Source organism: Scomber japonicus, chromosome 7 (assembly GCF_027409825.1).
Source record: "Scomber japonicus isolate fScoJap1 chromosome 7, fScoJap1.pri, whole genome shotgun sequence".
In the NCBI taxonomy this organism is placed as follows: domain Eukaryota; kingdom Metazoa; phylum Chordata; class Actinopteri; order Scombriformes; family Scombridae; genus Scomber; species Scomber japonicus.
The window spans coordinates 2098289-2242467 of NC_070584.1; the positions used below are offsets into that span (position 1 = coordinate 2098289).

Sequence of the window (144179 nt, forward strand, 5' to 3'; positions counted from 1 at the left end):
TGCTTGAAGTGTGCAAGTGCGCCATTTGAGACACAGCCGTGGTCTCGGTTCGCTTCCAAACGGACCAAAGCTTTTTGTCCAATGATTGAACGATCTTTGCACACATGTGGGTTTGTTGACAAATTCTGGCCCACTTGCGAAAAGCACAATGTGAACAGGAACCGCACCAAACCAAAAAGAAACATTGTATTTTGGTCCGGACTAAATAAGCGGACCAAAGGACTTTCCTGGTGTGAATACGCCCTTAGATCACTGTTGTAGCTGCTCCACCTCCAGTAGCTACAACAGTAACATGCTGTTCTAGCTTACATACAGGAGAATCTTTTGTACTCTTAGATCTCAGTGCTGCTTTTGATACTATGGAATAATACATACTGATTCAGAGGCTCAGACAGTGAGTGTGTATCTCTGGATTAGCTCTGGATTGATTCTCCTGCTAATAGTCAGACACCTTCGGACCTTCTGGTTTACAGTTCATTATTATACCTCATCAACTGAATCTTTATTTGGTGTGGTGTGGTGGTGATGATGATGTAATAGCTTCTGCTTTTTATTTATTTATTTATTTTTTTGCTGCTGTTTTTTGTTGTTTTTTATGGTATTTTTATTGTTCAGTCTGCATCTTTCAGTCCTTCTGTTTTGCCCACTGTCTGCTCATCTGTCTGAACTTTGCGTTTGTGCTTCTTGTCCGTGTATTTTTGTCAAATGCGTTGTATTAATTGGAAACATCTTTTTTGTTTTTATTTCATTCTTTTTATTACTTCCTTGGTTTGTGCTTTTTCTTATTTCTACAACAACAACAACAACAACAACCACCACCACAACAACAGCAACAACAACCACAACAACAACAACAACCACAACAACAACCATAACAACAACCACAACAACAACAACAACCACCACCACCACAACAACCATAACAACAACAACCACAACAACAACAACAACCATAACAACCACCACCAACACAACAACAACCAACACAACAACAACAACAACCATAACAACCACAACAACAACAACCACCACCACAACAACAACCACCACCACCAAAACAACAACAACAACAACCACCACCACAACAACAACAACCATAACAACCACAACAACCACCACAACAACCACAACAACAACAACCACCACCACCACCAGAGGCCTGTACTACGAAGCTGGATTTTCTCTTATCGAGGTAACTTCAGGGTTAACCCTGGGTTTTCCGTACTACGAAGCTGGTTCACTTCTTACCGGGGTAAATCACCATGGTAACTTATGCTGAACGGCTAACCTGCTCCGGAGCAGGTTAATGTTCTGGATAAGAGATCAGCGAGTACAAAAGCACCACCTCCTGACCAATCAGCTCTCTTAGAAAATGACCTGCCCATTCTTAAAAGATCCTGGCTGTCAACATTGGTGCGCGGATCGCGAGAGGAGCGCTTAGGAGAGAATGAGCTTTTAGGGATAGATGCAATTTTTTAATTGGCCAAAATATATATTTAAAAAATAATCATTGAGGCACGTGGGGGATATTATTCTGTATGTTATACAGTTGGTTTGAAATCATTCACTCAAATGGTTGAAGCGCATAATAGGTTTGTATTTTGAATGTTGAATATTAAACTAACTTAATGTCTCTTATGAAAGGAAGGGCACTGAGGAAGCGCTCTGCCCCAAACGTCTGTGCCGTGATAAAGTGGCATTGTGTGATCAGAGTGCTGTCCGTTTATATTGTCTGATAAATTAATATTGTATGATCTCGTGAATTTACACATTAACAGAGTCGGCAATTTTCTGCCAGCATTCCTTCCTGGCTTTTGCTGCTGCAGCAACAGTGTTGCTTTTGGCCTGGATGATGTGATTGAATTCTTCATATTTATGAAGAATAATTGTCTGCTCCTCCATGGTAAAGTAGTCTGCTTTGCAGGGTTTCTCCATGTTTGTGATTGGTCAGACGCTGCAAACACCTCCCCTTTATGTGAACGCGCAGAGATCCAGATGGGAAAACCCTGGGTTGACTTACCGAGTTGATATCCAGCTTCGTAGTACCGCTTATCCTGGACTGCGAAGATCTGGTTAAGTCAATCCAGGTAACGGAGAGAGATCCTGGATAGGTTAATCCAGCTTCGTAGTACAGGCCTCAGAGGGGTATTGCACGAAACCAGGATAAGGGATTAAGCCGGGATATGTCAGGTATCCTGGCTGAATTTAGCCTCAAGTCGGTTGCATGAAAGCAGGTTAAATTTATCCCGGCCCAGTTACTATGGTGATTTATTCTCTGCAGCTAGCCTGCTCCAGACCAGGCTAACAACCAGGCTAAGATTATTCTCAGGGATTCATCTGGCAGTTCTACTGTCAATCATGTGACAAACTAATGGGTTTTACAGCATTTCCATGGTCTTTCTAAATATGTTGATATAATAGACTATATTGTCGTTTCATTAGAGTCTGTTGACTGTTTAATTGCAACAGTCATTTTATAGTCATTCATGTGGTATCAGTAGATTTACTTTGTACTATTTACTAGCCGATACTCACAATGTTACTTGGCTGCTTCTGAGGCTGAGCAGCATCTGGGTCCTGTTACACAGGTTATTTTTTATTAGCACCAAATCACTGACTTCATATCCAGTATGGGCGAAATGAGCAAGACAGTTCCACAAAATTGACATGATACCTCAAGCCTGGAGTCCAGCAACACTGTCTTCTCATCTGCAGAAGTGCATCCTGCAGCTGCAGATGTACAGTACCTTCCCCCTGCCCTACACCTAATTATAATAATTGTTTGCACTTAATTATATTTCCTGAGTAGCATGCACTTTTACTTGCCACATTTAAATCAAAGTGTTTAATTTAATTTAAATCAAAACTGTTGATTAGTGGGCTTGGACAGTAACTTCTTTAGTCCTTTAATTGTAATTTTGACAGTTCTAGTGGAGCACTGTTGTATTAATTGTACTTTTTTTTAATGTATATTTTTTGGGCTTTTTGCCTTTGATGTACAGGTTAATAGAGAGAGACAGGAAAACTGGAAACAGAGAGGGGGGAATGACATGCAGGATAGGAGCACTTGGTGCGGGATTTGAACCGGGGTCACCTGCAGTGAGAACTGTAGTCTCAACACATGGGGCGAGTTCTCTTCCCACTGAGCTATGCTTCACCCATTTATTATTTAATTATTATTAAATATTACTTATTTATGCACTACTTATGCATTGAGCCGGTCCCTTTCCTTGATTACAGTGCTTTGTGCTTGTGTTGCCTTTTTTTCTTATAATTTCTTTAACCTCATCATGAAATTCCATCAGGAGCTGTTGTTCAGCGGCCGTGAAGAATGACGCGCGACACCTTTCCATTTTCCAATCTGTGATTCTGTGATCGATGCCATGGGCAGTGTTGGGAAAGTTCACGTTCTACATGAACTAGTTCAGTTCATAGTTCACACATTTTAAAATGAACTAGTTCAGTTCATAGTTCATAATTCCAAATTATGAACTAAGTTCACAGCTCCAAAAAAATGAACTAGTTCAGTTCTTTTTTTCAATACGTTGCGAACTATACTCTTTTAAAATTGTCGCCACAGCCAGCAATTATTTCATTAGTTTAACACTGAAACTATGTGTCAGATTTCATCCAGTTTTGAATCCTTATCCAACCAGGATTTACATTAGCATCGAAGGGCCTTCCCCCATTGTTGTTTAAACTCCATTCAGTCCACACTTGTAGCAGTTGCAGCTTTCACCCCAACATTATATTCTCAAAAACATGAGGAAAAACTAGCTTGAATGTCCTTTTTAATAAGAAATTATAAAACAAACAGGACAGTAGTTTGTAAGGTGCAATGATAATTTCAAATTCCATAGCAGAACATTACAAAATAGTAATACTGGAATTCTGGAAAGAAAATTACAAACCCTCAAGACCATTCTACTGACTAGAAACTGAGGTAGGAACCAGGCTGAGGTAGTTGAAGTTCAATGTTGAATTTCGAAGTGCAACATTCAAAGTGCAAAACATGTCAACGTTATTAAGTCACTTTTCAATTGTTTGGATTGTTTGCCCAATAGTAAAAAAAAATATATATTAATAATTTAAAAGAGTCAGTCAGAGTCCAAGACCATGGAAAGTGCTTCTACTTTCTGTCCAGTGAGTGAAAATACCTTAACTCAATGAATATCTGTCACTGGTTACAGTTCACAAAATACAACTAAAATAATAACAAGAACACAAAAGTGTGCAGGGCTAAGGACAGAATTATTTTCTCTTATCTGAATGAAGATCCTCTCATTGGTCACAGTGGTCGCTCCCTGGTGGATCTGCTGTTTTTGGCTTCCTATAATAACAATTATGCTCTTTTACTTTGATACAGGTCACCTCTACACATCATACTCATATCCATTAGCAATACACAGCACTACCAGGCCTACAGCCCAATAAACTGATCATAACAATATTTAACCCTTCCTTGTCGATTTTCTCATAAAAATCGCTAAGATAATTATATGATACCTCCTTATGTCCACATGCTGCTTTCGCCTCCATGCTGTTTTTTGTTTTGTTTTGATGACGGCAGTGCGACACTGGCTGCCGTTGCCTTTGGTTGCCAGATCCACTCAAGTTGAGCTCTACTCAACTGTGGCGCTCTCGCACTTGTTAGAATCTGGCACAGACAAAGAAGCACACGCAACGGTTGGGCAACACTTTAGTGCGGTGTGTTTTTTGCCTGAACCTTATTGAACGAAATTAAAAAAGAGTGAACGTGACGTTCACAGACACCAGAATGAACGCGTTCATAGTATCGTTCATCAGGCAGAAATACCGTTCGTTCGTTCAAGTTCACCAAAATTATGATCGAGTTCATGAACTTTCGTTCAATGAACGCGTTCATGCACAACACTGGCCATGGGTCTATTTGAGAATGCCATGAACACGCACTTATCCCAACTATCTACACCAGAGGCCGGAGGGGTATTGCACGAAACCAAGATAAGGGATTAAGCCGGGATATGTTAGGTATCCTGGCTGAATTTAGCCTCAAGTCGGTTGCATGAAAGCAGGTTAAATTTATCCTGGCCTAGTTACTATGGTAATTTATTCTCTGCAGCTAGCCTGCTCCAGACCAGGCTAACAACCAGGCTAAGATTATTCTCAGGGATTCATCTGGCAGTTCTGTCAATCATGTGAAAAATTAATGGGTTTTACAGCATTTCCACGGTCTTTCTAAATATGTTGCATCATTATCAATTATCCTGCATTAAAATATTACAGATAAATTATATTGTAGTTTCATTAAAGTCTGTTGACTGTTTAATTGCAACAGTCGTTTTATAGTCATTCATGTGGTATCATTATTACTTTGATATATAAAGGCCTAGTGATATATTGCTATGTTAATGAAAACTGCTTGTCAAATTGCCATTAGAGCTTTGATGAATATGTGTATTATTGCTGTTATTGAGATTCTAAAAAGTGAGCAATAAAGTTGCAAAGGTGGTATCAATTAAGTCTGTGACGAGGGTAATACAGTATATATAGGTCCAACTCCCATTCACCTGTTCCCTCTTCATAATGGCGTGCCTTTTTTGGAGGATGTGCTGGATGAGGAAGCCCTAATTATCAGAAGAGCATTTAGGCGTGAGAGAGTCTTCCGGGACAGGTCGGACCCATTGGCGTTTGAGGATGACCATCTCATTGAGAGGTATCGATTCTCGGCTGATGGGCTAAGATATTTATGTAGGCTGCTGGGGCCAAAAATACAGCACCAGACAGCACGAAGCCATGCCCTCACTGTTCCACAGATGGTTTGTGTTGCACTGAGGTTCTTTGCAAGTGGGAGCTTCCTTTATTCTGTTGGGGATGCAGAGAACCTCAATAAAGGAACAGTATGCCGCACAATAAGACGTGTTTGTCTGGCACTGAAGTCTCTTGTGCATGTATTCATAACCTTCCCTGGCCACAGAAGACCCCTATACATTAAGGAGGAGTTCTACAAGATTGCAGGTAACATAAATTTCAACTTGCAAAATGTAGTTTCCAATTGTACTGTAATCAGAGTTGGATAATCACTAATTTTGTGTCACAGCTTTCCCTAATGTCATTGGTGCAGTGGATTGCACTCACATAAAAATCAAACGTCCATCAGGGGAACACGAGGGGGACTTTATCAATAGAAAATCCTTCCACAGCATCAATGTTCAGGTAAGACTGGTTTGTGGTTACTGTGACTTGCATGAATTAATAGACCTTAATGGTTACATCTTATCATTTCAGATGATCTGTGATGCTGACTGCCTTATCAGCAACATAGAGGCAAAATGGCCTGGCTCAGTCCATGACTACAGAGTCTTTCGTGCGAGTCCAATTTATGAGAGACTCTCACAAGGTAAGCCACACATCTTATTTGTAAGCACCTTGGACATTATCAGCGTTTAACTCTGTAGTTTCATAAATTGTATCTTGCTTTATCATCAGGTGAATTCTCTGGTGTGCTGCTGGGAGACAAAGGCTATGCCTGTGAGTCCTTCTTATTGACTCCCCTTGCAGACCCCCAAACCTCACCACAGCAGGCCTACAACCATGGTCATGCAAAAACGAGGGCTCGAATTGAGATGACCTTTGGACTTGTTAAGTCCAGATTTCAGTGCCTTCATTACCTGAGGGTTTCCCCGGAGAGGGCCTGTGATCTGATTGCAGCATGTGCAGTGCTGCATAACATTGCAGGCCTGAGAAAGGAGAGGGCCCCCCGAATGGCAATTGATGATGAATGGGAAAATGCTGCCATTTTCCCAGACAACAGAAATGGCAGGCTTGTCAGAGAGCATTACATTGAGCATTTTTCCAGTTAGCTTTGGATTGGATTTAAGTTACCTATTAAAAAGATCATAAGTTACATTTTGCTGTGTATGTGCATTTTGTCTGGCATTGGTAGCACAGTGTGTGGTTATGTCTTAAAATTTCACTTCACTAAGCACACATGAAAGAAGGAGGACATCAATGTTTTCCAGTTGAAGTTTTTTATTTTATAGTCCTCATTTGTCTGGAACCTGGAATACAGAGGGCAAAAGTAACAATACACTTCATACAGTTATGGTTACAGTGTGCACTGACATACTCACTTCTCTCTAGTTTTTTGATCTCCAGGTCCAGTTTCCTGAGGGTCTTGCGCTTTATTTCTGTGTCAAGCTCCATGTTTTTCAGCTCCCTCTTTTTGACTTGGATTTTCACCTCTGCCAGCTCGATTTGCTTCTCGAGATGTTCTATATAGAGCCTCCTGACAGTTTGTGAATTCTATAAAAGAAATGTCAATTAGCACAGCAGGATTTGTGCAGAATGTAGATTTACGTTAGCCAATACTCACAATGTTACTTTGCTGTTTCTGTTACACATGTTTTCTATTAGCGCCAAATCACTGACTCCATATCCATTATGGGCTAAATGAGCAAGGCATTTCCACAAAATTGACATGATACCTCAAGCCTGGAGTCTAGCGACACTGTCTCCTCATTTGTGTATCCTGCAGCTGCAGATGTGCCTTCCCCCTGCCGTATACATACAAGAACTTTTATTAGGATTTTTGACAGGATATTCCAGGCCTGTGATTTCAATAAAATGAACTAACCGGATCGTCTTCTGGTGGCTCCAATAGGGTGACTGTGTTCCCAGACACTGCAAGAAAATCCAAAGTCAGACAGTAATATATTTTGATTGTTTTCATGTGCAGTAGTGCTGCATTATATACCTTGTATGAAGCAGTCAGTGTCCATTGCTGGGACACAGTCAGTGACGGTCCCTCCTGGGATCCCCTCCATCACTGGCCTCCCTTTATTAAGGTTGAGTGCCAGCTCCTCTGCTGGGGTCATAGCCTGGCTTGGTGGGCCGCCCCCCGTGCCAGTTGTATGGGCTTTTTTTTTTACTGCTACAAATCATACATTCAATATGTCAGACACCTAATCTATTCACCTCATTTGTTCACTGTAATCTAAATGAAGTCACTTACCAGCTTGCAAAATGTTCTTATATTTGATTTTAACTTGCTGCCAGGTCCTCTTATGGCCAGACAAATGTGTTCTTTATGAAGGATAGATCAATGAAATAGACAAAACACATAACATAGGAAAAACAGATTAAATAGATAACATTGACACACACACTGTGGATAATTGTTTGCACTTAATTATATTTCCTGAGTAGCATGCACTTTTACTTGCCACATTTAAATCAAAGTGTACAACTGTTGATTAGTGGGCTTGGAAAGTAACTTATTTAGTCCTTTAATTGTAATTATGACAGTTCTAGTGGAGCACTGTTGTATTAATTGTACATTTTTGCACTACTTACGCATTGAGTCGGTCCGCAATTGTCTGCGAGGCTTTCTCCCTTTCCTTAATTATAGTGCCTGTGTTGCCTTTTTTTCTTATAACTTCTTTCACCTCTTCATAAAATTCCATCAGGAGCTGTTGCTCAGCGGCCGTGAAAAATGACGCGCAACACCTTTCCATTTTCCAATCTGTGATTCTGTGATCGATCCCGTGGGTCTATTTGAGAATGCCGTCAACACGCATTTATCCCAACTGTCTACACCTGGCTTGACATAACCGCACCTTTTCATCCTGGCTCAGCAAACGTGCAAACAATTAAGCCAAGATGCGCCGGGCAGGCTAGATCAAGCTGCGCTTGCTCAGTTATCCTGGATTTATTTATTCTACTTTTGTGCAATACCCCTCTGCTCCGGAGCAGGTTAGCCGTTCAGCATAAGTTACCATGGTGATTTACCCCGGTAAGAAGTGAACCAGCTTCGTAGTACGGAAAACCCAGGGTTAACCCTGAAGTTACCTCGATAAGAGAAAATCCAGCTTCGTAGTACAGGCCTCAGGAAGTGCTAACTGAGGGAAATACTTCCTTGAGCAGCCTAGTTGGAATCGGGTCTAAGAGACAAGTTGATGATTTGGATGAAGTAATCATTGAAGTTAATTCTGTAAGATCGACTGGAGAGAAACAGTCTAAAGTATCAGGTTTAACAACAACAACAACAACCACAGCAACAACAACCACCACCACCACAACAACAACCACCACAACAACAACCACAACCACCACCACCACACCAACAACCACAACAACAACAACAACCACAACCACCAAAACAACAACAACCACAACAACAACAACCACCACCACAACAACCACAACAACAACCACCACCACCACCACAACAACAACCACCACAACAACAACAACAACCACAGCAACAACAACCACCATCACCACCACAATAACCACCACCACAACAACAACAACAACAACCACAACAACAATAACCACAACAACAACAACAACAACCACAACCACCAAAACAACAACAACAACCACCACCACAACAACAACCACCACCACCACAACAACAACCACCACCACAACAACAACAACAACAACCACCACCACCACCACAACAACAACAACCACCACCACCACAACAACAACCACCACCACCACCACCACAACAACAACAACAACCACCACCACAACAACAGCCACAACAACAACAACAACAACCACAACAACAACCACCACCACAACAACAACAACCACAACAACCACAACAACCACAACCACCACCACCACAACAACAACAACAACAACCACAACCACAACAACAAAACACAAACAAACTGAATCTTTGTTTTGTGGTGTTTGCTGTTTGCATTGTACTTGCTTTCACTTGGGCAAATAATAACCCATTTTAACCCTCACATGCTGTTCAGATTCTGACCTGTCACAGTACTTCTGCATAATTAGTATCTACAGAAAACATATTTCTGAATCACCATAAAGACCTAATCAGTCACAGATAAACATGATTAATGCTAACTATATACTGTTACATAAAACAAAAATTAAATGTGGAGAGAATGAACATTTTTGAATGATAATTCTTGAAATGTTGAATAAATATGGATTGAACATGCTACAAAAATGTTGTTAAAAAGTTCTTTGTATATTGTGAGCCACGTTAGGGGAAAGTGGTCACATTTCAGGCTAATGGGAAAAAATAGTTTTACAGCTCTCAGATGTAAAAATGGAACAAATTTGACCCTGAACAGTATAATTGATAATAATGTTCTACTGCTAAATACTGATAAAACAGAAGTTGACCACTGCTAAGCTTAACTGCTGCTAAGCTCCTGACTAAGTCCCCCAAAAGGTTTCATGTTACACCAAATCCACATGTAAAAACATAATAATAATAATAATTATTATTAATCTAATGATGTCATATATAATATATCAGCAAGATCGATGAAACCAGTATTTTCACTTAAATATTTGAACACACATATTCACATATACATATATTTTTACATTTTGCTTCCAATACCTATATACCTTTACTTAAGGAGGATTTGAAAAAATATATGAAAGTTGTTGTGGTTGTGGAGAGCTCTGTGTGTGCACACTTCTGTTAATTAAAGCTTTTGTGGTCTCTGTTATCATGATGGAGCAGTCTGTGTGGTGAAACTGCTCTGCTCACTCTAACAGATGCAAGAATACAAATTTCCAAACTCTGTGATGTGTTTGCACCAGTACATCGTGGAAAATTGCTATTGTTATTCTAACATTTGCACATCGTCACATGATACGTACAACACGTTATGACATTTTAGCATGACCACATACTAGTGACAATTAAAAGTAGCAACCTATTTGTCCAAAACTAACATAACTTACCATCCATTGACAAATCATGAACATGCACATGTATGGGCTGGAGAACATGCTGAAATGTGCACTGCTTCAGATGTGGCAGAAAATATTCACTTTAAAAAACAAACAAAACAAAACTCCATTTTTTATATGAAGTTGAAACTGACAGAAGTATATGTTATCCATCATTCTTTATTTCACATTGAATATAACTGAACCTTTGCTTTTGATTTACAATTTAACATATTATTCAATAAAACAAATGAAATGGCTTGGCCAAAAATATTGGCACCCTTAACTGAATATTTTGTAGGACAAGCTCTTTCTGTAACTGTGAATAAGGTTTCTATAGGTCTCCACTGGTAGTTTGGTCTACTCTTCTTGAACAAACTGCTCCAGTTCTCTCAGGTTTGATGGCTGCCATCTACCAACTGCAAATGTCAGCTATTTCCACATTTGTTCAATGAGATTCAGGACTCATAGCATGCCACTTCAGAATGCTCCAGTGTTTTCTTCTCATCCACTCTTGACTGCTTTTTGATGTATTTTTGGGGTCATTATCCTGCTGGAAGACCCATGATCTCCAACTAAGACTTTCTGACACCAGACTGTATGTATGGGCCAAAATGCCTTGATAGTCTTGTGATTTCATTATGCCCTGAACAGAGTCAAGGCTCCCAATGCCTGAGGAAGCAAAGCAGCCCCAAAGCATCACTGGGCCTCCTCCATGTTTCATAATAATAATCATAATCTTTTCTTTGAAGGCTTCATTTCTTCTTCTGTAAATATAGGGTTGGTGTGATTGACCAAAAAACTCTAATTGTGTTTCATCTGCCCAAAGCGCATCCTCCCAGAAGGAATGTAGCTTGTCAACATGCATTTTGGCAAAGTCCAATCTGTTTTTTCTGTGTCTTCCTCTTAGAAGGGGGTCGTCCTGGATCTTCTACCATGGAGCCCATGTTCATTCAGACAGTAATGGATGGAGCAACTTGAAACTATAGTAGCCTACCTTTAACTTGAAGATCAGAATGGATCTGTAATGAAGCTTTTCTTGGTTCTTTCTCACACCATTCATCAGGCCAATTTTCCTCTTGTGACCACATCCAGACATGTTGGCTACACTTCCACCACCCTTAAACTTCTTAATAATATTGGCAGCAGTGGTCACAGGGACATCAAGCTCTCTGGAGATGCTCTTGTAACCATTATGCTGACTATGCTTAGCCTCAGACCACTCTCTAGTTGTCCTTCTGTTTTCCATGTCCAATGGAACACAGTGACACAAGGCAACAGAATGACTTATGTTCTCCTTTTAAACTGGCTGCATGAGTGATTCAGATTGAAGGTGAAAACACCTGTGATACTACTGATAACAGTCTGCTCAAAGTATCACTACAAATCAATTCTTTCTTACAACTTCTGAAGGGTACCAATCATGTCATCCAGGCTATTTTACAATGTCTCTGTAGAATTAGCACAAGTTTAGTTATTTTCACAACTTTTTTGTTTTGTTCTGGAAACCGAAGATAGACATGCATTGATCATAAAATAAACTGTTCAACGTGAATGGTGCATTACTTTTGGCCACATCTGTACATCCTGCAAAACCACACCCCTCCAGGTGAAGCTTTTAGGGAGTCCCAGTAATAACTTACACAGTAAGTGCTGTTAAATATGGAACATGGATGGACATGTAACAAATCTGATGTAGACGTTTTGATCCAATCCATGTTCACTTAAAACACAGATGAAAACAGTTCAGTGTTTTGTGTTTTTTCCAAAACTTACAGTATGTTTATGTAATTATCATTTTTATGGGAAATTGATGTTAATCTAATGTCATAACTTTTCCTGACTTATCCAGACATGTCCCGGCTCAAAGCTCAGTGATAACACATTATCATTCAACCTATGTATGTTAGGCCACAATACACAACTACTTGTGTTTGCCACTTCATTCAGAGTTGTATGCTATGTACTGGAGTTTTTCCTTCAATAATATCATGTAAATGTAATTGATTAATATGTTGTACAAAACTGCCATGACCTGGATTCAAATCTGAATAGCAGAGTAGTACTAGCTACTATATGGGACAGTCAACTACCAAGCAGGTCACAACCGGTCACAACATAATTCAGTGGATAAATGTTGCAAAGAGGCTACTTTGCATAGCATTAATCATTATATTAACATAGGTTATACAATAGTTAATACAAAACCATGACTGTATAAACACACATTCATATCAATAGTATTGGTTTTATTCTCTATCTTAAGCCAAATTGATAGTTTCTGTCTTCACGAGTAAGTGAGGAGCCGCACAGTCACAACATAGCGTCCATACGTCTTCCTGTCCTGTCTAATGTGCATGTGAGGAATGCATCAACTAGTAACAGAACTACTACATGTCTGTGTGCAGCAGTCCATGTACACATATGTGTATATTCAGGCCTTTAAGACACTCACTTTCCAACTTTCAAAATGATCACGTTATTAAGTGCATATCTTAAGAATAAGGATTCAAAGGATTGATTTTGATTTGATTTTGATTTTTTTATTATTAACAGAAGTGCCCAACCCAGGTGGGCTTACAAGACACCAAAACAAAAAAGTTCTCAGTTCATCATACAAGGGACAGTATAAAAGAAAATGTGATTCATTTTTCGTTGAGTTCACGTAATTCACATAACCTTTCATCTTGAAGAATGTTTAAATCTGCCGACTTCAAGATTCAAGAGAAGGATTCCTGTTCTCAGCTGAGCCACTAAGGACCTTTGATTTCTTGTTAGGTTTGCTTTAACATAAGGTTCAGGGCAATAATTGTGCTTAATTTGGATATATGTTCGTAATTTGGGCTTTAACAAAATATCATTTAACCATTTTATCTCAATTAAAGCAAATACTTTCTCACTAATTGAAGCTATTGAACAAGTTAAATTATTACTATACATACACTGTAATCCAACCTCTTCAAATAAAGCAAATATTTCTTTAGCCCATGGAGAGCTGTTTAATTTACTCCAAATCAAAACGTTCTTGTTGTCCCTGTCTTCTGACATATTGAGTAAACGATTCCATAATCTAATCATCTCACATTTACATCTTATAGAACCAGGAAACCAACCTATGTCACCTTGAACAGCCAAAATGAACAGCTAAAAAGCAGCACGCGTCAAGGAATATACTAATAAATCAATCATGTACACATACACATTAATATACATATAAACATATGCTACATATCTGTATACATGCATATACACAAATATGAGATAAAATAAAGAACATTTATAATAAAATTAAATAAAATAAGAACAGCCTAAAATAGAGGTAGTGGAAGTGAGCAGTGCAGTGTGTGCTCAGAAAATCTTCATACTGGGAGGCTCAGTCTGGATTTGGTGTTACAACAAGGCTAAGGTGTGCTCAAGAAAAAGCAGCAGAAAAGTTGGAAAGAAAGCCATGATACATTGCACGTCAAGACAGTGAATACAATGTTGAGGATACGGGTTTTGGTTTTATTCTTTAAAGGATTTAGCTGGTGAGTTTCTATATTTTTCTTATTGACAACAAATCTCATGTGCAGCACATGTGATGAGATCTCACTTATTCTATCTAGTTAGGCTAACCTATTCTAGTTAGGCTACAGTGTTTGTGTGTATGCCAAATCTGATATATCTTATTCCTCTGTGCTATAAACCTCTGTTGTTCTAACTATTAAAACATGATTAATCAAGTCAATGAATCACACCAGTGCACTGCGTGACATGTGACTTCACTCTGCAGGCTGTGGCTATGGTAGTTTGTTTAGAATTAAGAATCAGGCTTAGAATACACACACAATACTTGTAATTACATTAGTTAGTTGTTGGTTTAGCTTTGGTTTGTTGACAGTAAGGTTGGTGCTTTGTGCCTCCTGTGGAGTTGTTTGAGGAGAAGAGGCTGCTGAACACACTGTTAAACATCATGGACAACATCTTACATCTCCATCCATGACCTGCTGGTGAAAAACAACCCTACAGGAGTCATTCCTCTGTACAATGACCCCTCTGTGTTTGCAGAGGCTACACCTCTGACAGCGAGGATTGACTTCACCTGGACTTATATGACTCATATGTTGTTTTTTTGTTTGTTCCACATGTTTCTTTGAAATTAATATCTAATTCTAATGATAAATTCCTAGAGAAGTTTATTGTTTTAGTGCACTGATGTCATTTTATACAATAAAGTTTATTGTTAAACTATAAAATATCATACCTTCATTACATTTGAGGGATCATTACAAAAAAATGTGTGTTTATTTATATATTCTGTACATATAATATTATCAGCCAATATATCAATCAATCAATCAAACAAACTTTATTTATGTAGCAGCTTTCATACAAACTAGTATAGTTCAAAGTGCTTTACAGTTAGCTGATTGACAAGCTGATAATAAGAAAGAACAAGTGAAAAAATTAAAAATAAATACATAAATACATAAATACAAATAATAATAACCCTCATAAAAAAGGCATAAAAACAAAGAACAGTTTAAAGACTAAAATTGAGACCAATGCACGCAAGAGAAAATAAAAATGCTTTAAAATGTAAATAAAATAAGTTTTAAAAAAATTAAATAGATAAAAAAATAATAAAATAAATAAGTAAAATAAGAGGGAATAAGAGATGCTTATTAAAGATTAGAGTAAAAATAGTTTAAAATATATTTAAAAGACAAAAGCAAAGTAATATAGAAGATGAAGTTTAATAAAAGCTGGACTAAAGCTAAGTTAAGAGAGAGATTAAAAGACAAAAGTAATCAATCTGATTTTTGTTTACATCCTAACATCGGTATTGGCATTGGCCCCAAAAATCTATTATTGGTCAGGCCCTGATAGATAGATAGATAGATAGATAGATAGATAGATATTTTATTTGTCCTTATGGAAACAAACAAACAAACACACCCGGCACCAACACTACCCTACAATAGACATCACAGTCCACAGTAAACATCTCCACCCATATGACAAACATCAGTAATACAGACAGTAAACAGCAACAACACACCTGTTAAAGTGCTCCTCAAATAAAGTGCAACATCTTCACACACAAAGGTTCAATTATTCATTTCAGTGTTTGTTCATCATTAAAATACTGCTTGGTGAGTCCTGTTGGTTTACAGTGACATATAGCATATATATTGTTTTAATTATGTATTAATGTACACTTTATTCTGTCTACAATCTAACAATCTGCACCTCACTACCTTGCAGTAATATGCACGTGTATTATAGTAGACTATATTACTATTACTGAACAGTGTGTTTTCAGAAAATACAATACTGTAGTTATGATTATATCTCTAGTCTCTCTATTCTATTTATGTATTCTATGTATTTTTATATTTAAAGAATTTCACTGTTATTGACACACTGTCCAATCCACAGACAAGCAGTAAAGCGCTGTTTACCATACTGTGGGAAAACGTGTTGACGCGCATGCGTGTTACCATGGTTACACATACATGCCATACAGACTATTTTCTCGTCGGCAGGTAAATCCAGAAAGTGGATATAAAAGTAGCTCAGATTATAATTGACTAAGTCAAACATCGGTTATTAAATCCTGAAGCTCAGCTTCGTCACAGTAAATGCACCAAGTGTTACCATGTATTATAAGAACCTAATGTTAACCAATGTGGCAATGAGGAAATAGCCTACATTTCCTCATTATATGGGGTAAACGTTTCTCGTTTAAACAAGGAGAAAATAATGTTGTTGTTATGGTGGAACAACTGATCTGAGTCAAAGTAAATACACAAAGGAACCAACAAACGTAATCATGCTGCCTATGATACCGGTGCCAAATACCCCCCCCCCCCCCCCCCCCCCGTTTTGGAATATTTGGACCACAAGGACAAAGTGGAGGCTAAAGGTTTTTTTACCTCTGAACTCTATTTAATGAGTGAAACGCGTCGTTATTGTCAGGAAGCCTCTGCCCCTCTCCGATCTTCGCCCGACACATCCCGAGCTTTTCCGAAAGGTAACTCGTGGTCTCATTTCATTGGCGAGTCGCTCGCCCAATGAGCCGCGGCCATCTGTGCAGGGCTCGTCGCTGTTGAAATTCTCAGGTTACATTTCCTGCAGGCTTTATTAGCTGCTTTCACCTCACAGCCGCTCTCTTTACCTACCCGCCACCAACATGAAGCTTCCAGTGGCCATTCTGGCAGTTTTTGCATCGATAGCTGTCACTATTGATGCTACTGTCTACTTCAAGGAACAGTTTCTGGATGGAGGTACAGTATTCATGTCTTCTTCCTTCATGTATGAATGATTGTGTTGTGAAAGTAGCTGCCAACTGCATAGACCAGTCCTTTATATCATTAGCTCGTTTATCTTCAATATCTGACAAACAAAATAACTCTTTTGAAATGACTTGACTGCATGAATTGAAGTCGTTAGGCCACGTTATATCTGTTAGTCAGGAGATAGTGTTAGCTAAAAAAATGCACACCAGCTAAGCTAAAGTAATGTACGAACGAACTAAATGTTCAGTTATCATTTTTAAAGTGGAGGTTGTCACAATTTAGTCAAGCAAGTATTTATCAGTTTATGGGAATTCCAAATAATTAATTTGCTGACATCCTCGTATGTGAGTCAGACACTCTTTCACTTTTGATATCACACTACTGAACCATGTCAGGAATCTTTGGTGTAGCTCAGTTTGTAGACTTGTCCATCAAAACTACTGTGACTGTCCTCAGTGTGCTGAACTAGATGGAAGTAAAGCAAAACTTCGATGGAATAAAAAAAAAAAAAATGCTGTTGACCTATTAACTCTGAAGAATTTGGGAAATACAGATTCTTAAAATGGGCGTTTAAAACAATATTAGTGGTAAAAGAGAAACCCCTCCCCACTAAAACCCCTGTCATAGCCAGCACCCACAGGCTGGTTCTATTAGAAAATGTCTGCTTTTATTTTGAAATCAAGTCTTATTCCGGTGTTGTTCTGCAAATGCAGTGCAGCAACTTTAAGTGTGTGTGTGTGTGTGTGTGTGTGTGTGTGTGTGTGTAACAAGCAGTGCAATAGATGTATGATACAGTTGTACCTAACCCTAACAGGAAATAAGCATAACCAGTTGAGTTGGATTTGTGTGTTTCAGATGCATGGAAGAGCCGGTGGGTCGAGTCAAAGCACAAGTCGGACTATGGCCAGTGGAAACTGACAGCTGGAAAGTTCTATGGGGATGCTGAGGCTGATAAAGGTCATTCTCATATATTCTGTATAGTGTTGTGTGTTTGGCTTACTCTGTGACAGAGACAATTGATACAAATGGGTGCATGTACATATCTCATATATTAGCAGACTACAAGTATCATGCAAATGTAGGTAAAGGAGGTTTCATATATCAGCTGCTTTCAGTGCAGCCACTGATAAGAGAAGGAGTTGGCTTGTATAGTATCTGCAACACCAAAATCCACTACATTTTTGACAGGGGCCCATCCTCCAAAAAATTCATGATTCATTTTGATTGAGAATAAAAAAATATTTTCCAAGGGAACTGAACTTCACAAACAATATTGTTTTTAATATTTACAGTAATGTAAAGCCGTGAATGGTTTTGAGCCCTTATTGATAACAACTGTTCAATCCTAGTTATTTTTTCTCACCTACACCAGGTCTCCAGACCAGCCAGGATGCCCGCTTTTACGCCCTCTCAGCCCGCTTTGACCCCTTTAGTAACGAGGGAAAGCCCCTGGTCATCCAGTTCACCATCAAGCATGAGCAGAAGATCGACTGTGGAGGCGGCTACGTCAAGGTTTTCCCCTCTGACCTCGACCAGAGCGACATGCATGGAGACTCTCAGTATTACATCATGTTTGGTGAGTCATGTTTGTCTTGTAAGGGTAATGAGGCCTGACCACGAAACACAACTGTTTGAGGAAGTATTACTTGTTGAATTTTGCTGTTGAGACATTTTTACATTCAGCCATCTGAAATTCAGTCATTACTTCTGTAATGTTAAATAAATGACATAAGATGATGTGTGTCTCCAGGACCAGACATCTGTGGATACAGCACAAAGAAGGTTCATGTGATCTTCAACTACAAGGGCCAGAACCACCTCATCAAGAAAGACATCAAATGCAAGGTAGGGACTGCATGAATGACCGTTGAATATTTTAGATATTAGTCTTTTTCATGTTCACTCTGAATTCCCTCCATCCATCCCCTCTCTGCAGGATGATGAGCTCACCCACCTGTACACACTGATCCTGAATCCTGACCAGACGTACGAGGTAAAGATCGACAATGAAAAGGTGGAGTCAGGCTCCCTGGAGGAGGACTGGGACATGCTGCCCCCGAAGAAGATCAAGGACCCTGAGGCTAAGAAACCCAGCGACTGGGACGACAGGGCCAAGATCGACGACCCCAGTGACACAAAGCCTGAGGTAAGATCAGAGCACTGTTCTTCAAATCTACTTCAGACAAACACACTGATAGGAGGCTAATTGTTATCTGGATAATTGTTTTTTTTTTAAACAGTCCTTGATGATGTTATTTTTTAGTGTGATTTATTTTGAAATAAAGACATGAGTAGAGAGCCATAACCATTGGCTGAGTGCTGATCATATGATTGCAGTCATATAAGTAAAAACTGTGTTAGTATGAAGTCCTTCAGCATACACTAAAGCATAAAGTCTCATTTCATATGCTCCTCCACTGTAACTGCTGCAAGTGTGTTTTTTATTGTGTGACACTGTCATTCCTCTTTAGTTATTAGGAGTGAATTTAATAGCATGACTACATTTAAATACACTAGCTGTAATACTTTAAGCTTTATATATTGATTTATATATTTTTGGATGCTCTTATTTTGAAAAGAAAAATGCAACTGAATCAAAAGAGAAAGTCAAAACCATGATCAGTATGATTGGCTGAGTGCTGATCATGTGATTGTACTCATGACTGGCTGGGATGGCACTCTAGTTATGAAATGAACTGTGTAATAATCGCTCATAAAACTGAGGCACTCTAATTCAGATGTTCTTGTTTAGATTAAACTACATTTTATTCATTGTTTCAATCCAGTTATCATATTTACATGATTCACATTATGACCAGTCTTTCCATTATTCTGTCAGATACTTTTAGTTGAATGTATAAACTATGGCTGGTATCCCAAACTAAATTTGAATTGATCTGATTTCAAGTGTGCTGATTTATTTTTTTCATGTGTCTTATTTTATGATGTTTACTCTTTATTGTGTAAATGAACTGCACCTACTCCAACAGATTGTAATGATTTTTCTAGATCTTACATGTTATCTAAAATCACTCTGTTGGTGTTTATAATAAAGTAGTAGTAGTTTGTATATTTTGTTGGCATTGCCCCTTATCCATGTACAGTATTGTATTTTTACTAACTAACGTACTAACCATTAAACGTTGTTGTCTTTCAGGACTGGGAAAAGCCAGAGACCATCCCCGACCCTGATGCCAAGAAGCCTGATGACTGGGACGAGGACATGGACGGAGAGTGGGAACCTCCCATGATCACCAACCCAGAATATAAGGTACACAGAATTATTGACTAGTATTTCTGAAAAGAAATGAATGTATTTTTAAGGGTTTTTGGGTTCAGGAAAGTGTAGGGAGGTAATACTCAGAACCCAGTATCACCTCTAGTCCTAACCCATGCTGTGCTGTCTTTGCAGGGCGAGTGGAAACCCAAACAGATCGACAACCCTGATTACAAGGGAGCCTGGGTGCACCCTGAGATTGATAACCCAGAGTACACTCAAGATGCCACCATGTACAAGTTTGATAGCATAGGAGTCCTGGGCCTGGACCTGTGGCAGGTAACCATGACTACTCACCTGTTGAGAGTTGTAATAACTACAATACAGAGCCTAGGTGTGTAATACTAATCATCATACTGTACATCATACTGTATCAATGTGCACTCTCTGCAGGTTAAATCTGGCACCATCTTTGACAACTTCCTGATTGCTGACGATGTCAAAGAAGCAGAGGAGTTTGGGAAGGACACCTGGGGCGTTACAAAGGTAGGACCGTGCTCACAATTAGGGCCTGACCGATACTGAGTTTTTGGAGGCTGATATTAAGAAGTAAAAAAAATTCGATACGGATATGCCAGCTGGTCATCTTATATACACAAACATACTTTTTTTTTTGCATCGATCCCTAAAATGTAGTTATCAAACACTTATGACAAAGATATGTAATGAAGGCACACTTTGACAATAAATGTAATCATTATAAATAACTAAACTAGCTAAATAACAAAAAAAAATGTACATATTTCACTTGAATTAAGGAAAAGGATCAAACGTACATTAAATAATTAAATACTGCCTATATAACTTAAAAAAATATTGGTACATATTGAACAACATATACGCCAATACAGACTGATATATTGGTCAGGCTCTACTCAGAATATATCACTAACATGATGAGCTCCCCATATGCCACACTGTGTTTTCAGTGCTTATCTGTACTGGCCAAAAGTCCAAAAACACAAAGGTATTCAATTGACAGTGAACAAAGGCAGCCCAAGGGTCTTCCCCACCATTGGGGGTTTGATTCCCAGTAGCAGTAGCATTACCTCCCACTTGGTTGTGTGTAGCTGTGTTTGTTGGGGATGAGAAGCCAGCTAGGGATCACATTCTTGTTGCTGCACTTGGGAACAGTAAAGCACAGCAGTAATAATGAGCAGGGGGCAAAAAAAGAAGTTAAAAGTATATCTTATTCAGTGTGCATTGTTGTTTGTACTTTGTGTTCGTGTAGACTTCATGAGTCACAGCCCAAGTGCTATCCCAGTTCAGAGTCTATATTTACCAACCAGATTAACAGTCACAACACTGCCTATTTGAAATGTTTGGGATGTGATAGACAAACTAGCCCTGAAGTTTGCAGGCCTGCACCCAGCAAGACTGACTAATCAGTGTTTATATTCAGCTCTGCAGGAGAAAAGTCTTATCTCAGGGCCTTCTCTAGGGATGATGGGTACACACTATGTTTCTTTGGACAAAAATTGTTATATTGTCTGTGTGTGTGTATATATAGTTATAGTAATAGTATTTCTGTGTGGAAACATGGTGTGTTGTACATAAAGGAACAGTTGAGATATGAAGAGAATCCAAAGTAAGTTAGAACTGGCAGTGTGAACTTAACGTGGCAACACTGTACACTGTGTGTCACTGTCAACTAATCCTCACATAAACTACTGTTCATAATTAATAAACTCCCCATCAGTCATTAATACATGTTTGATTAAGACAATAATTCACAATCACTATTTTAGTTTCCAGGAGAACATTGTATAGAATATGAGGAATACAACATGTTTTAATGCTGATATTTGACTTTGTTTAATAAAAACAGGGCAACATTGTACATTTGCATATATAAAAATGTGTATCAGCTGTACAAAATGTAAACATTTAAAAAAAAAATGCATTTTATGTCCAGTTTTGAATACTGTGGGTCACACTAAGAAAGGTCTAGTTTAAAAAAACAAAAAAAAAAACCAAAAAAAAAGTGTTTTTACAACTTTCAAATGTACACAAAATAGATCAAATCTGACCCTGAACAGTATGTAAGGGTTAAACAGCATATTACTTTAATAATTTATATAAGTTTTAACACAATTTGTCTTGTTTGTCCACCAGGGACCAGAGAAGAAGATGAAGGAGGAGCAGGAGGACATGGAGAGGAAACTAAGGGAGGAGGAGGAGAAGAGCAAGAAGAAGGACACAGAGGGCGACGAAGAAGACGAGGAAGACGGCGAGGAAGAGGACGAGGAGGAAGAGGACGAGCAGGACGAGGAGACAGACGAGGACGGCGGTACAGAAGAGGAGGACGACAGCGGCAAACCAAAGGACGAGTTGTAGAGCAGAGAAGCTGGGTGGTGGACTGCTGTGTGCTTCTCTGCAGGTTCTAACTATCAACAGAAAATCAGCTAAAAGCCCTATGGACTCTGGCCTTTGATACGGCATTTATTCAGGTGCAGGGGAGGGGTTGAAGGTGGGGTCAGGTCAGATTTATTTTTTATTGATTTTTCTTTGTTGCTTTTTTTTTTTTTTTTTTAGCCATCAAATTTAGAGAAGGGTTTACATGTTCTGTTCGTGCGTCTGCTTCAGTTGAGAATTTTCTAATTTAATGTGATTTTTCTGAATGTGGTCAGCCCCATGGTGTGCGTGCATCTTACAGTTCCCCCACAGTGCTATTGCTCTGTCCCACTGTGATCCAATTATTTTTTATTATCGCCTCTGTTGGGATGTCCAGTAAATTAAGGGTCTGTGATGTGTGGTTCATGCACTTTTATTTCTCCTGTTTGATGTCGTACTGTTCCTTTTTTGAATTGACCCCATTCATAATTTATTCAATCATTACAAAAAAAACATCAGTTAAAGCTTTGATTTTTAAGAAAAGAAAATTGTTGCATTTGTCCTCCAACTCTGTGTGTGTGTGTGTGTGTGTGTGTGTGTGTGTGTGTGTGTTTGAGAGTGAGACTGCATTAAACAAACTGTGATATTACAATCCTCATTTTTCTCATTGTTCTAAATAAGTGACTGTCTTGCGGGTGCACACTGTTTAGTTTAGTTTTGGTGAATAAATTGAAGCTTCTCTCAACAACGTGACACTTGTGTTTCATTGTGGTGTGAAGGACATTGTAGGGGCAAAACAAACAAGCTTACACCATCAGGAACAGCAGGGGTAGGTCACATTATGAAGTATGCTGCAAGATCCCATTCAACATTGGTGTGTATTTGGTTTGATTTTGCATCAGTGCAATGAGGGTTGTTGATTTGTCAGCTACTTAATGGACAAAAACAGACATTACCATTTAGTTTTCATTTAAAGACTGTGTAAAGTGAATTCGGACGTTTTCTAAACACATTAAATAGGTCATAAATGTATTTCTAAAAAAGGTGTAAAAAGCATTTCAACCATTTAGATTTGAATTGTGGAGCTAGGCTTCACAAACTGTGTTTCAAGATTTCTGTGTTCAGGATTTAGTGGGCGGGTCTGAAAATCATAAACCCACCCCTGCTGCTGTAGAGGTAAAAATATATTCAGTGCACACTACTACTACTACAGTCTACAGTTAGCCAGTTAGCTGAATTAGCTGCCGAGCTAGCAGCTGAGTTCGCAGCAGAAAGCTCTCAGACGTAGCGTCCATGTTTCTGGTAGAGGTGGTGACTTTGATTGACAGGTGACATTTGGTAAGGGGCGGGGTTTCAGTGAACTCGGCGGGCACTCCCACAGCGTTTGGGAGCAGAGAAAGAGGCTCACTTTTACACAACTTTGAAGCCTAATTTCTTATATTTGGTGATTTTTTTTAATCATTCAAATTTGGCAGGGTGGTTAACAGCACACTTTTCTGTGGTATGTCAAACTCTTTTTTTATTCTTACTTTCCACAGACTAGGCATCCTAGCTGCCACAGAGGACTCTTACATCCAAAATACAACAACTGGTCTTTCTCTGGTCCATTCTTGCAAGGCTTTGAAGCAGCATTTAGGGTGATTAGATTTGTTAAGGAGCCACAGGATTGAGATGAGGGCATGAATCTGAGACAGAATCTGGACAACTATAACTCCGAATGGAGATATACTACTGGAGGTAAGAGAGACAAAAGGGGTGAACTGGCCCTTTAAATCAGTGGTCTCCAACCCTGCTCCTGGAGAGCTACTGCCCTGCATGTTTTAGGTATCTCATCACTCTAACACACCTGATTCTAATAAATAATTCGTTATAAAGCAGCTGAAGCTTGTCAGATGACTTGATAAGGAGTTTTATAGTGGGAAGATACCTAAAACACACAGGGCAGTAGCTCTCCAGGAGCACAGTTTGGAGACTCCTGCCTGCTGGGATATACAGTACCCAATTGTACCTGAAAAGTTTAGGTCCATGACCATCAAGTCTCAGAACACAATAACACTGAAGTTACTGTCAGTGAGTAGTGATAGACCTATCTGCCTTGTTACAACCTGGCCTAGGGGAACCCTGGAGCAACACCAAGGAAAGAGACCCCCCTCTTCTCAGCTCCCAAGGGCCACTGCAACAATTAATGCATTTTAAGGGGGTTTATTTGTAATCCATAGCTACAGGGTGGGCTAACAGCACAATAACAAACAAAGAAGAACTACAGTTAAGCAACCTCAACACAAAGACACAAACCAAAACACAAAAGACAAAAAGACTCTCTAGGTTGTAGCCCAATCAGGCTACAACTAACTTACGCTACAACAAAATGTTAACAAAATATATCCACAAGCATTAAAGTCTGGGGTCCAAGCAGATTGCCAACATTTGGATGCTTGTTCAACTTACTATGACCTCAATAAGCAGTTGAAAACATAACAAAGGTATGAATTACTACACTGGCTACCTGTGGCTCTGAACCTTTGGCTCCCCCTGCTGGGGAGACACGGTGCAACACACCTTCTCACAAGTTGAAGCCAGTTTAATAGAAACTGTGTCAGGTGTTCTTGTGTCACTGAGAAGCAGTCTGACAGTCAGTTTGGATTTCCAACAAACAGATCAACATATTGAATTACTAGAAGAAATTTCAATTGAATAGTGTTTATGGATCTTTAGTTCATTGATCACAATATATTACTAGATCCATTGGTAAGGTTTGGTATTTGGTATTAAAGGGATTGTGCTGAATTGATTAAAGCTATTTAAGAATCAGGCACAAACTGGTGAGCACAAATGAACATGCATAGATATGACTTGTGGAATCTCTAAGGGATCAATATTAAACCCAAAATGTGTCATTGTACATAAATAATAAATGTAGAGTATCAAAAATACTAAAACATGTTTCATTTGTGGATGACACCAATCTTTTTCGTCCTGGGGAGAATTTACAACAGATTTTGGAGGTGATCACAACTTTAAATTCAATTTGAACAAAACAAACTTTATTCTGTTCAGAAATTATAAAACAAAACAAAAAATTCTGGGTGTGATATTAGATCTTGGCTGGAAACCTCGAATAAGATATGTGTGAGTGCTCTGGCAGTATTTTATGTTGTACAATCAAGACAATGATTAATCAGTAGATTTTAACATACACTCAATGTTCAATGATGTTCACTCAATCAGCAGACTATGACACACACACGCCTAATCATATGACATAGTTACTCATTTGTATCAGAGAAGATGAATAATAAGAATTCCCATTACATTCCCCCATTTGAGTGTATTACATTAATTAACATTAATCAAACTAACATTAATCATTGATCAATCAAAAAAAAGGGGTTTGTTGTCATGACAGATTGGTGAAGTCCTTGTTGTGTCACCTGTGTCATGTTCCAGAATCTAGCACATGTTGATGCTCTTAGCCATGTCTTTCACAGTTCTGTTTTTCAGGGAAACTCCCAGCGTGAAGGCTACCATGACACCTAGCGCCTTGGAAATGGTCAATGGTAGTGGCGTCACAGGTATTGTGGACAATTGTTAATCAGTAGATTTTAACATACATGATGTTCACACAATGTTCATGTTGATGAGATATATAATTTAAGATAAAAGTTTCAATCTAAAAAATACTTTATTGGAACCACTCTGAAGAGGATGTGTATTTCACTTTCTGGATCAAAGTTGTGGAATGGTTTTGGAAACAGAACTCAAGCAAATTCCAAATGTAAATCAATTCAAGAATATGTACAAAAATATTTTTTAAAAGGTTTGTGATGAGACACACACAGACACACTCCCCTCCCTCTCACACAGCTGTGCACTGCTTAAACACTGTGGTTAATAAAGATCCCATGGCACTTATTGCAAACACTAGGGGGTTCCCCAGGGTCCTGGCAAAATTCCCAACCAGGCTGGCTCCATCTGTCGACCAAACAATGTGTAATTGGCTCATTGAATCCTCTATCTCTTCCTCTAGCTGATGTGTGGTGAGCGGTCTGGTGTAAAATGGCCCACCTGTGACCAGGTGGGTGCTACACATTGGGGGTGATTGAGGTGAGTTACCCTCATTCACTGTGAACTGCTTTGGGTATCAAGATAAAGTGCTATATAAATGTAACATTATTACTATTACTTAAAATGTCTTAAAAATCAAATCTTCATCTTCTATGTTTCAACATTACAGTGTTTTAGTACCAAAGTCTTTTTGTTACTATACTTCCACCACAGCTCAACAGGAAACACTAAGAGGGAATCTGATGCTAAAAAGACTGTAAATGTGTCAGATATCACTTGATATGAATAACTCACACTGTTGAAGCTCAATAGAAGCTGATCGTCTACTTTTAAATGACTGTGTGGACACACTGTGGATTTAGTCCTCCATCACTTCCATTGAAAGCACATTTGAAAGAAATATTTTAACAGCCAGTTTGTTGTAACCCTATTGTTTAAGTAGACTGTCCTCTGTTTGCAGCATTGAAGAGAATAAGGCATTATGTTGGGCGGTTTTATTAGAAATGCGTGTATATATTGAAGGGTTGATTAAGCATTAACTTTCCCAACACTTTTCCTTTACGTCTTATCATGCATTGTCTGGGAAATCACAATATTTTGGTTGAATGGTAAGTCATATGAGGTTGAAACAAGAGATAAAGACAGATACACTTTTATTGGGTAATTTATTTGCACTCTCCGTGTTTGCCTTATGTCCGACTGCGTGTGAAGGCAGCACCGTGTTGCTGTGCCTCACCTCCACCAGCAGATGGCGTCCGTTTGCAGCCTGTACGGCACTGAGGCAGCTGAGTCACACATACATGTAGACCCTGATAAATACATACTGTGCGAAAAAGAACGGCTACAACGGAGAAACTGCCGTCAGTGCATTCATTTCTGAATACAGCTGCATCTGACACCGCGTGGAAAGATGCTGACGATAACGTTGAAGACCCTCCAACAGCAGACGTTCAAAATAGACATAGACCCAGAATTGACGGTGAGTAGAAGTTAACGGGGCTGAAGTAAACACGGTCAGGCCGGGAGGGCTGGCATGAATATAGGTTAGCTTCACAATACGGGAATGTTAGCTAACGATAAGACCAATGTATAGGGTGTTCAACTCTGTTACGCTGTTTTTTTTTAATGTGTATTTGAATAAGTGGCCTTAGAATAATATACAAATGTACTTCCAGACAAGTCAGCAATCTTGCAGGACCTCACAGAACTGAGTTCATGTAAGGTAATGCAGCTAGGTTAAGGTCGGGTAAAACCGGAATTTGGCATGTCTTCCTTCAAAATAAAAGTGCTAAAACGTGTAATGACCGACAGCATGTGAATGTACGTCCTCGACTGAAAGAAAAAGAAACCCAAAGTTATGTTTCTGTTGACTCAAGAATAACGTGAAATATGTTGTATTCCGTCTGTTGGTTGTGTGCACTACGCTTATCGTAGTCCTCATGGGGTTTCGCAAAGTATGAGCAGCGTAGAGGTTTTATATTGAAAACTGTGAACGGAAATGTTTGTATTTTGGTGTAATTTTTACACAGTTGGACTTGTTTCAATGTCTCAACATGAATGACGGTGCAATATTTTAAACCTAATTTTTATTCACATAGTAACGGAAAGATTCACTAGTAAATAGTTAGTTTTGTTAGTGAACAGAGATGCCTGCAGTAGTCACAGTATATTATGTGTGTTGAACTAATGTTTCATGTGCAGTCTTATCAAATGTCAATCACAATGTCCATAACAGTCATTGGCTTTACATCCCATAATAAACAGCATCAAAGAAAATGATCACATGTTAAATTAGTATTTATCATCACAATTATTTACACAAAAGCTGGTGTGATGCTGAAAATTTGACATGAAGTAATTATTATGATTATATCAAACTTTGCACCTAAAGTAACAGTGTAATGAACTTCTCTTTAGCATCTAACCTGAAAGTGCAAACAGAAGCTAAAGTGTATCTGAAGATATACAGTATGAACAATAGATCTGTGTGATAGTGATATAAAAACCCCACACAATTTCCTCACTTCAAATGTTCTACATTTCCGTTTATCATCATACATGACAGCTTTGGTGTTACACACTTATTTGTCATAATTCTCCTTGAGATTTTTATTTGTATTGTTAGATTTTTACTGCAGACACATATAGGAAACTAAAAGTTAAGTGAAAGTACTAAAAGAACAGTGATCCATATTCACTGAAAACAAATGAAATAATTAAATAAAGCACAAAAAGAAGGGAAAACACACAAACTGATAAAAAAGGTGTTCAGGTGAGTCACACAACTTATGACGAATGGATACACAAAAAACACAACATGTTTCAAGACATTGTGTATTGTACAAGACAATACACAGTCAAAATTCCGTCAGTATTCAACACATGGATGTCAAGACAGGTGACTGTACAGCATTATTATTACTCACAGAGCTGATATTAATGTACATGATCATTTTCTACAGAATGGATGGAGCAACAGTATTTATTCATTTACATAGCTGGCAGTCTTTCATCATATTGTTGATTACACAGTATAGACAGAAACCTCAGAAGACAAACTTCCACATCTGGATAAAAGTCTGTCACAAACAACAGTCAGGTGATCAAATGAAGAGTGAAACGTGCTGTTATCATACCCCATACTGTCCATTAGAAGATCTCTTCATAATACACGTACAATGTCCTCCTTCTGTGTAATAATGTGTTTAAAAGTTGATGTGAAGGTAATATGAAGCTTCAGTCGTCCAAATGAGTCACCACAGCTCAACAGGAAACACAAAGAGGGAATGTGATGGTAAAAAGACAGTAAATGTGTCAGATATCACTTGATATGAATAACTCACACTGCTGAAGCTCAATAGAAGCTGATCATCTACTTTAAATGAGTGTGTGGACACACTGTGGATTGAAAGCACATGTGAAGGGGACATGTTTGTAACATTTGGAGTCATGTTTGTTTCAGTAACTCTCCCAATGACATTAATGTTTTTATGTGTGGGTGTTTGTCAGGTGAAAGCCCTAAAGGAGAAAATAGAGGAGGACAGAGGAAAAGATGCATTTCCTGCTGCAGGGCAAAAACTCATCTATGCAGGTGAGCCAGAGGAGTTCCACAGAGAGAAAAACACTTAAATATTGAATTCATTTATAACTGAGCTGACAACAGATACTGACAACAGTGTAAAGTGCTTTTTTTTCAACTGTTCAAAATCATTGCTGAAGGTGCAGTACCAGTCAAATGTATATTATAATATGATAATTCTAATAATATATCATCATTCCTTGGCGTTAACTCAGTAGTGGAACTAACCAAATGTGGCCAAAATGCAGTTCTGACTATCTGCTGGACAGGAAACCACCACCGCACTCCACACCTCTTCTTCTTTTATTTTCTTATAATAGAACATCTTCTGCTTTATTGAGAAATTTAGAAAACTCAGGGAAACAGCAGTGAGAATAGTCATCCTGCTAATTAACCAAGTACTTGTAATGTGATTAGCTGCCCCAGAGCTTTTTGGGATAGAGGTATTTGTCATGTTTGTTGTCAAGGTGCTGTGACTGTGTATTGCACTGTATTCTAGCAAAAAAAAAAGTGCGTACATCTGCGTTAAATATAGCATATATGAAATGTTCAGAGGTCAAACACACTATTTATTTTAAAGATGCTTAAAAAGTCCCAACATGTCTTTAGACTCATATTTTGACCTGTTTGCAGGTCAGGAATCTTTTTCTCATTTGCTGTTTCTGTTTGACTCTTACAGGCAAAATCCTGAATGATGACACCTTGCTGAACGAGTACAAAATTGATGAGAAAAACTTTGTGGTGGTCATGGTTACAAAGGTTAGTGTGTCTGCAGAATGATGTGCTTGATTTGAATCCAACATCTAATGGAGATACAGTTTTTAGTCAGCACCAATGAAATTAAACTGTTCCTGCAGTGACCTCAACTCCAGCAAACACACACAGTTTAAACTTAATTGACTTTGCAGCAATTGCAAAAAACAGAAAAAGTGGTTAGAAATAATTGATGAATGAAAACAATATTTATGTTAAAATGATAGACTGGAGTGGTGAGTATAATATATAATACCAAACACTGTTTCCAGGATTTTGATGAGCCCATGACACCAGGACCCCAATTTGTTCACACTTCAGTGAAATGAGTTAAAATGAACTTGAGATAGTTCCAGATAGGTTTATTCATGTGCATGTGATACACGCAAAGCCTTTGACACCAGAAGTGTTCTAGAAGCCCAGATAGCTCTAATTGTAGTAAATGTCAAACATGAAATACGTCACCACAGAAAATGTTCACTATCTTTTATCGTTTGATTGCTTTCGTCTGGTATTGGTGGCATTTTTGCACAAAAGGAGGACTGTGCACTGTCCTGTTCTTCAAAGGAGCTACGCTACCAACACTTTTGGCAGTGACAGAGAGAACAGTGCTGCACAGAGGCCTTCACATGCTATTGATTTCAAAATGAATAGATATTTGTTATATTTGGCCTGGTAGTGGTTCTTGCTGGCCTCCTGCCAGGCCTGTGTAATTATAGGGGAAACACTGATGTAAATAAATCACCTATAGCATAAGAATATATTGAACTATTACACTCAGTGACAAACACTACAAGTGAACATATTACTGTGGTTTTATACTTCTCTAGCTCCCAGTGTCTGTTAGAATAGACTTTAAGCTTCTTTTACTGTTTTTTAAAGCTCTGAATGTTTTGGGACTCTGTAGTTTTATAATCCCTCACCAGATCTCAGGTCATCCACAGCTGGGTTTTTATATATACACAATTACATCCATAGGAAAATAGGAAGCGCAGGATTCTGTAATTCTGCTCCAAAATGATGGAATAGTTTACCCAAAGCTAGAAGAGATGTGAGCTCTGTGAATATTTTTAAACAACAGCTGAAAACATATCTATTTAATTTTATTTTGACATACTGTCTTTTACCTAAGAGGTTATGGTATGTGACTTTAGCTGTGAAAGTGTTATGATATTTGAGAGTAGTACGCAGCAGCATCATAGTAAACACTGCAAGTTAAAGGAAGTATGTTGTGTAGGAGATAAGCAGCCAAAGCACAACATGAACGACCAGCATTTGTGTTGTTATGTGTGTTTTTAGCCTAAACCAGCCCCTCCTCCACAAGCAGCCCCTAAAGTGACTCCCTTACCAGCTGCAGATCCAGCTCCAGCTCCAGCTCCAGCTCCAGCTCCAGCTCTAACCCCAGCACCACCCTCATCCTCAGCTCCAGCACCAGCCTCTGCCCCAACACAAGTGCCCTCCACACCGTCATATACAGAGCTTGCACCCACACCCACTCCTCAGTCAGTGCCTCCCTCTGAAGCTCTGCCCCCAGCCCCAGAAAAGCCCATCCTGTCAACCTCATCTGAAGAAACCACAGCTCTGGAGCCAAACGCGGCCCCGAGTGCAGCTCCAGCATCGGCCTCAGCTGCTTCCACGGCCCCTGCCTCCACTGCAGCCCCTGCCCCTACCCCAGCTCCAGCTCCAGCACTGGCACCGGCCCCTGAAGCTGGTCAGACAGCCCTGGCAGACTGCTCTGCTCCTGCTTCCCAGCCAGCGGAGAAGCCAAGGGAAGAGCCTGAGAATGAACCATCTGCCACTGCACCAGTCCACTCCTCTGATGCCAGGTTGGAGGAAACATGCCATATGTTTACATACATTAAATACCGTGTAAAGTGAATTCAGACATTTTCTTCTAAACCCATTAAATAGGTCATAAATGTATTTTAAAAAAGGTGTAAAAAGCATTTCAACCATTTAAAAATTGAATTGTGGAGCTAGGCTTCACAAACTGTGTTTCAAGATTTCTGTGTTCAGGATTTAGTGGGTGGGTGATTAGCATAAACCCGCCCCTGCTGCTGTAGAGGTATAAATACATTTAGCACACACTACTACTACTACAGTCTACAGTTAGCCAGTTAGCTGAGTTAGCTGCCGAGCAAGCAGCTGAGTTAGCCGCCGGGCTAGCAGCTGAGTTAGCTGCGAGCTAGCAGCTGAGTTAGCTGCCGGGCTCGCAGCAGGCTACCATGTTTCTGGTAGAGGTGGTGACTTTGATTGACAGGTGACACTTGGTAGGGGGCGGGGTTTCAGCGGACTCGGTGGGCACACCCACAGCATTTGGTAGCAGAGAAAGAGGTTTTACACATAGACTGTATAAAAGAAAAGGTATTACACAACTTTGAAGCCTAATTTCATATATTTGATGATTTTTTTTAATCATTCAAATTTTACACGGACTTTAAAGGTTGAACCTATCCTTACTGATAATTACCTGCTTTACATGATTATTTTCTCCAAGAATAAGGAGCTCTGCAGTAAAAAAAAGACTTTTTACAAGGTCCTAGTCCCTGGTTGCCATATTTAGAAGTTACTCTTCTGTGTGTGTAACTAATAACTGTTGCTACCAAAATTGTGCGTGCTTTAGAATATTCATTAGTTTTTTCTCTGTGTTCATTTCTCTCAAAGCCTCGTTGATGAACTGGGCCTCCTTGAGGAAGCAGCATCAATACTAGGTAACCAAATTATTCTTTTTTTTAACTTCTATCATAAATGAAGAACATTGACTGAACACTGACTGACTTCTGCTCTGGGTGGAATTTGCTTTATTTTTTAAAATTACACCCCTGTCTCAAGTTACTCCTTCCAGTGACAGCAGTTTGTTTTGAGGGTAAAATGAACTCGATGATTTAACATGGCGGCTGTTGGATCACAGTCAAAGTGTATCTAACTGTTCAGTGGGTCCACATAGGAATCTCCAAGTGACATTTTTGTTGTAGCACTTTATTATACTAATGAGAAGTGACTGCAGTGTTCCCCAGTTTGAGTATGTACTGCTGTGTGTCTGCTGCCATCTATCAAATAACAGCAAATGACCAAGAAAATGGAAAAATAGAGTTCATAGAGAGGTTCACACACTGGACTGGACAACTGAGGTGTGAAGTGGGTTCATATTCTTTTTCAGAGAGTTACAAAATACTGTTGAACACAAACCCTCCAATTCAGCTGTTGAAAAGGGAGTGTTAGACAATCCAATGACCTCTTCAAGTCTTCTAAAATCTGTTTTGAAATGATACAAGAGGACATACATGTACATCCATGGTGCAGCTCAAACAGGTATACAGCTAATGCAGAGTTACCAATGTGTAGTCAACAGTTCACTTACTAATTAAACACAAGGAAATCAGAAGAACATCCATAGGAGAGATATTTGCTGTATGCAGAAAAACAGGCAAACCCCAACTATTTAACTAAATACATTTACACAGACTTATTAACCCTTACAGACTGTTGGGGTCAGATTTGACCCATTTTTTCATTTTAGAGTTGCAAAAACACCATATACACATTTCTTTTAGCCGGACTTTGACCCGCAGTATACAAAAATGGAAATAAAACATGTGATTTCTTTTAAAAAAATACTTTATTTAACAGGTTTTCAATTATATAAACAATCAAACATAAACAGACATACAGTAAAGAATGTCAGAGAACATAAAACATTTTTGTGCAGCTCATACATGTTTTTTGTATATTCAAATGTTTTCCTGGATATTAAAATAGTGAGTGTGAATGTCTTGTTTCCATAAATAAACAGAATACACTCTTGATTGAAGATGAATCAAACATTTATGAACAACTGATGGGGAATTTATGAATGTGAAATTGTTGTAGAGATGAATTATGAGTCAGAATATGAACAGTATGTGAGGGTTAAATACATTTACAATACAGCAGACATGCCAAATGCCAGCATGAGAAACCTGATGTAGCAATACTGTATATTAGTGCTGCTACTGAAAATTATTCATTAATCTTTTAATCTTTTGACTTTTTTTCTCAATGAATTGATCAGTTGTTTTGTCCATGTAATGTGAGAAAATGGTGAGAAATATCAATCAGTGTTTCCTTAAGCCCAAGATGACTTCACTGCTATACTCCACAGCCTAAAGATATTCAGCTCCATCCTGCTTCCATAATCCTCTGTCCTCCCTCTCTCTGGTTTCCACAGTAACAGGTCAGGCCTATGAGAACCTGGTGTCAGAGATCATGTCTATGGGTTATGAGCGGGAGCAGGTGGTGTCTGCACTCAGAGCCAGTTACAACAACCCAGACCGAGCAGTGGAGTATCTACTCATGGTGAGGATTAAAACCAGCCCCGTATGCCACTATGTTCACTGTGAGCATGTAGTAAATGTTTGTGTACTGCAGGGTATTCCAGCAGAGGCCACTGACCTGCTACCTCAGGAGCCAGTCAGACACAGTGCTCCATCCAACCCCCCCACCCCTGCTACACAACAACCACAGCAGCCCCCAGCAGCCTCCACCAGTAAGAGCACACTTTTATTCATATCATAATGATAGTTACACAGGTACACAGAAGATCAAAACTATATGTATATATATTATGTTCAAAAACTAGTTACTCAAAAAATGGTCCAGATAGCTCATCAAAGTTTTCCTGTCTGATGACGGCCGTCTGTTCACTATTATCATTACTTTGCTGAGTTTGTTTCTGACAGACAGAGATTAATGAACAATGCTCAAGCTTTGGCTGCTTGGTTTGGGTCTGCATACACTCAGCTTGAGCATCACTAGCGGTCTGTGAGTGTTTTGTTACTAGCTTTGTGTTAGCATGAGAGATCAGGCAGTTGTTCTGCCAGCATGCATAAAAAGCACCTTTTGATTATTTTTTTATCTGCCCAATTTATACATAATAATGGCTGTAGATTACCTATACCGCTATTGAGTGTTTCCTCACACTCCACAAGCAACATTGGGCCCCATGCAACAATTTTGCATTTTGAGCCTAAAACTGAAACAATGGAATTTGTTCAGTAACTCGGCCGTTTCAGTCTGATGAAAGTGAGATGTGATCATGAACATAATCCATGCCCCTTAAAGAAATGATTAAATTAGATAGATAGATAGATAGATAGATAGATAGATAGATAGATAGATAGATAGATAGATAGATAGATAGATAGATAGATAGATTGATTGATTCCAGGAAGTATACATAGTGGGAATGGTGTAATTGGATGCTATGGTAGGATACAATGTGTACCATGGTGCAAAAAGTGAAGGATATTCCCAGTGCAATCACTGTAGCTGATACAGAATACATAATATAACAATACAAGAATGTAAACAGCAATAGAAACCAAATCCTTAATAATAAACCAATACTGGAATTAAGAGATTAAAACCTAGGTTATGAATTAGGACAATTCAGTCAAACAGGGTCCAAAAATAAGAAAAAAAAGGAAGTGTGTGCGTAGGGGCTAATATAGCCAGTAAAAGAGTTTCCTTCAGCTTTAAATGTTGTTAAAGCTGCACTAACCACTGTTTTTTTGTGTAAAAATGCCTCATATGACTATGTGTTATGTGAAAGGTGTCGCTTATTGTGACAAATGCATAGAAAATAATCAACTAGTTATCCACTTCCACTCAGATTTACTGAGCTTTGTAGCATCTTTCAGCTCATTGTTTTGGTTTTGCAGCCTACAGCAAGCTGTCATCAGCCTGGTTTCCTGCAGTGGCAGTCAACAGTTTTCATTGAAAAATCTCTGATAGAGCCACTGTACACTACCAGCACAGCACCAAACAGCACACACACACAGTTAGACACTACATGGTAAAGAAACAGTAGGTGAAGACAGATAATGCTAAAAGGAGAAGCACAAATCAAAAGGAATGCTAATGTTGCTAGGTGCTGGCTGGATGTGTAATTAGTCAACTGTTCATATTTTGGACACTTTGAAACATGTGTTACGTTCCCCAGCAGGCCCAGTGTCTGCAAACCCGCCTCCGTCTGCAGGTGGAGGCTCTGTCTCCACAGGGAACCCTCTGGAGTTCCTGAGGAACCAGCCTCAGTTCCAGCAGATGAGACAGATCATCCAGCAGAACCCGGCTCTCCTACCGGCCCTGCTGCAGCAGCTGGGCCGAGACAATCCACAGCTGCTGCAGGTAGCACACCAGCACACCAGCACACCTACAACACCACACCGCCTCTCTGGGAGCTTTTATATTATGTCTGTTAGCAGGATATTTCTTCAAATTTTGTGCTGAGACACATGAGGAAAGCTCAGGAAAAAAAGTGTTCTCAACATTGAAGAGGGCATTATGTGGTTGTGTTTATCAGCAGTTCTTTGGGCAAGAGTTACACATGACTGCAGCACACTTCTGAACACTGGGATTTGATGCAATTTAGCAGTCGTCTAACTTTTTGTTGTGTTGAATGGCTGTAGCTGGCAGGGCTCCTGTGAAACGCTCACCATGGTAACAACAATAACAATAGAAGTCGTGTTGCAGCAAAGGTGAAAGAAAGAACTCACCATTCTATTTCACTGCACTTACTGAGAATTATGAGTATGTGACAAATAAACCCAGTTTTATTCCTCAATAAGTTGTATTGCTACATAGAATTTTACTTTTTAAATTTAAATGACAGAAATTAGAATCCAGTATGAAATGATGTCCTATATGCTGTATCCATTTAATACAAATACATCTGAACATCATATATCAGTTTAAATCTTTTTTTTTTGTACATTATTTTTCCAAAATGTTGTACAGACAGAATATAGACAGCATTGACACAACGGATATTACACTATGGAAAAAAGTGTGGTTGCATACAGTACGTCAAAATAACTGAAATACAGGATATATAGTGTCTGTGTTAGAACTAGTGAAAACAAAACAAACAAAAAAAGAAAGGAACCAAACAATGTGTGCAGGAATATGACCAATGATGAACAGATTAACACTAGTAAAAAACATATTATGCTTGGCAGTGGTGATCCTAGGATCTGGGGTCCAGACAGAGACCCCCACTGTTTTTTTTGTCTGTGCAGGTTGTTAACAAAAGAGGAAAACTATTCTATTTTGTGTGCCGAGAACTTGTTTTTTTTTTTTTTTTAAGTTATCAGGAGAGGTATTGTGTATCATTGACAGTAAAAATTCATTTTTACTTTTTACTTATGTACTTCAGTACATTTCAGAGCCTTTACTTTTTTACTTTTACTTGAGTAAAGGAGTTGAATCACTTTTACCAGAGTCATTTTCTACACAAGTATTTGTACTTTTACTTAAGTACAGAATGTGTGTACAAAACATAGAGAACCATGGAGATATGAATAAGCCACCAGAGACTATAGCAATATCATCATTTTTCTTCTTAACCATAATTTATTAAGTGCAAGTCAAGTAGTTTAAATCATATTTTGATATTTTTCTACAAACCTACCTGGAGGTCTTTTATAAATCACTTCTTCTGGGCTGTGAATCTGTATATCTGTATGCTATTGGTGTATGCTATATATCAATGATTGTATTGTTAATTAACCTGCAGCAAATCACGCAGCACCAGGAGCGCTTTGTCCAGATGCTGAATGAGCCACGTGGTGGAGACGCTGGAGGGGAAGGAGCCGAGGCCCCTGGCTCACGACAAACCAACTACATCCAGGTCACTCCACAGGAGAAGGAGGCCATCGAGAGGGTCAGTTCACCACTCCCACTCACATGATCAGTGAATTATCTTATCTGGATAATTACCCAACTTGTCAGTAGTTACTTAAAGTACACAAACCTATGATTGGATATTTTTTGACATTGGATAATCCAAACCAGAATAATGAAGGAAAAAGTCTGGAAAAATGTTGCTGGCTTGTGTTTTCTTATTTATCCATAATGAAATTAATTTATGATTATGCAAGATATAAACAGTGCAGCTTTAAAGGGTTAATGGTGACAGTCTTGGTAAGTGTAGCAGCTTGTGTTGACGGTTGAGTCAGTTGTGTATACAGAAGGTGAGTATTGATACATGTGTATTTCTGCTCATATGATCACAGAGTGTTTGTTGCCTTGAGATGACTTTTGTTGTGATTTGGCGCTTTATGTCTTGTGTTCCAGTTAAAAGCACTGGGCTTCCCTGAAGGTTTAGTCATCCAGGCTTACTTTGCCTGTGAGAAGAACGAAAATCTGGCTGCAAACTTCCTGCTACAGCAAACATGGGATGATGAGTGAGCAAACATCACCTGACACATCACCGTTCAGCAGGGGGGGTCGCAGAGAGGATGACAATGCCATGCAAGGTCCACCGGGAAGGATGAAGGACAGGAGAGGAAGAGGACATTTCACACCGTGTGACTGTGTGATGACATGCTGTTCAAAGTTAGCTGTGCTGCCTTCTCTCCATTCAGCTGTGATGAGCATCATAGGAGCTAACACTGAGCTGTGCCTCACTGCCGCTACATCATTACTGCTGCCGCTTGTGCCGAGTAATCACACTGCGAGAAGTAACGCCAGTAAATTATGCCAACAGTCTGCATCACATGCACAGGTTTCTCCTCTGAGTTCAGCTCAGAGGCTGCATAACACTACACACAAGAAGATTTCCAGTGTACACATACACCACACAGAGTTCAGTGGTGTATATGTACAAGACTAAACAAATCAAATTAAATTACCACATGTCCATTTGCCAACCTTCCATGATGGATTTACCTGCAAATGTGATGCAAACTGTTGACTTCACTGTTTGAGAGCTAGCATTGCTTTATATTAAAGTTCAGTTCTGATCATTTCAATTCTTCTACTTTTTTTATCCTTTGAAAAAAAAACCTTAACACTGAGTCTAAGTAGCACAAATGTCTTCTACAGGTGATGTTTTAACCTTTCATTAACCATGCATAGGTGCTTCTGTGCTTCTTTTCATGGATAATGAAATCTACAAGATTGCAATTTGCTGCAGGAGTATGTGAAACGTATTTTTCTTCACCAAGGATAGGTTTTGTTTTTCAAGGGTAATGTGAATATATATGAAACCCATCACAGCCAGAAAAAGAAGAAAAAGGTCAAATATTACAAAGGTCAAAATGACGAAACTTGGGTCAAAATATTAAGACAATAAGTAAAAAGTGACTTTCATGCCAAAATTACAAGATTTTTTCTTTTCTTTTTCTTTTGGAGGAAATCGGCTTCTATAAACTATATATTCAAAGTATGGTAAAATATGGGAAGAGCTGCAAAACTTTGGAACATGAAAATAGCGTGCCATCACAGTATATGATCAAGATTATGGGTGCTGTGGTATTGTGTTTGTGGGAGAGGTGGGCACTCCCAGTTGCAGCTGTCAGCTTGAAGGTTATTATTATCTTTCACTGTTGGGAGGTTTGTTGTGTTATTTTTCAGATGAAGCAGTTTGAAGGTTGATTATGAAGTAAACTGGCTTTGTGAGCTAGAGATTTGACTTTTTGTTTAAAAGAAATGTGTTCCTTCCTGACATTTGCTGAACTGGAATAATCAAACATAGTCCACTTCCTACTTTCAGACAATCTATTTATGTTCAGAGCATCTCACATCACATTTCCTATGCATCTGAAAGCTGAAAGTGATTGAGCCACTGCTCCTTCATGCCTTATGGGTTGTTAAAGACTTGAACACATTTCATGTTACCATGTGTTGTAATTTACAGTATAGTGTTTTGATATGTCACACTTGAGTGTCCAATAATTGGTGATCATCATTAGAGTTTTAATTATTTGTTATTAATCAGCTATTCTTTTCAAAGTGGACTAAAGGGAATTTGAATAAGCGCTACAAGCCAAAAAAAAAAAAAAAAAATCATCTTTCAGCATGTGCTTTGCTGTTTCTCTTTTTATTTCTCTTTATTGTGTATCCACTGGAAATGGCCGGAAGTTTTGTATTATACTGTAAATGTGGGCATACAAACTTTGAGAAAAATGGCACTTTACTGTGACAAATGCTGCTGTTTAGTTGTGAGGAGTTGCTGATTGCATGAGATTGTTACACAGTTATTTAAAGCATGGTGGTGGGATAGGAATGATGAAACCACTACTGTGGTGTTTCTCTGTTGTTTTACCCATTTTGATGATGTTTCATTTTCTTTTTAGGTTTACGAAAATACGTACATCCTTCAATACAGCAGTTGAGGTTTAAGTTGTAAGAAAAGTTTCAGCATTGTGTAAAATAAATGGCTTTTACAAAGTAGCCTCGCCAATTTATTTTATTTTTTATTTATTTTATTTTATTAGTTTATTTATTTATTTAGGGACAGTGCATATTAATAAACATATCTGTAAACGTGCCAGAATCAGCCCAAAGGCTAGTTTTTATCTGTTGTCCCTGGCCAGGTGTGAGTTGGCAGCCTAAAATCAAGAAACAGTTTTAAACATTATAAGACAAGTTAGTTACAATAAGTATAAAACACAGAGTGAATAAGCAGCACACAGTAAAAGCAAAGCAAACTACGACTGAACAAAGCGACTAACAAACCGTTACAGAGCAGCTTAACAGAAGCACACGTAAGCAAGAACTAATGTGATGTTTTATTGTGAATGATGATGATGCATTCTCAAATACACATAACACTGGACTTATCAGGTTATGTTTATCTGCTAGGGTAGATAACAAATGAAACAGCTTCATATTTACTGGAGTGTGGTTCAAGTCTCATGACAACACAGTCACAAGGCATCTTTGACTTTTGGCATTGAAAAGTAGGCTACTCCATAAATAAAATGTATTATTCATTTATTGCTATTTCCTTTATTGTCACGGTTGATGCATTTCTTTTTAAAAAAGATTTTCAAGTGTATCATATTGCATTAGTTGTATTCCCAGCAGTGAATGAAAGGGAGCCAATTAGAGCTATAACACTAAGCTTGTAAAATAATTAGGCCGAATTAAAATGCGTGTCGAAATATATATTCAAAGATTTGCATTGGGTTAGAAAACTCATTCATTTCCAAGTAAGGAAGGCAATAAAAAATGGGAAAATCTTTAATGCAGTTTCGGATGCGCTCTTTTCCTTGAGTGTGAGGCCCAGGTTTGTCCGCTAGGGGGAGTGTTGCCTCGGAGAGGGAGGGTGGGTAGCTGGGTGCGTTCCCGCAGCAACAGGGACGATGGCAGCTCTCACATCCCTCACCCAGGTAAAGATACAGCTATTTACGCCTCTATACTTCTACTTTAAGCTAACATCATTCATAACATGACCCACCACTTCTCATTCATGACATTGCTTTTTGATTGTACTTTGAACAAGATATGAGTTCGCCCTGAAATGCAGCCAGAAATGAAGCAGTGAGCTGGAATAAGGCCTGTTGCAGTACCGTTAGGTAGCGGGCTTGTTAGCCTCAGCTGGCGCTGGCTAGCTGTGTAGCTATTTCTTTACGACATAACATTCAGTTAATGTATTAATTACACATGTAAAGATAAGACGCACCTTGGACACTGTACAGTAAGTTAGTGGCAGGCTGACCTGTGCGCATACATGGGACGTTGACAAAGCTCTGAACATGATGATAACGTTCAGTGAAGTCCTTAAGCTAGCAAACCTTAGCTAGCATAGCTTGTTTCCAGGCTGTGTAGTGTTGAATGTTGATGGAATAACGCCTGTCAGAGTTGAAGGTAGGCTATTCAGCAGGCTAGCACAAGCTAACCTTAGCTAAGGTTTGATGAGTGATGCTGATGGCTCAGTTCATGGTGAGGATGATGAGCACACAATCACCGAGAGGTCACTTCATATCATATCATATCATATCATATCACATCATATCATATCTTTGTTAGTGATAGTAAACAGCAGGACTAGGGCGTTCAGAGTCAAATTGAAATGATATGAGCATCTAAAAGATCTCCTCTCTAGGCCTAGTTATTGATATTTAAGTCAGTCCAGTTATTGACATAGTTTATATCATTGTTGACATGTTATCAGTGCGTGTAGCTGAAGGAAGCTGACAAGTACTTGTTTCCTAATGTAATAACATTGTGTCTCTACCACAGTTGACAAGTGGGAACCCTGTATTTGAGAACTTTTATAGACAGGTAAGATGATTCATTTGAGTGAAGCATGTATGATGGACAGTTTACATTTTTGACAGAGAGTTCAGTATAGTATTGAAAATCAAAAACTGTAAATATGACACAAAGCAGTGAGACTGTGATATGTGTGTCTGTTCTCAGGTGGATCCAGGGAATACAGGGAGAGTAGGACCCACAGAAGCTGCCTTGTTCTTAAAGAAGTCTGGACTTCCTGACATTACATTGGGAAAGGTAGGTATTAATAAAAGTTCCACTGTATGTTTTTTCTCTGTATTGGCTGATGGTTTGAATGTTTGGTCTATCTGCTGGATTCAGCACGTGTAGCTTATTGTAGAACTGCAATGATTAGCTGATTAGCTCATTATTCATTTTTTTAAACAAATATGCCAAAAAATGATATTAGTTGGTTTTAGCTTCTTGAATGCGATTTCATGCTTTGTTATACATGATAGTAAACTCAGTGTGTTTGGTTTGTGGACTGCTGTTTGGAATAAAACAAGACATTTTAAAAAGTAACTAGTGACTCTAGGAAATCATAGTAAACATTGTTACCATTTTGACATTTTATAGACCAAACGATTCATCTATTAATCAAGGAAATAATCAGCAGATAGATGTAAATTGCAGCCCTGCTTTGTTATTGTTGTTGTTGTTGTTGTTGTCATAACAATTATTTAAAGTACTACTGTCAGTCAGTATGTTTATATGTGCACAAGATAGCAGCTTCTTGTGAGGAAGTCCAATATCAAGTAATCAGATTACATCTTCTACCCTCAATTTATTTTGGAATTGTGTTGTACTTAGTTTATGTGTAGTAATGAGACAGGACACTGCTTCCTGTGTGTGTGTGTGTGTGTGTGTGTGTGTGTGTGTGTGTGTGTGTGTGTGTGTGTGTGTGTGTTGGAGGGTTTATGGTGCAGTATGAGGTCAGTGTCTGTAGTGACAGAGAAGCTTTTCCTCACAGGGTGAATGTGTGTAACAGACTTATTTCATCCTAGAGTTTACTTTGTGTCTGTTTTGGTTTTAGTTGGACTCTGAATGGAATTATGTTTGTATTGCTGTATGTGATTAATAACCTGTTCTTTTCTGTGCATTACAGCACATGCTCATATTTAAAGGGTAATGAAATGTAAAAATGTATACATGGGTGAGAAATGGATTTTGTGAAGGAGAAAATGGAGCTGGGGAATCATACGTCTCTCTGACATTCACTTATCAAGAGTTAGTTTTTCTTTAAACTCTGAAATCTGACATTGTAGCAGACCTTGAATGTTATCAGAGGAAATGCTCATGTATCACAACTCCCCATCTGTGTTGACTCTTTCAGTGCTGTGTGCTCATAAACAAACTGAATCTGCTGTTTTAAACACTAAGAACAGAGCTAATGATGAAATATTAGTATAATCACATGACTTAGTTTGTGACAGGTGTAACTAGAGGCTGCTGGGATTGCTCTGGGGAGAAGACACACACATTATTATTGGTGATGGATTCACAGTGGCATTGTTGTGACTGGATTTAGGTGTGATCACATTTATACAGCCTACCACTGTGTGTGTGTGTGTGTGTGTGTGTGCGTGTGTGTGCGTGTGTGTGTGTGTGTGCGTGCGTGCGTGCGTGCGTGTGAGGAGTCTCAGTGATGTTTTGGGGTTGCTTTGCTGCCTCAGGGAACTGGCTGCCTTCAATCTGTGCAGGACACAATGACAGCACAAAACTATCAGGACATTTTGGAGCCAAACATGGTGTTAGAAAACTGTGTCTCTGTCGCAGGTCATGGCTCTAACAGCAGGATCATATTTTCAGTCATGTCTGGATATAATATTTTCTATATTTATATTTCAGTGTTTTGTAACCAGCGTTGTTTACATAGGGTATCATGTTACCCCCCTGTGCTTCACCACATACACACATTTCTGTACATACCAGTAACCAATTCATTTGTTTAAAGAGCAATATGGTTTATTGATTCGTAGTTGTATGGTGACTGATGGTAGATAATGTGTACATGAAGTAGTAGTAAAGAGTAAATAACAGCCAGACAGTGATTGGTCAGGAGCAAGCATGATTTGAACTTCTCTGTCACACTCTCTCTATTCATACTCCACACCAGGACTAGGACAAGGACTGTGTTTAAAGGGCCGTTCACACCAAAAGTGTATTGAGCAGCAAGTCTACATAGAAAATCAATGTAAATGGAAGCGTCTGAAGCTGCGCAAATAAAGTTGAAAAAATTGACCTTTTTTGGCGACATCGCACCGCAGCATCCAATCAGTGGCGAGTTTCTCCTGACGTTGCATCCATGATGCAAGTGCGAATGAGGCAATGATCCAGAAATTGATATTTATGATCAAGCGATGTGATAGAAGCGATTCAAGTGATTTTTTCCGCGTCAGGAGCTTTTGGTGTGAACGCCCCATAAGTGTGTGTTGTTAGTTCTGTTTATACATTTCATCACATTACAAATTGGCCTTTCTGCCACAGACCTCCTCAGTGAGGTCAAAGGTCAGGCTCATTTAAAGAAGATGTGTATCCTCACGTTGAGTTTGTGTCTTGTATTTTAGATCTGGGATTTGGCTGATCCTGATGGTAAAGGTTATCTGGACAAACAGGTAGGAAACAGTCTGCTCATGTGTTTCACATACGTGCTTCACATGGGGATGTGGGGATCACAGTGCATGCAACCATTTTTTAAAATCTCATGAGCAGAAAAATACTTGTTGACAAAAATACTTGACAAATAATGACATGTATATAGTGTAATAGTGAATGTCTCCCCAATACAACACAGTTTATATGGGCCATATACTGTATATATCTATAGTTATATACCCATAAATGAGACATTTCCAGCATGTTGCAGCTGTTGTAAAAAGTAAGTGGAAAACAGCAAACATTCATTTGAACTTTATACATTTAAATTACATTTTTTTTGTATATAAATATTTATTTTTATCACATCTGAATAATAATAAAAATAACCATATCATAACATTTGCCAAAATGTGTATGCAATTGATAAAAATCAGGCTTTTCAGTTTTGCACAGAGCCACAGCCGAATGAACAGAAAAATAGTGCTGAGTCACTACATTTTGGTGTCATTTACAGTCACCATGCTGCAGCTTCTTTCCTCTGCTGTGTGTCTGTGTCTCACATAGACTTACATTTATCTTCTGTATACTAACCACTACTTATATAACCCTCAACCTTACCCTAACCTGAACCACTGACCCAAAAATCTGCTTTTTACCAATTGGGGACACAGCTTTTGTCCCATATTGATCAAGCTGTTCCCGATGAACTGGTCCTGAGTCAGAGATTTGTACCCAGAAGTAGCCTGTGACAGATCAGCCACACTCATTAGTCTCTCTCTCTCTCTCTCTCTCTCTCTCTCTCTCTCTCTCTCTCTTTCTCTCTCGCTCTTTCTCTCTCAGGGCTTTTATGTAGCTCTGCGGCTCGTGGCCTGTGCTCAGAGCGGTCAGGAAGTCAGTCTGTCCAGCCTCAACCTCACAGTCCCTCCTCCCAAGTTTGTGAGTATGACTTCATCATTCAAGCTCACAAAGCAGATACTTGATATACACTGCTCAATAGCTCAATCAGGATATACACATTACAGAAATACTGAATGTATTCATTATTATGTTTTGGTCATTGATATTTAAAATCATTATACGTGCAATACATATGTCAGCATAGTCACTCTTACTGTAAAAAAAGAAAGAGTCAACAGGCTGAACCAGAAGAAATAATTAGATGAACAGCTAGCATTAGTGGAAGTGAGTAGCATCATTTACAAGATGATCTCATAAGTAAAAAAGAGAAAAAAGCAAGTGGATAATAGAGTCTGTATGTATTTCATGTTAGTCCAGTTATCACTTGTCTTCATTTCAGCACTTCAGTATTATATCAGCACTTATACCCAACAATTCTTTATGTCTAGCCTCAGTAATATTATCTCACCCGGCTTGGATGTGGGCCGGAGGCTGCCTGGCTTTTTGGTGGCCTGGCCATGCTACCTGGAATAGATATAAATGAAATGATACCAACGACTTGCTTGCAAATAGTAACTATAGACAGAGTGAGAAATAGAAAGAATGTGTGTGATCCAGACAGAGGAGGCTTGTCTGGGACTAGTGGATTTTTTGTGTTTTCTCTATCATTTCCTGACCCAAAATGGAACAAATGGAACCATAATCTAGCAGGATAGTGGAAGCACACCAGGCTTGTGTGATGCATAAACTGTATATAGTGTGTTGTAGTGGAGGTTACATGCATGTTTTCTGTTTGAACATTATATCCTGGTATGAGACATGGAGATGATTGTTACTCTTAACACAGACCAACAAACCACCATCAGCTACACAGGTGTGTAAAACAAACAAACCCTCTGTGCTGAAGCTGCTTTCATGGGACAGATGAATTAATCCAAGTTCAGAGGATCATATATTACATTAACTGACATGAGCAGCACCAAATAATAAAGTCAGACAAAAGACAACAAGTAACAAAAGTGTGTTGCTGCTGCTGTCAGTGCTTAGTGCTGCTGATGTGTTTTACTGTAATGAACACCACACAAGATAAAGTTCTGTCTCATTAATCATTCATTATTCATCTGACTATTTGAACAAATGAATGTTATTTTGTTATTACAAACATTGATGTACATTAAGAATCACATTGACACTGGGAGAATGTAGATTGATTGGTCCATCTATCCCTCAATAACACCTACATTTATTTATGTGTTGCAGATAAATATTATTCATATTTATTTACCTTTATGTGCACTTGTTTCATTTGAGCTCACTGCCCCTCCCCAATAAAACAATCTTAGGAGAAACACTGTCAATCATCACTATTAATCTATACAACTCATGTTGAAACTGACTTTACAAAGTGTTTTGTACCTCAGGATCAAGATTAACAGCAATGAATAAAGTAATGGTTTGAATAAAATTCATAAATTGAGTCATATACAGTGGGGCAAAAAAGTATTTAGTCAGTCACCAATTGTGCAAGTTCTCCCACTTAAAAAGATGAGAGGCCTGTAATTTTCATCATAGGTACACTTCAACTATGAGAGACAGAATGGGGGGAAAGAATCCAGGAAATCACATTGTAGGATTTTTAATGAATGAATTGGTAAATTCCTCTGTAAAATAAGTATTTGGTCACCTACAAACAAGCAAGATTTCTGGCTCTAACAGACCTGTAACTTCTTCTTTAAGAGGCTCCTCTGTCCTCCACTCGTTACCTGTATTAATGGCACCTGTTTGAACTCATTATCAGTATGAAAGACGCCTGTCCACAACCTCAAACAGTCACACTCCAAACTCCACTATGGCTAAGACCAAAGAGCTGTCAAAGGACACCAGAAACAAAATTGTAGACCTGCACCAGGCTGGGAAGCCTGAATCTGCAATAGGTAAGCAGCTTGGTGTGAAGAAATCAACTGTGGGAGCAATTATTAGAAAATGGAAGACATACAAGACCACTGATAATCTCCCTCGATCTGGGGCTCCACGCAAGATCTCACCCGTGGGGTCAAAATGATCACAAGAACGGTCAGCAAAAATCCCAGAACCACACAGGGGGACATAGTGAATGACCTGCAGAGAGCTGGGACCAAAGTAACAAAGGCTACCATCAGTAACACACTACGCCGCCAGGTACTCAAATCCTGCAGTGGCAGACGTGTCCCCCTGCTTAAGCCAGTACATGTCCAGGCCCATCTGAAGTTTGCTAGAGAGCATTTGGATGATCCAGAAGAGGATTGGGAGAATGTCATATGGTCAGATGAAACCAAAATAGAACTTTTTGGTAAAAACTCAACTTGTCGTGTTTGGAGGAGAAAGAATGCTGAGTTGCATCCAAAGAACACCATACCTACTGTGAAGCATGGGGGTGGAAACATCATGCTATGGGGCTGTTTTTCTGCAAAGGGACCAGGATGACTGATCCGTGTAAAGAAAAGAATGAATGGGGCCATGTATCGTGAGATTTTGAGTGAAAACCTCCTTCCATCAGCAAGGGCATTGAAGATGAAACGTGGCTGGGTCTTTCAGCATGACCATGATCCCAAACACACCGCCCGGGCAATGAAGGAGTGGCTTCATAAGAAGCATTTCAAGGTCCTGGAGTGGCCTAGCCAGTCTCCAGATCTCAACCCCATAGAAAATCTTTGGAGGGAGTTGAAAGTCCGTGTTGCCAAGCAACAGGCCCAAAACATCACTGCTCTAGAGGAGATCTGCATGGAGGAATGGGCCAAAATACCAGCAACAGTGTGTGAAAACCTTGTGAAGACTTACAGAAAACGTTTGACCTCTGTCATTGTCAACAAAGGGTATATGACAAAGTATTGAGATGAACTTTTGTTATTGACCAAATATTTATTTTCCACCATAATTTGCAAATAAATTCTTAAGAAATCAGAAAATGTGATTTTCTGGATTTTTTTTCTTCTCATCTTGTCTCTCATAGTTGAGGTATACCTCTGATGAAAATTACAGGCCTCATCTTTTTAAGTGGGAGAACTGACTAAATACTTTTTTGCCCCACTGTAAACTATTCATCTGCATATGCAAACAAAATGGAAAAAAGTCAGTCATTGTTATTTTTACCAAGATAAGTGATTTATGTACCTGGACAAGTCATTTAAAAAAAACGAGCCCTGACACTGTGCTTTTGAGCAGACTGTAGTCTTTGCTCATGTTTTTATGTTTTTTTCATTTCCAATTCTTACTGTTAAATGTTTGTTTTACGTGAAGCACATTGAGTTGCCATTATGTATGAAATGCGCTATATAAATAAAGCTGCCTTCCCTTGCCTAATAGTGAACAGCAGAGTGTCAGCTGTCTCATTAAAACGTAGGCCCAGCATGTGCCTGCTGTGTGAAAGTGGTCTAATATAACATTTAGTTATTTGAAGTTGTGTCAAGTCAAAGTTTATTTAAAATGCATTATCACACCATGGAGTCTCAGTGCACTTTACAACAGTAAAACTATATTACAAGAATGCAGGAGGGACAAAAGAAGACAAAAAAACATTTAAAAAAAGATGATAAATTGCAGAAAATTCAAAGAGGGTCCAATACACAGAAGACTACTTGAAAGTTGTGATTCATGTGACACATTATCACAAAACTACCAAGGATTAATGGCTTATGTTATTCATGATTGTAGCAAAAGCTCAGTATGAGAATAAAATCTGTGTTTGTTTTTTCAGAAGGACACAAGCAGTCCGTCTCTAAGCAGCACAGCTCCTACTTCCAGTGAGCTACACTGGGCTGTCAGGGTGTGTATGAACACACACACACACAGACACACACACACACACACACACACACATAGTGTAATAAAGCAGTCATTATTTCAGTCTGTCACAGTTTGGTGAATTTGTACCTTGGTTTTGGGTCAGTACAGTTTTGGGTTGCAGGGAAAAAAAATGGAAAATTGTATAATATTATATGTTATTTATTATTATATAATTAGTACAGTATTTTTACTTTTAAAGTATCAATATTGGTATCTGCCTGCAGGTTGTAATATTGCAGTAAGTCAGAGCCATAACTCTTGTGTGTTTCATTCGCAGCCCGAGGAGAAGAGTAAATTTGATGGAATATTTGAAAGTTTGGCACCAGTCAATGGCCTGCTGTCAGGAGAGAAGGTCAAACCAGTCCTAATCAACTCCAAGCTACCTCTGGATGTTCTTGGGAAGGTATGGACTTTCACTGTGTTTTATTCTACTGAGTCTGGCTTTCTTCATTTGAAGATTACAATATTTAAAAGAAATTGTAACATAATGATATTGTGTTTCTCACTAAATATGTAATGTAGTAAATTCAGCGTTAATATCATTGTGGCTGGTTGAATTCTTGTTTACAGATGATATGCTGATGTGTAGTTTGTTATAGAACATGCTTTTTTCAAACATGATCTTACAACTGAAATGAAACATTTTTAAAGAGGACTAATTACACTTCTGTCCAGTTGTGAATGTTTAATTTTTGGTTATTTAGAGTTCAAGGCCAGTTATTTTAATTCACAGGGATTACAACATTTACCTCATTATTTGACACATTGGCCAATTTTAAAAAGAACATCTGACACTGTAACATTAAACATATGAAGCATAATAGGTCTCCTTAAACAATGTAGTTATTCCTTCAGTTATTATACACAGTATGATGAATCCCCTCACTGTTGTTAGTGCACTGTGTAGTCTTTATTCTGATTGTATCCATATTACACCATCATATTGATTCGTGCTGATAGGTTTGGGACCTGAGTGACATAGATAAAGATGGCCATCTGGACAGAGATGAGTTTGCAGTGGTAAGTGCATCTTACTTGTTTTTCTTATGGCTTTTGCTCATTAGATCCACTTCATCCTGACCTGCTGTGTTCACTCCTATATTAAGTTGTAGAATTGATACACAACATGTGTAATACTCAGAGTGCAGAGATGTGGGTCATTGACAGATTTTTAATCATTTGTAGATAACAATGTTGGTCTACAGCAGAGAGGACGTTGGCTTTGCACAGGACATTTATTGCCAATAAGAAAAAATATATATAGCCAACTAGGGGTGGGACGATATGCTTTGGTCACGATTCGATTGTATCACAATTTTAAGGTGCCAATTCGATTTGTATCACGATTCTCGATAATTGCAATTCTACAAGTATTGCGATTGATATAATCAATAATTGCAGTTTTCTTTTCCTTCTTAAAAAACAAACAAGTTGAATCATACACTTCTAGAGATGATAAACCATGAATGACATTCCCATAAACAATGCACATCAGTCTGTGTCAATGTAATGAATTGTTCAATAGATTAACCAATATGTTTTTAAATAATAAGTAAAGTGTTCTGACTACTCAGTGCTCTCAGAAATAGTGTAATGTCTGATAGCTTTAACAAAATAACATACACATGTATACTACACAAAAATATGTATTTTCTGTTGTTCAGTCGACCTGAGCTGTTGGAACAATAAATAAAAGATAAATAATAATAATGGTTTATTTTTGTAGTTACCAGTTTTACTTTTTCCATCAGTAGGCTACCATACAAACTATGTGTGCTAGATTCCCCTGCTGCTCTCCTCCTCTCCTACTGCTGACTGTGAGATCTGAGCAGGTAGAAGCTGATAGTTCACTAATTATAAGGGAGCACACTGCAACAAGGTTAATGATCCACTCAGTGACATGATATCATTGATATGACGCACAAAAGCGATAGAAAACCCATCGTTTTCTGTGCGCGTGCATGCGTGCACAGGATGCAGCACAGACTTTCTAGTTTTATGTAGTGTGAACTACACGTTTAGAAGATTTAGGTACGACGCTGTGTGATAGTCACACACACACACACACACACACACACACACACACACACACACACACACACACACACACACACACACTCAGTCACTCTAGTGCCCTCTCTTGCTTGTGCGCTCCAGATTCCGGGAGTGTCTGATTTGTAACTGTGCAAAACATTGCATTCTCTTGAACTATTTGGAAATAAAAAGATAGAATAAAGATTTGTGCACTTAAAAATAATTATCAACATCTTTTAGGATTATAATATAGATATGTTTTTAAACTGAATTCATGATTCATTTTAAAGGATTTTTGAATTGATGCTATTTTTGAAATATATATATCTTTAAAAATCTCATGTACCGTCTGGAGTGCCTTCAAGTACCCCCATTTGAGAACCACTGCTTTAAGGTATAGCTGCTCTGAGGGCAAGTTCCTGAACCTAAATGTCAGCACCATTTGAGGAGTGATACCAAATCTCATTTTCAGATATTGTCAAGGCGAATGAATGCTACCTCTGGTTTGGAACAGATAAATGTGATATATATTGCATGTGTTTACATATGTTTATTGATATTCTGATTAACGGTATCTGATGTGTATTTTACTGCCTGATTATTTATCTGTCAAAACTGGATATTGAGTGCAGTGTTAGGGAGTATATCGTTCTTAATTACAATTCTCAGTAATGTTCTAGAAGTGTATTTTCAAAGTCATGTAACATTTCTAGTATCAGCATTTTTTCCATTAAGTAGTAAAACAGCACAATCAAATGCTGAATCAATAAATGTTTACTCTTGTGGTGTGTTCTCCCAGGCCATGCACCTTGTGTACCGAGCCCTGGAGAAGGAGCCAGTTCCTGCACTTCTGCCCTCTTCTCTCATCCCTCCATCCAAGAGGAAGAAGAGTCTGGGCTCAGTGGTGGGCTCTGTGCCTGGACTGCCTGCAAGCCCTCCACCACCCAAAGACTCACTGCGCTCCACACCTTCACACGGCAGCATGAACTCACTCAACAGCACCGGCAGCCTGTCTCCCAAACACACACTCAAGTCTGGACAGGTGATATACATTTTATTAACCACACTGATGTACACACACTCCAGTAATATTATATGTGTGTATACATGCAACTTGACTGGTTGGCAGAAGCATACAATCACAATGTGTTACTAGTTCTCTGTCTGTATGTCTCTATCTCAGCATTCACTCAACTGGGTAGTGCCTGTGTCAGACCGCGGTCGCTATGACGACATCTTCCTGAAGACGGATGCCGATCTGGACGGCTTTGTCAGTGGACAGGAAGTAAAGGACATCTTCATACAGTCTGGACTTTCTCAGAACATCCTTGCCCATATATGGTAGAAACTCCGCTAAGCTCCCACTCATCTTTCATATGTGCTGTGTTTTTATTTCTTGGCTTTATTAATGGGTAATAAATCATTACTGGTGTTTCATAGATCAGTTATCAATCAATAATGAGAACACATTTTTGGTTGATGTTATAAATGTTGATAATCCATTTATAAAGTTGATCCTCTGCAGTCCTTTTCTGAAGGGTTAATATTCATATAGTCCTGAGTTTTTTTTTCATATTCGGGCTATTCAAAAGTATACCTGAACTATAAAACATTAGTAAATAACTAAATAACTTAATTACTAACACTTAATAAAACCATTGCTTACAACTCACAAATGCTTTATAAAGGTTGCCTTATTAGAAAGTGGAAAATGAGATCTTCCACTGTCAGAAAAGTGCTTAGAAAATGAAGCTGCTAGTTTTTGTGATAGAATTGATCCTGCTAAATCAGACTTTTTTTACATATCAAAGGTCAGATTGAACATATTTATAGCAAATTTAACTTCTTCTATGTACAACTATAAAAAACATAGAGCAACATGTGCAAACAGTTCAGTTCTTGTCCCTTCAAACGTCAGCCAGACTCTGCTTCCATCTCGATCCTAGAGCACCTAAAGCACAGTGTGCTCAGTTTAAGTGAGTTACTACAGTGTGTGTGTGTGTGTGTGTGTGTGTGTGTGTTGAATGTCTGCAGGGCTCTGGCAGACACCAGACAGATAGGTAAGCTGACCCGGGAGCAGTTCGCCCTTGCCATGCATCTCATCCAGCAAAAAGTCAGCAAGGGCATCGACCCCCCACAGGCCCTGACCACTGATATGATCCCCCCTTCTGAGAGAGGCACTCCTGTACCAGTAAGTCACTCACTCACACACACACACACACACACACACACACACACACACACACACACACACACACACACACACACACACACACACACAGAGTGCATGTTTACTAGACCTGAGTGTATCATATATCTGTACAGTATATGAATGTCACATATATAAACATATTTATCTTCTCTACAAATCACTGCTGGTAACTCTGGGTTTGTGTAGTCTTCAGTTACTCTCTTATCTTCCATAGAAATGTGAAGCCAACTGTTTCTATGTGGTCACTATCATTTTATGCCCATTAGCTGGTAAATGTGAGTAAGTATTGCCAGGGTTGGTGCCCAAGAGGAGATCAGGATTAGGTGTAGATGGAGGATCAGATGTCTCTTCTCCAGCAGCTGTAGGCTTCTGCAAATATTTCCTGAGTGCATCTGGACAGTTATAGAGTAGATATCAAGCTTATTATAGCACAAACATGGAGTTTCTCATAAGGCTGCTCGATTATGGAAAAAATCATAATCACAATTATTTGGGTCAAAATTTAAATCACGATTATTAGAAATGATTTTTTTTTTTCAACTTTAGAAACATGCTGTATTTATTGGACATTTCTTGTCCATTCAGCTTAATTACTGTTCTCTCCCAACAGCAGCCTTTTATCTGCTGCTTAACACAACACACAGCAGAAAATGAGCAGAGATATTAGAGCTGAGCGAGTTACCATGACGATAGTTCACACATCACATCCTGCTTTTAATAATAAGTCAGTAAACTCAGCATCATCTGACGCAGGCTGAAAACTCTGCACTTTTATTTACAGTTACAACATTTCACTGTGTGTTTCAGCACAGTGTTTTCTGTCAAACTAATGGAGCTGCGGAGGCTTCCAGTGGCTTCCGGTCTAAGCTTTTCAAAATAAAACCTTTGTTATTGAGCGCTATCTCATTATTATTAAAGATTGTTTCCCCCCGATCGTTTGGCCCCTAAATCGTAATTTACCATGAATCGGATGACATTTTTCAACCCAGTAATCCAGTAGAGACCTAATTTATGGATATTATATTTCATTACTATCACTACAGACATCATGCAATGCCAAGTAGCTAATGCCAGCTTACACATAGTTGGTGCAACCTAGTGCAGAAATGTATGTTTTTATGGATATAGTGTGTTAGCCATTATCACTGATATTGGTAAGTGAGACCTCAGCACAGATGGTCAGCTGCTGGCTTGTCATTCAGTCTCATATCCTTCAGCATTGTTATCTAGCATTAGCTTTATTGCTGCTAAACAAAACAGCACTTTAATGTTAACTAAAGAGAAAATATCTCTATATTGGGCGTCTTTTCCTCCTCCTCCTCTTTTCTCCATTGTCTTCCTTGTGCATCTGAAGGTTTTAACTTTTCCATTTATGAATTAAAGTGTGAATATCTGCCTCTTGACAACTGATCATATATTTGGGCTGTAATGTACATTAAACAGTATCCCACCCCTCACTTTCAATGCACACAGATGAAAAGATGTGAGGAACAGGGATTTCTTTTTTTATTTTCTTATTTGTTCATTTGTTATCTCAGAGAGGAAAAAGAAGAAGGGCACCCATGGGCTAATTTGGTTTCATTTATTTAATAGTTTTTCTTTGAAGTTGAGCAGCACCCATCAGACTAGGTGGGGCCCTTACGTGACTACTTATATGGTTTATTCTTTTACTTTATATCTTCACTGTCAAGCATGACATAAAACTAAGGGACAGCAAGGATAAAGAACAAGAACCTTGCTCAGTACTGCTGACTTTTAAGTTGACAATCATTCTGTTTTAAAAAGGGATGGAGTTTGAACTTATGATCATTGTCAGTAACTAAATGATCTGTTCATGGCTGCAGAGTATGTCAGGATACATGACTCCAGTGGGTTCAGAGATGGCTGCGCTGTCTGAGATGAGACGGGTGAGTCAATACTTTTCCTCCTTGTCTCTCCACCTCTCATCTCTTTCCTGCTCTTTGCTTAATCAAGGTGTAGACGTCTAAACATGCTGTGCTTTAGCTTCATCAGTTTCTCTATCTGCCAGATGTGCTTATCTGGAGGAAGACAACTTGAAAACCAACATAGACATGAAAAAAGCAACATTTGAGGAGAGGCAGATGAATGAAATGAAAGACATTTACTGCCCACTGTTGTTCTCTCTGATTCTAACTCTTTTTGCTGCTGATGTTTCTTCCTTTCATCTTCTCCTCCTCTCCCAGGCTATAATGTTCAAGTTGTGGGTAGGTAACATGGACCTACATTGGATTAAAAAAATGCTTTCAGTAGCTGGCTGTTCAGCCTGATTACTGGAAAGCATTGGCAAGATGTTTCTCTCCATTCCAATACAGTACAGTGACTTTGTTTCACCCTGCCAACTGTCTGCTGACCAAGAGAAGATTCAATATTCAAACAAGTACTTTTGATGGAGCAGCTGCAGTTTTAGGGTAGCAGTTGTATGTGACCCTGGCTTACAGGGCGCATCCTGTGTTCTTTCATTTAGTGTAACAGTCTTCCTGTTTAACAAAGGGCTGTTTTGTTAAACCTCCTGCATGACAACTTTTTTAAAGACTGTGTAAAGTGAATTCAGACATTTTCTTCTAAATATATTAAATATGTCATAAATGTATTTCTAAAAAAGGTGTAAAAAGCATTTCAACCATTTAGATTTGAGTTGTGGAGCTAGCATAAACCCGCCCCTGCTGCTGTAGAGGTATATACATTTAGCTCACACTACTACTACTACTACTACAGTCTACAGTTAGCCGCCGAGTTAGCTGCCAATCTAGCAGCTGAGGTAGCAGCAGAAAGCAGAAAGACGTAGCGTCCATGTTTCTGGTAGAGGTGGCGACTTTGATTGACAGGTGACACTTGGTAGGGGGCGGGGTTTCAGTGAACTTGGCGGTCACCCCCACAGTGTTTGGCAGCAGAGAAAGAGACTGAGTTTTATACAAGTTTGAAGCCTAATTTCATATATTTGGTGATTTTTTTAATCATTCAAATTTGGCAGGGTGGTTAACAACACACTTTTCTGTGGTATGTTAAACTCAGAACACATTTGTTCTTATTTTACACAGACTTTAAATTTTCTTGAAGGCGTGCTGAAAAATATTAATAATAATTAAAAAAAGCTTTTAGGAATCTTGAATCTTTACCTTCCTTGGCAGTTAGTCAGTGGTGGTGACACTCCCCACATGTTGGTGCCACCTGCTGATTCAAACCTCTGTGCTGCTCCTCTTATGACCGGTGGTTTCTCTCCTATCCTCTCTTTACCTCTTTCTCCTTCACATGGCTCATCATCCCACATTCTTCAACAACAAATGAAGTTTACTTTACCAATCAGTCCTTGTGTTGTGTTTTTTTTGTCTTTCTCCCCTTCCTTTCTCTGGGTCTGTCTGCCTGTCCCTCTCTACAGGACAGCTCTAGTTCGGTGGGTTCAGGGGAGTTCACTGGCATCAAGGAGTTGGATGACATCAGCCAGGAGATAGCCCAGTTGCAGAGGTAACAAACAATATTACTGATTGAACCCAGATAACATGAAAGCACCACAAGTGTGCACTGCTTTTAGTTTCACATCCGCTTCAAAGCTGCGTAGAATATGAATTGAAGATGAAATCAGTGTTATTTAAGCATCAATGCAAAAATGTTTACAGCTGTGTACAGGTGTAGTTCAATAACTTCTTTAGCTAATAACAATATATTATAACAGTAGCAACAGTTACAAATGTTTTTCATTAATAGGTATTAGGGCTGGGCCAAAAAAAAACGATTTTTATATTAATCGCAATTTTTTTCTGGCGATTTTTAAAAATCGATTCTCATACCAGAATCAATTTTTATTTATTTTTTATTTTTTTATTTTTTTCTTCTAAAGACCAGCTAAATGTAGCAGTTTAGTTTATTGTAAGATGTTGGCGGATGAGAATGTTTTTTGTGAGGGCAGGTGCACAGTTTTAAAAATAAATCTCACAAACTGATGTGATGTGTGTGTTGTTTTTTGTAAATATGACTTATGATGTATTATCAAGTGTTTGGTTCAACCTGTTCTTGTTTAAGGAAAGAAAATCACAATGATTGAAATATAAAATCGCAATACTTGGTAAAATCGAATCACAATACTTGTTTAATCAGAATCGCAATTTAAATCAAATCGGGACCCAAAAATCGTTAAAGAATCGAATCGGCACAAAAGCTTATCGGCCCAGCCCTAATAGGTATTCTTTGTACTTGTGAAGTTATCTGTCAAAAGCTCTTTACTGTTAATCAAATCTATCACTTCAACAGCTCACACACCTCCTGACCTCTGACATTAGTTCTTCCAGTAATCCAATTTCATCACCTGCATCCAGGCTTTCATCACTTCCTACAGTATACTGATAGTATATGAGTAATATGATCCTGGTTTGGTCTTTCTTCTGTATTTTAGAAGTACAGAATTCTGAACCAACCCCCCTGAAAAAAATCTAATCTGATTTCAAGCTGATCAAAATGTCATACTTATTCAACGAAACTGATTTCCCCACATTATTGATTGATAATGCAACATCCAAAATGATACGGCAATGTTTTTTTCTGGTGTTGCACGGTATAATACCTGTGAGCCCTTTTTTCAGTGCTTTCATATCATGCCAACTTGAGAATCTTATTAAAGATCAATACAAGCCCCCATGGATGTACTTCTATTGGGTTTCCTTCATGAATGAAATATGATGTGCAAGTCTTTACTACAGAAGATTACAATCTTCTGCCAGAGTGACACAAAGTACCATTGTGCCATTTTATTTATTTTTATTTAAACTCCTTTTTTAAATGTACCATTATTGTCTTTACACAAATACAAGGAGGAATTCCCTTGTATGTTACATCTCCAAAACCTTACCAAATACATAAATATTTCACACAACTCTACATGATAGTAGTCATTCAACCCCTCTGTAATCTAACATGAAAAAACCACCTATTGGTGTCAGCCTTTTTAATCATGAAGTCACACTTTTGCAAAACTACAAAATGATAAGACAACATTTAGAAATTTGATTTGAAATTGATTTCTGATAAGAATTTTTACATTTTGGCATACTCATCTAGACTGATTCATAATGGTGTTTTATGAAAAAGACAGATACATCTGATTGACAAGAGCCGTGACACTGTTAACACAGTAGTTGGTAAAGGTAATGTGTAATTATCAGTATTTACAGCTTGAACACGTGGTGTGAAAGTTAGAATGCACACACACTATTTCAGTAGACCAGCACTATACAACATGTACTAGGTCAACAAAATAAAGAGGCTCTTGTTATTAATAGTAGCATCATAGCTTTCATCTGTTTTCCCTTGTTAGTCTGTCATTTCTTAGTGTTTTGTGCTCTCATTGCAAAACACTGCTGCAGACTTTAAAACCTAAACATCTATTGTACTGAGCCATTGTGTCTGTCACATTCATACTATCAGAAGTTAGGTTGGAGAGCTTCTGACCAGTCAATTACAACATTAGTCAGAACTCTGGTTTTTGGTAAACAACATAAAGGGTGTAACAGTAGAGACTTATATTAAGCATAACCTTAGCTCTAAGCATCTCCTTACAGCAGTGAGTGAAGATTACAAGATAATGTAACTGCATTTATACATTTTTAACAGTTCCGTTTTAACAATAGATAATAAAATGCTCACTAAAGGAAACCAGAAACAGGCAGCTGTGAATGAGCTTCACTAGACATCTTGGCTTTGCCTCATTCAGCTACTTTCCTTCTTCACGCATCTGTCCATCACTCCACCCAGCCAACCATTCAACCATCCAAGCATCGTTTGATGTGTGTATTTTTATCAATTTTTTGTTTGTTCACCACTTATTCTCCATGCTGCGTCAGCACTCTTGCCTTTACCCAGTGGAATACTCTCAGGTAAACACACCAGATACTGAACGTCCATGGACTGGCACCACAGAAATCAAAGTGTTTACATTTTGAAATAAAATGCTAAAGATGTGTCTTCATGTTGACATTATTGAGTATTGTGTAGATCCATGGCAAAAAGTCAAGGTAGCATATCATATATCAGCTTAGTTAAAGTCTAAAGTCTATTAATGATACACTTACTATATATTACTGTGTGTTCAGTACTTAGAGAAAGACTATTTAAAGGATGAAATGATTTTTTTAATGATTTTATTTGACCTTCTTCATCATTTCTCCTGATAGCATTCCAGTCCACTGTCTTTATACTCTTACATGTTGATGTGTGCACACAGCAGGAGTTGAAGGTTATATGATTATTCTTTCTTTTAACATAATGATGCTTGTGTGTACCTTTGTGTGCATATGTTTGTGTGTGTGTCAGGGAGAAGTATACTTTGGAGCAGGACATCAGAGAGACAGAGGAGGCCATCAGACATAAAAGTGCAGAGGTGCAGGTGAGCACAGCTTTCACTCCATTTTCCTCACATATACTTTATCATACATTTAGTGTAGATGGATCCAGATTAGAGGTGTAATGGTACACACAATAGGTTGAAAATAACACAAACTTCCAACAATGGCTCAGAGGGCATAACTATTACTAAAACAGTTTAGTCAGAACCTGCTGACAGCTGTTTTATGCTGATTCATGGTCTAACTGTATATAAAGTAGTGTAAACTAGCTAACTGTATATAAAGTAGTGTAAACTAGCTAACTGTATATAAAGTAGTGCAAACTACCGTACCGTACCGTCCTCTTCCACTTATCCGGGGTCGGGTCGCGGGGGCAGCAGCCTAAGCAGGGAAGCCCAGACTTCCATCTCCCCAGACACTTCGTCCAGCTCTTCCCAGGGGATCCCGAGGCGTTCCCAGGCCAGCCGAGAGACATAGTCTCTCCAGCGTGTCCTGGGTCTTCCTCGGGGTCTCCTACCGGTGGGACGTGCCCTGAACACCTCACCAGGGAGGCGTCCGGGAGGCATCCTGATTAGATGCCCGAGCCACCTCATCTGGCTCCTCTCAACGCGGTGGAGCAGCGGGTCTACTCCGAGCTCCCTCCGGATAACTGAGCTTCTCATCCTATCTCTAAGGGAGAGCCCAGCCACCCGACAGAGGAAGCTCATTTAGGCCGCTTGTACCCGCCATCTTGTCCTTTCCCAAAGCTCATGACCATAGGTGAGGGTAGGAACGAAGATCGACTGGTAAATTGAGAGCTTCGCCTTTCGGCTCAGCTCTCTTTTCACCACGACGGATCTGTGCAGAGTCCGCATTACTGCAGACGCCGCACCGATCCACCTGTCGATCTCCATCCTTCCCTCACTCGTGAACAAGACCCCGAGGTACTTAAACTACTCCACTTGGGGCAGGATCTCAGCCCCGACCCGGAGAGTGCACTCCACCCTTTTCCGGTTGAGGACCATGGACTCGGATTTGGAGGTGCTGATTCTCATCCCGGCCGCTTCACACTTGGTTGCGAACCGATCCAGTGAGAGTTGGAGGTCACAGTCTGATGAAGCCAACAGGCAACAGCCGAGGGTCGGACCGCCAAGGTCCCCGCCTTCAGCTGCCGCCCAGCTCACATTGCACCCGACCCCTTTGGCCCCTCCCACTGGTGGTGGGTCTGTGGGAGCGGGGTCCCATGTCTCCTATTCGGGCTGTGCCAGGCGCTCGCCCCCGAGCCCCACCCCCAGGCCTGGCTCCGGGGGGGGGGGGGGGGGGCCTGGTGACCCGTGTCCGGACAAGGGACACGAAAATCCATTTGTCGTAATCATTATTAGGGTCTTCTGAGCTATCTTTTGTCTGGCCCCTCCCCCCGGACCTGTTTGCCATGGGAGATCCTACCTGGGGCATAAAATCCCCGACAACTGAGCTCCTGGGGTCATTGGGACACCCAAACCCCTCCACCACAATAAGGTAGTAGCTCAGGGAGGAACAACTAGTATAAACTAGCTAACTGTATATAAAGTAGTGTAAACTAGCTAACTGTATATAAGTAGTGTAAACTAGCTAACTGTATATTAAGTAGTGTAAACTAGCTAACTGTGTATAAAGTAGTGTAAACTAGCTAACTGTATATAAAGTAGTATAAACTAGCTAACTGTATATAAAGTAGTGTAAACTAGTTAACTGTATATAAAGTACTGTAAACTAGCTAACTGTATATAAAGTAGTGTAAACTAGCTAACTGTATATAAGTAGTGTAAACTAGCTAACTGTATATAAGTAGTGTAAACTAGCTAACTGTATATAAAGTAGTGTAAACTAGCTAACTGTATATAAGTAGTGTAAACTAGCTAACTGTATATAAAGTAGTGTAAACTAGCTAACTGTATATAAGTAGTGTAAACTAGCTAACTGTATATAAGTAGTGTAAACTAGCTAACTGTATATAAGTAGTGTAAACTAGCTAACTGTATATAAAGTAGTATAAACTAGCTAACTGTATATAAAGTAGTGTAAACTAGCTAACTGTATATAAAGTAGTGTAATCTAGCTAACTGTATATAAGTAGTGTAAACTAGCTTACTGTATATAAAGTAGTGTAAACTAGCTAACTGTATATAAAGTAGTGTAAACTAGCTCCACCTCCAGCAGCTACAACAGTAACATGCTGCTCTAACACTGATGCTTCACTATTAATAATCTAATGATGTCATATATAATATTACTGCAGTACTTTTACTGTAATACTGCATACTACATCACTCATAATACTGCAGTACTTTTACTGTAATACTGCATACTACATCACTCATAATACTGCTGTACTTTTACTGTAATACTGCATACTACATCACTCATAATACTGCAGTACTTTTACTGTAATACTGCATACTACATCACTCATAATAAAGGTTTCCGTTAGGGGCATTTAGATGTCTTCAGACCTGGGCTTTTATCGGACACAGCAATAAGTAGATCACTCACATCTATACACACACACTCACACATACACACACACACACACACACACACACACACACACACACACACTCACACACACACACTCTCTCTCTCTCGCTCTCTCGCTCTCTGTCTGTCTGTGTAGACATTTAGACTGAGCAACTGAAATTAAGTTTTGAGTCAAACAGGAGAGGAAGTTATTTCCAGTGAAACCTGTAGATATGTTTGTAGGTCATGCTCTTGTACTTTGTGTTTGATCTAGACCAGGGGTGGGCAAACTTTTTGAGTCGTGGGCCACAATGGGTTCTAAAATTTGACAGAGGGGCCGTGCCAGGAGCAGATGGATGTAGTGTTTGTGTGAAGTAATATAAATGACATGTAAAGGCCATTGCATAAAAGGTTTTGGCCTTTAATAGGTAGTAAAACATGGATATGCAAGGCTTTTTGAGAAAAAAAAATGCATTTATTAACGGCAGTAAAAAAATATTTCACAAAAAAAAACTACTATCATGCTATTCTCAAAATGCATTTTTTTCACAACACAGTAGAGAAACTCACATTCATTTTCAGTGGGAACAGTGTTGTTGGTCTCCCTTTTTTGCCAGTGCATCAAAGTCTGGAGTAAGTTTTGTTGTGGCAATTCTCACGATAGATCTGAGGTGTTGGTCCGTTAACTTAGATCTGTGACGGGCTTTGTTGATGTTCATGAGGCTGAATGTCTGCTCACACACGTAGGTCGAGCCAAACAATGCTAGCATCTTCTGTGCCGTCCTCCGCAGGTTTGGAAACTTGGCCTCATCAAGTGAAGCATAAAAGTCATTCAGTTTAAGAGAGTTGAACTTCTCCTTCAACACGGAGTCAGACTGAAGATCGATCAGTTCTAACTGCAGCTCCTGTGGTGCTGCTTCAGGATCTTGTGATAGGGGACAGGACACCAACTGAAGTGACTTTTCAATTTTTTCAAAATCAGAGAACCGACGGCAGAATTCTCTGTGTAGGTCATCCAGTGATTTGCTGTATTTCTTCGCGTTTCGGGGGGCCTCTTTCTGCATGGCTAATGTGGGGAAATGAGCGAAAGATTTGTTTGAAAGTTATCTGGAGAATAAGGTCAGCTTGGATTTGAAGGTTCTCACATTTGTGTACATGTCATGTACAAACTGATCTTTCCCCTGTCGCTTCACATTCAGTTCATTCATGTGTGAAAATATGTCCACAGCATACGCAAAGTCACAGAGCCAGTTATTGTCCCTCAGCTCAGGAAAGTCATCGGATTTCCCCATTAACTCCAAAAATGCGCTGATCTCCTCTTTCAGCTCCCACACTCGTTGAAACACTTTGCCCAAACTTAACCAGCGGACACGAGAGTAGTAAAGCAAGTCCTGGTGATCCGCATCGGTTTCCTCAAGGAACGTAATAAACTGACGATGCTGAAGTCCCCTCGCTCGTATGAAGTTAACAAGTTTTACAACTGGATTAACGACATGATTAAGCTGCAATACGGACTTACACAGAGACTCATGATGGATGATGCAGTGAAGGAAAATAACATCCTGTTCAGGGTTTTCCTCTTTCACTTTATCCTGGATTCTTTTCAGCAGCCCGACGTGTTTTCCAGTTAAATTTGGCGATCCATCCGTGGTGACGTTGGCAAGTTTACTCCAAGGTAGCTTCATTCTTTCGATGACAGCAGACACCCGGTCATACAAGTCCTCTCCCCGGGTTTGTCCTTTCAGGGACTCCATGGCCAAAAACTCCTCCGTTATCTCAAAACTGTCATTAATCCCTTGGATAAAAATAAGGAGCTGAGCAGTGTCTTTTATATCGTTACTTTCATCCAATGCCAGTGAATATGAATTAAAGGACTCAACCTTTTTGTTTAACTCGCTGGCTATGTCTTCATCAATCAGTTCCACGCGGCGAGTCACTGTCCTGTGTGATAAACTGACCTTTTCAAACTTGGCTTTGCTCTCCGGACACAAGAGCCCTGCTGTCTCTATCATGCATTCTTTCAAAAACTCGCCTTCGGAGAAAGGCTTGCTAGCCTTTGCTAGTTTGAATGCCAGCAAAAAACTTGCCTCGGTACTTGACTTTTGAATCGCAGTTTGTCGTTGAAAAAAGCTTTGCTGAGTCTGTAAATTAGCTGTCAACCTCTCAGCAGTAGCCGCCCGTTCTTGCGTTGACTGCTTGCTAGCATAGTTAGCATGCTTAGTAGCAAAGTGACGGCTGATATTGTACTCTTTGAATACTGCGACCGTTTCTTGGCATATCAGACAAACAGCTATTGATCGGACTTCAGTGAAAAAAATATTTTGTTGTCCACTCTTTATTAAACACTCGGCACTCACTGTCCACTTTTCTTTTCTTTGGACCACTCATTTTTATGGAAGGGTTCAAAGAGCAAAGCTGAGACCAAGAGAGTAAATACACCCAAAAAAAGGCCAATGTACATGGGGTGTGCCATCTACTGGGGAAATGCAGGCATTGCAGGGAAAATGCCAAATAAATAAGGTTTAATAATATAATTTAAATATGATTTAGACAGGTTCGGTGGGCCGGATTAAGAAAGCCCAACGGGCCGTATATGGCCCGCGGGCCGTAGTTTGCCCATGCCTGATCTAGACTGTGACAGCAATGTCAGTGAAATAGCTGACAAACTGCACAGATATCTAAAAACATAATAATACAGTCAATAAACTTGAACTAGAAACAGAAAACTGAGACACCTTTTGAATGAATCAGGATGACTGCACAGCACAAATGAGCCAGCTGCACCAGAGACATTATAATAAGAGGAGACATATCACTCCCATTGAAATGCATAGGGAAACTACGTAACGTCAAGATGGCCGGTGTTTGCACATGTCCCGCCTCTTCTGGTGCCGTTGCTCCAATCATTTTGCTGGTCCAACGCGGTCACGTTTTTGCGACACTTGGAAGTCATTTTCAACAGCGACATTTTAAAACACATGATCAGCAGTTTATACTACTTTGTGTACATATATTTTGTAATGCTTTATCCAAAATTGTGGCATGATCTGGGAAAGTTGACTGTGAGCGTAAGATGACGTCTTGCTGTCAGTGCCTGCCGTAAATGAAGACTGTCATGAAGTATTGCACATGCGCAGTCCAAGATGCCTGTAAGGAAAAAGGCTTTTAAAACGTTAATTTGATACCAAACCATCAAACCCTTTCAGCGATTATAGTTTGATTTTCATCGTGATTTCAAAACATATGTTTTTTATGTCCCTTAGACCTCGGAAAATGGAGATACAGCTCTCTCCCTATTCATTTAGATAGCCGGTTGGTCTTCCTATGGCCAAATAGCTGCCCGGAGGCGTGGCCAATTTTGCCGCCGAGTGAGATGACTTGCCTTAGAAGGACTTTGGCTGCACACACACACACACACAGTCGTTGCCATGGTAGTTAACGACTGTGCAGCATGAGGACAGAGCATGCACAGACAGTATAGAGATTTGAATGGGAGAGGAACAAGGTGCACATGTGGGTCCGCAGCTCAAGAAGTATAAAACATAGCCAGACCAAATTACACACATCTATAGATGAGACTTGTGGCTACATTTTGACGTTTGAATGGAGTATGTAGCTGAAAGTATGCAGGAATAATGTATATATTTTGAAATGCCTGAAAAATTGTCAAAAATCATACATTTAAAAGGCAAAATGTGCACTTCCTGTTGGATTTAGGTCAGGGGTGTCAGCACGTGATTTGTGGGTCTTGATGAGACAAACAATTGAGTTTTCGTTTGATCTTTCTATGACATTCCTATCAGGCGTAGTGGCTGTTTTAGTGTTTCTAGGTGGCACTAGAGAGCACATTTTGGCACTTTTGGGATTAATCTTTCCATTTTATCAAATCAATGGCCAGGCCTCATGTGTCTGTCCTGGAGCAAGTTTAGGTGGTCAAATTTAGGGTCAAAGTGGCATTAGACTCTCCTCCCATTCATTGTCTATGGGAGCGTTTTGGCGAGGGTTTTTGGGCACTTGACCTTTGAGGGCTTCTAAAATCCAAACCAGACGAGTAATGACAAAGTTGCTCCGAACTTTTGTGCAGCAGGGTGTGCTAAGTCAGCTATTAAAGTTTGAAGCCGCCACGATGAACGCCCTCGGACAAGATAACGTTTGTAGGAGGCCAAGAATCGTCGAAAATCCCACATGTAACAGCAAATTGTGCACTTCCTGTTGGATTTAGGTCAGGGGTGTCGGCACGTGATTTGTAGGTCTTGATAAGACAAAAAATTGAGTTTTGGTTTGATCTCTCTACGACATTCCTATCAGGCGTAGTGGCCGTTTTAGTGTTTCTAGGTGGCGCTAGAGAGTTCGACGTTGTTTGTTTTTCCATTTATCGAATTTTTCTCCAGACCTGATGTGCGTTCCAAATTTGGTGAGTTTTGGAGCAGATTTAGGGGGTCAAATTAAGGCTCAAAGAGAAGGTAGAATAATAATAATAAACGACACAAAAACAATAGGGTCCTTGCCTCCAGGCAAGGGCAGGACTCCTCTGGAGTCCTCGCCCTCTTGCCTTTCGGCTCGGTCCCTAATAACAGATCATATTGTAATAACAGTGCTGCACTTGGTCAGTGTTATGGGTCTCTTATTTGTTATCCTGGCAGCAGCACTAACAGCTAATCAGAGTAACCAGGCTACCTTGACTAAGCTGGCTAGCAAACAGTCGTTAGTATGATATAGCGTAAGTGGTTTGCTACCAAAACATTCCAGGTTGAACTCATGCTCTAGATTTATTGTTCCACATGTTGGACTAAATGGAATATGAATCTATTTTGACAGTAATTGTTTGGCTCACAGAGTGTATTCTTCATACAACTGCAGGTGATGAACCACAATATCCTTACTGTAATGGTTAGGAATGGATACACGCACTGTTACAGCTCTAATCGAGATGCAAGCATCCTCTGGCCTGGAAAATCTGGAATTCTGCAATGCAAATGTTCATGTCAGGGAAAGCTTCTGGAGACTTTAGACTAAGACTTTATTATCCTGGAGAAGTTTACAACCCTATTATTATCAGTTATGTGAAGCAGTCATGTCCTCACAGCTGGCAGCTGAAACTCCAGCTGTGTTCAGGGTTGTACATGGTATAAGATCACTCACATTTTAACCTCAGTAAAAAATAAATGTTGTTGAATTTTATAAATCTGCATAAATTAAGTAACCCTTTACTGGAAAATGTGTCACACTGTATATCAGGCACACATGTATTATATCTTTAGGGATCTTTAAGTCTATCAAGTTGTTTTGAACTACTTTCTGGAACACTCCCCTGATCTCATTATTTGTTAGGGACCGAGCCGAAAGGCAAGAGGGCGAGGACTCCAGAGGAGTCCTGCCCTTGCCTGGAGGCAAGGACCCTATTGTTTTTGTGTCGTTTATTATTATTATTTTACCGCCTCTTTGAGCCTTAATTTGACCCCCTAACCCTGCTCTAAAACTCACCAAATTTACAACTCACATCAGGTCTGGCGAAAAATTCGATAAAATGGAAAAAAAAACAACATCGAACTCTCTAGCGCCACCTAGAAACACTAAAATGGCCACTACACCTGATAGGAATGTCGTAGAGAGATCAAACCAAAACTCAATTGTTTGTCTTATCAAGATCTACAAATTACACACTGACACCCCTGACCTAAATCCAAAAGGAAGTGCACATTTTGCTGTTGTGGGATGTGGGATTTTTGACGATTCTTGGCCTCCTACAAACGTTATCTTGTCCGAGGGCGTTCATCATGGCGGCTACAAACTTTAATAGCTGACTTAGCACACCCTGCTGCACAAAAGTTTTGAATAACTTTGTCATTACTCGTCTGGTTTGGATTTTAGAAGACCTCAAAGGTCAAGTGCCCAAAAACCCTCGCCAAAACGCTCCCATAGACAATGAATGGGAGGAGAGTCTAATGCCACTTTGACCCTAAATTTGACCAACTAAACATGCTCCAGGAGAGACCAAATTCACCAAGCACATGAGGCCTGGCCAATGATTTGATAAAATGGAAAAATTAACCCCAAAAGTGCCAAAATGTGCTCTCTAGCGCCACCTACAAACACCAAAACAGCCACTACGCCTGATAGGAATGTCATAGAAAGATCAAACGAAAACTCAATTTGTCTTATCAAGACCCACAAATCACGCGCTGACACCCCTAAATCCAACAGGAAGTGCACATTTTGCCTTTTAAATGTATGATTTATAGAAGTCTCATCTATAGATGTGTGTAATTTGGTCTGGCTATGTTTTATACTTCTTGAGCTGCGGATCCACATGTGCACCTTGTTCCTCTCCCATTCAAATCTCCATACTGTCTGTGCATGCTCTGTCCTCATGCTGCTCGTTAACTACCATGGCAACGACTGTGTGTGTGTGTGTGTGTGTGTGTGTGTGTTTGTGTGTGTGTGTGTGTGTTTGTGTGTGTGTGTGTGTGTGTGTGTGTGTGTGTGTGTGTGCAGCTGGCTCATTTGTGCTGTCCAGTTATCCTGATTCATTTCATCTGGTCTTAGTGTGCCACCCAGTGGAGAAAACTTGTAATGACTCATGATACCTGATGAGGAAAAGGTGCCTCAGTTTTCTGTTTCTAGTTCAAATTTATTGACTGTATTATGTTTTTAGATATCTGTGCAGTCTGTCAACTACTTCAGTGACAATGCTGTCAAAGTCTAGATCAAACACAAATTACAAGAGCATGGCCTACAAACATATCTACAGGTTTCACTGGAAATAACTTCCTCTCCTGTTTGACTCATCAAAGTGTTGGCAGTTAATTTCAGTTGCTCAGTCTAAATGTCTACAGAGAGAGAGAGAGAATATTTGTGAGTGTGTATATATATGTGTAAAGCCCAGGTCTGAAGACATCTAAATGCCCCTAACGGAAACCTATCCACTTCGCCAAGGCCCGATGTGCGCAAGGGGGCGAGGTCCCGCCCAACGCTGCTTGCAGCTTTAATTCAAAGTATTTTTTGTTGGACCCCTCCATGAATCTTGATACTGATCACTGACAGTGGTTTTTCTCTGTGTTCCACCAGGAGATGCAGAATGACCTAGACAGAGAGACCGCCAGCCTGCAGGAGCTGGAGGCTCAGAAACAAGATGCCCAGGACCGCCTGGAGGAGATGGACCAGCAGAAACATAAACTAGAGGACATGCTGAACGAAGTCCGGATAAAGTGTCAGGAAGAGTCTCAAATGGTGAGAAAGAACTGAGGAATGCAGTGATATGATGTATTGTAATAGCTACATAACCATCATTTAATTAGTAAGCAAGTCATTCATGAAAAATTAGTTAATGTTGGTGATGTTACAGTAAGGGTTTGTTTTACTGTTACATTATTTGGAACTCACACAACAGCAGCAACATATGGAGTGCTTTTAAGAGTCAGCAGCTCGTGTGGAAGGGATTTCAGGGACAGTTGATCACTTCAGAACCTGTTGTCATAGCGACATTCTCTTCTGCCTCCAGATCTCCACCCTCCAGAGTCAGATCCACTCCCAGGAGTCAGACCTGCAATGCCAGGAGGAGGAACTGTGCCGGGCCAAAGCTGACCTAGGCAGGCTGCAGCAGGAGGAGAACCAGCTGGAGCAGAGTCTGGCTGCTGGAAAGATCCAACTAGAGACCATCATCAAGTCTCTGAAGGCCACACAGGATGAAATCAACCAGGTAAAACACAGGGTGTCTGTGTGTGTGTGTGTGTGTGTCTGTTTGTTTATCTGTGTGTGTGCCTGTGTTTGTGTGTGTGTGTGTGTGTGTGTGTGTGTGTGTGTGTGTGTGTGTGTCTGTTTATCTGTGTGTGCCTGTGTGTGTGCCTATGAGTCTGTTTATCTGTGTGTGTGTACGTGTGTGTGTGTGTGCCTGTTTGTCTGTGTTTGTGTGTGCCTGTGAGTCTGTGTGTGTGTGTCTCTGTGTGTGTGTGTGTGTGTTTGTGAGTCTCTCTGTGTGTGTAAGTGTGTGTGTGTGTGTCTGTGTGTGTGTGCCTGTGAGTCTCTCTCAGTGTGTGTGTGTGTGTGTGTGTGTGTGTGTCTCTGTCTGTGTGCGCCTGTGAGTCTCTCTCAGTGTGTGTGTGTCTCTTTTTGTGTGTGAGTTTGCCTGTGAGTCTGTGTGTGTGTGTGTGTGTGTGTGTCTGTTTGTGTGTGTGCATGTGAGTCTGTGTGTGTGTGTGTGTGTGTGTGTGTGTGTGTGTGTGTGTGTGCGTGCGTGCGTGCGTGCATGCATGCCTGTGAATCTCTGTGTGTTTGTGTGTGTGTGTGTGTTTGTGTGTCTCTGTTTGTGTGTGTGTGCCTGTGAGTCTCTCTCTCTCTCTCTCTCTCTCTCTCTCTCTCTCTCTCTGTGTATGTGTGTCCAGAAGTCATCAACAGGGGGCACCATTACACCATATACTTGGCATTATGAAAGTCATTATTTCAAACCACTAGAAGAACAGGACATCTAACTCTGTGTGTGTGTGTGTGCGTGTGCGTGTGTGTGTGTGCGTGTGTGTGAGAAAGGTGTGTCAGTTTAATCTGGCCTCAGCTGCTGTGATTACTCATCTGTTTCCTACCAGTCACTCATCTTACACACACACACACACACACACACACACACACACACACACACACACAGAGACACAGCTTTATACACCCGCAACTTACACACTCAGGTTGACATCTTGATGTAGTCTCCATTCTCTCTTCATTACATCCATTAAGCGGAGGCCTGATAACCATTCCCCTCATGATGGAGCAGCAGCCTGCACCCTGCACCCTGCCACTGTTCCCTCTCTGGCAGTCACAAGGTCACATGGAGAGTTCAGCAGTTGATAATTTCCTCATGCTCACCTGTAATAATATCTAGCCTTATTGCTTTCAGGGACAGTCATGTTGATTTTCCTGACATAGTCCCCTCAGACCTTTTGATTATTCATAAAACCCAGTGTAAGATCTGCCACCCTGGGGTGTTTTCGCAGTTTAGACAACTATATCACATGCGATATGCCAAAAGCATCATAGGTCTGAATCCACTTCCTATCTCATATTAAATGCCAGCATGTCTCTATGTTAGGAGGATACACCCTAAAACGATACTAAGCCAAATTTCTGCCCGCTGAGTATGAAAAGCTGTGCAAGCTTTAAAGGTGTCTGGAAAGAAAACAGCAACTGTGGTCAGTGTGGATTCCTGTCAGTTACAGTGGAGTCCAACAAGTGACATGTTTTCAGAGGGAAACAAGTATAATATAAAACATTCATAGAAACGTCTCCTGCAGTGTAATACTATAATACCATTCAACAAGGCAACTTCCAAACTGCAAAATGATCACTAAATGAATGTCCTGTATAAAGAAATGTGCTTGACTGTCCTATTTAAAGACTGTGTAAAGTGAATTCAGACATTTTCTTCTAAACACATTAAATAGGTCATAAATGTATTTCTAAAAAAGGTGTAAAAAGCATTTCAACCATTTAGATTTGAATTGTGGAGCTAGGCTTCACAAACTGTGTTTCAAGATTTCTGTGTTCAGGATTTAGTGGGTGAGTCTGAAAATCACCGCCACATTATAAATTTGCACAAACGCGCCCCTGCTGCTGTCGAGGTATAAATACATTCAGCACACACTACTACTACTACAGTCAACAGTTAGCCAGTTAGCTGAGTTAGCCGCCCAGTTAGCTGCCGAGCTAACAGCCGAGTTAGCCGCCAAGTTAGCAGCAGAAAGCTCTCAGACCATGTTTCTGGTAGAGGTGGTGACTTTGATTGACAGGTGACACTTGGTAGGGGGCGGGGCTTCAGCAAACTCAGCGGGCACTCCCACAGCGTTTGGTAGCAGAGAAGGAAACTGAGTTTTACACAACTTTGAAGCCTAATTTCATATATTTGGTCTCAGAACTCAGAACACATTTATTCTTACTTTACACAGACTTAAAGCCACTAAATGAAGGAGAAAACTGTGAGGAGAGAATTTAAAGCATTTTTGTCAACAAAATTACAAAACACCGGTTTTCTTTTTTTTCCTGTAGTGGCATCTGTTCATGCTGATAGTTTAGATTGTCGTAGTCAAGGTTTTAAGATATCTGTCCTTGAGATTTCTGTCTGAATGGATTTTTAATATGTGGCACTGGGGCGGCTGTAGCTCACGAAGATCAGATTCCCGGCTCCTACAGTGCACATTCTGAAGGCTCCTCCAAAGTGCTCCTGATGGCTGTGCCGGCAGTGTGTGAGTGTCTGTGTGTGATGATTCAGTCAGATTCAGACAACTTTATTGATATTGTCGTCAGTGTATGAATGTGTGTGAATGGGGTGACTTGTAGTGTAAAAGCCCTTTGAGTGGTTTGAAGACTAGAACATTGCTATATAAGTACAGTCCATTTAACATTTACTCACAGCACTTTTTTCCTTGTTACTGTAAATAATCTACACAAGACTCTTAAAACAGATTTCATATTTTTTTGTGAGAAAGTAGTTCCAAAGGGAATGTGCCATGTTGAACTAATGTAGAATGATACAAAATGATCATTATATGACAAATGCACACAGTAAATTGAATAGTAAATTTGAATAGATAGATTACTGTGAGGAAATAGAAACTAGAGTAACTAAGACTTTGTACAGATTATATAATATTAGATTATATATAATAAGTCACTCAAATGATATTAAGAATGAACCTGTATACAAGAGTACCATTTTTTAAGTTAGTGTAGGTTGTCTTTTTAAACTTATTTATTTTTATTATTATTATTTTTATTTGTATTTTTTATTAGTTTTGTAATTTGCTCTTTGGGACACATTTGCTTTGGTCATTTGGTTGAACTTACTTTAAGATATTTGAAGTGGACCTTCTGTTCAGCTGGAGGTGTGACTGCTGCTGCCAGTGTTTTAAAATAAAGAAAGTCATGCAGTATTGTATCTATGTGTGTGTGTGTGTGTGTGTGTGTGTCCTGCAGGCTCGCAGTAAGTTGTCCCAGATTCAAGACAGCCAACAAGAAGTCTCTAAAAGCATCGAGCAGTACAACAGCACCTTGAATGGAACCCATGGAGGCAGTATGACCAACCTGGCCGACATGAGCGAGGGCTTCAGCGACAGAGAGAATGGTGGATTCCCTGCCATGGTGAGAGCAGCACAGGTCAGCATCTCTATTACAACTCACTCTGCTTTTACCTCCTGGTGTTTCTGATAACATCAAATCTCAACAGAAAAGACCATTTATTGACTGGCACATGTTTTCAATTGGATTGAATACATTTCATCAAAGCATAAACACTACAACCTGTTCAGCTGGTAGTTTTGTGGCTGTCAGAAGTGAAAGAAATCAGTTTTTTCACCCTTTAGTCCTCTTTAAAATGAATAGAATGGTTTGTAATGCAGCATCTTAAAGGACTAACTTGTAAGATTTAAGGGCAGATTTTTATTTATTTATTTATTTAATTTGCAGAAATATTGACAGAAATTGAATATAATATTCATAAGCATATTTTCATTAGTGTCTAATTACATGAAAATAGGAATAGTTGTGTATTTGTTGTGTTAGAATGAGCCCTTTATATTTAGACAGGAAGCCTGCCATGTTGTACCACACAGAGAGGGACTTCCATGTTTTTCATGAGTTTTGCAGCCAATGTAGGTTCTTCTACGTGCTCAGAAGGGGAGAGCTGGGCTGTTCAGTTGGTTGCAATTTTCAGTCTCACTGTTAGATGGCACTAAATCCTGCACACTGGTCCTCTTTCTCTGTTGTGAGGTAGTACAGGATATAATTGTGAAGTAGAACACAGTGCAACAGAAACCTTTGTTTAATCACTTTAGTCCCATTGAGACTGAGGTGTAATTTTCAAAAGAGAAAAGTGTATAACTATGTACTTTAAACATATAACAAGACACCATCATTTAGCTTTGAACACTTGGGTGGTGCTGTAGGAGTTTTTTGGGAATATAACTGATGCACTCTTTAACCTGGATGAATACAGGAAGGTCTACAGGTCCTGAAACATAAAAGTTATATATTCAGTTTTACTAATAACAGGCCTGAAAGTCATGAAATCTTAGATATATGATGATCAGTGAATAAACAGCGTTACTAATGGCATTACTTTTTTCAGTAACGAGTAAATTAATTTACTGACCTCACTTTCGCGGTTTTCACCCGAACAGGCACTTCTCTCTCTCTCTCTCTGTCTCCCTGCCAAAGAGTGGCTGCACTTATCACACACACACACACACACACACATGCACAGTGATTAACTGGGTAGGAATCATAACAGACATCCCAACTCATATTGATAGCGGCTCCTTAACGCATGCAAATGAGACACAATCTCCCAGAATCTGGAGTGAGTGAGCAAGAGTGCACGCTAGAAAGTGACTGTGTGTGTGTGTGTTTATGTGACTATCAATGCAGCGTGTGTGAGAGCAAAACGTCCTGATAGCTTTGCTGCTCCTATCGCTTTTCCTGGTAATTTATTACTTTAACATTGATGTAACTCAGTTACTTATTGGGAGAAGTAAAGAGTAACTATAATGAATTACTTTTTCAAAGTAACATGCCCAACACTGATGATGATTCAAATGAACAAAACCATTTTAGCTGCCTTTTAGTTTTGTTGCTCTATAAAGTAAAAAACAACAACTCCTCAGTAACTATTCAAGTCTTTTAATTTGCAGTTTTTCTTTAATTTTTAGTGTGCAGTGCCTTTACATTCATTACATACATGTCTGTTGAGAAAAGTCATATTGTAGATGAACCAAACTCACTTTCGATACGTCATATTTATCTAATGAGAGAAATCTGAGGGCAGAAATGGACTGAAACTATGTGGGATGACTCAACCATGAATTGATTTTAAATCAAATTGTTTCATTTTAAAAGTGTCATATTTAACAGTGATTACAGGGGGCAAGATTCACATATGCAGCCTCTTTTTCTCAGGTGAGCCAGGAGAGCTGAACCAGAGCAGGAAGCAGAGCAGGAAGCAGAGCAGGAAACAGAGATAGCTGACCATGTCCTGGTGGAGTGTAATCAGTTCACTTATATTAATAAATTAATATTTAACCAAAAATCATTTAGGTTTTTCTTGCTGTTGTCAAGGTAGATGATAGTCTCTGGACACTGTTGTGATTCTCAAAGACAGACAGTTAAGTCTTTAACATTGTCTGTTAGTGCAGTACACACTCTTAATGACAGTGTGTGTCCATGGGCTGATATTGTAGTAAGTGACAGTTGCTAAAAAATATGTAACCTATGTATCTATGTCCCTATATATTTTTGATAGCATGCAGCTGGCAATTTGCCTTATTGTCAATAAATCTCATGTTTGGATATATCTTATAGACCTCTGTTTTTATTCAAATGATTAAAAACATGTGACTGAGCCTCACTGCTTACTGGATGACATGTTCCTTCCTGTTGGTTTGGATCTACACATGAGATTTGTTGGCAATAAGATACACGTAGAATTGCCAGCCAAATCCATTCAACTGTGATCAAGCTGTAAAACATGACATTAATGATGTTTTTTAAATGTATACATAACTAAATACTATACATTATTTAGACAGTTATGCCATTAGACAGTTATACCAACCATTTTAGACTGTATTTGACCCAATCATCCTTCTGTATGTTCCTGACTCTTAACATAACTTCTCTCACTTCCTCCTCCTCTTTGTTGAGGTCTATTATCATCTAGACGAGAGATTAGGAGTAAGTTTGCATACTGCAGCTGGCCAAATCCTTCGCTGTCACTTCAGTCATCTGAGCTGTCTTTTACTAAAAGCCTGGTTATTATTTCGCTTCATGTTTTCCATTGTGTTCCCTGCAGAGTCGGAGCCTTCAGGCCTTTAAGAGTTCCCCCGCACTGATCTAATCCCACAGTTTAGTTGTAATAACATCATTACCTTGGCTCAGTCCCTCTCACACCTGGCAAACGTTGTTATTCACAATTTCTATCCTCAGCAAATTCACACAAGTTCCAATGTTTTGACACTGTTCAGTCTCCATTTAGTTCAGAGTAATCAGTTTGACATAACTGAAACATATGAAATATTATAGTTGACAATTGTTTTCATATAAGCACAGTAAATACACCATTATATATTGGGGATCAACAGTGGGGTCAGTGGAGATCTGTTAATGAAGTATACATGGCACACCAAGAAAAGTACCTCTGTATTTACACACACACACAGACACAGACACACACACACACACACACACACACACACACACACACACACACACACACACACACACACACACACACACAGAGGAATGTGGCAGTCCAGACAAGGGCTTCCTCTCCAGAAGGTTTTGAGTAAGAGCAGCAGAGATCATACAGAAAAGGGAAAACTGCAAAATAATGAAAATTGCTTCTGTGTTTTTAAAGTGAAATTCTAGCTTCATGGAAAGGGGGCAGTGTGTGTATGTGTATTGGTGTGTGCAGTCAGGTGGTGTAATAAGTGCAGACTTTGCTCTCCCTATACACTCATAGAAGTAGCTCTCAACGTTGATTCCTGCTACTTAGGCTGAGTGGAAGATTATGAAAGGATACTTTTTGTCACAATTTTGGTTTCAGTCATAATTTCTATTCCTAAATGTAATAGTTGAAACTTGGTGACATGCTAATATCACTAAGTCACTTTATGTAGAGGTAAAGATGAAAATGATCACACATGAAATGTCGAGATTAATCCTGCACTTCAAAACAAATGGTTGTTGTGTTCAATGATAATAACTTTCTTTTTTTTTCTAAGAATCAGGTTTTAGATTTCTGTAGCACAAAGTTATAGTCATGTTTCTTCTTCCACCCCAACCTTCTGTATGGCTTGTATAAATCTCTTCCGCACTCATTTTACGCCTCGTCTTCAGAAACACAGAATTTCTCCTCCAAAACTGACTGTTGCATTGCTTGACCTTAGCAAATCCAGTAGGGAACATGATCAACGTCTGTTATATATTTTCCTATAAATGCATATAAAATAAGGAGAGGGATGCAAACATATGTATCTTCTGTTTTCCGTCCTCTGGACAGCTTATTTGTTTCCAGAATGTGTCCATGTCTCCCTCCACTCCTCCACTTTGTTTTCTTCCTGCTCTTCCCTCTCTGCTAATATACCTATAATATAGTTAAATGTGCAGAAAAGGAAACCCTGTTGACCACTTGTAAAACCCAATAAATGAACTAAATCATCTTTGTCTTTTTCTTTTCTTTGTCACAGGAGGACCCATTTAAAGTGAAGCCATCCGTGTTCAACAACCAGTCTCAGGAGCTTCACACTGACCCCTTCCACTCTGAAGACCCCTTCAAAACAGACCCTTTCAAAGGTTCTCATTCCCCATCTCTATCAGTGATCGTCTTTCTCTTCTCCTCAGGATATTTATTCTTCTCTTCCTTGATTCTATTTATCTTATGTTTTCCTTCCTCTGGACAGCTTATTTGTTTCCAGCTTGTGTTGTTCTCTGACTGTCGTCTGTATCTCCCTCCACTCCTCTACTTTGCTTCCCTCTCTGCTTCATTCCTCTCCTGTACTGTAGGTGACCCTTTCCAAAATGACCCTTTTGCAAAGCAGCCATCAGCATCCACAGGCACTTACATGGGGGAGCAGAACTCAGGCATGTTTTTCTTATACTATCTATATGTTATACCACTATATGTTCTTGTGAGCTTACTGCTATAAATAATCCATTAATGACATGTATAAAACAAGCTGACAAGCAGACTCACAACCCTGACATAATATTTACTCGGGGTGGAACGGTTCATAAAAACAAAATTGGTACAGTTGTCACGGTTGGAGGCTGGAGGTGTTACATTATTATATGTGGGACTGATGGAGGATGGAGGTGTTACATTATTATATGTGGGACTGATCGAGGATGGGGGCGTTACATTATTATATGTGGGACTGATGGAGGATGGAGGCTTTACATTATTATATGTGGGACTGATGGAGGATGGAGGTGTTACATTATTATATGTGGGACTGATGGAGGATGGAGGCTTTTGCTCCATGTCAAGCTTTCCAACAGTACAAGCACCAGCAGCTACTGACCTGAGAGAGAAGTTATGTTTTGGCTTGTTTTGTTAGGCACATTGGTCCATTTGAACAGGAGACATGCAGCAGCCGCTGTTAATAACTCAATGCACATTAATACAAATAACTGACGCAGAAAAACAAAGTAGCATGGGACATTTCTATTAACTTCATCAGACTAATGAATGTATTATGGAGCATGTACGATGGTCTTCATATGACAGCTCTTTATTTTGTTAATATTTAAAAAATAATTTTTTCCTCCTTCAGTTAGGGTCAGGTAGGAATCCCTCCTGATGATGTGTTTCTTTGGGGGGAATCCCAGACCCCTGCCTGTGATCACACTGCCAGTATGTGTAAAATAATGTTCATTCATCTGAGGCACTCATTTAAAAGTTTCCTTGATACATGACTTTTGGTTAGTGTTATAATACTAAGAAAACAGAAAAGAACAACATAAACCGAACAGAACCCAAAACCGTGATATGAACCGAACCGTGGATTTGGTGGACCGTTCCATCCCTAATATTTACTCACTTGGCTTGATCACACCAGCATTGAATATAGTAAAAGTTTGGATAATAGCACATCTATTATCATCCTCATTTTTATAAGCTACACAAAACTTGACATACTAAAGTTAATCAGACTAAATTAAGAAAACAATAACTATAAACACTTACAAACCTCATCCATTTCTAAGATCCATTTCTATGATATTGATAAATAAAGTGCCTGTGCAGTATTCCCTCCGAACCCAAGAAAGCGATCCCACTCTGATCCCTTCTAAAAACAATAGTATAAATCCAGATTCCATGTAAATGTCTTTTGAGCCCTGAAGTAACAGTCACACATCCATGAGCAGTTTGTGCTTGTGGTGGCAGCCTTGTCTTTTGATGGTAAAGTGTGAAACAGCCATGTGTGCAACTGTGACTTTGGTCACACTTCCCTCTTGAGTGATATTGTAGAGTTTCACTTCACTCAGTAGATTGAGATCAGTGATAGAAGTAAGACTTCACACCCAGATGTACTCTGTGATCACATGGACTTTCTCAGGCTCATGCCCTCTACTCTGCTCTACACAGCCTAGTATTACTTGTTTGTTCCATACCTTGGATTTGGTTTTCTCATGTGTGAGAAAGTGCAAACCCAGGCACTTGTTAAGTTTTCTATGTAATCCAAAGATAATATCCATCTTGACTGCAAACATTTAATCCTGCAAAACATCTCTGTCAGATCTGGATGCTATCTGAGGTTTGAACAAAAAAAACCCACTGGCATCTGTCACTCTGGTCTCTTACCTAGTGCTGGGGTCATGACCTGCAGTGTGCCTCTTACGGTAATCACACTTTACAGGGAGGTGTGCCCACAGCTGGCTAGTGGAACTACTGCTGTTAGTAGTTTCTCTTGTGCTGCTTACTCCCTAACCTCACATTTCAAATCATTTTCCTTAGAATGTTCTGAGGAATATTTAATAATTGCACTGACAGTAGATAAATGCTGATGCTTCACTCAGGAAAGAATGAAGGCAACATGTGGTCAAAATTCTGATAAACTGTGGTGCAGGAGTGGAATAAATATGACAGATGTGATAGTGCAGTGAAGCTGTTACTAAAACATAATCCTTAACTACTGTTGCCTAAGAACTGTCTATTGGTGACTTCCTGGTGACTTTGAACAATCCTTGGGTGGATCACAACCCAGAAAAAAAGAATGCTTAAGGGTCTCTGCACTTCATAATATTTCCATTTCAAGTCTCATCATGGACAGCTGTCATCTTTTTGGTTGCACATTGAAATGTCATTACCAAACAATGGACTGTGTGGTTTGGCATCTTTGTCCCCTCCTTAGGAAAACAATGGCTGACTGCATTTCAAAGCAAAAGAAGGTGTGTGCACATCCAACCTTAGTAGGTTACGAGTGCAGGACAGAAAGCTTCAACTAAGGAAAAGCAGAGGCTGCCCACACACTGAAATTTGCAAGCTTGTCAGTTTTTATGAATTCAACATTTTAACCTGCAAGGCCAGACACGTCATAGCAAAACCCATTATACTGCTGATCATAAGTACAAATTGGCATCTGTCATTTGAAGTCAGAGCACAGTCCCTGGTTGTGTGGTCTGGTTAACTCCCCCGCCTGTGTGTATTTCCTCTTTTTCCTTCACTGTGGTGGTGTTCTCTTCACTGTAGAATGATGTGTTCGCAGTTCACTTTTTTCTTCTTCTTTTTTTTTTTTTTTTACATTAATCTGCTTAAGGAAGGAGGTTTCTCTGTGCTCACCTTTTAATCAGTCATTTTTAAAATGACAAATATTGCAAACATTGTTGATTTTCCAGTGAGGGAGAAAGAGTGCGTCTAAATTTGAAAGTTTTAATGAAGTGGAATTCATTATTCCATTCATTCATTATGGAAATTCTGTAGACTATCAAACACAAATAATGATCCCAAACAGGAAGCAGTGGTATCTGTATGAGCCATGAAGAGGGGGATGTGTAGGTAGTCTACAGTCAGACATTCAGTAGCTGAAGTTGTTCTAATTTGTGGTGCAGATCCTTTTGGAGGAGACCCCTTTAAAGAGACTGATCCATTCAAGGCTTCATCAGAAGATTTCTTCAAGAAGACCACAAAGATGGATCCCTTCTCCACTCCAGACCCCTTCAGTAAAAGTGCCACGTTACCTTCCAAGGTACTTCTTGTTGATTATAGGCAGGAACATGGAATTTTTACACTTTTTATTTGACAACTAATTAACCGTGGAGCCCCTGTGTGCTGCTGCCTGAAGCCCAGTCCTGTCTCCACCAACACTACAAACTTAAAACACCAAACTCAAACATAAACTTTGCTCTCTTCTTTTTACATTTTACATCTTCTTTTTGCTACACTGACTCAGTCCAGCCATCACTGTAGAGACAAAGAGAGCTTGATTAGTCATCTCAGCCCAGCTGAGCTAATCAACTCATCTGGTGCTGCTCCTGCTGAGCCAGCAGAGCCTCTCTCTGCTACAGCTGACTGCCCAAACCACACCCACCTCCACATATGCACGTATCATTTCGTTAAAGGTCTGACAGACAATAGAATGTCTTAATGCCCAGCACCTGCTGTTGGTATTTATATTTTGCTGTGGAAAGTGTATCTTTTTTTTTAAATTCCATGTAATTGTTTTGTTGCTGTTAGAGGCTCTTGATTTCTGGTAACTAACAGTATTCCAAGACCTCAAATGCAGAGATTCAGTGATCACCACTTCAAAAGCATTCACTTTCACTGCTTAGTTTAACAGTTTTCCTTTCCCTTCATACAATGAATTAGTGGAGACGCTGATTAGACAGTACAAAAAAAACACTGTGAATGTAAAGTGGTCAAATCTATAGAGGGAAAAGTTGCCCAATTTTATTCCAATATCTGTTGGACAATGTGAGTTTCATCAGTCTGTAGTGCAGCGACTATCAAACAGATAGATATTGGTAAGAATACCAGTGGTCTGTATTCCTAAAAAAAATGTATTAAAGTGTTTGATGTGGTAGAATAATATAGTAAGTGTGATGTGGATAAAAATGGATGTCCTGGTGTAAGTAGCCATGCTGCCTAAAATGTTTACATTTTAGATCTCCATTAAAAGATTATGTGTGAATTTAGGATTTTATTTCACACACCAGTATGTGATTTGACTGATTGGATGAAGATTATGAAGAGTTTTGAGAATTCAACATCCTTAGGAATATTTGCTGTTTGGACAGACTGGCAGAAGAAACTATAACAGGATGCATCTTCTTTTTCCTCCAGCAACAAACAGGTCATTTCACAAGCAATGATCCTTTCTCTTCAAGCAACCCAAAACCCAAAGGACCAGGTATGATTTCATTCTTATTCACTGACATCAACATGTTTGGTCTCTAAAATGAACCAACAATCAAACGCTGTAGTATCCAGTATTGCCAAAATGGTATGCAAATGTATTTCATCCCATAATAGATATCTTCATATTGGAGCTCAGACTGACATCAGTTTAGTAATGTCTTATTTGATGTCTGCTAGTGGTAGTTACATTCTTTTTATGGTGCTGTGGGTTAGCTTGAGTGCTACATTGATTGGAGGAACTTGAGCCTATCTAGGTTACAATGTTGGTTTTAGCACAATATATTGGTGACTGGTATATTATTGGCTGACACTTAAAACCTGGTTCAGTGGGTGTGCTTGAAGCATTTCCTCTGCATGGATTTGACTGTTTTGTTACGTCTATCTAATATTTTTGCTTCTTCACATATTAATGAGGTGAGGTTTGACCTGAAATCAAACCATAGATCTAAATCTGTGTCATTTTCAGACCTGTTTGGCACGTTGGATCCATTCGGCAGCAGTTCGTTCAGCAGCAGCAGTAACAGCTCGGCTGGATTTGCAGACTTCAGCCACATGTCGAAAAGCAGAGACCCCTTTGAAGGCCGGGCCAGCTGGCTGCCAGACTACCAGAGTACTACCAAGGTACCAGGGGCCACAACTCACCCTGAACACACACTTGTCTTTTTTGTAGCCTGGGGTGTGCAGATAGATACATATACAGTGCTGCTTGAGTATGTGAACCCTTTACAATTTCCTCTATATCTGCATAAATATGGGCTAAAACATGATCCAATTGTTACAGTCCTGAAGCTAGATAAGTAGAACCCAACTAAACAAATGAGACAAGAACATTAAAATGAATCTTACATAGTTGTGTGAGGCAAAAGTATGTGAACCCTTGTTTCCAGTAACTGGTACCCATTTGCAGCAATAACTTCAACCAAATGTTTCCTGTAACTGTTTATCAGCCCTGCATATCAACTTGGAGGAATTTTAGCCCATTCCTCCTCACAGAAGAACTAATTTCTATAGGATTACAGTCAGGACTTTGACTCAGCTGTTCAATGAACTTTCTTCTGCTCTAACCATTTTTTTGTGGAACACTTCCACAAACCTGTTAAATAAATCCTAGAGATCCTAGAGAATCACAAACGTTTGCAACACACACAACTATATAAGACTGGATCATTTTTCTCAATAAATAAACACACACAGCAGAAATTTAGCTCATTCTAAAGGGTTCACAAAATTTCAAGCAGCGCTGTATTATCCAGTAGCCTCCCATTGGATACAAGTGATACTAAATGTCGCTTACATGATGGATTCACAATATTTCAATGTCTTAAAACAACAGTCAGGTGCCTAAATATACACTGAAACCTGTTTTTCTTGCTGTAATGATTCCTCCTGTTCATACTGACCATTAGAAGATCATTCATAGTACACTTACAATGGAAGTGATGGAGGACTAAATCCACAGTCCTCCTTCTGTGTAATAATGTGTTTAAAAATGTATCTTCAGTCCAAATGAGTCAAATCTTCATCTTCTATGTTTCAACATTACAGTGTTTTTTGTTCCAAAGTCTTTTTGTTACTATACTTCCACCACAGCTCAACAGGAAACACTAAGAGGGAATTTGATGCTAAAAAGACTGTAAATGTGTCAGATATCACTTGATATGAATAACTCACACTGATGAAGCTCAATAGAAGCTGATCATCTACTTTAAATGAGTGTGTGGACACACTGTGGATTTAGTCCTCCATCACTTCCATTGAAAGCACATTTGAAAGAAATCTTCCAATAGTCGGTGTGAACAGGAGGAATGATTACAGAGAGGAAAACCTGGCTGAACCTGTACTTTAACAACATTATTATCTGTTCAGCTCCTCTTGGACAGCTGTGTAATTAGTGCCTGCTAGACAGATGATAGTATATTGATTTATTGTTACTGTTCCGTGTTAATAAACTACAACCCCACTTTTTTTCTCAGTCGGTGTTTGTGGACGATCCATTCAGCAGGAAGAATGACACACCAGCTCTGCCACCAAAAAAAAGTGTTCCACCAAGACCCAAACCACCCAGTGGTGAGTGTCACACTGCAGGCTAACCAACTCTGAACCCTAACCACAGATACCCCCCCCCCCCCCCCACACACACACACACACACACACACAAACACAAACACACACACTGTCGTCACTTCCACAGACACAGAGGCAGGGACTCTCAAGCTTGTTTGTATTGGAGAGGAGTTTTGGGAAGATCAGTGTGTGTGTTTAGACCATAGACTGTATATAAAGATAGACTTAACAAGCTGTGACGACACCCGTTTACACTGGAGCCAGTTTGAATCCCAGAGTTGTAGCTTATGGTTGGCGCTATGTTTTCCATTTGTAGCCAAGACCTTCCAAATAAGGAGTGTGAGGTTCATTTCACACCCTGGAAACAATCCCCCACTACCTCAGACCCAAGCTAAAGTATCACATGGGTTAACATTAGCTACTAGTTGTCCGACTCAGTGCAAGTCCCTGAGTTATGAGGAACACCACCTGTCAATCAAAGCTGTCAATCAGTGACTATACAGCAGACAGTAAAGCAATGCCACCCAGCTACAAACATGGGTTGATGTTTGGTTAAGACTATAGCTGAAAGCTGCTGTTCCATCCTAACTACAGTAGGTACTATTGCTGTTTGCTCTCTGCCCAACAGGATCTGCTCCTACATACAGGTCTGGCAAATTGTCAGGTCTTGCAAAACTGGCTCATGTGGTTGAGGGTTTCAAATGTCAGGTAAATCTGTCAGTGTGTATTTGAGGTAGCCTGTAGAACAAGCTAACAAGGGTAAACCTGCTCACCATGCAGTGTGTGTGTGGATTTGTCTCTATGAATTTTAGCCATTGTCTACATGAATACAAATGAAAATAAACATTTTTATTCAGGCTGTGCTTTTCCTCAGTGTATCTGTCACATATTCAGGTGCAGAGATGTTTTCTTCAAGAAGAAAAAGATTGAAGCTCAGAATAGAAGAATATAATTTTCCATTATAACTCCTGTGAGTTACACTTTTTGCAGTGTACAATGGCAAGCAGTTGCCTCCTCTGTACCCAGAGAATTTTTTGTTTTTTTCAACGTAGAGAGCTCAGTCTTAAACTGTGCTCTCATTTGTCAACAGGAAAGAATGTCATTGTGGGCAGAGAACAGATAAAAACCACTGCTGTCACACACTGTATATCCTATGTTGTTTATTTCAATTCAGACTCTTAAGCAACAGTGGCACAGAGATGTGCACAGTTACTCATATTGTAGCTTGTAATTTTGACAGTAGTGTGTTTTGTCAGTTTTCAGTTTGTATTTCTCAATAAGCAGTTGGTGTTTGATCCACTGTTAATTCAATCTCACACCAGTGGATCATTTTAACCATAGAAAATCTATGATAAAACTGAATTAAGGCATCATATAATATTGTATCATATATCATAGATCATATGTCCTATCATTTTACACAGTGAATCTAGTGCTGACATCTTTAGTTCTGTCTCTTCAGACACTTCTACAAATACACAGCTCTTTCTCTTCTTCTGTTGCAGAGGATAATTCTGAAGAAAAACCTACTAAGCACTTAAGGTTCAGACTGGAAGGTGTTAAAGTTCTCTTGAACTGCCAGTGTGTTCAATTGTATTGTAGCAATTAGACCACAGAAAAACAAACTATTGCTGTTTAGTACAAGCTGAAGAGGTATCCATCAAGAAGGCAGTTAGATTGTGTGTGTGTGTGTGTGTGTGTGTGTGTGTGTGTGTGTGTGTGTGTGTGTGTGTGTGTGTGTGTGCTAGCTTGGTGAGGATCGGTTTGAGTTTTAAACCTTGACACACTGGGTGTGGACATTTAGACTGGTCCTGGTTTTGGGACACACCTTCAGAGTGCTGATTGAGGGTTAAGACCTGGTTTTAAGTTGAGTTTAGGTCCAGATTAGGGTTGGACAGGACCAGGACATTTAGTTGTGATGGTTAAGGTTAGGATAAGAGGATATGGAATGTATATCTATGTCAAGGAGTGTCCTTGCAACACAGAAGTGGAATCTTGTGTGTGTGGTTTGTGTAGGCTGTTCATATGTTTTTATGCATGGGTGTGTTGTGTTACTTTTTTTTTCTTTGTCGTTGCTTTTTTTTAGAGACTGAGGCGAGTCCTGCCCTGGTCTGCAGGCAAGGATCCTATTGTTATTGTATCGTTTATTATTATTCTACCGCCTCTTTGAGCCTCAATTTGACCCCCTAAACATGCTTAAAAACTCACCAAATTTGGAACGCACATCAGGTCAATAAAGTGGAAAAACAAACAACGTCAAACTCTCTAGCGCCACCTAGAATCACTAAAACGGCCACTACGCCTGGTAGGAATGTCGTAGAAAGATCAACCCATAATTCAATTATTTGTCTTATCAAGACCTACAAATCACGCGCTGACACCCCTGACCTAAATCCAACAGGAAGTGCACAATTTGCCTTTAAATGTATGATTTTGTGTGTACTGCACGTTGTTGCTTTATGCATTGTAATGTAAAATAGAAATGATTTGATACATTGTAATAAAATAGAATAGAGTGCATGTGTTGCCAGAGGTCTGTGTTATATAATGTTAACCTAAGCAGTAAAGAGTGTAGTGTCATAATCACTTAATCTGAATCTACAGGAAATGAGCCACACCCCAGTGATAGCAAGTACTCTACTCATTACCATAGTGTTCTGTTTTTGCAGTTAGTCAATGTACTTAATTGTTTGTTGTTTACAAGAAGAAATGCAACATGACAGATCTTCCAGTATCTTTTTCTCTGTCATGCATTGCATTGTGGAACAGTAGTGTACATCAGTAAACTCCAAAAATAAAGCTGCACACCGAGTCTTTTGAGTATACTTCATTTTGTAACTAACACACTCAAAATATGCTCAGATGAAGACTGAAGAGTGGAATTTGTACACAGCTCACAAGAAATAATTCTTCAGGATGTTTTGGTGAGGTATTATCCTTCCAGACTTGGTGTTTACCCAGTATGCACCACGGTTATTTGCATGATACCACCAGCGAGCTGACTCAGCTGTTGTTGGGGGAACCAGAGAGAAGTCTGCTACTACTTTGATGCCACTCTTTTCATTTCTTCAAGAACAATCAAGACTCCAGCTGTCAGACTGCGAGGCATATCTCTACCGTTCACTCTGCAGTAACAACCAGGGACAAACCTGACGGTCACCCTCGCACGATTTTTAGACAGATTTTGTATTATGATTCTTAAACTGCCGCTCTGCTGTTTTTTCTGTAGGCAAATGTGAAGGTGATGTTGTAAGAGTGATGATGTGTGGTTTGCTGGCCTGTTGTTTGCAGACACACCCTAACTCGCTTCCTCTCTTCCCTTTGTGTGTGTGTGTGTGTGTAGACGAGGGTGAGCGGTTCAAAGAAGGTCAGGCTGCAGGCTGTGTGCAGTGGGTGAATGCCAGCATTGTTTCCAGCTTCTTCCTCCAAATAATTCATTTAGATTTTTAACATTTTATAATTTATTCTATGTCACACATACTGTACACACACACACACACACACACACACACCCTGTTGCTTTCTCATATCACCTGATCAGGTGTGAATGGGGTATATTTAAAACAGTGCAGCTGCAAACCAACAAGCATAATTGAGAACATCTTGCTAGAGAAAATCAACTCTGCATGCTGCATGTTCAATTCTGTGGTAGACATTAAAATTAGATGCCACTTAATGTAGTGGATTATTTTAAAACAGGGTGGAGTTCATGATTGTGGTTTCTCAAGTGTGTGTGTGTACGCGTGCATGTGCAGTTTACTGAAAGAGGAAAAAACTGATTGCCAGGCATGCGGCTTTGCTCGGCGTGGAGTGTGAAATGAACTGCTCACCCTGATCGCTGGGTTATCAGGGTAAGAGGACTAAATGCGTATGTGTACGACAACGGTTTGACTGGTCCTGTGGTTTAACACCTATACAAACAAAATAATGTCTTAACTTTCCCACGATCCTCTGCCAGACCCAGCTTCAAGTCTCCACTGATAAGAAAAGCTGCCATTACAAGATTACACTTGTGATCTTGTTCATGTAATGATCTGCATGTATTTCTGCAGCCTCACTCAGGCAAACAAAATGTGTATTTTACAGTCTACATGTCTGACTTTAATGGCTTAAATAAGAGATCATAAAATACTTAAAATTATATGACAAGCACATTTTGTATCCCTTGAAGGAATTTGAGGAATGAACTGATTAGAATTTGGTGGTCAAAGATCACTGTGACCTCACAAAACGCCTTGCATTTTAACTTTTTTTGGCATTTTGTTTGGATTTGGGAGTTGGTATGGTGAGACAGGAAACGAGGGATGAGAGAGGGGTATAACATGCAGAAGGGTCCTCTGGCTGGCAATCTCTGCATGTTTAGTTTTGATATTTTCCTTTATTCAGTTCTATTTAACACTATTTTCTACACGATCAAAACAATGAAATGAATGTGCAACTACACTGATAATGAATGAAGTCCACTCAGATAATGTGCTGTTTTGGACTCTTTATCATACAACCAGACATTTGAAGGTATCATCAATTATGACAAAATAATCTGAACTCAAGGTCCACAAACCCCACCCCCTACCAAGTGTCACCTGTCAATCAAAGTCACCTCAACCAGAAATCTTGAAACACAGTTTGTGAAGCCTAGCTCCACAATTCAAATCTAAATGGTTGAAATGCTTTTTACACCTTTTTTTGAAATACATTTATGACCTATTTAATGTGTTTAGAAGAAAATGTCTGAATTCACTTTACACAGTCTTTAAGTTGTTGAACTGTTTTCAGGATCAAGGATGAACTTTGTCACTCAAGTATTTTTTAAATGTTTTTACAAGTTGCTTTGGTGTTATTTTCCATGTTGACTTTTATTATTGACTATCATATGAGCAACCTCAGTGTATTCTCATGCTTGGTAAGTCGGTGAACCAACAGTTGGTAATGTGGGCAGAAACTCGACAAAGTGATTTTACCAGGAAACCGTTGAGAATGGTTCCATGGTTGGAGGGGTATCACTTTTGGTTTTGGCCCATTGGGTGTTGTCTTTCACTACATGTTTTTTCCTACACCTTGACAGCTGTTTTGATATATTTCCTTTCTCGGGAGGATGTAGCACTGTATTTGATGATAACGTAAAAGAAGATTAGTGTCGATATGAGTTGTTTTGGTGTGCGGCGTGTCGAGGTGAAACTAGTGTGGCTTTCAAAAGTTGTTAAGTGTTCTTTGATGTGCCAACTGAGGTGAAGCAGGGCGTGGGCAGAACTATGAGAAGCACATAATTTAGAATAACTGTGTTTGAATCCAGGAGACATCAAATCCTATCCTGTGTTAAAAATTGTACAACCTAAGCTAACTTAGGTGAGAAATACTCATTTGAGCTGCAGTGATGAGTCATTGAATCTCTTTGCGATCAGTAAAACATGCACTTACATCTATTTACAGCCTCCTCTGGAGATACGTGAGACCTGAAGCTTCTCACATGTCTGCTTTTTTCCCCTCCCTTTTTGCTTCTCTCAGCATGTCTTTACTACAAAGCAGGGGATTTATTTGCTCTCTCAGAAGCAGCTTCTCTGTGCACCTTTTTGTCTTCAGTGATCTTTTAAAGAAACGTCTCCCCAATTCAAATTTCAATCTTGCTTTTACTTTGCAGTCACTTGTCAAAGTGTCACATGTCAGAGTCACATGAGTGGTGTGAACAGGTTGTCTGTTCCTGTTTTTGTCTAGTAAGCATTTATTAAGGCGGTGTGAAAATACAGAAAATGTTTCATCTCTGTCTTTTTACATCTTCAGGTAAGAGTACGCCAGTGAACATGTCCTGCCCAGCTGATCCTTCCAAACCATGTGACCCCTTCCAGCCGTTCGGCGGCGATACCATTGATCCGTTTCAGAGTAACAAAAAGGGCCTGGGAGACCCGTTTAGTGGCAAAGACCCTTTTGCTCCATCAGCATCAAGTAAAGAACCTAAAGACTCGGGTTTTGCAGACTTCAGCTCTGTAAGTTGAGATGGGTGATACTGTTTAACTCTCTGTGTCTGGACCGGACCAAGCAACACTGCTCAGTCACTACATTCAACTTCTGGTTAGTTTGAGCACATTACAAGGTACTAAAGACTGACGAATAATCAAAAGCACAGACATGTAAAAAGACAGTAGAGACTAGAAAGACAATACAGTGACGTGAAATGTATGCAGCTCAGTTGTAAAATCAAGGTAAGACCCAACATGTTTTTCAGGTTAAAACTCAATTCACTGATTTTACAACAGTGACTCAGTTTCCACCTGTTATTAACATGTGATCTCTGTCTGATACCTCACTGTGTCTGGATCAGGAAAAAATAGGTGTGGTCATTCTGCTCCTTGAGAATGTTTATTAATATTAATATGTGTACATAAATCTGTTGTCCAAATGAATGATTACAATCACATTTTAATTAAATACTAAGAAAGTGATTGAATGAGGTTTTTGTTCTACATAGGTGAAGTGTTTTCTAACACAAAAAGTTAATTAATACTCCAATCACCCAGCCCTCTGCCTATTACACTAAGATGTATGACACAGCACCAGTAATTAATCGTGTGTATACATATATTTATATATATAAAAAAAGTAAGACAATGAATCAGAGCACTGACCTGTGTGCAGTGATGTTGGTAATTAACAATACAGGACAGCACACAGCTAATGTAGCCTGTCCACTTTCTGCCTCAGATTGTCTAACCATGATCTGCTCTCTGTGTTGACAGGCTTCTGTTTGTTAATAACACTCCAGATTGCTCCATCACAGTTCAAAAATATACCTACCAGCACCTCTAACACTAACCTATTAATGTGCTGTATGTCATTCATTTAGAATAGAATAAAATATACCGTAATGTCCTTTGTGAAGCAGTTTGTTAGGACTCTGGTCACAGATATGCAGTGCCACCAGAAGTAGAGGAGCAGAGAGCTTTAAATGACACACAAACACTAGAACTATTGTATATCTGGACAAATAACTGGCTGATGTCACAGTGAGTTAGAGATCAGAACCTGTGCCTGTCTCTATCTGTATCTGCTTCTTTTTTTTAAATGAGTCAAGTAAACCTACAAGTGTTGACTGATCGCAGCAGGTTCCCATCAGGAATAAAAAATCCAATAAATCCAACTTTTTAAGGTAACTGACAGAAATACCCAGACTTTACATTTTTGTACTGAAAGGCTCAGTGGAAGTGGAGTGATGCTGACATGAGCACGATAGGAAAGTAATCCCAGAAGGAAAAGCATCTGAAAGTAGATAGTTGAGAGATTTTGTTGAATTCTGTGTTGCATTGCATTTAATTACGTCCCAAGTGTGTGTTACATGTTAGGCTACACGTGAGCAGTTTTCTCTTAGCAAGGTTAACTACAATAGCCAGTCGCTCTTATTGGGTCTCTGTGCTCCCTGGGGCAGCAGCTGTTTACTAAAGATAGCATCCAAAACAACTTCACATAGTATTATAAGTTAGTGTACACGTTGTACTGAAACAACAGCAGCAACCCAGCTGCAAAAGCATTTAACAGCACCACGAACCCCACCAGCCTAGCTTTTCTTTCTAGATAACACATCAGGCCCATTGTCACAATATCAGACCTAATATCAATATCAGTATCAGATCAGTGCAGCTATAGTCTTTATGCTAAGCTAGGCTAAACGTGTCCTAACATACAGATATGAGATTGATTTCCATCCAATAATCTGGCTCTTAGAAAGAAAATGAATGTATTTCTCAAAACGCTGAACTTTTCCTTCAAACACATTTGGAACTTTTGGCCTCCAGCTGTAAGGAAATGTTATTGTATTGTTATGAGAAGAATGACAGATCGTATCTAAGTTGAGCTGCAAGACTTGGAGGGTAATTACAGGACAACCATTAATGTATCCAATCATCATATGAGCTACAACTGCAACAGATGAGCAGAGCAATACTGTGATCAGGAATGTGATAACACCTGACCTCGGCTCATGCCCTCAGCTGCCGTGGCACTACTTTTGAACCCGCTCTAACTTTGGCAGTTTGGTATTACAGCAGTGCAGGCTGCAGAGGAGAGGATAGTTGCATTATGACTTATTGTTCAGGAAAGGGTGTGTTCTGTGGTTTGTTTGTTTTGGCAGGAAGATTATAATGAGATTGTCAAGAGTTTCCCTGTACGTTCACACAGGGTGAAGGTGAAGATCAGCAGCAGGTTGGCATGACGCTCAAAGTCAAAAGTAGCATAGTCTGAGAACACATGAATAAAAAGGAACACAAACCTGTTATAACTCATAAACACATAAGCATGAGAAGTCACACTAATCCTAAAATACTGTGTTTTTCACATTCAGTCAGGCACATCAGAGCTTTTAGGTAGATAAGCAGCAGTTCAAATAAAATGTGAGTGTAGAAAGGTTCTAACATGAGACACAACAGTATCACTACTCAACTCTCAGTTGTTGAGTCTGTCTGCCCTGCATGCCCTTGTTCTCTGTGTGTGTGTGTGTGTGTGTGTGTGTGTGTGTGTGTGTGTGTGTGTGTGTGTGTGTGTGTGTGTGTGTGTGTGTGTGTGTGTGTGTGTGTGTGTGTGTGTGTGTGTGTGTGTGTGTGTGTGTGTGTGTGTGTGTGTGTGTGTGTGTGCGCGCGCGCGCGCGCGCGCGTGCATGTGTGTGTGTGTGTGTTTGACTGTTCACCATTGACTTTGTTAGCAGTGTTGATAATTGTGTTATATCTTCTCTGTGCTTGTGTTTGTCTCACAGTGTTAGTTTTGTTTTTATTTCATAACTTGACACAGCTCCCAACCAATGACCTGCTTCACCATCTGAGCTCCTGTTCACACAGTATCAAGTCATCAGCGATGGTTTCCTCTTAGAGATCAGATCTTAGATAGAGATGGAGACAAATCTTCATTCTACATGTGGCACCATTTTTAAGTCAGATTGGATCCTTGTTAACTCACCTGCCATCAATCATGGCAGCTTTTAAAAGTTCATGATCTTATTAAGACACAGCAGCACACTGACTGGGTAGAGCTGCAACAGCTATGACTGATAGACAGATAATTCATCTGTAACTACTTTTTTTAAATCTGTTTTTTCTTTATCATACATGATAGTAAACTGCATGTCTTTGGTTTGACTGTTAAAGGGACAAAATAAAGACATAATCTTTGACACTGAGAAAATACTAAACACATGTTCAGTATTTTTACAGACAAAAAAATGAAATGAGAAAACATCTGCAGATGAATTGATAATGAAAATAATCATTTGTTGCAGTCCTAATTGTTCAGACTCCTCTGGACTGATCCCAACTTCATTCAGACTTTGGATCTGGTTGTTGAAATGCTTTGTGAATTACTTTTGGATCAAACACTCAGGAGTCCAAATCTATGAAATCCCTTTCTCACTCTGCATGTCACATCATCATCATCATCAGAAGCAGCAGCAGCAGCATGTCACATGTAGAAGTTCATGTTCAGCTGTTTTTTCCTTCACTTCTGATTGTTGCTTGTTTCCATTTTTTATGTTTTTTATGTATTCACTGACAGAAATAATGTACCACAGTGCATTTGTCTTCCCTGTGACATTTGAAACCAGTCTCTATGTCAGGGGTGTCAAGCATATGGCCCGAGGGCCAGAACCGGCCCAACAAGGGGTCTAATCTGGCTCACTGGATAACAGGAGCAGGTTAAATTGTGGGGATTCATGTAAAATGACCCTGACCCTGACCAGAATACAGTTCTCTGAACAAACTATGAAATCATATTGTCATATTTAAAACATATGTTGAACATTGTGCAAAATGTTGTCAATTAACAGCTTCTGTGAAAAATCATTTGTGCAAAAGACTGAGACATAATGTTGAAATTGAACAAATTTTTCTTGAGACATCTCAGACTGTTCATCTGCATTGTGATAATTCATAATTAACACCAGTTAACACTACTAGTAGTGCTGAAGCCAGTCCAATCACTATGCTAACAAGTATCTAAAGACAGCAGGTAGAGACAGTGTCGCTCCCTTTAAAGTGCGTGTGTGCGTGCGTGTGTGCGTGCGTGTGTGTGTGCGCTGTGGTGTGATGTGATGTCCTGTAAACTAGCCTAGATACACTGAGTTCATGGATGTTTGGTTTATAACGTGTGTTCTGTAATCCACCTCTCTGACAGGACCTGACAAAGCCAAGGTAAGAAATTCACACAATCTGACAAGTAGGCAGTGCTAGCCAAATGATGATATATAAAGACTATGAATAGATCTTACATCATGTGTTATTGAACATTTTAAATAGATTAGTCAATGTTATTGAAAGAGTAACTGGATGCAAAGCATTTCTATTGTTCTCTCCTTCTGTCAACACTAATAAACAAAAATCTATTACTTCATATCAGTATTTTAAACTTACTGCTGCTCTGTCATTGGGCCAAAGCCTTAACAAACATTTGCATGACAAAGACCTCTGACTATATGTGTGTGACTATATGTCTCTCTGTAGTTTGGGAATGAGGCTCAGCAGTTGGAGTGGGCTAAGCGTGAGAGTGAGCGAGCAGAGCGTGAGCGGCTGAAGAGGCTCAGACAGCAGGAGCAGGAAGACCTAGAGCTGGCCATCGCCCTCAGCAAGGCAGAGATGTCCAACGCATGACATGGAATCTCCATCCCCCCAACACACATGTACACACACACACACACACACACACACACACACACAACCACTCATACATGCAGCATTTAGACAGGCTAACATGCACAACAAACATGACTGACATCTAAATATTCACACAGAAAGCACATAACTGGACTAACTTCCTAGTGTTCATATAAACTCTGGTCCCATCTAAACACATACACACACAGAACCCCTGCTATGTACATCCAATTGACAAATGGAGTAGAAAGAAAAAAAGGACTTCCAGGCATGTCTGACAGCCTTGCATTTAAAAACAAGACAACAAAACTGTGGGTCTCATCAGACACATACACACTCACGCACACACACACACACACACACACACACACACACACACACACACACACACACACACACACACACACATCACACAACTCCCCTGCTGACATGAACAGACAAAAAAGTGAAGAATGAAGAAGAAGAGGAGGAAACAAATGGATGCACTGTGTATGCACTATAGTGGCTGGACAGTAACATATATAATGGAATGACTTGAGCAGACTAGCTGACCATAGCTGGCAGAAAAACCTCGACACTTTGCATGTCAACGTGTTGTTTTTCTTCTCCAGCTTCACTCACAATGTGAGGAAAGTGAGTTATAGTGGTTTAATAGCAAAAGCGTTGCTATCAGCAACTGAAGAGCAAATACAGACTTGTTTCCTTCCATTGTAGCCAGCAGCAGCGGAGAAAAATAACACTACAACTCAAACTGCCAGGGTATTTCTTAAAAGGGATTTTTTTTCGGATATTAAACAGGAGTAATTGAGCTGCTGATGGTAATAGACTGTCAGTATTTATCACTAAGGTAATTTGCTGGTAAGAAAATGCAACAGAATGAAGCGTTAAGTGTTTGAGTGTAGACTGGGTTTGACACTCCAATCCATAATTACTCAGTTTTTATTAGGAATATTATCACTAACACACATTTAGATGAGAAGTGAAAAGGTTGATATCAGTTGAGTTTTCTCAGGCTCACAGATTTCAGTCTTCTCATCTGAATCTGGGTAAGATGAAGCTTACTTCCCTATATCTTAATTCATTTTATACATTGACCTTAAATCTAGACAAGGCTGGACTATCAACCAGGCAAAGCAGACGACTCAGAGATACTCCAGGGGTCTGAATCCTCCTAATTCACTGTGTGGCTCTTAGAGGTGTAGTTTGTGGTTATTTGATTGATTATACATTTGATTGGGGAAAAAAATGATATGCACAATGTAAACTGACATAATAAGCCTTAGGATGCTGATTATTACTTGTTGTGGAGACCTTGTGCTGGTATTCTAATGATTTAGCCCATGTCTGTTAAACTCTATACCTTGTGGTTGTAATGTGGGCTTACTGTTATAGAATCATAGTCTCCAATCCCAAACTGGGACACCATTATGACATCACTGGGGTTTATTTTCTCAGATGAAGCTCCTTCAGAGTGACAGCTGAGCAGTACTTCCTATGATGTGAAAAGTAAAATGGTGTGTCCCTGTAAAACCTACATAATGTGTTTATATTGTGTTTACATAGTGCATAATGTAAAACACTCTTCTGTACATTCAAATAACTACAAACTAATTACTAAGTAATATATACATAATGCACAGAGTAGGGGGAAAAGGTGAGGGGAGGGGGATACTGCCTACAGCTGTTATTATTCCCTCCCTTATTTAAGACAGCCACACTTTCATGTTAAACACAAGTTTTAACCAACAGTAGTGGGATATGTTAACATCTCACTGTTACTTGTCACATTATAGCAGGAAAGAAAAAGCACCTGCTCTTTAACTGTGTTCATAAAGATCCACTGGTTCCCTGTAATGTGACAAGTACCTGACAAATGAAAGTAACAGTTTCAAATGTCCCCACATTGTTTGGAGTGACAGTAACAAATTGTACAGATCTATTTTCTTTGTCCTTGAGTGTGAGATTGTACTGTGAAGAGTTTGCTGTGGTGAGCTGCAGTACTCTCTCTGTCCAGTGTATATAGATAAATGGAGCTAACTATGCCTCTTCTCCAACAGCAGTACTTTGATCCGAATGCTGTGATGATGTCATGCCATCATCCAACAAATGAAAGGCAAGATGAGGGAATTTGATCTTTTTTTTTAGAGAGAGAGAAATAATTTTAACACAGTTTTTATTTCATGAGCTGGTAGCTATTATTATTATTATTATTTTAGATTGTTTTTGTTTGTTTGTTTTAAAAGAACATTGGTATTACTGTAGTTGTGTGCTATCATTGAGTTCAGTCACTCCAGTGCTCTACACACCAGTAAAGCACAAGCTGCAGAGTGATGGGGAAACAAAGGTGTGGAACTGGCTGAAATCAGGTAACTGGAAATATGTGGAAAAAGTGCTATTTCTGATGTGTCATAGTTTGATGTTCTAACACGGACTTAACCACTCATCTTGTTTTTATATGAGTTATCCCTTTACTTGAAGTGATGACTGATATTGGAATGAAACAGACTGAAGTTGACTCTGGATTTTGATTTCACAAAAACAAAACAGTTTCTGTTGGACTTATTTTCTGTTTCACTCAGAGCCCCTCCGTTGTAGTTTCAAATGTCATGTTGTGTTTTTATATATGCGAGTCCGTATTCTGTTTGTGACCAATCATATGCTTCAGCCAGTGTTTAGCCACGTGCATGCCCTGCGGTCAGACTCTACTCACAGCACATATGTTCTCCTGACTGTTACTTTAGGGATACCACGTCATTTTGAGCGTCTCGTTTTCATTAGTGTAACTTGATAATCGGGGAGAAAACAGTCTTTCACTTGGCTCACTTACAGAAAGCTTGGTGACATTGTTGGTGTTCATTATTGAGACCAGATGTAACCACTAGCAGTCATACAACTAAATATAGTACTGGATGGCTTTCTGATTCAGCTGGAACATCTCAGGCGTTCATGATATTTGTTACAGGAAGAATGCTGAAAAATTAAAAGATTTGCATTTAAAGTAACATAAACATGACTTAGTATTATCAAAGATGACACAGGATGTCTTCTTTGTTCACTTACAGAAGTGTACTCACTGCTGCCACTGGTGATTGAAGACATATTCATTAGACTTTGATTCAGCAGTGTTGCTGTAATATATCTTCCAGACACCGGGGGCAGCACTGAGCACTGCTGAGCAGATTCCTGTTGGTGAATGGAGCAAATACTTCGTCATGATTTCATTTGCTTGTTTGTCAGTGATTCTGGTTGTTCTGCCTGAATTGTTGCTAAGCTCATTGCATATTAGGGAAGTTTATTTTCAACTTTCTCACAGTAACAAATGTAATGAACACCTAATTAACAGAAATATATTCACATGACCTCCCTGGATCAGGGCTAGGTCTGTAAAATGCTTAACAAGCTGTTTTTGGGATAAAACTACAGGACAACAAAGTTAATGTGCATCTACTATTACTATTATTATAACTGTCCAACAATTTTTTTTGACCAAGATCTACCTGCCTGGCACTCTGTTGTTGCTTTTAAAAAATCCTTATAATGTGAATTCCCCCAAACTGGACAGAAAAGCTCAAGTGAAAGTTGATGTGTAGCCACTGATTCTGCCAGATAGACATGTGAACTGCCTCTCCCTCCCATTTTTTTGTCTCGTTTACATATCATGAACATTTACTTTGCTGTAGCTCATGTAGGAGAGGAGTGTCCCTGGTACACAGTTAGCTTCTCTCTCTAAGCTGTACACAGCTGACATCTCCTGAAGCGCTCCCACATACTTCTGAGTCATAAAACACATATTGGCATTGTGAATCTTCATATACCTGTCACACTGAGCCACAGCTATATGAGGAACTTTAGGTTTGTTGCTTTCTTTGTGTAAAACCAAAGAGTGCTGCTAGCCACCTGCTCACAAGCTAGCTTGTTTCCTTAGTTTTAATAAGGAATGTCAACACTGTTAACCTCGCCACAAAGGTATTTTAGTTTAAAACAAGTGCCACTGACTAGTGAGGCTGGTGTCATTCAATATTTTCTTACTGACATCAAATCCCATGATAAGACTAAATTCAACTTCTCAAAATACTTTCCATCTTTCCTCCTGTCAAAAAAACGTACAAGAATCTCCTAAGATAGCTAGTCATTGTCGCTTTTAGCCTTCTTTTAACACAAGGTTACATAACATTAACAACAATAACAACACATAACAATTAACGGCTACTATGTTACCTGTTATTAATATGTTGTAGTGTTGGAATGCTAGCATTGCTAATGTTGCTAACAGTCATTTTTATTTTTATTTTATTTTTCCGTAACAATGTGACGGGTACTTTGAGCAGCAAAAACACCAAGACTTAAAGGTGCAGTGTGTAGGATTTAGTGGCATCTAGCAGAACAGGCTTGGCAGAAATGCAATGTAATATAAGTATGTTTTTATTAGTGTGTAACTGCGTGAAAATAAGAATCGTGTTTTTGTTACTTTAGAACTACATAGGGAGTGGGGCCTCTTTTATGGAGCCCATCATGTTTTACTGCCATGTTTCTACAATAGCCCAGAATGAACAAACCGGACACTCGCTCTAAAGAGGACCTTTCATATTTCACTTGAGTTTCATGGCCACCGCACTTTCTCTTACATGTATTAAGTTGATTCGGCTGCAGTCTCACCGCTAGATGCCACTAAATCGTACTCACTGGTCCTTTATATTCCAAATGTCCAAATTGGTCTCAGTGTGTCTGTGGTGTTTTAATCACAGCCAGATGGCTCAGCTGCATTTTGAAAGCCTTTTTGTGAAACGTGAACAGAAATCTTATCATGTGGAACAGATGTGTGGGTCACTGGTACCTTCTGTGTGTGTGTGTAGGGGGGGGGGGGGGGGTGGAGAAACTTATTTGTTTCATAGAGCTCAACTGTGACAATCTATGGTCATTATTTCTACATACATCAACAGGCTGGGATGTGATATTTTCATCAGGATATGTCAGTTATGCTGCCAGATGCAGAATGAGTGTACCTTGTGTGTATATATATATTTAAAAAAAAATCTCCAATCAAGGTCCATTTACTATCATTTTCCAGAGATTTCAACCACACCCTTCAGTTAAATGCTTTGGAAAAAGCCAGCACATGGGTTTTTAAGTCTAGATTTCCTTGACTACTTTGACCCAGGTTTGGCTTAATTGAAAAAGCTCTGTTCATGCAGACACCCTCACTGACAAGTAGAACTGGGTATTATTATAGACATACTTGAATACAGCAACAATAGTAAAGGGATTCCTTACAAAACCTCTTTTGTCAGGTCAATTTTAATGCTGTCGACAAAGAAACAACTAATCAAAAACTCTGAAATTGGCACAGTTGATGAACTATCTGATCAAAGAATAAGTTCTAAGTTTATGAATCAGACCAGACATTCAGTGCTGACTTACTTGACACTTTTCAACACTAGCTGCTACAGATACATTTCTGTCTGTTCAAAAATAGTTTTGAGCCTCCTCTGAACTGTGAGCCCTCATCTGTTCTTCATGTGTTTGCTTCCACCTCCCTTTTACCTCAGCCTATCTGCTGTGTACTGCTTAGAGTGGTGTGTTACAGAAAGGTACCATTATTCATACTGTACTTGTCTTCTGATACCTCCTTTGTGCAATAGATAATGTTAATTTTTATTGTTGTTTTGTGTATCCTGTGAAACCAGTCTGATGTTTTTGATATGTAGCATATGTTTTAATATGATTGTTTATGCACCCGCACCATTCACTCCGCTGTCCCTATTCTGTATGTTTCATGCATTGGTTTCATATCACTAGCTGCAGAATCTACAAACCTCTCATTCCATTATGCTTTTGATCCATTTTGGAAAAAGAAAAGTGTTCATTTCTCAGTATTTTTTTATTTATAATTTTTTTTTTTTTTTTTAGAGTTTTGCAAAATAATTATTTATAGGATGAGAGATGACAGATAGACAGAACTTCACTATTTCCTTAGTTTGAATTCGCTATCAAAATGGTGAATATTTCATTTTGGTATGAAGCCTTTAAAGTGTGTCATTATAGACATGTTAATAATAGTAAGCAGCCAAAACTGATTTTGGGGGGTACTTGTTTCATTCTTGTATAATTTTATTTTGTTCTTCTCTAAAGCTTGACAACTTTTTCTTCTTTTTTCTTTTTTTTTTTTGCCTTCGACTGCCCTTCCTCTCATGTAGGCAAAATAATCTGAGCTGTCTTTATTAATATGCATACGGTGTGTATACAATCTGTATAATATCATGTCTGTTATATTTGTCCTATAAAAAGTTAATAAGAAGAAAAAGTAAAGTTGTGATGGAACTTGTGAAGGTTTGCCTACAGTGACAGTAACAGCTGAGGAGAGAACACACACTAGTGTATCTCTCTACATGCTCTGTACTCTTTACTAGAATGAACATTTCACTTAAATGCAAATGGACTGCTACTAGATTTGTTTCAGGTCACGTTTTCTTTATGTCAACTACTTTGTATTAACAAAGATGCTGAACACATGAAGAGCTATTTACAATGAGAGTCTATTACCACTGACCACACACAAAGTATATGTATATCCTATACATGTAGGCCTATATTTATATAGGTAGATATACTATAGGCTTCCAGCTTTTTACATGCTCACAATGGTAATGTAATTGTTAAAGTCTGTGTAAAGTAAGAATAAATATGTGTTCTGAGTTTGACATACCACAGAAAAGTGTGTTGTTAACCACCCTGCCAAATTTAATTAAGTAAATCGCCAAATATATGAAATGAGGCTTCAAAGTTGTGTAAAACTCAGTCTCTTTCTCTGCTCCCAAACGCTGTGGGAGTGCCCGCTGAGTTCGCTGAAACCCCGCCCCCTACCAAGTGTCACCTGTCAATCAAAGTCACCACCTCTACCAGAAACATGGACACTACTTCTGAGAGCTTTCTGCTGCTAACTCAGCTGCTAGCTCGGCGGCTAACTCAGCTAACTGGCTAACTGTAGACTGTAGTAGTAGTAGTGTGCGCTGAATGTATTTATACCTCTACAGCAGCAGGGGCGGGTTTATGCCAATCCCCGCCGTGTTACAGACCCGCCCACTAAATCCTGAACACAGAAATCTTGAAACACAGTTTGTGAAGCCTAGCTCCACAATTCAAATCTAAATGGTTGAAATGCTTTTTACACCTTTTTTAGAAATACATTTATGACCTATTTAATGTGATTAGAAGAAAATGTCTGAATTCACTTTACACAGTCTTTAACCATGGTCACCATCCTAGTTTAGTGTCTTATTCGCTAATGATCACTTAACACAAAATACAGCTGAGGCTGATGGGATTGCCATTAGTTTGCAAACTGACATTTTGACCTGATGACACGTGATGAGAAGTCAGGAGATCACCAAAGTTAATCAGATGAATCCATGAATGCCTGAACAAAATTCAAAGCAATCCATGCAATAGATGACAAGATAACTGGCATGGCCACCCCTAGCTATGTCACTAGCGTGATTACTTAACTGTCAGGTTCATGTCATATGGGACGATATTTTGTCACCTAAATAAACATGATGTGTTGTCAGTGTACAGATGTTAGTCTCTTCATGGATGCTGTTTTCTAATAACCTGTCATGTACATGTGATATCCCTCTCAAGAGGGGAAACATTTCAATACTTGCAACACATGAGCATTCACCTCATCAGACTAAACACATTTGCATAATTGCAGAGTTGGTCATTGTAGTGCATTGATAGTATATCCATAAAATCAGCTCAGTTACCCCATACAATCAAATGTGGCATATATGATGCATCCATATTTGTTAGTTTAATTTCAGGCACTTCCATATTATCATGTGCCAAGCTGGACGAAGGTTTCCTTATCATAATTATGACTTATATTTACAAGTGTGGAAGTAGTCATAGCAACTCCAATGTGACATGAACATGATAAAGTACTTCATTAAATTGTTGCAAAATTTGAAAACAAAACAGTCCTGCCTGTTGATTTACATTGGACAGTGGCCATTAAACATATAATTGATATGGTGTAACAAAGTCTGACTGATGACCATTGGTCTCATTATACTTCGCCCCACCTCTGTTTAAAGCAATGAGACAATACACATGCCTATAAAGGATATCCTTATATAAAAAAGCAAATCAAAACCAGCATGAACAAGGAAAAAGACACATTCTTTCACGTTTAAAGAATGGTTTTAGTTCAAATCTGTCAACCGTCAGGAGCTAAAATGAACATTGCAACCTGTTTTTCTTGCTGTAATGATTCCTCCTGTTCATACTGACCATTAGAAGATCATTCATAGTACACTTACAATGGAAGTGATGGAGGACTAAATCCACAGTCCTCCTTCTGTGTAATATAATGGATTTAAAAGTTGATGTGAAGCTAATATGAAGCTTCAGTTATCCAAATGAGTCAAATCTTCATCTTCTATGTTTCAACATTACAGTGTTTTAGTGGCAAAGTTCCTCTTTTTGTTACTATACTTCCACCACAGCTCAACAGGAAACACTAAGAGGGAATTTGATGCTAAAAAGACTGTAAATGTGTCAGATATCACTTGATATGAATAACTCACACTGATGAAGCTGATCATTTACTTTAAATGAGTGTGTGGATGGACCTGACTGCTAGTTTAAGACTGATTTAAATAGTGAACATTTCCTTTAAGTGACGTATTTCACTAACATGAAGTTAAACACCCACTCAGCTGTGAAGCTCAGACTGCTGCAGACTCATATAAGCTTCACATCCAAAGGAAAACCTCTTTACTGTTCATATACACACCTGACTTCTGGTTTAAGACACATTTTAAAAATTCTAAACCTGTCCCTAATGTGAACTAATTCAAGAATGCAAGATGAGGAATATGATTGTCTTTAAAAACATGATGTCACATTATAAACTTTTTTATTAACACTACATTTTGCTGTGCAGGAATTCACAAATTCACAGAAACGGCCCAAAACAAACACAGTATGGGCATTATCCACATTATCCAGGGTAATAACTGTTTCCTGCTCACAGTGTAGAGCGCCGAGTGCCTCTCAAAGTTCAGCTGTTTATTTTGGTAAGCTTCTTACACCCCTCCTAGCTCTGTTTGCACTGGGACACTTTCCTCTTCCTGTTTTGTGCCACAAAGCAGTCAAGCAAGTTTCCCGCCTTTACAGGTGAAACACATTGTAAAGTTACATGTAAAAGACAGCCAGGTTCTCAGATTGTCACATCTCCATTAATGCTGCATGTGGCAGATTTACATTTGTAGTTTACAGATTTGTACTCAACAAGTTCATTGCAGAAATCTGACAATGTGGAACCTACTTTATTATCTTACCTCAACGCTCTGACTTCTGGGTAAAAACTGCCCATTGGTCTGACTGCTGATATGGACCTGTCAGGCTTTGTTGTGGTCAGAGCTGTGGCCAAATATTGAGGTCATGAATCCAAATGAAAACCACCCAAGTATGTTTTATCCACTGAAAAGCTGTTTTTTTTATTAGGCAGCTGAGCCATATTTAATTATATTTCATGTTCATTTGATCTCCTTGGTCAAAAGTCTTCAACTGATTTTATTTATTTTGTCACTCTTAAAGATATTGTCTTAAGAATATCAACCCTCCATGTGTAAATGGTTTGTAACTACAGAGCATAAAACTTTTCCTCATGTCATTCAAGTCCCATATAACCACAAACAACAGAGAGGACTGACCTTTGGCTCTATAGTAGCCATGTTGTCCTATTCACAGTGTTTATATCACATATAATAACTGATCAAATAAGAGCAAAAATCAGAATGATCCTTTCAATAAGCATTTATCCTCTTGTATGTAATAACGGGTTGGACAGACAGTCTGAAGCTATCGGGGCCTTGCAGTAAAAGCCTCAGTGTGCAGTCAATTACACAGCACTACATTTCAAGGATACAGCTGTGTAGTGTGAAATGAATGCTGTGCAAACACAGTGGCCATTTCTGGACATATTAGCTGAAACCCAAGCAATCTGCTATGTTAGTGAATGCTAAGTGTCTCTGTATGGAATAACAGGAAATTCCTTGCTAGGTTTGTGTTTACCCTATGGTAATGGAGAGGAGGAAATGAAAAGCCTATTGGCTTTTAAATGGGAATGTGGGTCAGACAGAATTGGAGGATAAACGATGGTTTGCTCTCACAATAGTCTCTTCTTCCATCCACTGACCTGACTTCTTACACTGTCAGCCTCATTAACATCGCTCCATTTTCTGCTCCACTGTTTTCTATGAGAAAACACACACACACACACACACACACACACACACACACACACACACACACACAGTCTTTGTAGACGGGGATATCCCTTACTAGCCAAGGACTATGAAGCACACACATAAACACACATACACAGTTGCAAATAATAGCAGCTGCAGGCCGATAGCTAGTTTAGCCTGTTGCTGTTATGTCTCTCAGTGTCAGCCAACAGGATTTGTGTGAACTGACTTTGGAGCTCCCAGCTGATCATGAGCTCAGATGTTGCAGTGCTGGACAGGCCTCGGACCTCCAGTGGTCTGTGGCCTCAGGAGACAAACTCAGGAGCAAACTGAACAATAACTTCATCTGACAAAATTCTCCAGAAAGTAAATACAGAATGTGATTAGTGCTAAAATGGTTAGATGATGAAAATAAGTTCCAGTTACTCAAATGTGAGGAACCTCTTTTTCTCTGTTTAATATAATTATAAGTCTATATATTTATAAGACATTTGGGTTTTGGAGCTTTGAGCAACTGATACTATTGAGCTCATATCCTTTCATTATTCTAGTCAGAGTTGAGTGTGTGACATGTTCAAACATTTCTTTGAAATAACTGCTTACATAATGGAATAAAACTGTCAGAGAATATGAACAGCTGAGCAATAAGTCAAACTTTATTTTTAGTGTTTTATGTGACACAAGTCCTTTTTGTGTCCCAGCGCTAAATCTTTAAGTAAGATGTAGAAGAGTTAGAGAAGAAGAAACTCACATTACAGACAATAGTTTATATTAAATTAGAAAGATGAGGTTGGCATGTTTCAAGTAAATAAACCTTATATGATAAACTTAGTACATCATTAAATACACACGTATCCTGTTTGTCAAAGGCTTTTCAGTTTTTCAGAATAAGATGATTCATTTAATGTGGGTGTGTAGCTCTCATAAGCAGGCCCATTACTTTTACTATTACTACTTATACTCACATTCTACCTGCTATTCATCAGCACTGTCATTGTGAGCATGTTAGCGTGCTGATGTTAGTCTGAGGAGTCTCACAGTCCTGCATTCCTCAGCATAGTCTATGAAAATCTCATCTGGCTGTCCAAACACAACTCACCTGGCCAAATCCCTGATGTGTTTGAGATATGAGATACATGCAAATCTGACTGCAAAAATGTTTGATTTCATCTGTTAACACAGACATGAAATGAGCAGATCGGAGCCAACTGCTGGCAGAGAATGACTGTTTTTGTAACGTGAGTTCCAACCTTCCAGGCAGACCGCCTGTATTCAATCAACCTTGGCTGCAAACTCATTTAATCCGCTGCTGAAATTCTAAACTCCACCAAAAATTTGGTTCATACACACACACACACACACACACACACACACACACATGCACCAAAGGGCACTTGTGTTTGTGTGAACCTCCATCTGCAAGGTCCTTACTTGGGGACATGCTGAAACACACACACACCAACTGTACCTCATTTTCATGACAATCACATGCCTGGGTGGAAGTGTGTGTGTGTGTGTGTGTGTGTGTGTGTGTGTGTGTGTGTGTGTGTGTGTGTGTGTGTGTGTGTGTGTGTGTGTGTGTGTGTGTGTGTGTGTGTGTATTACAGCTCACAGTTTCATGAAGAACCAGTACTGGTTGGAGGCAGCAGGTCTGTTAGCAATTTCAATGCTGACAGAAACCAGTTTGGTTGCAGAGCTGAAACCAGACTAGACATTGGGTGTTCACCTGAAGTCACACACATACACACACACACACACACACATACACGCTCACTCATATGCAGGGGGAGGAAATGTTTTCTGACTTGAGTTGATTGAAAGCAGTTGTGGTCACAGCCTGATGGATGTGATGAGCTTGGAGAGAGGGATAACTGTCAGAGAAGGATGGATGGATTGACGTGTAGAAATGTGTGTGTAACATATGCATACAACTACAGCTAAAGCACTCTTACATATGTTCTGGTCACAAATTGAATTTTGCAGCAGTGTTTGTTACCTCAGAGGATCTTCATTCAAAGTATCAACAAAATGATAGCTTTCCACCTTTATTGCCAGAAGCTTCTTTAGTCGTCCATGTCGTCCACCTGACAGAAAATTAATTGTTGATTGAGCTAGCTCTTTTTATAAGTCTGTTGTTATTTGGCTCAGAACATCCCCCTACCCAACACAACACGGCATAAGAGACCACAGAGTCAAAGAAGGATCTCAGCAGTGGCCCTCACACACCAAACGATGCCAGCCTCCTCAGCAGATGTAAACGACACGGATCGTTCCTGTAAAGCGAGTCAGTGTTGTCTGATCAGTCCAGGTTATAGTTGAAGTGAACATCCAGGTACTTGTATGTCCTCACTCTCAATGTCAAGTTCCTGGATGTCCACTGGTGCAATGTTGGAGGGTTTTCTGTGGTGTTCAAGTTTAAACATGTTCCTGTGAATTTCTTTAAATTAAAAAATTCCAAAAAAAAACTATCAAACTTACTTTTTAGCATATGATAGGCTGATAAACCTTCACACACATTGATCTGTTACTTCAACTGGACTTCCTGGATTATGTTTCAGTTTAACCAGAAGCAGCATGTTTTTTAACAGACTGCCTGTGTTCACTCGCCTCCATTTCACTCCTCTCTCATCCTGACTATCCCCACCCCCTCGCCCCCACCCCCACCCTGCCTCCAAATTAACCTGATGTAAACTGACTTTCCAGCTGAGAAACCTTTGTAGTAATAATATGATGAGGAATTCAGGGACTGCATTCCAGATGTTTTGTCCTCTGTTCACAGTGGTGTTGCTGGGTGCTGCTGTCCCAGTAGATGGCATCATCTTCCCATAAATACAATTCCCACTTTTCCTCAAACAGTGCTGGGCACCTGTGGCTCTGGGCATCCATTGAGATAAGATAAATAGTTTAGGATGATGCTTTCCCAAACAGCTGATAAGGTTCACTGCTAGACTGTAAATTTACCAGAAAAATGTTTTACGTCATCCAGTAATATTATCTCTACTCTGACTTCTCTGGTAAAATTTAGCAAGAACTTCAGGTTCAGTCCAGTATCACTAATTTATAAACAGATATCTACATATGAAGGCAGAATCTGTAAGAAATGGGACAACATTTTAGTCCCAGAAGCATTCTGGTTCCTCACTCCATGTGGAGAGCAAACCAAACAATGTCAGAACCCACTGACTTATTAGCTTGTTAGCTTTTTTAAAATTTATTTATCATTTTGTTTGTCATTTTATGTTTTACAGACTTGATATCCATTATCCACAGGAAGCCCTGAAATATTATCTATTGCCTCCAGAAGTTAAATCATCTTCAGACAGATAGCTGTTGGACTGCTCACTAGAATAAACAAGATATCATCTCAAACTTTTGACCAGAGGCAGATCAGCTTGAGCCTTCAAAAGCCTTTAAAAGTATCAGTTTTGTTTCCAATTGCAAATTTAGTGGTAAAGTCTCATTTGTACTTCTGTGATGTTTTGAGCCAACTGACGGGAATACTCTGAGGGAAAGTACTGCTGATCTCCACCTCTCTGCTATCACTTTTCTCCACACAATACAGTTTTATGTGGGTGTTATGTTGGAGTTGGAGGAGAATAAGCTGTTAAAAACTCTGGAAGTTCCTCTGAGATAAACTGTTGCACAAGAGCCTGTGAGCATGTTTACAGCCTCTTCCTGACTCTGAACTGAAGGTATTGGCCTTGGACAGCGAGGCAGGAGGGAGAAAAATTGCCTCTTGCATTGGAATAGGCAGAACACTTCAGTGCAGGAATGTCCCATGTTTGAGTTTCATCCCTCAGGTTTATGATGAGTGTGTGTGTGTGTGTGTGTGTGTGTGTGTGTGTGTGTGTGTGTGTGTGTGTGTGTGTGTGTGTGTGTGTGTGTGAGAGAGAGAGAGAGAGAGAGAGAGAGAGAGAGAGAGAGAGAGAGAGAGAGGTCTTTGTCATGCAAATGAGTGTGAGTGTGTGATCAGGGAATCAAATAAAAACTCCTCAACCTGTTTTTTACCTCTATCATGTGAGCTGAGCTTGACACAGTGGCGCAGTGGACCGGGTTATGTAAAAGCACATTAATGCCAGAGAGGAGAGGGAGTCATCAGCTGTATGAACGCTCCCCTACACATAACAAGACACACCAACAGAGATACTGAAGATAATGTGATTAGGACAGAGGTTATGTGGGATTTCACCAATGCTGTCAAACTTTTAGTTCTGGATCTCTGCTGAAGCTCTCAAATTCAAAACATTATTCTTAACCACCTTTTCTTTCATGACATTTACAAAAATACTTCCAGAAACAGCATCCCTGTTACTCTGCAGAACACACTGTCAATAGTTTTCCTTAGAGCTATCACATAAATAGCTCTTAACAGTGAGCTAATACTGCTGAACTTATTTTTCAGTTCCATAAGCAGGAACATGGCTTCTATATAGGACACTGTGTGTATAATACTTCTGGGACTTTGGGGAGTTTAATAATACATAAGTAAGTTACACATGGAGGATACAGCTACAGCTTTTTTTTTTAAACTGTTTTTACACAAATTCATTTAGAATATAATCAAAATGATAAAAACTGGCATTTTCTACCAGAATACACTCCTTTCAGTGCAGACACGTCTTTGATAAAACACTGAGGATTTCATGTAAGTGGTTTTTTTGGTCACTTCTCAAAAATGTGGGTGGAGTCATGATGAGGGAAATGAACTTATGACCTCTGTGTTTCTGAAATGAAACAAAAGGAATTTCTTTAACCTCATATTATATTGGGGTTGAGGCGGAAACCTCAGAGACAGATCTCAAAACCCAAACAAATAAAACTGAAACTGTCTGCAGGTATAGATAGATGGCTGGCAAAGTACTGAACCTGTACAGATAGAGAGATCATTTCATTTACATATCTGTGTCTAAAAAAACAGATTAACAGCTGTGCCTTAATCAAATGGAAATATTCTAGATATATGTCTTATCCATTATTTGCTATGAATTCCCCCAAAACACAGATTGACAAATACAGTGTGGTATTTTTGGCAAACTTTGGGATCTCCACTAAAATTGAAAAGAAATGTTTGTGGGTTTAAAGGATGCTTGGGCAGAAGACAGACACGAGTCTTTATGATTTGGGCATCCATGTAGACAACTCACTGTGAAGTTGTTTCACTCACACACACACACACACACACACACATACACACACACACACACACACACACACACACACACACACACACACACACACACACACGGCTGCACATCTGAGAGAAGGCAGAAACCAACATGTAAACCATCTGACCCCCTCAGGTCAGATCTTCCCACGCTCTGCACCCAGATGAAAAAGTGAAATGAAAATGTTTGATTCTCCACTTGAGTAAATGTACTAATGATAGATGCAGGCCTTCCTCTTTTCTCAGGGTTGGCACGGGGCCATCCTAGAGATGACACCAACATGTGTGGCCTTTCATAATCAAAAATAGACACAGGCCTTTTGATGGCTGGTGTCTGTGTGAAATTAAGACAACAATGATTTATGTGTTTATAAGTCAGCACAAGTAATTGGGATACTTGTTCCCTACCTGGAAATACAATCAAAGAATAATTGTGGTTCATTACAATAGTTTTGAACATTTCTATTTATATTATGTTTGAATTGTGATGCAATTGATTTACAACAGACAGTTTGGGTAATACCTTTACTCTTCACTTTTATTTTCACTTTAAAATAGATTTGTCAAACCTGTCTGATAGTCTGACTGCTCCTTTTTATTGACTCATTAGGATTCCTTTTTAGTGACACCAGCTACTAACTTGGTGAATAGCATGTTGTTATTAACAGATAATGAATGGCTAAAACTACAAAGAATGAGACTCAACTTGTATGAAACCAGATTTATGATTTAAAGCAGGTTTAACCTGAAATAAACCTGAACAGTTAAATCCTGTTGAAACCAGGCTAATACTATGTAATAATAGATAGAGCTTTCACTTATTTACCATTACTCCTTAGTGCAGTTGTAGCCTCAGTATGACTGAAAACAAGCAGTCCATCAGAGCAGGTCTAAAGGCAAAATTCTTATTTGTCCTAAACAGCCAATTTCAAAGCTTGGGCAGCCAGCCAGCCATCACAGAGACAGGTATGAAGGTAGCACTGCACATTAGTAGTTACTCTCTCCTTGTGGCTTGTTTGTACACACAAAAAGTGACAGAAGTAATTGTGTGAAGAATGAAAAAAGAGGCCTGCTTCCACACTCCTGGCCCATCACTGTGTAAGGCAGCTGGCTGGAAAAGGGAGTAAAATAGCAGGAAACCTTGTGAAAGGTAGTTTCAAGTGCTGTGAAATGACAAAAGAATACTTTCTCCTTCTCTCTATATTTCACACATTGTCTTTAGCTCACAGATTCATTTAAAGGTAACCAAGCTTTACTGTGCTACAGTGTAGTTATCTTCCACCTCACTAACCCTGCCATGCTTCAGTGGACCATAACATAACATTTTCTTATTAATAAATTCTACAGTGACTAACTACTGACGTAACACAATAGTAATACAACCCACATCTTTGATTCTATTTATGTCATTTATATTCCTGCCGTCTAGGAAGGTTGTAAATCCCCTGGCTCTATGTTATATGTCTTCTCTTTAGAATCAAAGAGTTTCCCACCGTTCACATGCCATACATGCAAATGTTCTCTCTTTTCTTTTTTCCCCTTGTGGTTTGCCCCTATGCCCTTTTGCAGCCTCCATCTATATCCAGCCTCTGTAATTATGTCAATGTAATATTTGTATTTATAGGCAGCTGCCACAGTGCTCTGGCAGCTGCTGTGTCCCAGCTGGGAAGCATCAGTTTGATGCAGCAGACTGGGCACCCAGGGTTCTGGTCTGGATGGGACCAGCTACTGATGATAGCTCACCTGTTGCTAAACCTCTGAACCATGGACAATAACAAATAGTCCACATGCATTGTACATTGTTTTATTTTCCCCAAATTACCCCAGATATGTTTGGTATCTTTGGAATTTGAAGTAAAATTCTGAACTGTCTGAACAAGGTTTTCAACCTGGGTATTAGGACCTCTCTGTGGGTAACATAGGGCTGAGGTTCTACATGTTTTTGGCTTGTTACTTTATAGCAAATCAATAGCTACTCACAGCTCCCTGCAGGTTGCATGTGTCTGTTATTATTAGTTATGAATTTTGCATCTTCTTCTTAGCTATTGTGTGTTATTAATCATCTTCTGACTCTGGATCACCAGGTTGGGAACCTCTATTTTAGTGAGTGGCAAGCAATATCTGACCTGCTGCTATATTCAGGATCAATAAAGACTAATAGTATCATACCATGTAATATATTCTCAGCTCTCTCTCTCCAGACCTTTGACAATCACACTCAGGACTCAGAAATCATGTTGTTCAATTAGTTTAATATGTACAATTAAAATAAACTATTTACATTATATAAAACAGTTTTTTATTTACAATGTAGTACATTTCTTCAAGACACAAACAAACAAGTCTTAAAGCCAAAGACTTTGTAGCCCTTTGTCAATCAGGTGGCTTTGAGATGGCATGCACTTCTGTGAGACTTCTACTGTAAAACCCTGACTTCAAATGCTAGTAGAAAACAGACAGACTCACAGACTCACAGACACAATATTCAATTCAAGCCTTTAAAGAGGACAGAATGAAAGGCAGTTTTAGGAAAAAAACATTGTCTCAAAGCTTATTTCATGTGCTGTTTACACTTACAATATAACACACAGAATCAAACTTTGGTTGTTTCTAGCCAGTGGAGAATATGGCACTCGTAAGATGTGTAATAAAATGTTATAAAAGGCACTAATGGTAAAAATACAAAAAAACATTGCTCTTCAAAGGATTGTCTGCTTCCAGTTGCTTCAGTGGCATGTGCCTGACATGTTGAGTGGAATGTTCCTTTTATTTTTTGTTGTTTACATAAACAACATTCCATACAAAAAGTAGTACCAGCTACATTGTTTAGTCTGAACAGAATTCATCTGTTTCTGTCATATTTGTTTTGTTTTACTCATTATGTGTGGTCATGTTTGTTTGTCACTTGTCTCATTTCAGAAAATAACTTTAAATAATTTCTTTTACAAAATATAAGACGGCATCTATGTTGATGCTCCTTTTGCCCCAATGAAAAATCACTATAATATTCCTATAATATACCTGTCGGTATTACAGTATAGTCAATAGTGGCCTCATCATACTGTATTGCAGTTTATCCTGCAGTGGTACCACTATTAATACTCCTATAGGCATTTATGGCTGTGATACATTTGCATAGCATTCTTCTATAGCTGATCATAGGATTATTATAGGTCTTTTATCAGGCTAATGCGGTGCATACAAGTCCTTGTCTTCTGTCTTTTCATCCCTGGAGACTGTCCTCACATGTGTCTTTTCATGTGCAGGGCCAGATGATCAGACCGGGAGAAAGCCCGTTCACACAGGTGGCACTGGAACGGCCGGTGTCCGGTGTGCTTCCGGAAGTGACGTGTTAGCTCATCAGAACGAGCGAACTTCCAACCGCAACCCTCCCAACTGCAGTGGTATGGTTTCTCTCCTGTAGGACAAAATAACACAACCGTGATTAGCATCATAGTTTACAGCCAGGTCATGAAGGAATGATGAATAGAAACAGTGCATGGCATTCATGTGCAGAACCTACCTGTGTGCGTCCTGAGGTGCGCCTTCAGGTGCGAGCTCTTGGTATATGTCTTCCCACAGCCGGCGAAAGTGCAGGTGTGTGTGGCTGTGCGTTTCCTCGGCCAGGACCGGCGACCTCTTTTTGGCTTGGTGTCCATCATTTCCAGCGGGGAAGACGGTGGAGTGAGCAGGACCCGCTGGCCGGCCGCTGGCTGCTGCTGCATGCCCATGGTCGCGTCTTCCCCAAACATACCGGAGAACTGGTGATGGTGGTGCGCCCCGGGGAAAGAAAGCTGAATCCCGGGGTGCGGGTGAGGAAATCCCGCGGGTGCGCTTCGATGGTGAGGGTGGAAGCTCTGAGGGAATGTCAGCGAGGTGGAGTTGCACATCTGCTGCTGGTGGCACTCTGAGCTCATCAGGTCGTCCGGGCTGAGTGGCGGCGTCATGCTGCCCACGGCGGCCTGCGGGGAGTTGGCCAGCCGCGGGTGCTGCTCGTATGACATCATACAGGAGACGTTCCCTTCATGTTTGATTTTGGTGCAGCTTTGAGGCACCAGACCCATCACAGGTCCGTACGTGTCCATGGAGGCTGGCTCCACTTTGATGTTCGGATGCTCGGGGAATAAATCCTGAGTGGTCTGGAAAGGCGAGGAGCTGATCAAGAATCTGCCTTGGATGTTGGAGCTGTTCCCGGGGAGGAAGCTGGTATCCATGTCAGAGCGAAGGAGCTCGGCCATCAGACTGTTGTAAGGCGGCGGAGGGCTGTTCATGTCTGGGACAGAGGTGTAATTGGCTGGCTGTTGTTGCTGCTGGTGATACACGGGCGCCCCGGACTCCTGGGACCGGTAGGACTCTGCCCCCGTCCCGGAGGCTGGCGCGCTGTCGGAGCTGGTGGTGTTCGCGAGAATAAACTCAAGATCCAAGAACTTATCCAAGTCCTCGTCGTCTTTTCTGCTCAGGCAGCTGCTCTCAGTGTCGGGGACAATGCTGTTCATGTTGCCCTTCCACCTCTGGAGCGCGGATGAAAAGAGAATTGGTTTACTTCAAAGTGTCAAGCTTTTTTTTCTTCACAACCCTTTCAAATAACTCGTTAGAATAATTTACCCGCGCAGATAAATATGTATAAAACAGGGCAAAAAAAGGTCAGAGAGGGCTGTATATTAGCAAGCCACTGAAACTATTTTAAACTGTAAAAAGCACAATTTAACTATAATTACACATTTCAAACTTTGTAAAACATTTCTAGCAAACACATACATTCTGATGTGACTGCCTGATAGCAGCAAAACACATGAAATGATGATTATTCATAACATCACTATTTATATTCAAAACAAGCGTTAAACAGTGCTACTTACATCTTCCCAACATTTCTCCTTATGGTTGGCAAATGTAGAGATTGATGGTAAAATGGTCCCACTCAAGGCCATTTCCATGCGTTATAAAAAGTAGAAAAAAAACGTCCCTAAATATTGAGAAAAGACAATTTCTCAGTTCTAAAGGAAATCACTAGAGTCCACTGAGTCTCCAGAAAAAGCTACAGAGCGCGTCGCTTCTTCTGCCGTCCGATGAGCTGTTGCTCTTCACTCATGTGCATCTGTGCGCCTGGAAGGAGCTGCTTTTCTTATAAATATTGTTCGCTGCCCAGATCTGACCAATGCAAGGCTGGAGGAAGGAAGCGCGTCCAGGATGAGGACGCTGCGCACTGGCCAGCCCCCCTAAATTTAGCCTCGGTATAAAAGTCCGAGTTTCCCTGCGAGTCAGAGACAGAGAGCTTGTGAGAGAGTTAGCGGGCGACTGGTGCGGAATGCTCTCTGTGCTCCGCTGCGGGCAGCTACTTAACCTTCTCCGGGAAAAGGAGACACGCCCCTCCGCCAAACCTATCCAACAACTGGCAGGGCAGTGAGGGAGAGACCGCCTCTAAACCAGCACCACTAAGACATAATAAGCAATTAACACTCTGTAAGAAAAGAGCAACGAAAACGATACTAGAGGGCACACAGGCTTTACACAAAAAGGAAGAGAGATGCTGCAGGTGCCATGCGTATTAAGCATTTGGGTACAGTGCGCTATTACGCACACTCATAATACAGCACTATCTTCCACCATTATCGTGTTCCAAAGTGGTTGGCTTCATTTATTTATTCTCAGTGTAGTTGGACACATGACAATAAACAATCTTGTGGATGTATACAAATGCTGTCCCTTAAAGGTGAAATATCTCTGTTAGAGAAATTCTGTTACTGTCAGAAGATGAAGCGGTAACCTACTGAGAGCTGATGTGTGTCTCTGCTCACGATGGAATCCAAAGTTTGGCACCATTTTTCTTCACCAAACCTACCCATGTCTCCGTTCCTCCGCAGCTCAACGAGCAGCGCAGGGTGATTTTCTGCTGCAGGCTGCAGCCACCAGGCGCCAGCTGCATCTCAGCTTTTCTCCAAATACTCCACACCACGCAGTGAAGACATTCAGGTATTAATAAGGAGGCTCTCTGGTAATCACACACAGACATAGCAAGGTCAATGGACCCGCTCTCCGGTATAATTCATCAGTGAGTAATCTTGGCAGCAGTTTGTAAACAGAAAGTTATTGATTCGACTCTGGTCATGAAGGAAGGTAGCCTCAGCTGTTCCAGTAGCCAAAAACATTAACACATATCAGTGTTGCTGAAAAAAATGACAAAGCATTATTAATACACTGAAAATGTTAAAGTGAAACAGTAAAGCACAACATACTGTACTAAAAGCATTCATTTTGCAGAACAACTTTTTGTTTGTTCTGCTTGATTTTCTCCCCCATGAGTAGATTAACCTGCAAGTTAGAAAAACACAAAATTATGTAGGGGTATGCTGCATGTAAATGTTGACACAAATAGTCAATAGATAGTAAGTCCCCACTTATCATACAGGGTGTTACTGACTCAACAATTATCATTCCAGTTCACATGCCTGGAAATAAACCTGCAGGGAAGAAAGCTTTACCTCATCTGACCCGCGGAGCTCTCACTTCACTTTCTTTCACTTCACGTATCTTTCTCTCCATTCACAACTAAATATAAATCTACTGTGTGTGAACAGCTTCACCAGATACTTAAGAAGCCACTGAAGAGAAAAGACAGATGAGATACATTTCTATTATGTCTATCAACATTATGTGCCTGTGTTGGAGCGTGTCTTTGCTTAATAATAGCAGCCGTACAGCCTTTTGGCAGTTGGTACACAGTGGGAACAGGGATGTGTTGTATAACATACTGTACCTTTACAGTCGTTTGCCCTCCAGCAAGCACAGTTTTTGAATGCCAATTAAAGGCTGAACAGCTTTGATAATCACTAAATGTTTTCAGTGGCCTGGTAGCCGTTGGTGATTTGGTGTGCCTCTGTACACACTGAGTATTTATTATTAAGATTGTATTTTCTTTGCACACATGCAGGCTACACTGCATGCACGTTAATATTACACATCATCAAAAACAACATGAATCAATGAAACAAACAAGAAGATGCTGACTTTTTAAAGGGTCAGTTAATCTAAATTCACATAGGCACAGTTTCCATAGCAACTATATTTTTTCAATAGAAAATCTATAGAGTATACATCTATAGAGTATAATTTAAATGTGATTTTCAAATCTGTGAGCATTACAAATAAATAATACGTATCATATCTGGTCCATGCTCAACATATTGTGAAAGGTTTACTTTGTGTAGGGATTTTTGGCACAACTACTTTCAAGTGAAATAGTCTGAATCACATATACAGCAGTACTATGATGGAGGCCAACAAGACATATGTATGTTGGTCTCACAATAAAAGTGTTTTTTTATACAAGTGTTGACCTTTTCATAGATTTACATTTACAAATGTGGTTTCATGACATTGCATCATATGGTGAATTCATATGATACAGACACAAATGATTTTCACATGTGAAAGGGGAGACATTACATGTGGAAACATCAAATTCAGGAGTAAAATGCAAAATGATGATCACCTTTTCCCTCTTCACATATAGACACAAACCTGGAACAATCCAACTGAAACTGTCTGAATGGAATGGTTCATAATGAGGTAGCTGGATGCAGTAGATTGCAGTTTAATAACTCTGAGAACATGGATGGAGTGAGAAAGACATTTTGTTTGTTTCCAACCTGATTGATTATTTCTTGTGTTGTTGAATGTTTGGTTTGTATTTGTTCTGATTGTTCTTGTTGTTTAAATGTTTAGTTTTTGTTTGATTAGATTGAAATCAGCATCCTAGAAATTGGAAGTCGATAGTTGAGTTTTTATATTAATCATACAGTTTGTTGTTTCTGATTGGTATATGGCTGGAAAAAGTGTTTAACTTCTTCCTACACTGAATCCACAAAGTACTCACTGATTCATATTGTTAGTGACAGTGGTTCACATATTAGTCCCCACAGTGAGTAATATGATTTTATTATGACAATTGAGGCTTCATAGAGATCACAGCATGCATTCCTTGTATTGTCTTAACCCTTCAGCAGGAGATGATTCAGATTCACATTTTGACCCAGTGATACATTCACTCTGTCTTCCCGTAACAAGCAACCGCATAGAGAAACATTTCAGTAACAACCTGACGTCACTGTGATTATTGGCTGGAGAAACCACTGTCATATGTTCACAGAACTCCCAAATCACTGGGAAATACCTCTATGGTCTTACCTGGAATCATAACTGTGTGTCCATGGATGTATTAAGCAACTGATGAAGAAAATGTCTTGGTGGATTTTGAATGTGTATTGGATTTAATGGACTTTCAGCATTACTGTTGTCTCTTTTCTAATGGATGTGTATGGTAAAAATAATAATAATTTAAAAAAATAATAATAATAATAATAATATATATATATTCTGGGTCTCACATTGCAATCTTCTGCTCTGGAGGCCTTTGTACAGAGATAGATCCATATGGGCACATGTTTCACTGTTGACCAAGGCCAACCCTTTCCATCTGCAGTCCCTTAGCCTGTTATGCTAGGCCAAATAAATCCTAGTGTGTGTGTATCTCTAACAGAGTAGGCCTCTGTCCAAGTAGCTTCTGTATGTCACAAGACAACTCAAATAAAAATTCTATATACTAGGGGAAAAAAAACAACTTTAAAGACATTTTAAGTGCATTGTTTTTTGTTTTGTTTTTTCAAAGTTTTGCCTTACTGTTAAAGTCTGTGTAAAGTAAGAATAAATATGTGTTCTGAGTTTGACATACCACAGAAAAGTGTGTTGTTAACCACCCTGCCAAATTTGAATGATTAAAAAAATCGCCAAATATATGAAATTGGGCTTAAACGTTGTGTAAAACTCAGCCTCTTTCTCTGCTACCAAACACTGTGGGAGTGCCCGCCGAGTCCGCTGAAACCCTGCCCCTTACCAAGTGTCACCTGTCAATCAAAGTCACCACCTCTACCAGAAACATGGACACTATGTCTGAGAGCTTTCTGCTGCTAACTCGCAGCTAACTGGCTAACTGTAGACTGTAGTAGTACCTCTACAGCAGCACTAAATCCTGAACACAGAAATCTTGAAACACAGTTTGTGTATTAAATCGGTTTATTTGGATCACTGTTGTTGTTGTTTTTTTGTTTTGTTTTTGTTTTTACTATTGTTTAGCATATAGCTTTGGTTTCATCCTAAAATTGGATTGTAGGAAAATCCAAGCATTTTTCATTCTAGTCTAACTTTTGGACATTCTGACTATGGCTCATGCTGCCTGTGCACTCCTTCCTTGTAGAGATCTGACTAAACCTGCAGTGAATACAGAATCAGCTGGTGTACTGTAGCTGACTGTACAAGGGGATCTACGTCTGAGGCAACTTGCTAGATTAGCAAATGATCTATGTTTACGTTCAGTTGTTCAGTTCTGAGCAAACCTTTGACATCATTTGAGTAAAACTGAAGTCTACCCAACATACAGAAATTTCTCTATAAAGATTGGGAGCTTCTCTTCATCTGCCTCCATCACTTGAGGAACACTTCAAGGTTCCTTTTTAAGGCCCATATTTGCCTTGTATGTGTTCCCTTCAAGTTCTGCCCTCTTATTTTATATGCTGACGAAACTCAATTATACCTTAGATAGTTCAATTAGGTTCATCTGTGACAGCCTCCAGGATGTGAAATGCTGGATGGCAAAAACTGTCTTCAGCTGGATAATAACAAGGCAGAGGTGATTGTATTTGGTCCAGCTAGTCTTTCAGGGCCTCTGACCTCTTTCATGAAAGGTTGCTACTTTCAGCTGAGGAATATTGCCAAAGTCCTTCCTCTAATTCGATCAAAAATATGGATTTTAATGAAATAGAGGAACCACCACTTTCATTTCCTTAAAGCTGGACTGTTGTATTTCACTATACCTGGGTGTTGGCTAGTCTTTTGTTGCTTCTCTGTCTTGCTTGCAACTGAATGCTACAGTGAGATTCCTAACTGGAACCAAAAACACAGCATTACACCCGTACAGTACTAGCATGCTTGCAGTGGCTACCATTTAAATACAGGACTGAGTTCAATGGTATTTTATTTGTTTTTACATGGGTTGACACATGTAGAAACAGATACATGGGTAAACAGGTTGGCATGGCAGCATATTTCTGAACTTCTCTTCCCCCAGTCAGGCCTCTTAGGCCCTCAGATACATTGCTAGTGGGTAAGAGAGCTCATGCCTTTACCCCAAAGGTTTGGAATCATCTTCTAGTATCAATGAAGTGTTCCTCCTCCTTTGACACTTTTAAAGAAAAACTCAAGGCTGTAGATATTTTTTTTTATTTGGGGTCTCTTGATGGCTTTAGTACTTTATTATTGTAATATTTTATTTATTTATGAATTTATTGTACAATTTTCAGTCTGTTTTATTACATTTAACATTTTTCAGGCTTTTCTTGAAGTGGAGCTTCTCCTTCCTTCTCTTCTCTCGCAACCCAACCAGTCAAGACAGATGGCCGCCCATCTAAAGCGGGTTCTGCCTGTTAGAAGAGGAGTTTTCCCATACCGCTGTTGCCAAGTGCTGCTCATAGGGGAATGTTGGGCTTCTTCAAATTAAATGAAAGAAAACTGTGAAAAGTTAACATTTATTGTGATTTGGCGCTATATACATAAAGGAGTAGGATGACACCTCAACTCTACTTATGGCATTCCTAGAAATACCACCTAACCCCCCCCCCCCATTTCTTCCAGGTCCTGAGAGGTTCCATCGCTGCCAGGGTGCTAAACAGCGGATTCCTTATAAGTTTCCCCACAATGCAGTCATCAAGCAGAAGAACTATGCACATCAATCATGCATCTTGTTGATGGTGCGGTCTGAGGGAGTAAGCAGACTGTGTGGAGCTGGGTAGCTCATTCCACCATCGCACAACCACAAATGAGAAGAGTCTGAACTGTGATTTGGTATCAGGCAGTGATAGTATTAACAGACGTTATTCATTTGCAGACTGGAGCCGATGGGAGGGAACATATGACTTGACGAGTGACTGTGTGGGAGTGCCTTTCCATCGGTCGCCTTGAAGGCAAGCATCAAAGCCCTGAACTGGATGCTAACAGACAAACAGAGATGTGACATGAGTTTGTTTAGGCTGGTTAGACACCAGACAGACTGCTGCTTTCTGAAATCCTCTTCAGAGGTCTGAAGACAGAGACAGAAGATGACCAGCGCTTTGGATAGGAGTTGCCATTTATGCTCTGAAAACATTCTATATTTCCTTTTATTTTATCACTGATGTCTCATTTTATCTTTACTATAGTGCCTTTTATTGTAATTTGCAGAATGTGTTATATAAATAAATATGACATGACTTGACTCATAGTGATGTGCTGTTGTTGATGTCACATTTTCAATTTAAGCTTTTGCCTGAACAATGTGAAAACTTCTCTTTAAAATTCAAATCAGTAACCAGAAATGTAGATGAATAATTATTACCTTTCCCATTTAGTCTCACTGTCCTTGCCAGCAGTGGCAGTGTTGTAACTGCTGACTGAGCACAGAGTCAAAGTCAAAGTCCTGGTCTATATGTCAGAGTTTTCATTAACAGAACTCATCCAGTCACTGCTGCAGCCAGCGCTTTGCCTCTGCTATCACTTTGATAATGATAGCATGCTTCAACATGCTTTAACAGTTGTTCACCAGATGAAAAGCAGCAGCTCTCCAGCTCTGGAACTCTGCTCTCAGCTGAATGTTTGTCTTTTTTTCCTCTATTTCCTCCACTGTGCCTCATCTCATGTATCCAATAACTCATCCACTTTCATCTCCATCTTGTCTGTCCTGTCTTCTCCCTCTCCAAACACAATGATTCATGGTTCAGTAATCGCCCATGTGTGCTGAGAGTCACCTGCGTCAATTCTATAACTGAACACATATTGAACACATACTTTCACCACACAGCAGGACTTCACTATTTACACACTGCGTTAAGGCAATGTGAGCCTTTAATTGAGACATGAGCAGCAAACATTGGACGTGTGCTGTTTGTTGTTTGTGCTCTTTCAGCCAGAGTGGAAAGCTGAACTCCACATGTTGAAATTCAGTTTTACATGGAAATGTATGCATACATATGTGTGCATGAGTCTGTGTGTTTTGGCCAGTTGTCACAGCATGATGGAGCGGTGTATGATTTCCATGTGGAAGTGAGTCCTGGCTGGGTGTTTCTCTGTGCAAACCTCAGAGGTTCTCACATGCACTCATCTGGCTCTGTGTCATCATCGACTGCGATTTACATCATGGTACAACAAGGCTGATGGCATTCTGCAGATTAAAGGTCTAATACAATTAATAAAGACATTAAATATAGTTATCTAAAAGCAAGTAGGTCTATTGTACATAAATGAACATAATGGTTCTGTCTGTTGAAATATTTTAAGGATGGGATGTGTTTTCTCTATTTTACTGATAAAAGATGATATGTAATATTTATGTTGACTTTCTGTCCTCATAAGAAGAACAGAATGTTGATGTTAAGTGATCATTGTGTATTGACATGAATAATAATATTCACACCTGTTGTGTGGTTATAAGAACAGATCAGTTCTACTAATTGATGGATTTGTTGCCCATGCTCTGGAATAAACTAGTTATATAGATTTTTTCAATCTAATTTGTGTTTGATATGATTTTTTTACTATTAAGTTCCCCTCCTTCTCCCTCACTGAAACATCCAGAATATATGAACATCCTAATATTATTATGTCATTTTAAAAGTTTAGCTTCTGGACACAAGATGTCTCCTACTTCATTGAAAAGTCACTTTTCAGGGTCTGTGCACTGGAGGCTTCAAGTTTCCACATCACACTTGTGAAAGTTGCACACTGGACCATGATTGGCTCTAGTTGTGATGACACTTGATCGAGCATGTGTGAAACATGATGTGAACACAGAGAAACTTTCCTCTGTGAAAACAAACTCTGCACACGCATAATTTTGCACAATGAGGAAAACAACAATACAGTCAAGGAAAAATAAAAACATATATTTGAGTGGAGGGCGGAATTAAAGAGATGAAATGTTCCTTTTTTAGATTGTAAACCAGTCCATTCCTGTCTCAATAGATACAGTATACTCAGTAAGGTACAACAAAGTAGGAATCACCCCAATAAGTACATACCTGCCTCCCCCAAAATCATAGTTTTGGATTGACAGCTTCTCGTGATGAGCCTTTACAGATGTAGCTACATATTGACCACATTGTCTATCAACACACTTATTGCAACTAATTTATAATGTCATCATGTGCACAGAGTGACACATCAGCTCACTGGTTGCACCCTGCAATGTCCCTTTTTTAGGCTGAATGTGTGCTTTTACGAAGGTTTGAAAAAAAAGACTGTGCGGTGTCATGCTTGATACAAAGAAAGAAGGAACAGTATAAAGCTGTTACAAGTGTGTGTTGGTGTGTTGTCATGTTCTCTACAAATCTATTCTTCTGAGTGTAAAACCAGTCTAAATTTAAAGGATTCAATTTAGTGTAAAACCCTGAAGAACCACTAAAGTCTGTGTAAGAATAAATATGTGTTCTGAGTTTGACATACCACAGAAAAGTGTGTTGTTAACCACCCTGCCAAATTTGAATTATTAAAAAAATCACCAAATATATGAAATTAGGCTTCAAAGTTGTGTAAAAAGCAACCCCTTTCTCTGCTACCAAACGCTGTGGGAGTGTCCGCCGAGTTAGCTGAAACCCCGCCCCCTACCAAGTGTCACCTGTCAATCAAAGTCACCACCTCTACCAGAAACTTGGACGCTATATTTAAGAGCTTTCTGCTGCTAACTCGGCGGCTAGCACAGTGGCTAACTCAGCTGCTAGCTCAGCAGCTAACTCGTCGGCTAACTTGGTGGCTAGCTTGTCGGCTAGCTCAGCTAACTGGCTAACTGTAGACTGTTGTATTAGCATTAGAAGTGTGTGCTGAATGAATTAATACCTCTACAGCAGCAGGGGCAGGTTTATGCTAATGCAGCAGTGATTTTCAGACCCGTCCACTAAATCCTGAACACAGAAATCTTGAAACACAGTTTGTGAAGCCTAGCTCCACAATTCAAATCTAAATGGTTGAAATGCTTTTTACACCTTTTTTAGAAATACATTTATGACCTATTTAATGTGTTTAGAAGAAAATTTCTGAATTCACTTTACACAGTCTTTAACGAATAACTTCTGTTTATCTCAAGTTGGGTCATATATCATTTCTTCCACCATTCCAATTGGTTGTGATAAATCTGCATTCATCAAACGTATCAGATCATCTAACAGAGTGTGAAACCCTGTCCGTGACAGTTGGATCAAGGGGAAACTCACAAATGTCTATTGCAAGCTTTCTTTTCTAGTCTTACCATCACACCCTGAACGCCTTCAGACTGTCCCAGAGACTGTCCAAAAGCATGTGCTATCTCCATATGTACGATTCATCAAGTCAAAAGTACAAAAACAAAAAGACACAAGACAGAGGAGTGGGAGGCAGTGAGATGCAGCAAGGAGGAGCAAGTTTTTCACGCCACCTGCCAGTGTGGCTGTTTGGAACAGCAAAACACTTTGGACAGTCTAGTTGATTTGAAGTAGGTGAAGATACATGAGCAGTGAGATGATCAAACAGTTTGTAAACAAACTAACTGTCTGTCCAAATGACTGAAACACTGAATAATTCAACATTGAGGAGGTCAAACTAAGCTGTCACTGATTATCCTTCATTTCCATGTAAGCACAGTAGGTCAAAGTTGAAGAAGGAAGTAGGTCTGTAAACTCTGATGGATTGCAACTGATCATAACAATCTCACTGTTCAGCTTTATTTTATCTTCTAAATAAGTTTGATTAACCTGAGGTTCTAAAGTTGTCTGATCATCTCACTACTCACTGATGTTGTGTTATCAGGTCTCAGCTATTAAAGTGGTGCAGACAGCTGATCCACAGAAAATGAACTTGCAAAAATCTTGATAATTGATTATTAAAATAATTTTAAGCAAAAATAGAATGACATTACATGAAGTTATTATAACAAAATTTCAGGAACAAATCACCTGTGCCTGACTAAGACAATCAGCTGTATACCTATAAAGGTGTCTAACCCTCTTCTCTCACGTTTGTCTCAGTTCTGACAACATTTGTTTGAGCTTTGACTGACTCATTACTGGTAGTTATCTTGACCAGTTTAGCTTACCTATCATGGATTGAAAACCGGTTCTTAGGCCCTTTTGCAGTTTTGCACACAGCTGCCAACTCTTCTTCTTCCTCTCTGTTTTTATCTTGTTATTTATGTGTACGAATATGTTGTGGTGCGAGCTGTCAAATGAATTGCCCTCCAAGGGATTAATGAAGTTGTCTTGAATCTTGGGACAGTGATCTGTTCGATGGCTGATCGGTGTTCTCCAAATCTCCTCCTCTCCTCTTTTTAAATCATGAAAATAATCATTAGTTGTTGTCCTAACTCATTTTTGGTCAAAACTATAAAACTAAGACCCATGTTTAAAACAGTTTGTGAACAGATGACTTAGCACTGTGCTTGATGCAAACAATGAGTGTAAAGCTGTTGAAACTGTGTGTCAGATTCTCCATTAGTGTAGTTCTGAGTGCAAAGGCTTTTCTGTGTGATGCTGAAGGCTGCGATGCTCTGCTCTGTTTAAACCCTGCAGAGCCTTAAAGCTCAACTAAAACACCTTAAAAACACATGGCTTCATGACTGCATACACAGCACTGTACCAATCTAATATCAGTGTGCAATCAATTCAGTCTGGCTTACAGTGTGCTGAGAAAAAGTATCAATTGTCCGAGGCTTATCCGAGTAATGTGTTTCTCCTTCAGGCTGTGATTTCTTATTGGAAACAGACTGGACTCTTTTTCTATGTCAGAGTTATTGCAGCCTGTTTGGGGATAAAGTGGCTCTCCTCAGCGCACATAGTTTATGTCTTTGTTAAACTTCTTGGAAACACCTGCTTTGACTTCTCCACTTTCCTCTGCACGGCAGGAAAGCCGCCCTGTGCTTTGTGTGTGTGTGTGTGTGTGTGTGTGTATGTGTGAGTGGAGGAGAGCAGCTGACTGAGGCAGAGCAGTTCTGGAGCTCCGAGTGAGAGTTTGAGACCGAGAGTGGGCTCTTGCCTCAGCTTATATAGGCGGGTTATTTTTAAACCCACACCCCCTTCCTTATGCCTTATTACTGCACTTCCTCTCCCGCTCGCTCAGGAAGCCCACTTGGCCGAGTTTCCTGCCGGCACGCCGTGCAGACTCAGAGGGAACCAAGGGAGCGATAGCGCTGAGAGGGCCAGGCACTAGGGGCGAGAGACAGACACAGAAAGGCAGGGAGAGAAAGAGAGAAATATGAAAGTGGGAGGGAGGGAACTGGCACTTGTTCAGACTCTGACATGCAAAGGCCTGGGCCTCTTCCAGCCCTTGTTAAAGTGTCCCTCTGGAATACCTCAGACTGTGAAGGACAGAGAGAGACAGAGAGCAGTGGACACAAAGACTGAAACACAAACAGAGACAGACACAGGTCAGGTCTGAGAGGAGATGAGAGAGATGTGAAGCAGTGATATAGACACACACTCATTACTTTGATTTATAGATTTTGGGCCAACCTGCTCAGTTTTTAAATATATTCAGTTTTTCAACTTTAAAACTCACAGGAAATTGAGGGAAAGTTTAACATCAGGCTGATAATATTCTATATTCTAAAGTCCTACATATTCTGTCACATAATCCACAGAGCAGCTGCCTGCTCAACTACAGTCACTCTGCTGCAGTACTAGTGGAATGGTTAGTGCACATACAGTATGATAGTAGAAGTGGCTATTGTCACTTACATGCAGAAGTCTGACTGTTCAACCTGCAGACTTCAGCTACACCGCATGGTTAAATATTTCCTTTGAAGCAACACTGCACCTAACATGCACCCACACTGCATCACAGAGCAACACAGCTATGTCATTTAAGCAATATTTACACTATAACACCCCATTACATCATACTTATCAATTACATCATTAGAAAATAACACAGTGTGTCATAACATGCTTTATGGTAACCAATGAGTCTGACACTGATGTGTAATGACATTGCTGTCAGGCGCTTTTGACATATTTTCACATCACACAGTTATGACGATTACAACACACTCATTAGGGTAGATTATAACACCTTATGTGAGCAGAATGTCTGGTGATGTGTGAGCACTGACTCCACAGTTGAAATGGGAATGGAGGAGAAAACAGAAATCAGAGGAACTCTGGTAGGAAAAGGAGGGGGAGGATTCCACGCATAGCTGTGGGCCAAGTTGGACTGAGCTGCACTTCTGTTACAGTGTAGTGCTGGAGCTGAAGAATCTGTGGAGTACAGCACAGTTTAGGTAGAGACATAAAGAGGCATCACAGCGTGTAGTTTAAAAAGATATAACCCTTGCAGACATAGCATGACAGCAGAGGACTCGCCAACAACCGTAATATGAATGATAGCATTTAAAGCTGTGCTTTGTGCAGAGATTTATGTAAATGTGAATGTTTGTGCAGCTACCAAGAAAGAGCAACTCTTAAACTTTTACAGTGAAAAGTGTTGTGAGATAGTGCTTCCTCCTAGGCTGTGTAGCATACAGATCCATGAATCAAATGGTACATTTGAGGTTATGGTTAGATAGGTAGAAGGATAGAATTTGGGTATTCTTCTATTCTTCTAGAAGAATAAAATTTCAATTAGTGGCTTGTTAGGAGACTTACACTGTCACTGTCTGAGAGGATGGCTTCATTCTTAAATGCATTTCCATGTTGGATGGTAAGGACATATTCTAATTAGCTTTTACTGAAGCTGCTCTCACTGTGCTTCTGTGTTGTGTTTTTTTCTGCAGAAGAAGAGCAAAGAGACACCAGCTAAACTGAGCCCAATGTTTTGTGTGTAGGGAGCAGGTGAGGGAATACTGTCTTTTACATCCTCCTGTACTTGTCCGGTCAACTCCATGTGTACCTGAGGAGACACATTGCCTCTCTAGGAGAAAATAAGAAGCTAGTAGCAACAATGCCTTAAGTGTAGGGGGGGAGTGATCATTACAAATTGTAAGAAAAAGCAAAAAATACACTTTGTTGAATAAAGATGATTGATAATAATGCAGAGATTTGTTTATTTTTCATTTGCTGATAGCTTGGCCTCCAGCTGCTACTTTACTGCATAGAAAAGATAACACTGTTGATGTGAGGTATGAATGAATATATACACATAACATGAAAGAAACTCACATTTTATTACACATGGATGATATAAATAACAGGCTAAGTACTCTAATAGTAAACACATGATCTTTTCTCATTTCAAGTAAAATAGGAGCTGCATTTAAAAATAAAATGCACAATGGGGCAGCTGTGGCTCAGGAGGTAGAGCGATTGTCCTCCAATTGGAAGGTGTGTGAATGAGAGTGATTGGTTAAATCCCTCCTGATGAGCAGGTTAACACCCTGTGTGCTAGCTCCTGTCATCAGTGTATGAATGTATGTGAATGGGTGAATGAGTTGTAAAGCGCTTTGAGTGGTTGTAAAGACTAGAAAGGCGCTATATATGTACAGTCCATTTACTAAAATAAAGTGGATCATTCATATTTCGATCACCTGCCTTCAGTTTGGATTTGAGTGGCTGTGTTAACTCCAAAGACTTGTGCTTTGTGGGGGCTCAGGAAGAAGAGTGGTCATCGAGTCCTCCTCCAGTCCACATGTCGATGTGTCCTTGGGCAAGATACTTAACCCCAAATTGGTCCCGTTGGAACAGTGTATGAATGTGTGTGAATGGGTGAATGTGACATGTAGTCAGAGGTGGGTAGTAACGAGTTACATTTACATTTAGTACGTTTTTGAAAACATTTTACTTCTAAGAATAGTTTTAAATGACTATACTTTTTACTTTTACTTTAGTAGATTTGTGAAGAAGAAACTGTACTCTTACTCCGCTACATTAGGCTACAATGAGCTCGTTACTTTTCTTTTTACCTCTTTGGTATTCTACGCGTCATTATTTTTATCTCTCCCCCGCACGCCTGATTTTAATGTTTTATTTTGACAGAGAGAGAGACTTCCGCTAAAGGCTCTACCACGTGACTGTGTTTCACCAATCATACGTAGCCATGTAGTCTCGTCATATGACCATACTCAATCTCAGCGGCGGGACGAGTTACCTTTACAATTTGCAGTCATAGCAACAAAAAAGAGAAACGGATGAAAAATGTCGGAATCAACGGTCAGCAATGCAGACACAGGCGGTCTGCAGTGTCACTTGACAATCACTACAGTCTTGCAGCATTTGAGACAAACTGGTTGTGAACTGCTCCTGGAAGTATTTGCTCCATTTTACGAGCTTAACTACAGTCATTGTGTATTGAGCTTCAGTACATGAACCTACGTTCAACCATGTATCTGAACACCTCTCATGCAGTCGCTTACTACTTAAGTGTCCTGCTACACCTTCTGTCTCAGACTCAGAGTCCATTCCTGAGGCCTGTACTATGAAGCTGGATTAACATACCCAGGATATCTCTCCGTTACCTGGGTTGACTTACCCAGACATTCGCAATCATGACCAGTGGTACTACGAAGCTGGTTATCAACTCGGTAATTGAACCCAGGGTTTTCCATTCTGGATCTCTGCATGCTCACATAAAGGGGAGGTGTTTGCAGCGTCTGACCAATCACAAACGAGAAACCCTGCAGAGCAGACTACTTTATTATGGCGGAGCAGACAATTATTCTTCATAAATATGAAGAATTCAATCACATCATCCAGTCCAAAAGCAACACTGTTGCTGCAGCAAAAGCCAGGAAGGAATGCTGGCAGAAAATTGCCGGCATTAAGTTAGTTTAATATTCAACATTCATTTGACATTCAAAATACAAACCTATTATGCGCTTCAACTATTTGAGTGAATGATGTCAAACCAGCTGTATAACATACAGAATAATATCCCTCATGTGCCTCAAGGATTCTTTTTTAAATTATATTTTGGTCAATTTTTACAATTAACAAATATGAATAAAATTCTGCTTTTCTGCAGCGATTACTCTCAAGATGTTCTTATTGAGACTTTTTGTCAGGTTTCCTGACACAAGTTCTGAAACTGGAGTGGTGGTAAGGTTATGTATTGTACATTTAAAAAATTGACAAAAAGATGTATTTGAAAAATAAGCCTTGTTGCACATGAGTCACCATTCACTCAAATGGCTGAAGCATAATAGGTTTGCATTTTGAATGTCAAATGAATGTTGAATATTAAACTAACTTAATGTCGCGTGAAAATCTGTACCTTTCGTATAGGATGTCATCGGGGACATCTAAAGGATTGCATCTCCCTAAAAACTCTTTCTCTCCTAAGCGCTCCTCTCACGATATGCACACCAATGTCGACAGGATCTTCTATAAGAATGGGCAGGTCATTTTCTAAGAGAACTGATTGGTCAGGAGGTGGTGCTTTTATACTCATTGATCTCTTATCCAGAACATAACCTGCTCCGGAGCAGGTTAGCCGTTCAGCATAAGTTACCATGGTGATTTACCCCGGTAAGAAGTGAACCAGCGTCGTAGCACGGATTTTCTCTTATCGAGTTACCTCGATAAGAGAAAATCCAGCTTCGTAGTACAGGCCTCGGATATGCAAAGATATGCAAACAACATACAGAACTGTCACTGATTTCTGGATTATTATGGAATATTGAGGGGGGTATAACAGACAGCATGACTAAAACATTTTACTCTCTCTGGGTATTGTCAATGAATTTAGACTAAAGGCCAAGAGCTTAGTGTTTGTTTTACACTGTCACAATGGTTCCCAGCTAAATGGGATTAGAAACCAGACTGTTTAGCTGGTTTAACCACATGGCTCAGTTTTGAAAAATCATAAAACATCCTCCCTTTTTAACTGGAATGTCATGAGTTTAAATAATTTCCCTGTTTCCCTGGATCTGTTTTAAAGTGCAATTGAGCAAGGTTAAAAACAGTAGAATGTAGTCCCTGGTCCTGAGAACATGTATGACTATGAATGTTACAACTCCTGCTGCTGTTAAAGTCAATATGGTTCATATGTCTGTGATTAGCAGTTTGATAGCAGTGGGCATTCCATAAGCCAGTTAAAACTGAGTAATAAAATGTGTATTCCCAAGCCACACTAGCTTGTTAGTGGCTTTATTAGTTTTCAGATGTGTAGAAGTGGGAAACGAAGCGGTAAGCAGTAGTTCAAAGCAGCACTTCACCTGCCCTGAAAACCCAATGGCACTTCTTACCAGTTGCGTCTTAAAGTTTGACGTAATTTTACAAACTTTCACACAAACAGCTCTTGTAGCAGTTGGTGGCCACATTAAAGGGGAGTTTTACAATATTATCAGTTTAAAAGAGAGTTTTTATGAGGAAATTAAAGCATTCAGGGCAGTGAAGAGCAGTGAGGTCACTGCTACTCAGTTAGTGGATAATTGGTGTGTGTTGTTCAGAAGTTTGCATAAGCAGCAGAGGAGTTATTGGCTCTCAACATCAGTGGTGTTTTTACTATGTTTCAACTATGCCTGTATATATGTGTGTGTGTGTGTGGGGGGGGGGGGGGGGGGGGGGGCTTCATGAAAACAGAATTCACATTACTTTGTCTTGTTTCCTCTCTTGTTTTTTTAGTTGCCTGTCAACAGTGGATATAACTAAAACAGAGCTGGATCACACTGTGGAGGAAACTTGCCCAAGGAAATATACTTGTAAATGTGACATGACTGTGTGTCTCTCTCTCTCTGTGTGTGTGTGTGTGTGTGTGTGTGTGTGTGTGTGTGTGTGTGTGTGTGTTGAATTGGGTTGAATTGGAATAATGAATGCAGCTCATTCACACAAAATCTTGATATTGACTGAGTTTGCAAACCTACAGATTATGTTCAATGAAAATGTCCCTGAACAATAAATGCCCTTGTTTAGTTTTTTTTAATGATTTATTAATTTCTACAGTAGCCATGTATGTCATAAACAGTATATTCAATGCTGCACTAATCAATAATATTAGATTAGCTGTCACTTTCTCAACTTTTTAGCCCCTTCAACTCATACTTTTAGTTTTCCAGTAGGCAAACTTCACTGTTATCAAGCTGGTGTCCAGCAGCAGCAGACAGCTGTTTTCAGAAACAAAGCTGTAATAAAGCATTTAGACACTAAACACAGTTAGACACTAGCTGCTGAAAATAAGTTGGAGCTGGAATCCAAACCAGAGCTAAAAAGACACATCATATGGATTGACACACAAGACTCCAAATGTTATGTTGCTTTGTGTTTGCTAACATAACATAACAACATTATGTGATGATCATGTCAGTGTTGTGTTTACAGATAAAACATTTGGTTGAATAAAGGACAGATTCAGAGTATTTCAAGTGTGTCTTAAACCAGCAAGTCAGGTATCCATATGAACAGTAAAGAGGTTTTCCTCTCTGTAATCAAGTGATGGAGGACTAAATCCACAGTGTGTCCACACACTCATTTAAAGTAGATGATCAGCTTCTATTGAGCTTCATCAGTGTGAGTTATTCATATCAAGTGATATCTGACACATTTACAGTCTTTTTAGCATCCAATTCCCTCTTAGTGTTTCCTGTTGAGCTGTGGTGGAAGTATAGTAACACAAAGAGGAACTTTGAAACAAAAAACACTGTAATGTTGAAACATAGAAGATGAAGATTTAACTCATTTGGACTGAAGATAAACTTTTAAATACATTTTTGCACAGACTGTGTTGTCACCCATCACTTAGCCTTCATTGTAAGTGCATTATGAAGGGCTCTTCTAATGATCAGTATGAAGAGGAGGAATAAAAACATGTTTTAATGTTCATTTTCACACCTGACTGTTTAAGACAGACTTGAAAAACTGTAAACTCATCCATTAAGATTAAGGAGAGACTATGGTTAATTGTAGGTCTGTGAAGGGAAGCTGTGAACATTCATTCAGGAGACTGAGCTGACTTGTGCATTGATATGAATGTGAATTGAATTGAAGACAACAGCGTTTCCAAGTCTTGTTATTTTCTGGTTTTGCTAGATTGTAGCTCCATGAAGAAATGATCAACACCACTTTGAAAATAACAGAGAAGAAGCATCTGAATTTAATTTAATTAACTATATACTGAACAAAGCAATTGTTATGTTATGCATTGCATAGTAATAACATAGTCAGAGTAATATTGCTTCATACAAACAAGTGATTGCAGCAGGAGTTGGCCTGTGAGACTAGGGAGGAGTAATGTTAGAAGAAAAAGCCTGAGTTAGTCTATAATGGAAACATGAAAGCAGGTAGAAATCTTTTAGTATGTGTTGAGAAATGTAAACTAGGTTGGTAGCATGTCCCTGTTTTTACAAAGTGAAAGAAACTGTACAAGATTAGCTGATAGCCAGGCTCCGTCACAAAACTTGAATCTATAGATTTATGTACATGGACATGAATTTTCCATTTTTTTCATGACACTCAGCACACCGTTCATGCCAGTACCACATTTTTTTCTTTTAAACAATACAACGTCTGTCTCGACTGAGGTCAAGTGGTACAGGAGCGGAACATTCTTCCAGTTGAAATACATTAGTTTGAAAGTTGTGCATAGAGTCACCAAAAAAAAAGAAAATTCCTGTCCATGTTCATAAATCCATGGGTTAAATTTCGTGGCTATTTCACAAATTGCCATGAAGCCCTGTAGAAATTAAATTATTCAGAAACACAATTATTCAGGTAGTACACTCAATGAAGTTAAATGTAGTGTATGCAGATATGAGTAGTGTGTCATCAGAAGTTGCCTTAAAAGCAATAATACAATAGAAAGAGGTTTGCCACATAATAAACGATTAAGAGATATAGCTACCAGGGAAAACAAAACAAAAGTGCTCTCCTCTTCCTCTTTTGGTTGCAAAATGGTTGACACACTTCTTTTGTGGGTAAATTGACCCTTCATTTTCCTGGGAGATCATACCTGGTGGAAGACACAATTGCATAGTAAAAGTGAGAATTAAAGGGAGTCAATCTAAATGGCTATGGTGTCAATATTCTGTTTAATCAACATTTTCTTCATAATGATAAGTTCAAGCAAAACACATGTCTATTTCCACTCACAGTCTGGCTCCTAACCCTTAGTTGTCATTATCCACCAGTCTACCAGTTGCCCTCATACTTTTTCCCTAATAGGATAAATAGCAGATTAAAGGTTCCTGGTTTGGCAATGTGTGCTGTAGTTGCTTTTTGTGACATGTGTGCTTTGAGATATATTCATGTGATTTCTGAGACAGTTTGTGGATCATTATTTTGTGTTTTTTGACCTGTCCTCAGCCCAGAGCAGTCATTACCTTTTGTGTTTTTCCTTGTTTCCCTTGCTTCCCATACTGCCCTGCATCAGCATTGTTAGCTCTGCCTGGTGTCCAGTGTTTTTCCCAATCATTCAACTCCTTTCCTGTCCTCCTGTTTCTTCATCTCACTCCCCTCATCCGAGCATCTCCACCCATCTCCCCACCTACACCTCATCTCCATGTTAATTCAGTTACTATTTAAAGTCCGTGTAAAGTAAGAATAAATATGTGTTCAGAGTTTGACATACCACAGAAAAGTGTATTGTTATCCACCCTGCCAAATTTGAATGATTAAAAATATTGCCAAATATCTAACCCTAACCCTACCAAGTGTCACCTGTCAATCAAAGTCACCACCTCTACCCGAAACATGGACGCTACGTCTGAGAGTTTTCTGCTGCTAACTCAGCTGCTAGCTCGGTGGCTAGGTGGCTAGCTCGGCGGCTAACTCAGCTAACTGGCTAACTGTAGACTGTAGTAGTAGTAGTAGTAGTGTGCGCTGAATGTATGTATACCTCTACAGCAGCAGAGGCGGGTTTATGTTTTTCTGAAAAGCATCCAAGAGACAGCTAGTATGCACCTTCTTCTAACAGTGATTGTTGGTTTCTTTTAAATATAACCACCATTTTACCAACCTTATCGAAATAGTTTAAGTTTTTATTTGCCTAAATGGTAACATCACCATAATGAAATGTGTAGTGGTCATATGGATTATTATGGAAGGCATTCAGCAACTGTATCAACCTACTGATGATGCACTAGATCAGAAAACACTTACATAGATCATTTTTGGGAGGCACTGACCTTTTTTAGTCATTTGCTGACATATAAATATCCTATAAATATAGTATACTAGGATTTTTTTCCCTACCAAATATTATATTGTTATGCTAAAGTTAATGAACATGTCTACATTTGCTTCATCCCAAAACTGTATGAGGCTTCCTAAGTAAATCACAGCTACGTTGTGATCCTGAAGTTCAATGCTGCTCATTAGTCCGTCATACTATGTGTGTTGTTATGTCAGTAATGGGACAGACACAGCATACACACACACACACACACACACACACACACACACACACACACACACACACACACACAGTATCTGAGCCTGGTTTTAATTGTTCCAGGAAGACCTGTGGAGTTGGAGAGCAGCAGGGCAAAGTGTCCAGAGGCTGTTAGAAGAGGAGATTATAAGGTTGAGTTGAAATTTTCTGGAGCTGAACCTCAGTTGGGAGCATTTGGGTAAACTAACATCCTAGACAATTTCTCTCCCTCTTTCTCTTTTGCTCCTTCTCTCTTTCGCTTTCCCTCTCTCTTTCTGAAGAGGCCAAAGCCACAGGATTGCTGTTGGGATTGTCTGCCAGAAACCAAGTCTTCCTTTTTATTGAAGGACAGGAATTGCAGAATGAATGCTTGCAATGTAGAGTTGACTTTTGGGGAGGGAAAAAAGAGGGAAGGATAAATCGTAAAAGAGAGGGTTAGGGTTAGTGACGAGGTATTAGACAGACACAGATCAGGACAGAGTCAGACAGAGATTGCTAGGCCCACAGGATTCATGCACAACTCTTAAACCACAAACTCAGTCACACTCTTACATGTCTCCTTAAACTGTGCCAGCTGTCCAAATAGTCTGTCCTGGTTCAGGTTCTCCACTGTACTCCTGCTTTCAACTCCCTGCTGTACCAACACTGCCCTTACTGCTCTCCAGCATTTTCAGACCCAGAATACCAAGGTTTCCCAACCACAAATTACTTGAGCATTCCTGTGCCGGATTCTTCAGTCTGGGCCTTTTAGAGGGTCATTCATGCCATCATTTATGATACTGAAATTTTGCTTATTTTTCTTTGAGAGAGTTTTTCTGCAGACAGTTTTACTGGAACCAAATCAAGCTTGGTTGAATTACAGGTACGGTAAGTCCTAAATGAAGGGCGCCCCAGGTCTGTACTGTAATACGCCTCTGAAACCCATGTTGGAAAGAGGTGATAATAATAAAATAAACAGCAGTGGGTAAACGGAAATGTTTAATCTGTATACCCCCTGCTGTGCTGGTAGACTGCTCATCTAGAGATTAATGTTGGGCCCCTGCAAGTAATGCAGGTCTCTTAAACCCATTTTTAACACATTAACACTTTTTGAAAATGTCCATGGTGTAAAAGAGGCAAACTTGTCAAGTCATTGATTCCAATTCCACCTGATATTAACATGTGATGTGTTTCTGGAATCTTTACCATATCCAATTCTTTGAGAGGAGGAGGAGGTGTTGGAGGGATACAGATACCATTGAGTCCACCTCTGCAACAAACTGGAAATACAACACACACACTGACTTCTCACTTGACCTGCATTCAGCGTCTCTGTCCACTGAGAGGACAGCAGCCAAACTGCCTTCATCAGGCTGACTGACAGCACACATTCACTGAACCAAAGTAGTTTGCATGTCAGCTCCATGGGAAGAAATCAACATTGTATTTATTCATTGATACGATCAATAAGTTCAGAACACAGATACAGTGTGGTGATCTTTGTGTTATTTAAACAGGTGCCTGCTCACATTACACTTCAATAAATACACAGCCTCTCTCTCTCTCTCTCTCTCTCTCTCTCTCTCTCTCTCTCTCTCTCTCTCTCTCTCTCTCTCTCGCTCCAGTTCAGCTACAATGTTAAAAACTTGGCATGTTCAGTAGAAGGTACTCAGTCAGGTGACCTTTCAACCTTTTCACTATTTTCATAAGAATGTAATCACACCATACAGACACCATTTACACCTGGCTGAAATCCAACCACTTACAGATGTGGTCTGTTCGATCCAATTACATTTACAAAGAATTCTACATGCAAAAAAACACCCTGACTGCACTGGACCAGCACTGCTCCCAGTAATCCCCCCCCCCCTCACTTTAATCTGTGCAATAAGAATATCATCTCCGGTATATTACCACTCAATACCAATATTACTGTAGTGCTGTAAATAATGTAGATAATGTCACAATAATAATAATAATTTTTTATTACATATTGTTTTTCGTACTTATTTATTGTTCTTTAATATTTCTTATGTTCTTCTATTTTACTGTCCACTTCTATTTTACTGTCCACAATTGGCAGTGTTACTGCTGTAACACTGCCAATTTCCCCATTATGGGACTAATAAAGACATATTTTATCTTATCTTATCTTATCTTATCTTATCTTATCTTATCTTATCTTATCTTATCTTATCTTATCTTATCTTATCTTATCTTATCTTATCTTATCTTATCTTATCTTATCTTATCTTATCTTATCTTATCTTATCTTCAGGTACAGATCACATGATCTCTCAGGTTTAACAAGTCAATGGACCTCATCCATATCACATTGGTCATTAAGAGACACCAATTCCATCAGGCCCTTAAATTCATACCTACACAGATCTAAAAAAGTCTTACAGACAAGCTTATAGAACTGCAGTAAGTTAAGTGTGGTCTGATCCATATTTCATAGCAGTATAATGTAGGATTTATTATATTATCCAAAATTCACTTTGTGGAAGTAGGAGCCTTATTTATATTTCACAAGCCCACGCTGTTTTGTGATGAAAAGCTGATATTAAGCAACACTTTTTGTTTAAAATAAAAGATAAATTATTATGAATCTATAATATGGTATCAAAAAATCAGTTTAAAGAGTGTAAAGCCATTTTCACCCACATTTGGTGGGTTGGGGTTTATTGACTTACAATACACAGTATTTACAATACAATACATAGTTACACTGTCCCTTTGCATTGGAGCTGAGGTTGTGTTGTTGTTCATCATAGTTTTGTACTCACACAGATGTAATTTACACAGAACTCAATAAACTGTACATGTATTGGTCTGTGAAGGCTGTGGTATTGATTGAAGCTTTCCTTTAATAATAAAATATGATTTTTCAGGAAATTATGGATTTCCTAGATCAATTTGATTTATTTTTCACACATGCTCCCTCTCTCTCTCTCTCTGGTGTGTGTGTGTGTGTGTACCTGTGTATGTACCTGTGTGTTAGCAGGGGAGTAATATTTTCCTCAGAGGAAACTTTAGAGTGACTGTGTAACCCTGATCTTACTGGGATCACTGGGGTGTGCTGTTTTCCTGTGTAAAATACTTTTAAAGTCCACACACACATACAGTGCACATAAGGTGTGCTCTTTTTTCCAATATAAACAACTTTTAAAGGCCACCTATACGTGGAAACACACTCCTGTTGAACATGTGCTCATTGGGTCAAACCCCTTCTCTAACCTTCTTCATACTCATGACAATTTTATATATGCATCAATGATTTTTGTGATGTTTGAAATATATAAAAGGAAACCTGTTAGTAAGCAGAAGCAGCAATGCCTACAGGGCTGAAATAAGAAAAACTGCTGGCTACATCACCAGAAAAAATTCTCCACAGAAAATCGAAGAGAAACTATGTCACTGTTTGATTGACAGGTGGTTTTAGCAAAGTGCAATGCCAAAACACTAAAAAGTGCTGGGCACCAAAAATTGAGATAAAATGATGAAATAAAAAATGGATGGAGTGGTTTTTCAACTGTAACTGAAACTGTACATAGCAGTGCTTAGTGCAGCTCTCTTCAAAAGCAGAAAAAGCAGCCTATTGTTAACTGACCAGAATTCGTTGCTGTGATGTGACAGTTGCTGATGAATTTCAGATGGAGGTTTGAAAGCCCTTTGTTTCCGGAGCTTGTTAAAAACCTGTGTTTTTCACTTTGACTGGTGGTGAGCTTGTGGTTGAGTACTGATCGCACTCAGAGCTTCTGGCTTCATAGCGTACTTTCTCTTCACACTTTACTATATGATTCTGATAATGGAAAGCAGAGGAAGACTATATATAAATGTCTGTGCACACATGCATTCAGGTATTACAGTGCAATTATTTTGTACATTTCAGAGAATTTGTGTGCATATATGCGGTGTACAAGACCACGTGCAGGTTTAATTAGCATAGCTGCAGCAGGATGTGTGGTCTACAAACCACAAGAGAGGTTTTATCACACAGTCGAACTCTCGTAGTCAATTCTGGTTGACACCTATGCTCTGCAACACACACATTCACAGATGTAGATGAGATAATTCACTAGTAGTTATAGAGAAGACATAATAACACAACCTTTTTTTAACACAAACTCCTTTTTACAGTCATTCCCAAAGTCATATGAGAAGACAGTTTTATCTGTGTGGGCACAGAGAGAGAGATGTGCCCAATGTTTAGACTTGCTCAGCAAAAAGCTTAGAAAATGAAAAAAGTCTCCATCATGTCAATAGAGACTGACTGTAAACATGTTTGCAAGTAATTCTCATTATGTTGTTTACACAGATAGAGCCAAAATGAAACATAAATATATCTACACCTGTTGCACAGCTCCTCTCCAGTAAACTATGCCTTATTACTCAACGTTTTCAGTTGTCTTGTTATTATCAGGTTACGCTCAGTTTCTTTATACAGAGTCTATCTATTAGTATGTGACACTGTCAGACAGAGTGTAATAAAATGATCATTACAAGCTACTTAAATGGGAAATGAAAGGGAAGTGGATATTAAAGGATTGAACTGTTGGTTATAATATATCATATCTGAAGGCCTTTCATCTCCACTGTCTAGGAGATGAAGATGATACTCTTAAATGATTTGATGACATGGAACAGATCAGCCTGTTCAACACCCATCATCACCTCTTTCACTACAACAGAGGTACTGTAGAGAGATGACCAAACCAAAGTATATATATATATATATATATATATATATATATGAACAAGTCAAAAGCGACTCTAGCATGGAATTGTAGAAGATTGCTATTCAACAGTATATTCATGGAGGAAATGATCTGTGTGTGTTTGCATCACATGAGTAAGTGGTATAACTTGATGTATGTAACATCACTGTGTGGACTCAAGACATACAGTGATGTTTAGCCACATTCCTCACAATAAGCAACACATTCAGACAGGATTCTGTCCAAAACATGCTCAAATGAGTGGGGCAGCAGTTATTATGCTACAGCACAGTAAGACTAGATATGGAAGATGATATGCTTTGTGTACATGTCTATAACACTGAGTAGTTGGTGATATAAATCAAAGTGGTATATAAACAGTTAATATAACAGTCAGTATGGTTTATAACACACTATAATATTTTGCTGTTTGCTGATGTTTTGCTGTTGTACAAACAGATAATGAATAACAATACAGCAAAACACAGATGTAATCATATAAAATGTGTTTACAGAAGGAGATATAATTGCTGAAAAATACTGTCAATGAATAAACACTCAAAACAACTTTACATCTCCTTACAGCAACATTATAGTGTATTATAAACCATATATTAAAATGTTTGTATACTGATTATAAATTGAAAGAGTTATAAGTTGAGGCTAACTCTCAATGTATGTTGTCAAAATGCCAAACCATATCACTGAGTATTGCAAGTTATAGCTACCGGCCACTGTTTCACATGTGTTGTGGCAGTTTGTTGTTATCATTTGTGCAGGGTGATTTCATTCTGGTGGTTGTGGAGCAGCTCTGTTGAAATCCGTACCATGGCCAGTTCAAGTTCAGCTCAATTCATTTTCAGTGTGGTTCAACATGCTGAAAGAAATATAGCACAGATGTCCCTCTAACAGATATTTAAAGTGTAATTGAGTGTTTGGTGTATTCAGAACTGTAACTCAAGGGCACAGGTTAGGAAACCTTCAATATTATAGTGGTTAGTAGAGAGAGAAGGGGGGAGCTGTAAATAGGGATTTTCCAGGGTGGTCTTTTCCTATATAGTCCAAACACAGGAGACCCAATTGGTTAAAAACATACCAACTGCAGCTGGGTGGCTCCAGGGCTCACTCACATGCACGCACACACACACACACACACACACACACACACACACACACACACACACACACACACACACACACACACACACACACACACACACACACACACACACACACAGAGCATACTGATGCATGACCAGAAAAATATCAAAGCAGCAGAGTATATATATACTAACACACCATGAACTCATAGATATAGTCATTACACACACAAACACACAAACTGATACTCTCATACACACATAAATATATTTACACCCCAGACTCACACACACTCACTAACTCACAGATACGCTTACATCAATACGGTAATTGTATGTTTTTGGTTTTGTGCCGTGGAACATTTAGGCTGGCTAAGGGGCATAATAGCGGGTAGCAGGGCACTGCTGCATGCTACGTCACCAGACACTGGAAAATACCAGTTGGGGCCGTCTCTGTTTGTCTAAGTTGGGACAAAAAGGAAAGCATGGATGGCTATGATGCTTGTGTGTCTTGAAGGCACCACATGATTGTGTCTTTGTGGCGCAAGCTGGTTGTATGTCTGTGTTTGTTTAACCTACTGAGAAATAAGAAAAGGAAGGTAAGAGAATGTTTGGTGCCTCTATGTCTTGGTGGCTCCATGTACTTGTCTATCTGTATACACACTAAGGTATGTGCTTGTGGTATAAGCTGTTCTTATTCTGACATTTGTCATTTTAAGGCTTGAGGAGACGTGACATCTGGAATACTACTGGGTGATTTGACAGGCCAAGGAGTGTGATACTTTTTCCAATTAAAGCACATTTACAAAATGGGTCATATTAATGTGACTTCAAACAATTGTAGAACTATATGGATGAAGAAAATGCAGATCATATCTCTTTGTGCTGACAATTCTTATATTTTTACTCATGGCATGTCTATTTCCCTTAATAAAAACAGTTAGAACTACTCTGCAATGGCTTTCAATTCAACCATCTCTTTCTTCCCAATTCACATCTGACATGCAGTCCAATAACAGTTGGAATTTGAACATCTTTACAACATTAATTCAAAAACAGTACTATACTTTAATGTAAAAAAGCCATTATTGTGAACACTGGCAGGCTGCACTTTATATTATTGGCAGAAACGTCACTGAAATGTGTAATAGTGGCACAGTGGGAGGTTGCTTTATAGTGCAAAACAGGGAACTGTTCATCTAGTACAAACTGAGCTAAAAGCTTTGTTTCTGGTAATGTTGGCCTGGTAAAAATCTCATTTGATACCTCAATAAAACCAGAGCCATTTGACTGGGAATGTTCAAAGAGATTTATAGGACATTTATGGTGATTTTACAGCACCAACATCTCCGGTGTAAAATACTTATAACTTTCTATTTAGACCTTGATCTAAAATGATCATTATATTATTCATCATTTTGAAATCAGGAGGAAGATCATGAGTTGTATGTGAATAGCAGCATTTAGTCATATAAAACTTGCATTGTTAGAGAGACCATTCTTACATGTAACTGAGTCTCTATTTGTCTTTGTCCACTGAACTTCAGACAGACGGGATCACTGTGACAGCAGAGCGTTCAGATGAAAGAACAGATAGATCTACCCATTCAAAATAATTGAATTCAAAGTCTGACACACATCATGTAATATCCTGCTGGACCTGATTTTGTCCAGTGTTAGATGTGCATGCAAGGACACTGTCTGTTGCCTCTGCACTGATTAGTAGGAATGGACAAAAGAACTGTCAGGTGTTAGGATGAAAAATGAAAGTTGTGCTGACATCACTGTCAACTGGAAGTCCTCTCTGGTCATTCCAGCAATGTTGAAATATATCGTTACCTTCATCAGTGGGACTTTGTAGGTATTCTGCTATGGTTCATGTATACAGCTTACAGTACATTATATGAGACTTCATACATTATCCATGTCTGGATTGATAACTTAATATACTATACTTTCTAAAATGGTCCTGGTATGTCCTGTTATATGTTTTAACAGCCTATTCTGATAATAAATAATATATAACTAAACACAATACAAACACATGGAGTACCTTAGTTAATACAAGACATACAATCATTGTTACATAAACACTGAGTCAATACTGACATGCAG

General features: G+C 39.4%; 5 protein-coding genes across 8 annotated transcripts; 4 read left to right on the forward strand and 1 right to left on the reverse strand.

Moving 5' to 3' along the window:
* Positions 1-5044: 5044 nt before the first annotated feature.
* LOC128361745 (putative nuclease HARBI1) lies at positions 5045-6842 on the forward strand. Its single transcript, XM_053322297.1, has 5 exons — positions 5045-5054; positions 5533-5997; positions 6080-6195; positions 6268-6379; positions 6469-6842. The coding sequence occupies exons 1-5, from the start codon at positions 5045-5047 to the stop codon at positions 6840-6842; spliced, it is 1077 nt and encodes a 358-aa protein (XP_053178272.1).
* Positions 6843-16802: 9960 nt separating this feature from the next.
* calr3a (calreticulin 3a) lies at positions 16803-23350 on the forward strand. Its single transcript, XM_053321820.1, has 9 exons — positions 16803-16979; positions 17847-17948; positions 18364-18567; positions 18742-18836; positions 18928-19137; positions 20149-20262; positions 20404-20547; positions 20662-20754; positions 22384-23350. Exons 1-9 carry the CDS (start codon positions 16886-16888, stop codon positions 22603-22605), a joined length of 1278 nt encoding a protein of 425 aa, XP_053177795.1. The 5' UTR covers positions 16803-16885; the 3' UTR covers positions 22606-23350.
* Positions 23351-27447: 4097 nt separating this feature from the next.
* Positions 27448-40765, forward strand: rad23ab (RAD23 homolog A, nucleotide excision repair protein b). The gene is made up of 10 exons (XM_053322554.1): positions 27448-27646; positions 29677-29758; positions 30426-30505; positions 31799-32325; positions 33164-33210; positions 34707-34834; positions 34907-35024; positions 36480-36664; positions 38064-38198; positions 38612-40765. Exons 1-10 carry the CDS (start codon positions 27578-27580, stop codon positions 38723-38725), a joined length of 1485 nt encoding a protein of 494 aa, XP_053178529.1. The 5' UTR covers positions 27448-27577; the 3' UTR covers positions 38726-40765.
* An 860-nt stretch (positions 40766-41625) lies between these two features.
* eps15l1a (epidermal growth factor receptor pathway substrate 15-like 1a) lies at positions 41626-95705 on the forward strand. Of its 4 annotated transcripts, XM_053322085.1 has the most exons (26): positions 41626-41652; positions 42506-42547; positions 42686-42775; positions 45106-45153; positions 45977-46072; positions 49767-49835; positions 50133-50258; positions 50816-50875; positions 52689-52931; positions 53073-53230; positions 53924-54080; positions 55946-56008; positions 57499-57584; positions 60423-60495; positions 69998-70159; positions 70431-70628; positions 73886-74065; positions 78151-78256; positions 78467-78515; positions 81510-81651; positions 82746-82812; positions 83287-83441; positions 84794-84887; positions 90663-90824; positions 95031-95047; positions 95357-95705. In XM_053322085.1, the coding sequence occupies exons 1-26, from the start codon at positions 41626-41628 to the stop codon at positions 95501-95503; spliced, it is 2817 nt and encodes a 938-aa protein (XP_053178060.1). In that variant the 3' UTR covers positions 95504-95705. The 4 variants fall into 4 exon arrangements, with proteins under 4 accessions (XP_053178060.1, XP_053178057.1, XP_053178058.1 ...); XM_053322082.1 differs by lacking the exon at positions 78467-78515 and having other exon boundaries at positions 81515-81651; XM_053322083.1 differs by lacking the exon at positions 78467-78515 and having other exon boundaries at positions 73886-74050; positions 81515-81651.
* A 17453-nt stretch (positions 95706-113158) lies between these two features.
* On the reverse strand, positions 113159-116217 carry LOC128361340 (Krueppel-like factor 2). The gene is made up of 3 exons (XM_053321766.1): positions 115783-116217; positions 114447-115434; positions 113159-114341 (listed from the first exon to the last, which is right to left on the reverse strand). Exons 1-3 carry the CDS (start codon positions 115858-115860, stop codon positions 114166-114168), a joined length of 1242 nt encoding a protein of 413 aa, XP_053177741.1. The 5' UTR covers positions 115861-116217; the 3' UTR covers positions 113159-114165.
* Positions 116218-144179: the final 27962 nt, after the last annotated feature.

Coding starts and splice junctions, on each gene's coding strand:
- LOC128361745 (XM_053322297.1), top strand. Junction 6,196..6,267: donor TCCACAGCATCAATGTTCAG/GTAAGACTGGTT, acceptor TTATCATTTCAG/ATGATCTGTGATGCTGACTG. Junction 6,380..6,468: donor TTATGAGAGACTCTCACAAG/GTAAGCCACACA, acceptor CTTTATCATCAG/GTGAATTCTCTGGTGTGCTG.
- calr3a (XM_053321820.1), top strand. CDS start 16,886: ATGAAGCTTCCAGTGGCCATTCTGGCAGTTTTTGCATCGATAGCTGTC. Junction 16,980..17,846: donor GGAACAGTTTCTGGATGGAG/GTACAGTATTCA, acceptor TGTGTGTTTCAG/ATGCATGGAAGAGCCGGTGG. Junction 19,138..20,148: donor CCAGTGACACAAAGCCTGAG/GTAAGATCAGAG, acceptor GTTGTCTTTCAG/GACTGGGAAAAGCCAGAGAC.
- rad23ab (XM_053322554.1), top strand. CDS start 27,578: ATGCTGACGATAACGTTGAAGACCCTCCAACAGCAGACGTTCAAAATA. Junction 27,647..29,676: donor ACATAGACCCAGAATTGACG/GTGAGTAGAAGT, acceptor GGTGTTTGTCAG/GTGAAAGCCCTAAAGGAGAA. Junction 32,326..33,163: donor GTCCACTCCTCTGATGCCAG/GTTGGAGGAAAC, acceptor TTTCTCTCAAAG/CCTCGTTGATGAACTGGGCC.
- eps15l1a (XM_053322085.1), top strand. CDS start 41,626: ATGGCAGCTCTCACATCCCTCACCCAG. Junction 53,231..53,923: donor AACATCCTTGCCCATATATG/GTAGAAACTCCG, acceptor GAATGTCTGCAG/GGCTCTGGCAGACACCAGAC. Junction 78,516..81,509: donor AAGCAGCCATCAGCATCCAC/AGGCACTTACAT, acceptor TCTAATTTGTGG/TGCAGATCCTTTTGGAGGAG.
- LOC128361340 (XM_053321766.1), bottom strand. CDS start 115,860: ATGGAAATGGCCTTGAGTGGGACCATTTTACCATCAATCTCTACATTT. Junction 115,435..115,782: donor AGGAGAAATGTTGGGAAGAT/GTAAGTAGCACT, acceptor TCCGCGCTCCAG/AGGTGGAAGGGCAACATGAA. Junction 114,342..114,446: donor GCACCTCAGGACGCACACAG/GTAGGTTCTGCA, acceptor TTTGTCCTACAG/GAGAGAAACCATACCACTGC.